Consider the following 128,763-nt stretch of genomic DNA (forward strand, 5'->3'; position numbering starts at 1 on the left):
ACTGCATTCATTGTTTGTAATTGGTACATAAATATAACACATCTGTATGGCTTATATGTAGATGTCCCCCCAAAGCTTCATGCACTCATAGGTGGACTTCTTTGGAGGTGGCTGAATCATTAGCGTTGATAATTGGATTAGTCCACAGATTGATTTAGCATAGTTCTGAGTGTTGATAAGGGAAAGACCCACCCTGGGTGTGGGTGCCACCAAGAAATAGGCTTATAGCTTGGATGGTATAAAAAGGGAAATAAGGAAGCCTTGTTGCTTTGTGACTACCCTGCTACGGGCCGTTTCTCCTCTGCCATGCTGCTCTGCCTTGAGCCAACATACTATAGACCAAAATCTGTACAAACTGTGAGCTAAAATAAACCTTCCCCCCGCAACTTGTGAGTGTTGGATATTTTATCCCAGCAATGAGAAAGTAATTAAGACAACATCTTGTTTCATTTTTTCCATAAAGATATTTAAGAAGATAGTCTGTACTCATGGTTTCTGGAATTCCTCTGATCAGAGGTCACCTAATGAGGCTCTCTTGTTTGGGAAATTCTGGGAAAACCAATCTGCAGCAGCAGAAGCATTCCTCACCTTCAAGAATCTTCCCTTCTTGCTCTGTTCCCGGTATCTACAGCCAGCCAGCCAGCTCTGATCCACTGGGGTAGGCATATTCCCTTATGTGAAAGTCAGCAGTCAAAGAGGTTGGTTGTTGTCATTGTTGTTCTTTGTGCTTTTCAAATTATTATTTATTTTAAATTAAACTCAAAAACATAAATATTGTATATATTAATAGAGTAGCATGTAATGTACAGTACATATATACATGGCATAATGTTTAAATAAGGTTAAATGAATTTATCTCCTCAAATATCAGTTTGTTGTGATGAACTTTCAAATTCCTTTTTTCTGTTTTGAAATGTATAATACATTATTATTACCTGTAATAATACCCCAAGCTCCTTGTTCCTATTTAACTCCAACTTATTGCATGGTGATCAAACCTCCTATCCCAAGTCTCTAGTAACTCCCACTCTAATCTCTACTTCTAACAGATCAACATGTTTTAGATTCCATGTGTGAGTGAGATCATATGGTAATTATCTTTCTCTGCCTGGCTTATTTCACTTAACATGATGATCATCTGTTTCAATTATGTTGTTGCAAATGTCAAGATTTCACTTTTTATGGCTGAATAGAATTTCCTTGTGATAATGTACCTCGTGTTCTTTATCCAATTGTTAGTGGATGAATACCTTGTTTCTTTTCTTTGGCTTCTTTGATTGGTGCTGCAATGAGCATGAGAATGCAGATATCTCTTTAATATAGTGATTTTATTTCCTTTGTTTATATACTCAGTAGTGGGATTGCTGGGTCATGTTCAAATGTTCTGTTTTTCTTAACATCCTTGCTAGCACTTGTTACTATATATATATATATATATATATATATATATATATAAAATATATATATGTAAAATATTTGGTAGTACTGGGGATTGAGCCCAGGATCTTCAGACTGAGCTATATCTCCAGCCCTTTTTTAAAAAAATTAGGACAAGGTCTTGCTAAGTCACTAAGTTTCCCAGGTTTAGTTTGAACTTGAAGTCCTCCTGCCCCAGTCTCCCAAAGTGCTGGAGTTACAGATTTGTGCCACGATTCCTACTCACAGAACTTTTTATGAAGTTCTTTTCTATGTATCTAGACACCTGCAGAAGGCACTGTTAGATGCTCACTGCTGCATCTGTTGTCTTCCTTAATAATAGAATTTGTTTGGGGATAGCAATGTCCTCAGTTAAAGAACAGCTTTTTTGGTTTTTTTTAATTAGAAATGAGTAGATTAGTTTTTGGCCAGTAAGGCTGGAAGCAGATGCATGAAGTATTCTGAGAAGCTTCCTCAAAAAGGAAAGAGTTGTCTTTTTCTTTCTTGTTTTCTTTCCTTCCTTTTTTCTTCCTAACTGTTGCTTAGATTTTAGCTATTGTGGCTGGAGCTTGAACAGCCGTTTCTGGACAATGAGGAAATATGGAAAATCTTGGAAGAAGCTTCAGTCTGTGATAACTTTATAGGAATGCTGTATCCACTTAGGCAACTTCAGACTTCTTTTATAAGAGGAACAAACTATTTTTAAAGCATTTTTTTTGTTATTACAGCTGGAGCTAATTGCAATACCATGCCTCCTTCCTAAAATGTTTTGATGAACAGCTCCAGATAATAGGTTGGAGTTTTATGGGTTAAATATGGCTAATTATGGGGAAGAATAAACCTTCTGACTAGGTGTTGTTTTTTTTTTTTTTTGGTACTGGGAATTGAATTCACGATTTTATGCTTTTCAGGCAGGTGCTGTGCCATTGAGCTATATCCTTGGCCTGCCCTTTGACTACCCTAAGGGATAGCAGCAGGAATTTCCCTAGGCAAGAGTCATACGAATGCCAGTAATCTGCCTAAAGCGTCCCTTCACAGTCAGCCACAGGTGGACCCTACAGTATGTCTCTCAGTTACCTCAGTAATTCCCATGCCTGGCTTGGTACCTGACACAGAACAGGTTCAATTATAAACTGTCACTGATCACGGCCAGGTGGGAGGAGAAAGGGTGGAAATGGGGTGAGAAGATGGAAAACGATTGAGATATGTTAAACACACGCACCAATTCCCCAGAATGAATGTAAATATCATTTAGTGCAAGTCAATACCAATAAAAATAAATAAATAAAACTGTTGACAGAACAAATAGTTCATTGCTTTCATAACTGACATGACCAAGAAGCCAATTTACTTCAACAATCTGAAAGTCTTTGGGAAAGTTCTCATCTCATCATGTTCCCACCCAAAACCTTCTTTCCCAACTCATCGTAATTTGCTACAGTACCTGAAACTCCCAGAAATATATTTATTGATCAGCATGCATTAAGTATTGTGTGAACTTCTGAAGACTGGTGGTACAGGAGATAGGTATGTTTCCTGACTTCAGGGAGCCGCTGGAACATTGAGACAGAAGCAAGCAAATAAAAGAATTATCACCGTCTGGGATAAGTTCAGTGGCAGAAATGGTAATGCAGGACAGAGCTGTTTAGACAAATTGGGGTGCAAAAATCTCCAAGAGGAAGAGAGAGCCACAGGATAGGAACAAACAGCTATACAAAGAGCAGGGGTGGCAATCCTGCTCGGGGCTTCAGCGCGAAAGCAGCCCACTCAAAGCCTCTAAAGATCCTTTGAGGGAAGAAGGCAGTTCAGTGGGGCTGGAACTTGGTAAAATAAAGAGAGTGACAGGGAAATGATGGAGAGGTCAGCAGAGGCTAGATCATGCAGGTACTTGCATGGGAAGGAGTTTGGACTTTATCCTGGGTGCTGTGATAAGCCATTGATAAACTTAAAACAAGGGAACACCATGACCTAATTTTGCACTAAGAAGTTCATGGTGATTGCTGTGTGGAACTAAACAGCCTGGTACAGAAGTAGGGAGGCCCACGTGTGAAGTTTTACCTTTAAGCAGGGGAAGAGGATAGCTACTTACATTGGGTAGGGGCAGTGGGTCTAGGGAGAAGTGCAGGGATCAGAGCATGTGGCGGGAAGTTGAGAGCACCAGACTGGGAGATGGGTGGAATGTGGGAGCTGAGATAGAGGAGGAATCAAGGTTTCGAGTTTGAGCAGCTGTGTAGTGGTGCCACACTCTAAGGTAGGTACATAGGAGGAGGTTGGAGTCATTAGTTTGATTTTGGTCCCATAGACATGAATGTACTTGTGAAACACAAAGGGTGCTGGTAAAGAGGCAGACAAATATTTGAGCTTGGAATTAAAAGGAACACTTAGGCTGAAAATTACTGATATGGCCTGATGACCTTGGGAACAGATGGAACCGACCAAGGAGAGAAGACAGAGGCCAAAGCTGAGACCAGAGGCACTTCTGATCATTAGGAGAGGAGAAGGTTGCAAGAATAACTGAGAGGAAGCAGTAAAATTATTTAAATATTACTCATCATCCCCAGTAGTGTTGGGGAGTTTCAGGAGGCTGATAAACAGCATCTCTTCTCTTCTACTTGAAATCAGGATCCGTTAAGAGAGGCATGAGAGTCAGACAGGAAGGAAGAAAGGGCCAAAAGTGCAGGCAAATGGGTGTACTCTGTAGGCTGATGGAACCCAAGAGGTGGGATGTGAGTTTAAGGTGAGGCCGAGTGTGCCCCAGTCTACTGTTCCAACTCCCCACCCTGCCTCTTATTCTCTCTCCCATGGGAAACATGCAACAAGCTCCAGGATCACAGAGTCCATGTCTGACCTGGTCATTGCGGCATTCCTTGTACCTTTCACTATGGCTCACATATAAGAGGTACCAGTGTTTGCTGAATGAATGAATGAATGAATGAATGAATGAATAGATGGATCTGAATGTTAAGGTTGGAATGATTCCTATATATCAGCCAAGAATCACCTATGCCTGGGCCCCCATCCTAGACCAATGTCATCGACATTCCTGGGAAAAAGGTGTCAAAATTTCTTTAAATTCTCCTCCTGTGATTTTCATGTGCAGACAGGGTTAAGAAACTATTGCTCTAGTTCCACCCTTCATTTTACAGTTGGGGACACTGAGGCCTATACCCCGGTCATCTGTAGAGGTGTAACATCAGAGGATGTGGTCCGACCCTGCTGCTGATTTTGTGAATGGGTTCAATCACCTTGTTTGAGGAGCAAGAAGTTGGGAAAGACGATCTCTAGAGCACTGTTTACCCCTTACTGCCAATTGCTCTATTTTCTGATCCTAGATGTGATTTAACTTACTGGAGCATCACTTGTGCCTCAAGATGCCCCTAACAGTGGTTAGGTTAATTTCCTACTTGCAATGGCTCAGCCCTGGATTGCAAAGAACAGCCAGAAATACATGTTTGGGAGAGCTTAGGACCTATAGAGCTAGTCTTCAGTGATGAATTCATCCTGTATCTTTTAGGTGATGGCAATAAGTTCATCACTGGCATAGAAGGGAAAGAACAGGGGAGCCCAGTTGAGGAAACCCCAGGGGACTGGGGCTGCCCTATTTGCTCCCATTCCCTCTTTTCTACTTCTTATTTTTCCCTGCCCAACCTTCCCTATCGTGTCTTTTCTGTTCTTCTCCTGCACTCCATGTATGTGCATCAAACACAGGTTTTTCAAAGGCAAACCCTATGTATGGCTTCCTTTGCTTGCTCCACAGAATCTCTCATTTCTACATCTCACTTCTGCTAGGTGACTCAGAGCTTAAAATTGTGTTGTCACAATGTAGGCAACCAAAAGTGCTCATGAAATTTAAAAGGCTGGAAAATAAGGCCATGTGTGATTTCTTCTGCTACAAAGTGGAGCCTTGTGGGTACTGAGCCATGTATTGGTCTTGAAAAGTGATAATTTCTTGGGTGCTTTTTTTTTTGGTAGTGAGACTTTAACTTAAGTCTTTGTGCTTGCCAGGCAGGTACTGTGCCACTGAACTATATCCCTGCCCTCTTGTATGCTCTTTAACAGGCAACTTGAGAAGAACTAGGTATGTGGGTAAAGAGAATTGGGGACAAGAAAGGAAACTGAGGCCTGGAGCAAACAGGTAAAGTACACAAGTTTCATATCCTAAAGGCCTCTTCTTGGCTGGGAGACTTTACTTAGCTGTTCAGCCATACTGTTTTGCAGCATGGGAAACTGAGGTTTAGACATGCCAATGAAGTACTCAGGGTTATATGGTTTGCTAGTCAATACGAGGCCTATAGTTCAGACCTCAGGGCTTCCTTTTCCCAGAATATCTGGGAAAGGCTGCTTCAGCCTTCCTCAAATTGACATTTAGGGATTAGTTTAATTTTATAAGACGACAGGACTTATGGTAAGGACTTTGAAGGGGAAACATCAAAAAATAATAGATCATGAGATAAAAGCAGAGGGAGTAGCAGAGCTTAGTGCTCCCTCAGGGCTTTCCTAGCTTTCTTCACAGCCTGCCTCTCCTCTCCTCTTCTCTTGATCTTCTGTTCATGCTCCACAGCCACTTCTCGGGCCTGTGTCCACTCACATCACTATTACTCCTGTGCTGTGCACACATGCACATAACTTATGTTCAGGCCTTTGATTTGCATTTCCTTTGTCACAGCCATTTATGGAATATTTCCGTATGTAAATATGCTTAGCTCAACCAGAAATCAAAGCTGTAATTCATTATTTCTGTAAAAGGTGCCAGTCTTTTCCTACACCCATTGCTTTTAGTGCTTCCTTGGTCTGAGTCCTCTGGACTCAACATTTTCAGGGCACCAGAGGCTCAGGAAGTCAGAGTTTCACAGGCATCAAGTGCCGTTTGAAATGATGGTGACGGTTGGTGGCTATGGTTGCAGAGCAGTGTGAAAATATCTAATGCTATGAGGTGGTACACTTGAAATTGGTTAAAATAGTTATATCTGTATACTGTATCTCTCTCTGTTTCACTGTAACTGTTTCTGTCTCTCTGTGCATAACAAAAACTTTCATGCCATCCTTGACTTATGGCTAGTTTGCTCTCTTGTGTCCATCTGACTCACTTGGCCACCAGATTATGCTGATTTTCGTCTATGAATTGTCTGTGAACTTTCCCGTACTTCAACATCACCAATGACTTGTTAGTTTTTGATTCTTGAGCTCTAACCCTTCTATAGTCTTGACATGGGGACTGGTATTTACATTTTAACTTTTGTAACAGATCCAATGTGAGTGGACTACGCTTGAAGAAATATTGCCTTTCAGTGGCTTTTTTGCCTTTGTTTTTTACTTTCCTCTCCATGACCCTTATTCTTGCCCCAGCTGGCCCTCAGCACCTCACACTTGGATTACAGCAACCGTTGGTCAGTGGCTAGCGGTCCCCATTTCAGCCACTCCAGCTTCCAGGACCCGTCTTCTACAAATATCTCTGCATCACGTCACTTCCCCACTCAGGAGCCTACCGTGACTCCCTGAGACCTATTAGATCCTATCTACAGTCATGTGGTTGGATGCCAGCCACCTCACCTTCCCACCCACCTTTTTCTTCTCTGTTCACTTGTACTCCTCCCAGACTCATTGGTCATTTTTTCTTATGCTAGCCTTTCTGCTAGATTTGGGGGGGGTCTCCTTTCTAACTCTTCACCTCCTGCCTCCTGGGGCACTCCTGGTGGTACAGGAGGAATTATGACTCTTAGATTTCCCCTCCTGTCCCTCAGTGCATCCATCTTGCCTCTGCTTCATCTGCACTCTGCTGTTCACTAGCTCTGTGACTTTGTGCAAACTATTCAACCATTTTGTGTCTTAGTGTTCCCATTTTCTCATCTCTAAAGCAGGGGCCTAAATAGAACATATGTTATACATTAGTGGAGAGGCTTAAGAGTCAGTAGATGTAAAAGGGTTTAGAATGTTATCTAACATAAAGTAAGTGCCATATAAGTGATGTGTATTGCAATTGTTGTTCCTTCCAGCTGGCTCCTCTTTGGAAACCATTTCTGCTTGGAATAGCTAGCTGATGGCTTTCGTTGGTAAACATTACTTGAACTAATGGAGGTGGTGAAGTAGCTAATATTTGGTTCCAATGAGCTTCTCTACATGAGACAAGCCAAGGAGCCAAACCATTTATAAAGCTCTAATTTGTTCATTAATTTCTAATCAACTGGTAGGAGAAGATGTGAAATTCAAAAGCAAGGTTTTCCAGAAATATAATGTTATGATATTTTCAAAATACTCTTAAGAGGCAGTGGTCTTGTACCTTTTTTTCTGAAGTCCTTCTCCCTGCAGCCCAGGTCCCAGTGATCTCATCTGCTCCCACGCTTCCTTCTCAGGATTCATGGCGACGTCTCCCTCTGTGGTTGTCCCCAGCCTGAGAGCACTGCTTCAAATACTTATTTTCTGCTAAAGATCTATCCTTATACTTTTGTTCTAATTTATTTGTAGAGACAGGGTCTCACTGTGTAGTTTAGACTGGCCTTTAACTCATTATGTAGTTGAGGCTAACCTTGAACTCTTGGCAACCCTCATGCTTCAGCCTTCCAAGTGCTGGGATTACAGGCATGTGCCACCACGCCCAGCTAGTTTTCTTTTTTAAATCAACAAATAAAATTGTTTATTATGTATAACATATTTTGAAATATATATATATATATACTCACAATGGCTAAATCTTGCTAACACATGCATCATTGTTCTAGTTTTCAAAGTCATGTCTATGCTTTTGTGGCAAATACAAGCAATTCTTTTAAAAGCACCACTGAATTTGGTTACTGTCTGTCCCTATGTCTGTCTGTCTGTCTGTATCTCTGTCTCTCTCTGTGAAAACTAAAAATTCAACTTCCATGGAGTTGGAGATGGTCTAAAAAATATTTTGAGCATTTAAAAGGGGAACCATAGCCCCATGGAATCAATGGGATAACACGAAGTCCTCTGGCTCCCAATTTTCTTGTCCATCACATGGAGGTAGATCCTAATTATCATTTTTTCTGAGAGCAGCAAAGAGTGCTCTTGTGATCCTTGTTTCCATGCTGGGAGGGCTGCTGCAGAGATGACAGGGTGAAGCGCCATAACTGGGCAGGGGTGGCAACCACTGTAAGTGTCCTTATTGTTCAGGGTCAGCTGAGCTCAGAATCCCAAAGTCCATAAAAGTCCAGGAGCAAAATGTTTTTCTACCTTTCTCCACCCTAGTTGGTTTTCTGTGGAACAACAACAACAACTACAAAGAACTCCTATATGTGAAAAACATTTAAAGTTCCTCTTATCTACTGTAGTAACCACCGCGGCCTCAGAAGTTGCAGTGTTTGTCTCTGTTTAGTCGGGGTTGCCTAGGCAACAAAGTTGTTCTCTTTTTACCACTGTGTGACCCAGGGGCAAGGTTTTTCCCCTTCTTGCGTACAGAAAGAGCCTGATGAACAGAGAGGTTTGGGGTACAGCTGTGCTACTTTATGCCTTTCTCTTTTCATCTGTTCTTTCTTGTTCAGCTGGAAATTCACTGTGGGAGGTCTACAGATGAGAGAAGTCTAAAATTCTCTCAGCTTGTTTTGAAAGGGGAAGCATTTGGGAGTAAGTGGGGATTGGGAAAGCACAAATAGGTAGGGTTGGCTGTCTGCGGGCTTCCAATGCACTAGTCCAAAGTTTGGATCTGCACCTCTGTGCAATCCACTTGTGACCAAATTTGTATGTGTAAACAACAAACTTGACATCATGAGTACTGAGGTTTGGAGCAGGTGAGGAAATTGAGGTTCGAGAGACTAGCAAGCAGAGATTCACAACATTAGGAAGGGTTCTAGCAAATGGAAAAGAACAGGTCAACATGTATGAACTTGAAAGAGAAAGAGGCATGTTGTTTTGATTATATTTGGACAGTGATATAACAATCTTGGTAACTTTGAGGTTTGTGGCTCAGGAAAATCAAAGAGTTATATTCTATTTCAAGGGACAAAGGGATAGGTGTATATGCTACAGGAAGAGATCAAATGGAATCACTTTGATAGGGGTGATTTTCTTCTTTAGGGACACAGTAGGCTTAAGGCTATGCTTAGGGGCCAGGATAGGTCTAGGTTAGGATGTGATACAGGAGACACTAAATGCTCCAGGGTAGCTAGTGAAAGAAATAGAAAAACAAAACAAAACAAACAAACAAACAAAAAAAAAAAAACACAAGAGAGATGCGGCCAAGGGTGGGGGGAGATAATGAACCCTAAAAATGAGGTGGAGGGAAGCTATAGTCAGGAGCCTTGGACTTAGCTCTGCCCACATGGCTGGGGATTTTACAAGTGAACTCCCTGCAATGACAGTAGAGAAACAACAATTAAAGGCATTTTTCTTCAGGTGGGGTGAAAGAGACAGATAAAAGGTGGATGGTTTTGTCACCTCATACATTTTCCATCTTTTTCTTACTGAGGCCCTCCTAGCTTCCTTTCCAAGATCAGGGATCACAGTGGATTGGCATTAAGGAGAATGCATTATGTGATATTTTCAGAAGAAGGAAGAGTCCCACTTGTGCTTCAGATTCCTTTCATCTTGCTACCGTGTGTGTGTGTGTGTGTGTGTGTGTGTGTGTGTGTGTGTGAGAGAGAGAGAGAGAGAGAGAGAGAGAGAGACAAGAGTCTTTTTGGGAGAATCCTTATGTATCTTCCTACACCATCCCCTCAAGCTGAGGGTGGGTGTTTCTTTGCTACTCATGAAGCTCTCATGAAAGTGAGAGCAGAACAGAAAGAGAAGGCAACAGATTTGAGTTCAACTCACATAACAGCTGTGTGACATTGGACATGTCATTCAGCTGGCTGAGTCTCATCTTCTTTACCAGAACAGTGAGGGTAGAGAGTATGTCCTTCACATAGGGATTATGTGGGTGACATATGACTCTGGATGTCACATAGGTCTGACACTTAGGAATGCTCAACAAATATATGTTGCATCAGAAAAAGTCTCCTCCCACTGGGTAAGGATCTTTCTTGCCCAGGCAATTTATACTCACTCAGATGCCATGTGTATTTTTAGAAAAAAAAAGCAAAGTTTTATTGAAACTTCAAGCTACATTTGAAAAATCAAAATTCAAATCCTGGAGACATACATCAGGATAAGGTGTCAGAAAGTGGAAAGTATTCTCTGTCACAGAACTTCCCCCAGACAAGCTCCCAAGCATATCCCCCAGACTCCATGGGATCAAAGCCAGGCCCTCATCCAACTCTCATCCACGGCAGGATGCTATCTATCTTTCTGTTCACCTGAAAGTTTTCACAATTTTTGAAACTTCTCAAACAGCAATATGAAGTCCAGTCTGATCTTCTCTTAACCCCATTCTATGTAGTCAGCACCAGTGAATGGTGGGTTTGATATTCAAAAGGACTTCACCTGTCTACAGTGGACAGATGGGAAAGGGCGACAGCAGCAAGGCATCTGTGACCATGTTCTGAGGCTGGCTCCTCTCTCTCTCTCTCTCTCTCTCTCTCTCTCTCTCTCTCTCTCTCTCTTTTACTCTTGAGTCTTACTTAACCTAAAAGACAAACTGGATCAAGCTGGTAAATGAACACAGTCAAAGAACTAGCTTTAAGATGTACAGGACCAGTCAGTATTCCCAAAGCTGGTTAGGCCCTTCGACACATAGGTGTATGTGTATATGTATACATCACTACACTAAGATAAAGATCTAGCCCTATGGGTATATATATGCATTTATGGCTATACAGTAAAACTATGCCAATACTAACCAAACAGAACTTTGTAAGCGGTCATCCCAAAGCTGTAATCCCACACTGGGCTGTGCACAAAGCCATGCATTATACCATATTAACCAACAGAAGGCTGACTTGGCTCAATCTCTCTCATCTGTGCCCCCTGCTCTCGTGAGGCAGTGGAGAAGAGAGGCTCCCTCTGCTTAAAACACAAGTGGCTTCTTCATAGGAACGGTCTTTGTTAGGTGAAGCTGTTGAAGATGTCCATGGAAATGAAAATAGACCCCTTCTATTTTCTGGAGCAAACTGGTGTCACATCTCAAACTACCTTTCTCCATTGCCAGTTACAGATAAGTTGCCCAGGCCCTGGGAGTCTCTAGGATATGGTGGCATTAGAGGCTCACTGGCTTGAGGTCACTAGGCCCCATGCAACTCAGCCTCCAGAGACCTGGCTGCTCTTTGTCAGGGGTCTGTCACTGGAGTGGACCCAGGTGGCCATGTCCTTGGGACATCTCTTGGCACCAGCTATGCTAGGTGTAAAGTTCTCCACGTGAGATGACGCTTGGGGAGCCAAAAACAAACTGGAAAGAACTAGGTAGAACAAGTTTAGTGGCTCTGCCCACCCTGTAGGACAGAGCCACTTACACTGAAGAACCATCAGGGGCCTCGGGGGCTTGTGGGGATTCAGGAGCTGGTTCTTCAGGGCTCAGCCTGGACTGGAACTTCTCCAGCTGCTCAGGGCTTGCCAGGGTCTTTAGGAGGGTGTTCTCACGTTCCAGCTGGGAGTTCTTCTCCACCAGCTCCCGAATTTGCTCCTTCAGGATTTCTACTTCTTCTCTCACAGCATACATCAGATGATTCTTCACCAGATCCTGCCATGGGAAGAAATGACAAGAAAGCCATTCTAGTCATTATTGTCTCTCCAGCACCTGCTATCAAGAGCCTGTGCTGGCCTTCATGTCACTGCCTTGCAGCCTGACCTCAGTGGCCTGGCCCTATAGCCCAATTCCTTGTGTACCCTTCTCTGAAGCACTTAAACCCTCACTCCAGGATTTGGGCCATGCCAGAGTTGGCAGCCTGGTTTTGATCAAGATAGCACTCCCTCTTCAAGTTTCTAATGACTTTCAAATGTGACTGTTTAGGCATCTTTGGAGTGAGACTTCAGCTTGCTGGTTGGCTCTGCTACTGGTCCAAATCAGGGGTGAGAATGGGGTAACTGTAGTGTACCCCATTCAGTTGGTCTGCCTTATAAATCTTCACCAAGAAAATAAAATCAGCATTTTAGAGTCTTGATCCAGCACAATGAGTCACAACGGTCCTCCAGCCTGTTTAGATAGGACATAAGACACCTGCTCTGGGGAAAGTGTAGAAATTACTATATCTTCTCTGAATCTGATGATTTTACTAGGGGCAGGGAACTGTGACATTAGGCTCCAGGGCACAATTAAGGGCTTCTAACTACAGGAAGCCCCAAGCTCCTGCTGCCATTTTGGCTGCTCAGTGGAGTCTGTCCTCTACCTGGTATGGAAAGGGAGAAAGGATTGGGTGCTTTACTCTCTGTTTCCTCCCAACTCCTGACCCCAGCCCAGGCTCTGCAGAGACACTGCAGTGAAGTTGCATCCAATGAGCTCTGGCTCCTGCCAACTGCAGGATACAGACAAATGAGAGTCTCAGCTCTCTGCTCTGCACAGGCCTGGGAGGGAGCCAGAGGCTGCTTCAAAGTCCTGGGATGGAGGAGTGGGGAAGGAAGGCTGGAGCTCAGCAAGAACAGACCTGGAAGTACTCTACAAGGTGTCTCTCTAAGCCCACCTAAGGTCTCAGGGAGGATGGGAACCAGGCACAGGGTTTTCCTGAGTCTTTGGTTAGTAGCTTTTATACCTACCCTCTCAGTCAGTCCTGCCCAGAGTTACATAAGCGGTACAGTAGCTAAGTCTGGGGATGGGTATGACGTGGGGATGCCACTCACTCACCATGGCTTGTTCAATCTTGTTATCAATGGCCACCACACTGGCTCCAGAGGCACTAAAAGACAAAAAGCAAAGCGACCCGTTACCCATCCGGTTCCACTCTGAGTACCTGGCAGCTGTAGGCAAAATCCTCCATCTCCCCCAGGCTCTTCCTTTCTTCGGCCTCTCTGGCCCCTGCAGGAAGCTGCACTTCCCCACCCAGGTTAGTACACCCGGAGCTCCGACCGATCCTGGCGGCGCGCGAGTCCTGGGGTGCACAGGCCAGCGTGGCCAGTTTGGCCAGCTCCAGCGATACACAAACAATGGGGGCACGCGGCCCAGGAAGGCCCCCGCCGCCGGCCCAGAAGGTCTGGGCAAACCTACAGGGCTCCAAATCTAGCTACCAATTCCTTCTCGGCTCAGAAGCTTCCGGTCTTCTCCCCACGGGTGCACCGCCTGCCCCGAGCCCGGCCTTGCCCGCCGCCCCTCTGCTTCAGGCTGCCTCTGCGGCTGTAACAGCTGCTTCTCAAGGCGCAGCGGCCGCAAGGACGCTCCGACGGCAGATCCCGGCGCCGCTGTGACCCCCCTTCCTGCGTCCCCTACCCCCGCCCCTTCCCAGGATGCTGCACCACGGGGAACAGGGACCGGCGGCGCACGACTCGCTGGGAGATCCGGCTTGGAGCTCAGCCCCCGCCGGCGGCTGGGCTCTGCTCAGCGCGGGAGCTGGGGCCAGTGGTTACCTGTTATCCAGCTTAACGGAAACCACATCCCCTCCGAGCAAGGAAGAGAAGAAGGAGATGGAGAAATTGTGCAGCTGATAGACCGCCACCTCCATGGGGGTCTGATACATTTCGGTGTTCATGGCTCAGGCTGCTGGGGATCTCTGGTCAGGCTTCGGGCTGGGCTGGGCTGGGCTGACAGGGCGGCCTTTGGCTGCTGGCGCGCTGCACCGGGCTGGGCTCCGCGCTGGAGTCTGGCCCCAAGGCTAGGAGACTGTGAAGGCTGCTGGGCGGACCCAAAGCCAGGCGAGGGCTCTGGCTAGAGTTGAAGGGAAGTGACTCGAGGGGTGTCAGTGTGTCACAAACTCCGAGGACTGCTAGCCCAACCCAGACTCTTGAGATATTTTGGCTCCTGCTTCTTTATATAGGAGGGGCCTGCTGCGTCACATGGCGTCAGGGGCCATGCAAATGAGTCCTGTACCGGGCTCTGCAGCCCAGTTAAACCACATCCCCTCCCTGCACCATGGGCTGGGACTGTAAACAGTTCAGCACTTTCTTGTGCCAACTGGCATCTCCAAAGAGGTCTCTGGAGATTGGAAAAACCAAACTGGAGCAGATTTCTAGAGAAATAGAAGAAAGGCTTAACACCTGGTTGAAAGTCCTCAGTAGAGGGCAGTGCTGCTTTAAAAGGGGCTTCTTTAGGTGTCAGTCACCTTAACATGGATGGTTTTGCAATTCTTTCACGTGTCACACTCCCTGGACACCCACCCTTACTGTTGGGAGCCTCACCTGTTCACTGCCCTTTCAGTCTCTCCTTTGCACACATACTCTGTCACCTGCATGTTCACTCTCCACAATGCATCTGTCCCCTAGCCAGATGGCCCACCAGCCTGTCCCAAGCCCTGAAATACATCCACTCACCTCTTCCTTGGAATGTGTGGGTGTAGGAGCAATCTGTCTGTGTACTGATACCTCCCACATGCACATATACATACATAAGTGTGGACTAGTTTGTGTATGCATGCATATGCAGAAGGTGTCTAGAAAACTGGGTAGGTGGACAAAGTGTATGGGGAGGTGGCTAGGTGGGCGAGAGGAGATGAGAGGAGATGGAGTATAAGAGCAGGCACTGGACTGACCACAGATGCCAGTATTTTTCTCTGGTCTCCACACCCTACTGTGCAAAGAAAGTACATCCAACATTATCCAGTATCTCATCTCCCTATTTTTAATGAAATTCTGTTAATTTCCTATAAATAACAGATGACAAGAAAACTACAAAGCAAGGCTACGTAGAGGACTCCAAGAAAGCATCTGTCTTGTGATGGATCCAGCCACACATCATAGAGGATGCTTTATGAAAAAAGCAGATTCCAAGCCACAATGAAAATGAAGTGTTTTTTGTTGAATAAGAGTTATGTTTTTCTATCAAAATATATTTTCATTCTTTTCAGCTTTTTTAAAAAAATTTTATTTAAGGAGAAAAGAAAAGAAAGAAAAAAAAACAGTGAAGGGGTACAAGTTATACAGATTAAAGGGAAAAATATAGCAGGATATAATATAGTAACCCACTTTGACTTTCTATTATCTCGATTTGAAGCCCTGTATTACTCTCACCATCTTGTTTTTGACTGAGGTTCCTCTATTCTGTTTTGCTGCATAGTATCAGGTTCGAAAGTTTAGGCATCAGCTGAGAAGATAATGAGATTCATTATAACGCCCATTCTCGTTGACTTTTATCTACATTCTTTTCAGCTTTAAAGCTAAAAAATGAGGCAAAAGGCTTGAAGTCTTTCCTCTGCTCCTTCCTATATCAGGCCTCCTGGTGGACAAAAAGTGGAATTGCAGCCAGAAGGAGCAACCTGACACGGAAAGGGACAGGTGATGCAACTGCCAGCTTTATTTACAGCAACTCAGGATCTTAAGAACACTGGGTTCTACCACATACACAAAACAGTAGTTTGTGTGAAGTAAGTCCAGTACCCATGAATCAGTGCTCTACAGGCTTTAGTCCAAAGAAATATGCTAATGCAGTCGTGTTATTGGAAAAGTACTGGGGCTTCTTATCAGCAAAGAAGGTAATTATTATTTGCTTCAGGATCATTTCTCTTAACCAGGTACCTGGCACTGACACGCTAGCCAAGGACCCAGCCAAGCCCAGTCTGAAGGCCTTGATTTCCTCCTGGCTTCTAGTGTAGTCATGTTACTGAACAGCCCAGTTTAGGCTATGATGTGGAGTCCCTCTGATAGATTTTAGTTGGGGAAAGACGTAAGCAATGGCTATTAAGTTTGTAAAGGAATGACCAGCAGAACTGCCCAAGTAAATCTGCTGTATGAGCTCACCTAACCTCACTTCAGGTGGGAGATAATGCCAATCTTAGGACACTGTTAGCTTCAGGTTCTCTGAACGTGGTGTTTGCACTAAGTTGTGTGTAAAGAACAAAGTATAGATTTATTTATGGGTGATCAAGAATGTTATCTGGGAAAACTTTCTTAAATCAGGAGCTTCTGTGTTATTGAAATTCACTGACATATTAATCAACCCTCTGTGCCACTCAAAGAGTTCTTGGTCCTGAAAGAGTCACTGACTTGATCGTTTAGTAGCTTGCTGTTTTTTTTTTTCCTACTCTTACCTACTCCAAGCGTCCAGGGGAGATGTTGAGAAGACAGGGGAATAGAGAAATTAGCTAGATTGGCGTGAGCAAAACATTGCCAGGAAAACAGGACACAAGTGAAACAGTTCTTTTGATGTGGACTTTCTTAGATGGAGACAGAAGCAAAGAAATCCAGACAGTTTGGGGAGGAAAGGGGAAAATGGTTAAGTTTGCTAGCAAAGCTACATTTGAATTGTTCAGTAATTATACTCCAATTAAAAAACAAGCTGAGTTTGAGACTCATTGACCATAATTGCTACCATAATGGAGCATTAGCTATGGACAGACACAGTGCTGCCTGTGCCACAAAGTGCAGCGTAGGCACCATCACCATCATTTTACAGATCAAGAAATCAAGGATCTTGGAGGAAGCTTGCTGAATGAGGGGAGTGCCCAAACAAATGAGTCAAGGCAGTTGGAGGATGAGCTGAAGGTGTCAGAGAGTAGCAAGGAGGAAAAAAGGGTAAGGAGTAGATACAGTGTCCAGGATGCCAGTAGCACTATTTGAGAAGTCCAGAGGCCAACTTTTTGAGTTCTGCAAGCATAGTCAGCTCTTGTGACACTTGAAGACCTGACAAATATCCAAGCAGTCCTAATGCCCCTGAGAAGAGGGCTTATATCAGTTCAAAAGGTAGTGAAACAGTCCTGAAAGAAGGCTAATTCTGTCTAAGACATAGGAAAAGTTAATGCAACTGAATGGCTTTTAGAATGCAACAGGTAGTCCTGAGGTATACAATACCCCACATGAGGTGTATGGTATGGAAATAACAGGAACACCCAGTCAAACCTTGAGTTCCTGGGGTCCCCACTCAGTGGCTCCCTTAATTAATTCTTTTCCTCCCTGTTCTTGCTCGGTTCAGTTTTCAGGAGAAAGAAGTCAACAGCAAGAGAACAAGATTATATCAGGGGTTTAGTTTTAAAAATCAAATTCCAAAAGGTGTCAAGGGCTCAGTCCATACTCAAGTCAATCTTGTATCCCCTGTATACCTCTAGTTCTGTTGTGTGAGAAATGATCACCTTGAAGCCTTGTAATCCTCAATTATCAAAGAATGACTAGATTCTAGTACGCAATAGAGGACAACAATGGAATCCAGTGTCCTTGCATAAGTATTTTCTGACAACAAGGACAAGGGAGATAGGGAACTAGGACAAAAGATGGGAGGGAGGTGGAAGAGAAGGAGAAACCCAGAGGTTTTCTGCTTAACTCTCGGCACCCCAGAAAATTCCTCTTAGAATAGCAATGCCAAACTTTGCAGTGGGTGGAAGAGTGTGCTGTATGTGATACATATTCTCTGATCTACTAGTCCTGAAGGATGAGCTTATCCTTGATCCTCTCAGCATCCTTGTGTCCTGTGGAGGTGGGACCACACAGGAAGCAGTGGCCTAGGCATTCCATAGCCTAGAAATTCCAAAGTCCATAAATGTATCCAAATTCATTTTCTTATATCCCACAGCTTACAATGTAGGGTGGACCCAAACCCAGCACAGCAACACTAACAGATGAGACAGGCCCTTCATTGGGCCTCAGTTCTAGCCATGGAACTTTGCCACAAAACAGACATAATCCACCCAGCTACTCTCCGGAACAACCTTCTAGTGGAGGGTGGCATAAGGAGGACAGGGTTAACTCTCCCCATCTCACCAGGCCCTGGATACCAACTTATTCTCTTTGAGCTGGAAGAAGTGTCTCAAGATTCCTACTTGTCTGTTCTAGTTAAAAAGCCAGACTCTCTAGGACAAAAGTCCTTCCTACTCTGGGTTCCCATGGGACAGTGGAACAGTGACTAGGCAAAGTCTGGGCAGCAGAAGCCTGAGGCAAGACCTCAGCATACTGATGAGGGGTGGGGAACAGGCTTTGGTGGGTATCATAGGCTAGGAAAGACAGTACGGGGAACATTTCACTTCTCTGTTTGTTGCACTTGAAGCACTGCATACCACACAGCTAGAAGGAAATTATTTATAGACAAGTCTTCCGTTTTTCTACGGGTAATGTTCCACCCAAGGATTTGGACATGTTGCCAGCCAAACACAGGGTCCTATGTCAGGAGAAGCAGAAAAAGACACAATGCTAGAGATATGGGGACAAGCCACAAAGCAAACAGTAGATTAGGAGCTGGAAAGGGAAACACAAAAAAGACACTGAGTACGACAACATTTTAGTACAGTGTCAGCGGGATGCATTTAAAGCTCCGCGCTACCCCCACTTGTCCACCTCAGTCCCCTTTTATATGAGATTCTGTCTAGTTCTAATTACTTACTTGTCCCTTTTTCTGAAGAGGTTAGGAGACTAAAGAGGCTGAAACACCATAGTTTAATTTGTCCTTGCTTTTGTCTTCTCTGTGTCCCTTTGGTTCTACTCCAGTGTAGGACAAAAGAATAAGAAGACCACTGCCACTTACATAGTTTGGCTTCATGGAAAAGCCCCAAAGTCCAGAAGGAGGAAAGCAAGCAAGAAAGATGGTGACAGAGAGAGTGCCTTGTTCTCTGTGGATCATATGAATAGCCCCACATGGCTAGGGCTCAGAGCCCTGGTTTGGGGGGACAGGCAAAAGGGAGGAGGATAGAGATGTAGGTGCAAAAGCAACAGCGGGGGGAGTCGATAGAGAATCCTGGTGGAGAGATGGACACTCTCTTGGAAAAGCAGCTCTAGCAAACAGTTTTGGCACACCCTGGCACTTAGATGATGGCAAGAGCAATGAATTGTGCCTTTCAACTCACTCCTGGACAGGGTCCCATGTGAGCTTCACAATCTCTCAGTGACACTATGGACAACAGTCAGAACCAGACCCCATTTCAACAAGGCATTCTCTCCCACCCACTCTCATTAAGAGGAGTCAAAAACTGTTCTTGTCAAGTCACCTGCAACACCTCAACTTTGATGGCCAAGTATGGAGAGGTGTTTTAGTATCTCAGCAGGACTGGAGTTACTGGCAGCTTATTCAGGAATGCAGTTTAAGCTCAGTGAATCTTAAATTTCATGAACCCTGTGCCAATATTTATGCTCATGTTTCTTATGCTTATGCCTTGCAGTTGGGAAAATTTACCTTCATAGTTTTTCCAAGCCTTCTCATTTTCCACCCTCCCCATTATCTGTCTACAAGTATGAAACAGATATTTCTTAAAAGTTTGTAAAATCAGCCTTGGTAAATGGAATGACAGTCCTTTACTTCTCTCCACACTCACTGCCATTAACACTGAATTAAATTCAAGTCAATTTGATTCAAATTTGATTCAGTGCTCGTTCAAGGCTCAAAGCACATTTCAGGCAAACTGATAATACAGGTCAAAAATGGTGTTCCTTTCAGAATATCCTGAGTCTATGACAAATTCTTAAGTTTTTCTTCACTGATCAGACCTGAATGAATGGTTTGCTTCAGGAAAAAGCCTAGGGTCTGGGGGTCCACAAGGGGAGCTTGAAGTTTGGGAGGACCACACCACTACACGACTGGGCATTACTTCACTCCACAGGATGGGCTATTTATCTTTTCTCCAATCTGTTCTTTGGAAAGTGGTCACCTGGATGAGAGTAACACAACAGTTACAGAGCCTGGCGATTCTGTGTAATACTTAGGGCTCCTCTGACACTAAGGTTGACAGCGATAAAACGGTCCAGAGGACAAGGCACAGGTACCATATTTGCTTTGTGAATTGTGGGTCCCTTCAGAATCCTAACCCTAACCCTAACTCTAACCCACTGGGAATTGAACTCTAACCCTACTAGGAATTGAACTCAAGACCTTGCACTTATCATGCAGGCACTTACGCTACTCAGCTGTATCCCCAGCAGAAGGGTGACATTTAAAAGGGCACAGATTCCTTAAGAAACAAAAGCATGGTTAATAAATACTGGCTTCTTGATGGACTCTGGTTCACGGGTCATGATGGGCAAGCATTTTGAGCCTCTGAGGCTCTCACATTGTGTTTCTGAGACCTAGCTTACCTCACAGCAGAGGTATTCACCATGGGATCGCTTGATGTGGCTCCTTGATTCTTTACTGTGGGTCTCTATGATTTGTGGACAGGGATTCTACAGATTGCAAAGGGGCTCTGCAGTGACCTCACTTCCAACCTTTGTTTCCTGGCTGGAGAGAATGCAGACCAGCTAGGCTGGAGGACAGCAGTGCGGAGGCAGGGCACACTACTCCCAAAACAAAAATAAAGGAGAGTGACAGGGTGAACTTCCCACTGGGCAAGGCTCCTAAACCATGGGAATAGTGTCGGGAACTCAAAGAACTGCTTGAAGGGGTTAAAGGAGGCCTCCTGCTTGGTTTAAGGATGGTTAATGAGGAATACAGGCACCATATCAGGAAAAAAGAAGCACAAAGCTTGTACACATTGATGCAAATGCCTTTTCTGATCCTTTCACACAATTTGATTCCCAGACAGAATTAGGCAGAGAAGGCCACAGTGTGTGTGTGTGTGTGTGTGTGTGTGTGTGTGTGTGTCTGTTTGTGTGTGTGTTTGTGTGTGTCTTTCTGGTACTATCAGCTTCTCCATGACACCAAATGGACACTAAGGCCACAAAACATGGCAAGATGGAAATGCAGGACATTCTAGTTCGATTCAGAGTGTCAAAAGCTGTGGCCTAAAGGTAAAAGTTGAGAAAAGATGTCTCTGAAGAGCCCCTGTGGTGCCACAGGCACTGAGACCTACTTTGTATGACACATTCTGATGCAGTTCAGCATATTCCAGATTGACCATCCATTCTGACATCTCTTTCTCTGTTGCTCCTAGAAGCTTGATCAGATCGCAAATGAGAGCTACTATTAGAAGGATAACCCTGAACCTATGCTGACTTCTTTCTAAATCCTTGGCAAAATTTCCCCTCTTTGTTGTGAGGAACAGATTCCTTTTAGGACACTTTACAGCTGTCAGTGGGAACTCAGCCTGGGCAGCTAGGAACATGGAAGTGGGCACTACAGTGGGGAAGAGAGAAAAACTCAAGTCAGAGAAGATGAGGGGGCTGATTTTTCTCAAACAGCATGGTCTGGTCAGTGGATCGGCACAACCTCCCTTCTACAGAAGCCAGCTATTCTATAGCCCAGTGGCTGTTACCACCCAGTCAAATGTGGGTCAATTCAGAGGTGTGTTTCATTCATCCTCAGAAACCTCGTAGGGTTGACAACAAAGACTGCCAGGACCTCTCAAACATGTTCATCTTTACCTTGATTTCGTCTGGGGTTCACCCATCCCTACTATTTTCACTCCATCCCTTGGCTGGGAGGCCCTCCTTGGCAGTGAGGCTATCTCTACTGCTCAGTGACTTCCCTCTCTCAAGGAGGAAGAATAGGAAGAATTCATGTTCTCTGTGGTGTGCATCAAGCACAGGTTTGGGCATTTTATTTTATTTTTATGTTTAATTTACTCTGTCTGCTAGGATTAGGGCATAGAAATAAACAAAGGCTGTGTTCCCCCCAGGGCCTGAACGTCATGGTTGCCTGACAGCAACAACGACTCTTTTAACCTCTTCTTTGCTCCTTCATACACTCAGTGTTGGATGTGGGATTGGAAGAGAAAGATATTTTAGGCCAAAAGCCTGAAAATTCTTAGTGCCACCATAAAATATCATTCCTGAGCCCTTCTTGGCAACAGAAATGGTAAGCACTGAAGTCACCTTATCAAATACAGATTTAAGGGCTATGGCAAGACTGTACAGATAAAACACAAAAATAGAAAATTCAAAGTATTGGCATTTTCTTTTAAAAAATAAACTTACATGGGGCTGGGGATTTAGCTCAGCGGCATAAGAACCTGCCTTGCAAGCAGGAGGTTGTGAGTTCGATTCCTGGTACCAATAAAAAAAAAATATTACAAATGTCTTTGTGTCACCAAGCAAAGACAGACGTGCCTAAGTCTTTGTGGGAGAAGCCTGATGCAGGAGAAGACTTAAAGGTCTGTGGACAACAGAGCATGATTGGCCTGACCAGGAAAAGCTTGCCAAAGCTCATATACATTAAAAAAAATAGGAGGAACACTAGCCTTTATGTCTTGGGATAGAACTCTTGCAGCAAACTAAGGAATCCTGGTCAACAGTTCTGACATTCTGTTATTTGCTAAAACTAACAGTACTGTGGAGTTTGTTGACAGAGTTGCAGAAGAGCTAAAGTAAATATGGAAACTGAGGAACAGCCAAGTATAGACAGTTACTAGCTCAGCAGTTGAGAAAAGTTTCATAGATAGTCTTTGACATCCTGGGAAACGTGGGCTGCACACAGCTGGGAAATAACTCGGAAGGCATCTGTCATGTTACTAGGTGATTTTAATGATAGGCTGCTATAAAAATGGGTTTGGCTTAAGAACTGGTACTGGGACTCAGATAGATAGAAGTGATAACAGGAGTTGAGAGGGACTCTTCTCTCCAAAAACACATACAGCACACAAGGCATACATGTTTATGTGTACTCTTAGGTCTGGAAGCATAGATAATGTCACTTTATACTGATGGACCGATTGACTGACTGATTCATTCAGTCATTTTGCAGATTGAACTCAGGGCCTTTGCACTGAGTTATATCCCTAGTCCCTTTTATAATTTTTATTTTAAGATAGGGTCTTGCTAAAGTTCCTAGGTTGGGCTAAAGCTTGTAATCTTTGTCCCTCAGCCTTCCAAAGTACTGGATTACAGAATATCACCATACTTGGTTTTTGAAAAAAAAAAACAGATTAAAGATGTCTTTGGTGATATTACACGCATCTACCTTATATTCCAGACTCTGTGGACATCTTGAAGCAGCATTCATGAGTTTTTTGAAAAATGGAAAGGGACCACGTGAATCTAGTCTATTCCATAAGAGGTAAGGGACCTGGTCCCCAAACACTGCTGGCAAAATGGCTCTTCAAATGTGCGGTCCTTTCAATGCTATTTCAAAGTCTAGCATTTCTAACCTTCTATCCAGTTCCCATGGTTTCACAAGTTATCCATACTGCTTATGGAGAAGGGGTTGTCTGAGGAATGGTTAAAATGGAGTCAGTATTTCAATTATTCTTTTGATGTTTGCAGTAGTCTTTGTCTGTAGCATTTCCAACGTGCACAACTTTTTAAACTTGAGAGCCTCTCCAAGGGTACAACCAGTCACAAATAGCACAGTAAGTTTCAAGCAGTCTGGAGGCTCAACCACAAGACCGTGACAAAGTGAGCAATGTAGGGTCTCAAATGAGTATCCATTGTTTTCTATACTAGAATAGAAGCTCTTTGGGGGGAGGAGATTGTCTTGTATCTTCCCCTGTATACTCAAGGCCAGAACCAGTGCCTGGCTCACAGGTAAATATGTGCTGAACGAACAATTACAGGGGCCAGCAAAATGCTAGAATTTTGCTGTGGCCACATTAGGGAAGAACTATTGTATAGGAAAATTTATGTATTAGCCTTTTGTTAATACTTGAATTCGTGAACAATCATTTAGGGCAATCATGTGGTCAAAACATGAAACATCTGTGAAAATCAAACATACAGTACTTGGGAAACCCAAATACAGTTTAATTAAGTAAATGGCAACTAATGACCTGGAAGTAAATCCTAATCTCTTAAATAAAACAGATAATTCATTCTGCTGTGTGCTCCTGGTTCTCTGCTAATCCTCGGGCCTTGATCACGTGTAGCTAAAGGGGCTGGGTCAGTTGAGCATAGGTCACCCACAGGCAGCAGTAAAAGGTGATAACATCGAGGAGCAGGGCAGCCAAGTCTCACCTGGCAATATCAAAGAGGAATTTAGGGCTGGTAAGCCCGATTCTCTGAGTGGCAGCTGTATACAGTAAATAGAATGTTTGGGAAGAGGAGGGACATGAAAGCCCAGATATATCCCGACATCCACCAAGATAAAGAAATCTTGCCATTAACTCTTGGATTTGAGTGATTGAGCTATCTATTAAAGTCATTTTCATAAGGTGAACTATTTACCTTTTCTCTGGGAAGGAATATGATGTCTTCAGCATAGTTCACATAGTGGGGGCTTCTGGGAGAAGCACCCTAGGCTGGTTAAGTATAGATTGATGGGTGCTGCCTGGGGGAAGGGGATTAAAGTGGTTACTGATTACTCAGCGGCCTTGAGCTTTCAGCAGGCATATAAATATGCCCAAATATTCAAGAGTCTCTCTCAAGAAACCAAACTGCCCGTGAGTGGGCAGCTCTCAAGAGTAGTAGAGTTTATGCTCCCAAGCACAGTTGGGAGAAAACCCAGAAAGCAAAGCATCTTTGACATCACCAGGTGATTTCTCACTAACATGCTCTGGCAGTGATGGGTTTTGGCCCATGGAGCTGCCACTGATCCTGGAGGCTCAAATAGTGATAAGGAGAATTGAGAGGACTCCCCTGATACATATGCAAAGAAAGGCACTCTCTGAGAAACTCTCTAGCATGCATTCCAATTAAAGTTGCTCAAGTGAAAACAAAGGAAGGAAATTTTGTCAGGAGGTCAGTGATTTCTCCACCTTGGTCTTTAGGGAGCTGGGGGACTGCACAGAACAGTTCTAAAGTGCCTATGCTACTAGATCCTTATCCTGCAATAGGCTTGATGCTCCTTCATAAAACATACACACCACACAAGGTAATTGCTTCGTCCTTGTTGGTAAATAAGAGCAAGTTATTTGTGAAGATGCTTTAGACATATTTGGGACATTTACCTTCAGTGCTCCTTGTCTAGGAGACCCCATTTGCTTGCTCCCAGAACTCTCTTTCTCCTCGAACTCTATTGACTCTTTTATAAGTGGCATAGCTGAGACATTGAGTCTGAGGAAGAGCCTGTGTCTTGAGTGGGGTTGATGCATTCTCCTTTCCTGGGGTAATTTCTTTTCATCAAGAGCCTCTTGTTAACCCAAGGGAATAAATCTAGTGAGGGAAATTCGGCACATCACTAGAGGAGCTTTCTTTGGGCATTTTTTGCGACTCTGTTGACAGAGGCCTTTTCTGCCTGTGCACCAGATGGCCCTGGCAGCAGACAGTACTGACACTAGAGCTGGCGAAGATAGGCCTTGCCCCTCCACCCTTCTTGCCCATGTAAACTCTGGAAAAACCTCAGCCCTGGGGCTCCTTCTAGCTTGACCTGGTGATGGCCAGTTGCCTGATACTGGGCAGAGCCTAGTCAATGAGGGAGTCAGGAGAATATGGGTGGGTAGCCCCAACTCTGTTGCCCAATTGTGAAGTGCTGACAGCTGGGAGAGGACCTGAAATCAGTTAGCCTAGGGCTCCCAGCCAGCAGTGTATTTTCATCTTGTTTTGACTGGGACCATCCTCCCCTGTGTAAACATATCCATTTTGCGTGGGGGTGCAGAATAGTTTAAAATAGGTCAGTAGAATTTGTCCCACTAGTGAATTGCCAGTGCCAGGACTGCCCTGCAGGTGGGCTTTGTGTTAAGCAAAACTGACACAAGAAAACTTCCATTTAATAATAGGGCAGAATGAATAGCTGTGAGGTCTTGACCTACCATTGGGAAAACTCAAAGCTTAATTTAATCCATATAACAGTAGCGGCTCCCTGTGTTCTGATTGCTTAGAGAGCAATGTGTTAAGAACAATATGTGCATTGCCTTTTGGAATCCTGTCAACATCGGTAAAGGGTGGGTATAACATTAGCAGTAGGCCCATTGTATGGATGAGGAAATTGAGGCTCAGGGATCTTAAATGACTTGCTTGGGGCTGCTGGCCTGTCTCTAACTGTGTGTTGCACTTTGTTTTGAAGAGAGTTGCAGGCACAGCTGCAATGCAGGCAGAGAATAGAACTTTGACCAAGGTCCCTTCCCTTGAACCTTTTCATCACAGCTACAGGGACAATCTTAAAAAGTTCTTTATTAGGGTCAAAGTGAGGAAGTCATTAAGCAGGGGCTGCCTCTTTGCACTAATTAAAGGAATTTCAAAGCAATTAATTCTCTAAAAAGTGAGCCTCTCCTAGAACGCTAGGGTAGGATGGATTCTCATTTCAATTTAGAGACTGGCAACTGCTTAAAGAAAGGTAGCTGCTTGATAATCTCAGGGACAGTTCTTCACTCATGGCAAATAGATACAAAGGACCCAGCCACCAGGATGGAAAAAGGGACAAAAGAAAGTATAATCCAGTGTAAGGAAAAACCAAATGTAAACAAGTATTGTGAAACAAAGTGTCACCCATCCAGGGTGTCTGTGTGGGGCTGGCTGCAGCTAAACTGTGAAGTAAGAGCCCATGGTCAGAACTGCCCTGCTTCCTTTTTGGGCACCTTCTTACTGTCTACCTTCCTGAAGTTTCAGGGGGCCCATTATAAAGGAGCTAAGAAGAGGCCTCTCTAGCAATGTCCTCTTTCAGGAAGACTCCCAATCTTCTTCCCATAAATCAAATGTAGCTGGCCTTTGGGCCATCCCCAGTAGATAAATGGAAAAAAAGTTATGTAAATGAGAGCTAATGGCTTAAGGCTTATCCTCAGGATTGACAAAGACTTCAAATGATGGTATAATCTTAGTCATAGGTGGGGGATGGTGGCAATGGTGGGAGGAGACTGATTATCTGTGATCAATTCTTGCCAAAAAGGCCACATTCTGCAGTAACTATAGTTAGAGTTGGCTCTATGTATGGGGATAACCACCCTGTTTTACACTTGAGCTATATTCTCCCAAAACGTAGTAGAGAGGAGACTAATATAGTAGGTAGGAAACCTGGGTTCTAGTCTGGTTTTGCCTCTGGCTACCAGGACAATCTTGAAAAGCTCTATAATCATTCTGGCTCCAGCTCCCGCTAACTGTAATATGAGAGAATTGGGACTGCGAATTTACGTTTGTTTGGGTGCTTCTTTGATGAATTATATTTCTATTTAAACTAAGAGCACCGTGAAGCCAGGAGATACATATCCCAAGTACCTACAACAGTGTCTCTCACACCATACAAGCTCAACAAACAGAGTAACTGAATAAATAAAAGTACAGTGAATGCCAGGTCTATGGTCTGTGCTGGGATCTCCTCAGATGCAGTTATTTATAGCTATCTCTCTGAGTGAAGAGGGCCAGACCAAGGACTAGATGAGACCTTTGGGTCCTTGCCTCAGAAGAGGAATGTGTCTGTACCACAGGACACATTAGCAACCTGCATTGAGGAGGGGCACATCTGGTACCAAAAGCAGGAATCAAGAGCTTCCATAATGCTCAGGAGGTTTGCTCGATGCTACTGGGCTGTAGAAAGCCAGGGTCAGTAAAAAAGAAGGAGCCAGGGGAGTAACATTTACAAAGTTATCTATAAAATGGGAAACTAAGATAACAGAGACCTGATGAGTGCCTGGGATGAGGTAGGAATAGTGCCGATCTGCATGGTAATTCAAGGTCAGGAGCTGGAATACAGCTCTCAAGCCTCTGCTCATCCCCTTGGGACTGGCCTCTGGCTATGGGCCAGCTCCTTAAATAACTCATCATCCTCCTCCACAATTCCAGCTTCTTAGGCCAACCTGCTTCCTTCTCCAGCCCCACTGCAGCTGGTCTCCTCCCTCCCCTAAGGCTACATGGAAGTTTTCCCCCAACCTCCCTGCAAGGACTCAGCTGATGCTTTCACCCTTTAGAAAGTCTGGGGACAGCCTCACCTCTGGGTGGATGTTTCCCTTTCTTGGAGTGGTCTACATTTGCATCGACACAATTTTCAAGAGTCTTCTCTGAAAAAAATCTTGTCTTCTACTCCAGAATTAAGGGCTCCTAAGCTCCTGGGCTGGAGAACGGTGCTCAATAAAAGGTGACCTTAATTGGCCTTGCCAGGGAACTGGTGACAGGGTAGCAATGCATGGCCTCATTTTGTTAGCCCCTGCCACCTGTCTCCCTCCCTCCTACCTGCTGCTAGGGCCCCATGTTGGCAGGCAGGTTGGGAGAAGGTGGGACTCCCCACACATGCCATCTGGGAAAGCTGATCTTGTGATGGAGCTAAAGAAGGTGGGCTCAGCAGCTAACCCTGTGGCGGGGCCGTGCTCTGAAGGTAAAGAGCAAAGGGAGAGGTTTGGAGGTTGGTAAGAAAGACAGCAAACTGTCACATTTATTATCAGTAATGGCAATAATAATAATAATGCTAATAATAATAAATAGCTACTACCTATTGAAAGTTTATTATGTACCAGGCACTATGCCAAGTACTTTTCATGCATTACCTAATTATTCTTTATGATAACTGTATGTTATAAAAATATACAGATGGCATATTAGGAGGCAGAAACTTAGGGCAGTTGTGACCATCCCAAGGTCACACTGTTGAGATTTGAGTATCTAGACTCATACTCTCCTCAGTTACCCAACTCACACTGCCTCTGCTCCAAGCATGGACCGTGTCACCAAAGGGCCCATCAGTTAGTTTGGGCTGGTTTTTCTTCACTCCTTTGATTCTCCTAAGAGGCTAACATTCTAATTAGGGTTTTAAGAGCATTCAGAGGATGGAGCAAGGGACACACAGGAGTACTAAGATCTGGATCAGGAGACAGACCAACTTTTGGTCTGGTTCTGTCATGAAGTTGTCATGTGACCCCCATGGCAAGGTGAATCAATATCTTCACAGACTCTGTCTCTGGTCTTGGGCAAAGATTAGGAATAAATAAATCCAAGTGATAATCCCTTCACCATACTCTCTCTAAAGTGAAAGAAATCCTGTGAATTTGAGTGTTTCAACTCTGCAGCTTGAGATCACTGTTTAGTGATTTTATGTAGCACTCACTACCCTCCTCAACATCTGATTCTGGGACCCACTTAAGACTTCCATGCCAAGTGGTGGCTTCTCACCACTGTCATCCATGCAGGCTTTCTCTCTGAACATGCATGTGTTAATGCCCTTTCCAAGTGCTCCTTTGAGATGACCTTGCCTTTTATTTCTCATTCTCCTTCCTTTCCATCCCCTACTACTGCCATTTTCTTATACTCTAGTCATAAATGTCTGAGCCACACTGGCTGGCTTCTTCCTTGAACACACAACTCTCCCCTTTGGCTTACTTGGTACCTTCAGGTTTCTTTATTGTGTTCTTGTTTCCTCACACATTTAGAAAGGTGAAAGGAACCTCAAAGATCAAGCAGTTCAATGTTTTCCTTTTATGGTTGAGCAGACTGACAGCTGGGTAAGGCAAAATACTTGCCCAGAGTCACACAGCCAGGAAGGGCCAGAGCTGTCCGAGATACCTAATTCTGGAGCTTCTCTTTTCCTCTGTACTGTAGGTAAGGCTTGCCAGCTACTGTCACCCAGCAGTTCTCCAAATGCACCTGTTGTGCATGTCACAACATAGAGTATTGCTTTTATTCCCCAACTGTCTGACATATGTTTATGAGTTTTCTCAACAATAAAAGAGCCTGAGTAACAAGGGACTAACTAATCCCTCCCACTTGAATGAAAGCATGAAAGGGAAAAGTGACCTGCCTATTCTCATGCAGCTCATTGGTGACAGAATCAGGGCCAGGGTCTGGGCCAACTCCACACTCACACTCAGTGCAACTCCACTTCACCATGACACCTTTCTTTCTTTTCCAATTTTTCCTTTCTATACTGTCTTGGAATTTTTCCTTTTTCTTTTCCTTTTTTTTTTTTTTTTCGTTTTTTGGTGGAACTGGGGATGGAACTCAGGTGCATTCTACCACTGAGCTATATTCCCAGTCCCTTTTTATTGTGAGACAGGGTCTCACTAAGTTGCCCACGTGAGAGTTTAACTTGTGATCCTCTTGCCTCAGACTCCCAGTGTGCTGATACATACAGGCATGTACCACCATGCCTGGCTTGGAATTTTTCATTCTTGTTCATTTTCTATATTTGTCTCCTTCCTAATGTCTGCATTTTTCACAGTCCTGCTAGATTTTTAATCTGGAAGAAACCTCTCCACCTATCACTTAACAGATGAGAAAACTGAAACCAGGCGAAGGAAAACTAATTGCCTAAACTAATTTGTAGCACAGTGGGATGAGAAGCTAAGTCACCAGCTTCTAGTTCAGTGCTCTTTTAAGTACTCTCTTCTTGCCTGAGCTTTCTCTGAACTTTCTTGCCAGAAAAGTCTCCTGCTGACAAGCAGTTCTCACACTCCTAAAAGTCCTTGGGCCCAAAGTCACACAACATCTCTGGGGAAAGGTAGAGGAGTTGAGATACCTAGAACCACATACATACTCCTATTTTCTACCCCAGGAGGCTTAATTTGGCCTTGTAGACAGTGGTGAGTGTCAAGTATGTGCTGAGATAAATCCATAGCCCGTTGGATGTTTCGGTCATGGCCTAGACAGTGGCGTCAAAGCCTGAGCCAGCTGCAAAAAATGAGGTCAGTTCACTGTCCTCTCAATGGAAAAATCTTGTAAAATCAATAGCACTTATAATGTCAACAGACCCAGAGATCTTTCCTCTGTTTGTTTTTTCCTCTTGGCTGCTCTTTCGTACCATTCTGCTGTGAAGGCACAGACAACATAGGAACTTGGCAAGGGACACTGCAAAGACCATACTTCAGCTTTCAGCTCCTGAACCAACGGTGGTCAAGTGGCATGCTGAGATGTAGGTGCCTTGCAAAGACCCTGGCCAAGGCTTTCCTGGCTCCCCCAGATAAAGCTCATTAGATCTCAGGCACTCCCTAGCAACTGGCACCTAGATGGGAATAACCAGGAGCTGCCCAAAGCTCCAATAGAGATTCTGGAAGCTCAACTCTGACCCGATATTGCCACACTGGGCCTTCACTCAGAAGGAGAATAACCTGAAAGCCAATTAGCACCATGGGGCCTTCCTGTGCTGGGAAGTGTCTGAGGCTCTCAGACTGGAGTGGATGTTGGCGTTTTGCCCAGGCATTCACTCCCCTGCACTGTGGGAGTAGCCTACCTTCTCTCCTTGCACACAGAGGCTGCTGCCCCATGCTGTTTTGTGCATGGTCTCACACAGGCTTTTTCTTCCTGCCTATGAACCTATCCTACTTCTTCCTTTATATCAGCATCTATTCCAGCCTGGATTCACTTGACAAATACATATTGAGCACCTACTGAATATCAGACCCTGATAGCTTTTATCAACTATGTTTGAACAGTATTGTACTCCATGAGTTTTTCCTAAGCACACAGGGCCAAATAAATAGGAAATTTGTTGCTAACAGGAAGAGGAAGGCCAGGGACAAGGATAAACATATGTGATGGTGTGGACCTCTGGACACTGGGGCACTGAGGCATGGGCATTTGGGGTGGTGAGCGAGGAAATGCTACCTTTATACAAACTCCTAGAACCAGGCACAAGCTTCACATCTCAGAGAAGTTGCTGCAGGGGGCTGCAAGAGGCATAAGTGAGGACAATCTCAAGGACTTCTGCAGCTAAGGGACAATAGTGCCCTCTGCCCTCAATCCTGGCAACAGGGATTTCTGTTTGTTTGCCTCCCAAGCAAAACAAAGGACAGACATTTTGGAAGAAGCCAATCTCTTTTTTCTGCTATGTCCTTTGAGCACCTGAATTTGGATATACTCTTGGTCAAAATGCATCCCAGGCACTTAGAGACAGTGAATAGCTTGCTGTTCAATGGAAAGTTTTCCTGCTTAAATACTCCACCCTCACCTGCCAAATGCATAAATAAGATTTCACAGCTCATCTTCTCCCAGGCAAGGTCTTGGATTCATTCCTGCTCCCCCAACCCTGCCCTCTAGGTGATCTTGCTCAAGGACACCAAGGGAGTTAGTAGCAGGGGCTGGGAGCAGAGCCCAGGTTTCCTGGATTCTGGCCTGACACTCCTGCCACCAGAGCCCGCTGCCTCTCTCCTCTCTTGCCCTATGTGCTCAGTAGGCACCCCAGGAGGCTCATGTCCCAATACCCCACTGGTTTTCACTGGGCCAGACACTTCTGCCCTGTGCTAGCCAGTGGCCTACCCATTTGGGGCATAGGGAGTCTGGTTGGCTACTGCCTAAGGGGCTAGGCCTGGGTCCAGAAGATTTGGACCCTAAAGCATTCACTTTAACCCAGGATTCTAAGTATGGCTCTTGAGCTTGACTTCCCAGAGCTGGAGCTAGGGCACTCTGGGGTCTCCACCCCCAGATTCGTTGCTATGACACATGATTCTACAAGTGCTAAGTGGCATTGTCAGGGCCGGATGCAAACGGCACGCAGCAGGGTCTAGTTGTGAGCCAGTTGGCCAGCTGACATTTCAGGGTCCAAAGAGCTTGTGTGTACTGGACAAGTTGTTTATTGTGGTGTTGGCACTGCCCAGCCCTTCAGATAGCAACAAATGCTCCCAAACTGGGAAAAGAGAGGAAATAAGTAATCAGTTGTAGCCAAAGAAGACTTGGAATCTTTTCCTTCTCACCATTTGCTCCCTGCAGCTGACATGCTGCTGGTGCCAATCATCAGAAGTGCTCCTCTGAGGGAACTGGAGGGGGCAAGGTCCACAGACCTCCATCCATGAAGACCTAGATGCTAAATCCTGTTGAAGCAGACTCAGTCTCCTGATTTTTCAGCACTAAGAGGTCACTGCTGATGACAGGTTGAGCCACCAGATGAATGGCTACAGAAAATGTGGTATTTATATAAAATGGAGTACTACTCTGCCATAAAGAAGGATAAACTTGAGTCATGTGTAGGAAAATGGATGTTAAATGTCATAAATCAGACACAGAAGCTTAAATATCACATGGTTTCTCTTATATAAGCATAAAATATAAATAAATTATAGAGCAAAATAAAACATCAATATGAAGAAACAAGGAGATAGATCTTTTGCATAAGGGAAGGGGACCAAGAGATACAGGTAGGAGGAAGGGGAAGGGAAGTAGGGAAAGGAGGGCAGGGAATGAAAACAGAATTAAGATGTGTTATGTACCAGTATCAATGCTCCACAATGAATGTGATCATTATGTACTGCAAACATGTAAAAATAATAAAAAGGAATGAGAAATTTTGACGCTACAATGTTTACCATAAGGAGCTAGCACTCCAAGAACGTTGGCTACACACACACACACACACACAAACACACATACATGTGCACGCACTTACTCACTCTACCTCAGGGAAGCTGTCATAAACAGGTATTTTCAAATCCTGGCCTGGTCCTTTCAGATGCACTCAGATAATGCAGCGAGGGAATGTGTGTTAGAATATACAACAGGGTGAGGAGGCTAGACAAAGACAATCGCACATGAAGAAAGTCACGAAGCTAGAGCCCAGAGAAGTTGTGGGGAAGGTGAAACTTCCCAGAAGACATTTGGCCCTGTGCCCAGCAGTCAGTCAAATCTGCTAGGACCTAAGGGGAAGCTCTATTTGAGAGGAGCAGAATCAGGAATAAGGGGTTGAGCTGTGCCTCAGGCTCTTGACTTCTGTATCTTGTTCCACTCAGGACTGTGGTTACCAGGGCTGGACAAACAGAACTGCCAAATGATCTTCTGAGATTCCCAGTAAGCCACTCTGGTCTGTCTATAGTTTGTTATGCATTCAGTCCTATTAGCCACCCTGTGCTGCACACCTGCAACTATTACACATGCACAGGACAACAGTAATGAACACCAATAGCCAGTGGTTCATTGAACGCCTACTTTGAGCCAAGAAGTATTTAAAGCACTCCACACACAGTATACGTTACCTCAAGTAACCCTCCACAAATTCAATATTATCAGTTTCATGCCCAGTTTAAAGAGGGGAAATCTGAGAAATAACTTCCTCAAACTCCCACCCAAAATAGGAAGTGGCTGACTAGGGATTCAAATTGAGTTCTTTCAGACTTGAAAGCCTGTGCTCATTATATTTCATGGCTGCTTGTGAAATATAACCATATGAACAGGCCCAGTTGTACAAGAAGCCTCAGGAAAAGAAGACTGGGTTAAGAGGGAAGATCTCAGAGCCTGGCCTGGGTGGGGGCAAAGAGAATGGCAGGAAAATGAGTGAGAGAGAGGGGGTGAGCATCAGAATGCCCACCAGATTCCAAAAGCTAAGATTACTTAAGTTTTTGGCCTTTACCCCTCTTGGTAAAACCCCCACAGCAACTGGCAGGGTGCCTACCATTCACTGGTACTCACTGAAGAACAAATAAACTCAACATGACAAACTTGAGGAATACACACAGACCAACTTCTTACCTCCCACTCAGTAAGACCCAAAATTTAAGGTGCATTTCTCCAGAGTTTAGGTCACCAGCTATCATTTGTGCTCCCAGAAAATGGTAGCCATTGGGGGACAGAGATCCTGCATTTCTCAGGCCTTTGGGGACATATTAGGTTTGCTTTGAGACATTGCTAGGCTCCAACTGAGACAAGGGGTAGAGGTTGTGTGGTCAGGGAATTCGGTGCAGCCCCTGGCCCTCCTCAAGGATGAAGCAGTTGACTTAAGCTCCCAGAGCCCAGGACTGTCATTCACCAAACCAGGAAGCCCCTTCTGGCCTATTCTCCATTTGGTTGCTTCTACACACAGCTTGGGGAGCAGCCTTGCAGGGCTGTTTTGGCCGCTGTAGCTGGCAAACTAAGAGTCTGAAATGGATGCAGGCTGGGAGAAGGGGTGACGCCACAGGAGTTATTCCTTGTCCTTACTCTCCTGAGTGTCTGGCAGAGGACCCATCGTTCCCAGGAAAAGGAGAACACCTTTCTTCAGAGATCCCCCTGCCCCCACGTTATTTCTTCCCCTACTGGGAAGCCCAAGGCTTACACAAATGAATACAACTAATTAACTAATTAATGTGCACGGATGGCAAAGTTGCTGAGGTTGCTGGAAAACATCCTGTTGCCACCAACACACACAGCCCAGCCAGGCACCAGCCTCCCACTGTGGGCACTACGAAGGCTAAGAATGGACTACTGGACTGTATTTCCCCAAGGCTCTGGCTACAGCAGAATCACCTGCAACCCTGCTCTCCTTGCTCAATCCCTGGAGACCAGCTTCTGGGCAACACATCCCTCTATAAGACAGCCTCTCTGAATCCAGCAGGTGCTATGATCTACTCAGTTATTTAGCATGGAGGGTACCCCCTGTGGTCCAGGGCTGTCCCAATGCAAACTGCAAGTCTGCAGGAGACGCGTGAATGGAGATAGAAAAAGAAGACAGAAAAGGAGAAGGAGAGACACGGGGAGGCACACACAGCTGGCAAGAGCCCATCTCCAGCTGTTGGGCGGGCTGTTTCCTTTGATAAAGCACTTGGCAGTACTCCCAGTTCTGTAGTTTCTGGCCTGCAAAAGCACACCCCGAGCACGAGCCTGCCTGTGGGAGGACTTTAGGCTTGCTTTGTTCTTTCTCTCTGTCTCTGTCTCTGTCTCTCTCTAGAAAATGTCCCTCCCTTTCTGAGGAGGCTTGTCCCTTCCCATACCTGGGCCAAGTGAAGTTATACCACCAGGTAGTATGGGCTGGGCTACTGGCATCTTCACAGAAAGTCAGTGTCACAGAGTCATATTCAAGAATCTGGAATGGGTGTGTGGTGAGGCCTCTCCATATATTTGCAGGCATGCGTGAGTATGCGTCTCTCTGTGTGTGTATCTGTATCTGTGTGTGTCCATGCAGAGAGGAAAGAAAATGTTCACGAATAAGACTCTGTATATGTGTGTGTGTATCTGAGAGGCTATTTGTTGTAGCTGACAGTGCCTGCTGTGTGACACATCATCATTGTTCTCTCTGCCTAGGTTCTTTCCAGCTCACTAATGCTTCCTTGGAAAGGACTGAGAAATAGGGAGAGTCTCAATGTCATGTGACCACATACAACAACATGCATTCCCTTCCCTATCATCCAGAAAATAAAGAACCAGACTTGAAGACCTTAAGGTCCCTTGGAAGGATCAGGGTGTGTAATGTCATGGGTCCATGCCCATTTCCTTTTACAATTTAATGACAAATCCCAGGCCCATAGTTTGACCAGCCCTCACAGAGCCTCCTTTTGTGTGAATTTCCCAGGTTCTTTAGAGGAAACTGAGCACACTGTGGGACCAGCATGAACTCTTCAAATTATCCTTAAGAAATCCCTGCTCTGCAGAAGCCCTAAAAATGGCACCCATTCCCCTACACAGCCAGCCCTGCACAGTTGCTTGACTACCCACCAGGGTCTCCAGGTGACTTCTTAGGGTTAATAGCAATGCTGGGGTAAGGGCCACCAGCGGTGAAGCTGAGCTGAAATTACAGTATTCCTGTGCCAGTCCAGGCTCCCAGAGCAGCCATGAACCCCTGACTCTGCTGACCTGCTGCCCCAGTAATGCCCATCTACTGCCCAAGCCATAGTGGCTTTTGGCCCTTGGGGAGGGGAGAAACTAGCTGAGAAGAAGCAAAACGACACAAAACAAACACAACCAGGGAACTTTGCCCCAGCTTCCAAATTGCAAGTCCTTAAATGTCCCTTGCCCCTACCCATCCGTTTTCCTCATGAAAAAATAAAAGAAAACAAAAACGAGGGCATTTAGACTTGCAGGATAGATGTCAGAGCAAGAAGGACACCTTAAAGATTACCTAGTCCAACCCTTCATATTACATATGGGGAAACTGAGGCTCACACTGGAGAAAAACTTCTGCTGCTTAACAGAAAAATTGCCCTAGAAATCAGGCTACTGCTCTAAACACTTCTGGGTCCTGACCACGGTTGGAGAAAGATATACCAACCCAAAACCCAACTGAAAATTTTAGGACTTAAAAGCTGCAAACTCAGCTCCATTGTTGTGGTGGACAGCGCAGCTTGCTGAGCCGAGCCTGGCCAGTATGATGGTTTAGGGTTGTGAGTTCTCTAGAACCCTTTGCTTGTAAACAGATATGCTAGGCCTAGTGGACAGCACACAAGGCTCAATGTCAAGCCTGAGCAGGGCTGAAGGCTCTTGCTATTCCTGCTTTCATTCTTTCTACCAAGGGCTCAAGCTTTTGAATGAGGTGGAAGTCCAGCCCACGGTTTTTCACTAGTCAGAGGAGGGAGAGCACAATGGCAAGAAACTCATGTATGTAGTCCTTGGGATTCAGACTCCACTTTACTCCTTCCAAGCCCAGATAGAATAATAAAGTTGAAGCTTATGTGTGTAGCCTCAAATGGACACGGCAAAAGAAGTAGGTGGGTGAGGGTCTATCAGCTACAAGAAGGTGGTAAGTCATGGAAAATCTTGTCAACTTTATGCAAGCTCTGGGGCCAAATTCCAGGCAGATGGCAAGGTCCACAAGGCTGACTTTTGCATGCCCAAGCCAAAATGAAAATCAACCAGGTTTGTGCTCAATCCATGGGCTGGGACTGAGGCTGAAGGTACTGTTGCCCTGTCCTTTCTGACATGGACAACCTTCCACTGGTGTAACCTGCCAGCCCTTCACTTTGGCCAATGGGGAAATAGCACACAGTGTTTTCTGAGATTTGGTGACCTGGATATCTGGGAGAAGCTCCATTAAAGAGTTCAGCATGGAAGACAACTATGCCTACTAGTTTCAGCACTTAAATACATGCTAAGAAACCTACCCTAACCATTTCCATTCTCCTTGTTCTTGCTGGGGATTGTGGTATATATGCAATGCTTTCACTCATGTTCTATACCAAGATTCCAGATAGTCGCAACTGTCACGTAATTTCAGATAATGCCAGAGCCCATTATTTCAGTTTGTACTAGTTTGTGTCTGTAGACACATACCTTTATAATCATTTTTGACTGATTTCTCCATCTGTATTCCACATCCCCAAATTAACCCAAGGTTACTGAAGGGCGCGAGCCAGGCCTTTATTATTTTTTTCTCCCTTCCTCCTGTGGCACCTGGTACAGTGGTGAGGGAAAAAGGCTGGTCTCAATGGTGCTTGTTTAACTCAGTAACAACAACTGGGGAGAACAGTATAATTTCTGAATTCATCTGCAAGTGTGTCCAGTGATGACGGAAATCTGCAGCTGGATGTATATACGCAGCAAAGAAAGAGTATTCTTGAAGTGAAGGCCAGAGTCAGTGTCTCAGTTGACTTAATCACCCCCTCCCTGTCCCATTTTGATGAAACAACAAGTAAGCAGTTGGGACAAGGATGTAGTGCCTCACATCAAGCAGCTGGTAAGCTCAAGAGCTGAACATTAAAATTCCCAGTATCCTCTATTTTATTTCATCCATCTCTTTGTATGTTGAATTGTACGTTGCTTTCTAGGTCCCTTTGCAAAAGTTGCAGTCTCCCGGAATCTAGCCATATAACTTCATTGGATGCACAATGAATTGCTGATAGGAAATCATTTGAAATTAGATACCACACCTACTCATTAATATGTATTAACATATACCTTGTTTATAAGTTTGCTATGAGAAAATATAAGGGATCTGGTTTTGATAGTGACATATATTTATGGGTGGAAATCATGAGTAGTTAGGGGTATTTTTCCAAAAATATTCTTCAAGATAGAACCCCAGCTAGTGTTTTAAGGTCTACTCATAGATTGAGTAGCTAGAAATACGTACTTTATTTTTTTTTTGAGATATAATCTCACCATATAGTTCAAACTGACCTTGAACTCACTATGTAACTCAGGCTGGCCTCAAACTTGCAGCAATCCTCTTGCTTCTGCTTCCTGAGTGCTGGCATTATAGGTGTGCACCACCACCCTGGATTGTAATTTGTAACAGGAAGAATCTAAAGGTTGCCTGGAGGTCCATGTCATAGTTGAAGACTGAATTTAGCTAGTGTCTTTAAAGACTGAACTACTTGCTTTTAACCAAGTATTAACCAAGTAATTAATTAGGGTCATGTTTGCAATTCAGTTGTCAGGTCCAAACATCTATTTTTTTAAACTGAGGTCACTCTGGTTTATTACAGTTATAGCCACTGGTGAGATAATGGGCTTAGATTTCATAAATATGTGTGAATTGCCTACCTCAGCCCTTATTTTCACAGAATAAGAGTTCTCTTGAAGGCACAGGGTCAGACTAAAGATAATAAATCATTTTCCTTCTCAATAGAACTAAAAACAAGGCTTTAATTAGTTCACCAAAATTCAAGGATTGAATATCTAATATTACATTTCTTGATGATATTAATATGTCCAAGGGTGACCCACAGGATTGCCATTTGTCCAAGAACAATCTTTAGTCAGACATTTCATTGGCTTGGAGATTGTTTCCCAGTTATGGAGTGCAGCTCTCCTCACTGGTGGAGCCACCCCACTTTGTTGGAAGACTGCAGGTGGCCTGGGAAAGGGGAGGAGTATGAGAGGAGGATGGAAAATATCTCCCTAAGAAGGAGGAAGCAGAAGAAGAAACTTTAAGGAGATCTGGGAATGCAGAAAAGGGAAGAGGAACCAAGACAGTTCTCCCAGGCAGGCCTAAGACTTGAGAATAGTCCAGACATATAAACCTCAGCAGGAGGACAGATACACACACACACACACACACACACACACACACACACACACACACACAAGCAGGGGGGAGAGAGAGACAGAAAGAGACAGAGAGAGAGAGACAGAACCTGCTCATGCATGCAGACATGCATACAGGCAACAATACATACCGTCACATATGCCTTTGTCACCTTGACAGTTCTAGACTCAGATGGAATTTTACACATATGTCAAACATATACGAATATCAACCTTCCCAGATGCTATTCTCAGCTGTGCCTTTATAAACACAGGCATCCCTCCTATATAAATATATTTACCGTAAATTTTTCTATACCGTTTTGCATACAGCATAAACAGATGCTTACATTCATCCATATTATTCCTTGAATCCACTCCACACACTCCAGTTCTAAGACACATACATAGTTACACACATACTCTTACACATCATTCTCAACAAAGGCAAAAAGAGTCTGTGCTCAATAAATTCTCAATGCTTCTTCGTTGGCAGATCAGATTTGAAGGAGTGACTAGATAGTGAGGTAAAGTGGAGAAGTACTTTTCCCTAATGGTTCTTAGTGTGGTGGAAAAGTCCATGAAGGACATTTGAAATCCCTCACAGTACTCACTCCCTTGGCCTATGGACAAGACAGCAGCAGTAACCTTTAGTGGCTGCCAAAAGCTTCTGAGATTCTCTTAGTCCTGCTACGCTAGCTGACCTTTGCAAAGAATGCTGGGTATTTGGAACTAGGAACATTTAGTATAAGAAACAAACAAAACAAAAACAAAAACAAAAACAAAAACCTTTCCCTGACATTTAAGAATAATATGAAGGTGCCTGTCTAAATTAATCTGGCTGGCCTGGCCTATGGCAAGATGGTGAAGAAGGAAGGGTTGATTTTAAAGTTTACTCACCCTGTATGTCTGCATGGAGCTTGCTCACTTCTCCCACATCACACATGCCCTGGGACCTCCTACTGTTCCCTGCCAGGCATACTCTGTTCCTGCCAAAGAAGCCCAGAACTGGGAAAAAGGCCTTTGGATTCCACCACAAGGAAGTCATGCGCAAGCTGAGGGGGAGCAGTGAGACTATGCCATCCAAGCAAGAATGTAGTGCAACATCTAAGCAGAGAGTGTTGTGAGCTACAGTGCAGTCTGCATAGGAAATCCAGCCTCCAGTGAGTTTATCCCCAAGTCCTGCCAGCCTGCCCATTAAAAAGTTCAAATGTGGCTCAGCTGAAAGCAATCAGATCTGTTATTGACACTGTTTCATTCTGAATAGCACAGAGAACTAAAGGCTTTCTTTACTTAGTTCATTAGCTAGCTAACAAGCATTCTTCAAGCACCTACTGTGCATGGAGCAGTGTCCCAGACACTAGGCTATTGCCATTGCTGCTCCTGCTATTGAATTTCTGAATACAGACTGTTGCCAGACATCCAATTTTCTGAGTGCTTGCTCTGACAGGGAACAATGACTAATGAACCAAACATCAGGGAGGGCCCTCTGATCTCTAGCACAGAACATGCCCATAAAGGCAGAGTCTAATTTGTTCAGCAAGCAGCTGCCAATTCTTCTGGGATCTTAATTACCTGGCACAGTTTATATGGGTGAATCCCCTTGAGAGAGAAACCTTGAACCCTGCCTTTCTCACACCCCTGTCATACCCCAGGCCCTGTAAATGGATTTAACCCCCAGCCACTGCATATTCGTACAAGGTCCAGGCCACAGCATTTCACCAGACAGGCATTCTAGGCACTGCCCACATGCCTTATTCACATCCTTACACATATACATATGAACACACAGAGCAGTGTGTTATAGCGGAAATCTCTCAGAACTACAAGTCAGGAAACAGAACTTTCAGCTCAACTAGGCCTCTGCGTTTTTGTGACCTTGTACAAGACATCTTTTGTCTCTAGGTTTCTGTGTCCTCTCCTGGTAAATTAGGGGCTGAACAAGATGGTCTCTGTGGGCCTTTTTAGTCGTAGGACTTGAAACTCTGCTCTATGAGCTAGCTGCAAGAGAGTTTGTGTGACAAGATCAGGTGGGTGAAGTGACTATCAAACTGGGTGGGACACTCCCTGGCTCAGGAGCCCTGGAAGCCACCATCATGAAGAAGTAATCTCCTTAAGTTGGTCCTTCTCAAATTTCTGTGATACTTCTGAAATGATTCTCAAACTGGGCACTGTATGCTCTTTCTCTCTTCTGCCTGTTCTGGCCAACCCTCGTCATTCCTTTCATAATCCTTGTTCCAACTCTTGTTCCTTTTAACCACCCCTTTAGCTAATCCTGACTAGTTCCTTTAAGCAAGCTTCTCAGAAATATCAATGATTAGTCTCAATCTCCTCAATCTATAAAAATATAAATAATAGCTTCTGTGCTGGTGGCCTTCATAGGCTTTCCGGAGGATCGGATAAGATAAATTCTGTGAAAGTGCTTTGTAAATTGTCAAGTGCTATGCAAATGTGGGGCATTATTGTTAATGATGAGTGTCGGAGCAACGGCAGATGGGAGAAATAGAATGTCAATCTGCCTGTTCTCCTCGTCATCTTTACTGGGTGAAGGCATTGGGATGGCCAGCCTGGCTGAGCCAGTAAACACATCAGTAGGGATCATGATTTGATTTAGCGTTTCCCGCCACTGTCTGCTACCAGAGTTCAGAGCCAGAGGGAAGACAGGATTTAGGTTACTTTTGATAAGGAGAAAGAAAAGGCTAGAGCAGTGATTTTTAAAAAATGAATCGTTTCTTTCAAATGAAATATCCTGTGGAAATCCTAATTTATAATATACAGATGAAAATTAGGCTACTCAGGTTGAATGGGCCTCTACTTGTCCTTGCGACTCCAGTGGATTCTGAAGGCTTCAAAAGAGTCAATCAGGAGTGTAGAGCAGGAGCCCTTGCCTAGCACAGGGTGCTTCCCCGCAGCCACCTCAGTGGGGCACTGGCAGAGTTGGAAGACAGGACACAAAGAAGAGGAATAGAGAGACTCTATAGAAAGGCAGACAATTTGGGAGGGTGTGGCAAGTTTGAGACCAGCCTGGAGAATTTAGATACTGTGTTAAAATAAAAGGGCTGGGAATGCAGCTCAGTGTGAAGGCTCTGAGTTAGAGAAGAAGGGACGGGGGAGAATGATATCAATACTTTTCTGTTCACTCAGTAGCTTTTTCTAGGGTTCCAGGTCTGCACTGTGTTACTGCACAATGGGGCTGCAGCTTTGGCAATCTGTTCTACAAGTCTATTAGAAATGTGGACCCAGAAATGGGACCAAAACAAAACAGCTGTGAACCAGGTGAGTGTGAGCAATGACCCGTCTTTCTGACTTAGCTTTGAGGTGGAAGCAGTTGCTCCCAAGTGCAAGTCTGTTGAAGCATCACTTCTCCACCTCTGGTCCCACCATGAATGAGAATTCCTGGCATGTAAGGGGGGAAAATGCCAAAAGAATTTGCTAGATATCTTCAAGCAGGCTCAGTGGTCAGGCAGGCAAAAATATGCCACGAGCCAAGGAGAAGTGGTGGAAGTGGCAGGCAAGGTGACAAGAGCAAATATGGTGAGCAAAACTGCAGACTCAGCATTACGGGCAATGGGGATTGGGTCTGATCAGGATGGGAGCCAAGGAATGGGAGACAGAACAAGGAGAGAGAGTTGGTGAGTCAGGGGAAACAGAGTAGCTCCCTCTTGAGCACTTGCCCCATCTTCCCATCCTCCACACCCAAACAGGCTCAGCAACAGGGCACATTTGACTGACTAGGCAGAAACTGATCAGATACTGTAGGAACAAGCTGGAGGATCCAATACAAATAGGGGTACATGTACCCAAGACTTTCACACAGCTGAGACAGGTGATAGCTGATTGCCTAAGGCAGATGGAACAGTGTCAGGGATTTTGTGAAAGCCACTGAAAATGGGAGGACATAATAATCATTTAAAAACTCACCTTAGAGTAAATTATATTGGCATCCTTAGACAGATCCAGTGCTGGTATCACTATACTAATAAAGCTGTTTACAAAAGCCCAGCATCTTTCTCTAGGAGATTCTTATTCCACATGTGTCTTTCCCTGATTCCTTTTCCACATGTGGTGGCCTAGAGCTGCTTCTCAAATTACCCTGAGGTAGCGGCTACAGAGACTCATTTGCTGTGCCAGGGCTCAACAGGAAATGGGTAACCCAGAGCACAGGATCGGTAGCAAAAGTCATTTGTGCTAGAAGGAAACGAGAGCATTTGGAATTCCCGTGTGCTTGGGTGGAGGGGAAGAAGTCATTACGTTGGCCCAGACAGTTTTGTCCCTGTTCTTCTGGAAGGAACTGTGGGACCATCGCAAAAATTTGTTGGACGAGAGAATCATTTGGCTAGTGTTACTTCCCCTGAGTAAACCGTGGGAGCAGACACACCAGGAGAAGGTAGAAAGAGAGGCTCCTGAGGCGCCTAGAAGGGAATGGGGCTGAAGAAGAAGAGCAAACAGCAGACCCCTTGGCAGGCCTATAACCCTTATTCTGTAATTGGTTAGAGCTCCTCCCTTCAAGTGAGAATGGTTTTGCTATTACAAGTAATTGCCTCACTCTTGTTTTCTCAGGTATTTAAAAAGTCAGCTGAGTCAGGTATGCATGAAGGAGGATTTCCAGTTTCCTTCTGACATTTTCCATAAGGGCCTGAGCGTGGTTGGTGGGGGTGGGGAGGAGGCCCAGGCAGGATCCAGCTACCACCTTCACAGGCTGAACTGGTAACATCACTATGCCAGCATTTCCCAGTGCCTTCTGCTAAGTCAACTACTATATCTCTAAGTGAGGTTGCCCAGGAGGTAGGTGGCTTTAAATTACAGATGTAGAGGGTAGCTGCTTGTGTGGTATGATTTGAGGGAATAAAAGTATGAGAGATCATGCCTGAAAAGCTCAAGTTTAAGTGTCCTCCAATAAGCTTGCAACTCTTATTTTGCTTCCTCATTTTGAAAGACCAAGCTTAAATAAAACTGTGACCTGAGACGGTCAGCACATTCAGCTACTACCAGCTATTTACACCTTACCAGGCATCACTCCTGTCACATTAGCATTAGCAGAAAGCAAGGCCTCCTTGTTAAGAGGACAGAAGATCAGGGAAGTTCTGTAGCATGCACTATCATCCTATAGTTGAGTGTTGGAGTTGTTTAGGGGAGCTTGTGCTAGAAGGAAGAACAGGGTCAGAAAGAATAATGGGGCAGAAGACAGTGTCAAAAACAATCCTACCTAGTTTGCTGTTTTCTCAGGGATGGGCCACCTTTCTTTGTCTCAGCTAAAACTGGTGCCAATTTAGCAACTAAGTTTACAACAAGGAAGATGCAATCTCCTTTCCAGACTGAAGTACTTCCCCAGAATTAATCCTCATTTCTTCCCATGTAAAAAGGGACCACGTGTTGGTGAGAAGGGACTAGGTGTTGAGCTTGGGTAGCATTTACTTTCCCTACTGGCCTGACATGGCCCATCCTGGCTTTCTGAGAAGAAGAGAGGTGAAAAGAGTCATTAGAAGGCAAAGAATAGGAAGTGTTAAACTGAGTTGTGCCAGGAAGCCTGAGCTTTTTCTACTTTTGTCTCCGTTAGTACCAGGCATAGACATGAGCAGTGGGGTGCTCCCTATGACAGCTAGATGAAACTTTTTAGCTGTGGTCCCTTTGCACTAGAGAAGTTAGAACCCATCATGAGGGACAGCCTTAAAGTCAAGTACTGCTGCTCCCCTTAGGTTCCCAGGGACATCACTATAGTCTGAAGAGGTTGCTAAGAGAATCGGTCTGGCAGCCTCACAGCAGAAGGGACTATGGAGCAAAGGTCCAGTCCCAAGCTCATCAGAGGGCGCATAGCCATGACAAGCATAGAAGATAAAAATGAAAAAGTCAATTCCTAAAGGCAGCAAGAATTAAGAATACAAAGAGCCCAACTGAATGAACTGGCTGGTCTCTGTGGGCTGCAGAGGACAGAGTAGCCCTATCCATCCAGTGTGCCATTAGTGCTAGCCGTGGCATTTGTTGCAAGATTTCTGTGTCTGGCTAAAGGGTCTGAGGTCTTTTCCCTCGACCTCTAATTGCTAAGCAAAAGGCAGCACAAAACGCTTCTATCTTTTCTTCACCTACTGCACCGGTGAAGTGCTAGCTAGCTCAGCTGTTTTCTTAAGTGTGTGCTTAGCCAGAGAGAACAGAGGGAAGGAGGAAGGGGGAAAGCAGGGAGGATAAATTCAAGGAAGGGTGAAAGGCCAGGGTGTTGGCCTCCTGAGGTATCACAGATTCCCAGTGAGTACACCGCTGACTGCAAAAGGTAGCAGTGCTGTCCCTTCCAATTCTAGCACTTCTGGGAGTCATTTCTCAGCTCACACTTCCCTCCTGTGACAGATACATAAATCCTTGGCTGAAGAGGCTGCCATGCCCCTTCCTGTCTCAGACGTGATTTTCCTCAGATAAACTGTACTAACTCCTGCAGACCTACATGGGTTAGATGATCAGATTAAGCACAGTGATTCAGCCATTAGGTTACCGTGAGGAGGGCAAAGGGAACTATCAGTTTCCTGGGAAGTCCTTAGCTCTGTGTCCCCAAGTCAAACTAGGTCCCAGTGGGCAGGCCCCTTAGACCTTACTAGACAAATCCATGGTGTAAACAACCATACTGCACATTCCAAAGACAGAGAGCAAGGACTTCTATGTGATGGAAAATCAACTCCTAAGTATTTCTGGGTAGTTTTTCTGCTTACTGAAATATCTGTGGTAATACTTGGTCTCAGGTTAGTTTCTACCTACATCTTAATTTCTGTACACTGCAAGGGTGCAAGATCATTTTCTTCTGCCCACACAAGCAGTAAAGCAGAACTGCAGAAAAAAATTAGACTCAAGAGTACAATTTTAAAGGTAGCTATATATGATCCCCTCCATTTTAATCTCTTGTTTTGGATTATGTATTCTGTGTATCCTATGTTGTTTACCTAAGCCATGGTAAAATCCGTCGGTGCTTGGGTTTAGAATTCATGTCCGAGTTAGTAATTTAATTTTTCAAGACTCTTATTTACTTATGCTCTCCTTAGACTGTTTTGAAATTGATTCTGCACTCTTGAGTTCCCAAAAATTAGCTAGAAGTTATGGGGAGAGAGTCATCCTAGAATTTTGTGATTGCTACCCACAAAGTAGATAATGAATATAGAAATAACTCAACTATGATTCTACCATATCTAAGAATGGGACCATAAGGATAGGCAGTTAAACACAGAGGCTGCAATGAATCTTTAGCATATGATTTAGTATCACTACAGAGCAAGCATGATGTTGGATACTCTAAATAAGAAAGAAGCGTGTAGACACTATGAGATCATCTTCCTTCTCTATTCCATGGTCATTCACCAGTGAAACCCTATACAGCTCCAGTTTCCTGCAGGACAGCTAGCTGAGAGGGTCAGGAAAGTTGACTGGGTTCTCTATGGTCCAGTTACTTTTGCTCCTTTTCTAAACTGCCATCTTGCAAACATGTATCAATGATAAGAGGTGGAAATGGGATGACTGGTTAAAGATAAAGGTATATGTGCTGTATTCTCAGCCTTTAATGATGACAGAATGAACTTTCTAGCAGAGAATCTAGAGAATATCTAAAGGATGGTGAAATAAAGGCTGGTTAGGTTTTCTTAAAAAATAAATTTAGCTACTTTGCAAAAGAAGACTGGTAAAGAGCATAACTACATAACAATATATAAACATATGTAACATAATTACATAACAATATATAAGCAAATTAAGTGGTGCATAGGAGGGCTGGAAGAATCTAGAACTAGGAGAATATTGTCAGAGAGCAGAAGTTCTTCAATGCTGAAATGTACAATGAAAAGATACTGTGGAATTTCCTCTCTTGGCAGTTTAAAAAATCAGCTGTGTCCACTTGATCCTGTGCTAAAGATACCTGAAGGGCGCAAACCAGACAGGAAAGACACACAAAGTTTCTGAGTGCAACCCAGCCAGAAGGCAGAACACCAGCCCTATGACCTCTTCCTCATTGCCACCGTGCCCTCATCCTCATAACCTGCATGGTGAGCCCTGGGACAATGCAAGACTAAGAATCAAGTTATCTGTTACAGGCAATGAGAGGAGAAAGTAGGCCAAACTTATTTACACAGAGCTCATCACAAACTTCCTGGAGAAGGGTCAGCTTCCTGTACAATTTGATTTTCTACACATTTCTTATCAAATCTTACCCTAATATGTCTGGAAATCAGCAAAAGTCCATTCAATGACATATCTTCTATCCTGTGGCTTTGTGCATACAGAGAAACATTGTAATCTCTTGCCTTGCTTTCAGGAAGCAACTCCTGGAATCTAAGATGAACATGATTGTGAACCACGCTGAGAAGAAATCAATAGGAACAGTGCCACAAACTCTCCAACGCCTATTTGACTATGTCTGCCTGGGTGTGGTAGAGCTAGTACCCTCAACCTGGGGAAACGTCTGCTGCTAATCTGGAGTGTTGAGTGTCATGGGGCAGAGCAGGACACCAGGGTTATAAAAATAGCAGTTTGTTCTTATGTTTGGAATAAGGTTGTCAGAGGGAGACTCCAAACTAGGTGTACATGGAAAGGACAATCTCAAACTCTGCTGTATGGCTCCTATGACTTATTCTTTAGCTTCTTCCTCTTGCTTCGCCTCTGCTAACCCACAGCATGGTAGCAAGCACATCCCTGACTTAGCTTATTTGTCTACCACTATCAAGATATTTTCTTGAAGTTAGCTTTATGGAAATTCAACTTTAAAAATGCCTCATCCTTAGAAATAACATTTTTGAAACCCTAGGGCTTATGTGTCAGCCACATCTCCTCCTAATACATGTTAAATACAAAACAGCTATAAAAATAGAAAAACAAAGTTAGTCTACATATCACCAAAAATGACACTGTACACCACCAGTGTGTTTTTACCGCACTTAGGAAATCACTGCTCTTTGTAGAGTGCACATAGATGGTCCCATTGCCAAAAAGTGCAGCTTTATTACCTTCTCCAATGTAAGCCACCAGGGCTTTAGCTTGCCTCAAATGGCCATGATTTAGTCCTGAAGCCTGGCTCTCTCTCTTTCCTCTCAGGGGCAGACCTATGGTCGTTATTATTTTTCTCCTTTCAGGTGACAGCCCCAGACAAGGCTGGAGTTTGCAACAGAACACAGGGCCATTATTCCCATTCAAGTGTTCCTTCCCTCAAGCCATTTCCTTTGATGAGAATTCCACACTAGACTTCACTTAAATGAATCTGTGCCCTTTGTAGAAGAGACTTCCTCTGCCTTGGTTCCAGGGACTGCATGAGCCAGAATGACCCAAGGCCACATCAGTAGCATGCCTGGCCGCCAGGCACTCATATAGGCCCCATGGAACACATGGTGCCCCTGGTTGGGAACACTGCCTTCCTTGAACAGTGAAAGGCAACCTTCCTCTAAGTCAGCTCCCCAGGTGGACAATGAGAGGAGAGGAGGGGCAAAGTATTATGTGATAAGAAAGATGTGTATTTATTTGATCTGGACTAGACAAATGGACCGTCAAGCCATCAAGTTTGATCAACAAGGGAACCTACTTGGGCTAGCTAAATGCCTTTAATTGAGACAGTGTGTCCTCCCTTAGGGGTGCCATAGAAGAGATTCCTGTTTGGCTGGGGAGTTAAGAGTCTTTCAGTGGCTCATAACTTTTGTTGTTGTTGTTGTTAAACAAGTCATCCCCTCTTTCTGCCCCTATTTTATAATCTAACTTAAAAGCTCTCATGGTCTCTGGATGCAAAGACTGTAGAGAAGCAGAAATGACCTAAGGGAGTCTGGGAGCTCTGCACACTGGGCTCCCTAGGTTTCCAGAGACCCCTAATATATACCAATCACCTGCAGACATCTTCTGATTTAGTGGCGTCCACCTTGGAAACCTTCTGAAGAAAAGCAAATCAGCTTGAGCACCAAATTGCTATAAACTTTAAAAAGACATATGTGGATTCCTATCTGTGATGTCACTTGTTTCAAGGTGTAGCTTCTATTTGGTGAGTGATGGCACAACCCTTATCTCTTTCTTTTTGTCCTCCTCCAAAATCTGGCCTCCTTTCCCTTCCTCTCAAATTCACTTTTGCCTTTATCTTTCCTCCCTTCCTCAAACCCTCTTTCCTTTCTCCCTTTCTTTTTTACCTTCCCAGGGCCTCTCAGGTGCTAAGGCATATTCTTGAAGCACGCTCTGAAGAGCAGTGTCCTGTGGAAATGCTAAAATTATTTTCAATTTTAGAACTGTACAATAGGTTCACATTAACTGATTGCCCAGAAATCAGTCAAGAAATTATTGTTGGACCAATGAATTGAGCCAAGAAGAAGGGAGCTAATGTTGAAGACACAGGCTGTGTGGTGGTAAGCATGGCTGTGGGTAGGTGTCTGGACAGATGAAGGGAGGTCTTCCTTTTACTTACTGCATCCACTGCAGTTTCCCTAGCAGTTGGGTTCTCTAGATGCTGGTGGGTACAAGGTTGGCACACAATACTGCTGGTGATTTGCCATACAGGGAACCCTGGCTTGGCCTGGCCTGGCAAGGAGGTCTCTGGTTAGTAAAATTTCACCTGTTACGGCTTGTAGACTTTCACCCTGTAACCCAGGGAGAGATGGCCAATGCTGAAGGAGCCTGAATGCAATGTCATATACCAAACAACACCCACCAAGCAGTTTGGATTTTGGTACCTTACCAGGGAGAGTAGCTATATGTAGTGTCCTTTCGATTCTCTAAAAGATCTTCACTGAATCATACAACAGTTACTCTGGAGGGAGTTGTGATTTACCATGAAAGTAAGCTTTTAATATGGGAAGTCAGTCTAATCTCTCTCCTTAGGCCTTCTTTCAGATCTGGATGTAAATATCTGAAAAACTTCTCTTCCCTATTTAATCAAGAATTTCTGGAGAAGTACATATGAAGAACTCAAGAAACACAATCTGTATTTATCACCTGCATGTTGGGACAGATGAAGTCACAGGGAGACATTTGGTTGAAGGATTTGTTAGTAACTGCATGTTAATGTCACGCGAACACTCTGGTTTTCATTACTACCCCAAAACAAGTCTACCATCTTTGAGTTTTGGGAATTAAAATATTTTGTTCAGTTGGGGTCCCTGCCTGGGATCATGACTCTTACACATTTATCACTTTCTTATTCTTCTTTTGTTTATGAACCTCCTTTCCCCACATCATTCTGGTGTTCTAGTATTCAATGACCGGTACAAGTTTACAGGTATCCCACCAGCACAAATTAAGATCTTAGAGATATGGTTTTCCTGAATGTCTGAGTTGGAAGAGACCTTATAGACAACCCTTTTTCTCCTTCCTCCACTTTGAAGGAAGGAAAGCAGCCCACCGAAAGGCAGGGAGTTACTTACACAAGCTCAAGCATCAGGTTGGTGGCAAAGTCTGTACTTAAGCCTAGGTCCTCTGTATCCAAATTTGACCCACTTTCCACCACCTCGAGCTGTAATTCCTCCAGGAACTGCGTCGCATCCCCAGGCTCTGGGTCCTCTCCGAGTTGGGGCTCATCCAGGAACTGGGGCTCCTCCAGCCTTTCCACCTTCATCTTACTGCTGCACAGTGAAACCTTGATTGCCTGGCCAAGGTTGGTTCCTTCCTCTCGCTCACTTGAGTGATCTTTTTCTCTCTCCTCTCACTTGCTTCTCCTCTTCTCTCCCCACCCCCTCTTAGCTGCAGGGCTTGGGAGGCAGCACTTGGAAACTGTTTCAAAGGCTCCAAAGAAAAAAAAATATGCTGGGAGCTCCTGGGCCAGACTGGGCTGGCTAGGCTGCGCAGGCAGAGGAAGTTCCAGGCCCTGAATGCCTTGGGGGCTCTCAGACTTTGAGAGAAAGTTGGAGCTCCTGGAGCAAGTGTTGCCCTCAGGATCTTCTGCCAAACCAAGGAGCTTCCTAAACTAACTCCAAGACTGAAGGCAAGGGCTGGATCCTGAGGAGAGGGACTCAGACTGAGGTTCTGTCAGTCAGGCCCTGTGGTCGGAACTTTCAAAAAGACCAATGTTCCAGCAACTGATTGCTTTCCTAACCTGAACAGCAGGCCTTTCTGTCCCCCTTGCATGACTGTGGCTGAGGCATGTAGCCCCAGCCTGAGCAGAAGCAGGTTTCCAGGCTGGGGCTCCACAACACCCAAACCACTGGTCAATTCCATTAAATAAAACCAAATAAAAAACACAGATTTTGGCATTGGGTGTGCCTGAATCTGGTTTCCTGGCATGGCGATGTGTACCTACTGGGATGGGACAGGCATAGCTGGCTAGAGATGAGACGTCAGAAGACCACTGGATCAGGAGACCATGTTTCTATCCAGCTGCTCACTAATTGGCTGTTTGGTTCGAGGAAGACAGTTACTCTACCTTGGGCCTCAGTTTTCTCATCTGTAGCGGAAAGGGGCAGACCAGCTGACAGAACATTCCTATCAGTTTTGAGCCTCTGTGCTCTGAAGTGCATGTAGAGTTAGAAGATGTCATGGGCCAGCCTTGGGAAAGGAGGAGCTCAAGTCCTGAAGAAGCCACTCCCAGCCTTGTTGCCTTCTGAACCCCTTCCCTATTTGTGAGTAATGCCAGTAGGGCACTCTCATAATTATGTAGGTTTTGATTTCTGGTAAAAATGTGAAAGCTTGGGATGTGTGGTGATACACACCTGTAATCTCTATACTCTGGAAAGCTGAGGTAAGAGGACTACAAGTTTGAGCCCAGTCTGGGCAATTTAGTGACTCAGTGAGACACAGGCTCAAAATTAAAATAAAATTTTTGAAACAGTGGGGAATGCAGTTCAGTGTGAAGGCCTTGGGTTCAGTCCCTAATACTTCAAAAAAGAAAAAATCAGCAGCTCACCCCCCTCCACCTATCTAGCAGGAGGGAACTAGAAGTGGTCTCAGTCATTTATGCCAGAGGAATATGAATGAAAATTGAGAGAATAAACCTTGACAGGGAGAAAAATTTGCCAGACTGGGTACAAAAGGGTACTTGACTGACAGCGCAAGGATTTAAGAAAGAGGACAAGCCAGGCAAGATTTGGTCTGTAGCATAGATGACTTGACTAATGATCATGAAGGGATACCACATCCTTTCTAGAAGTATTCTCTCACTTAACTTTCCAAACCACATTGCTACAAATTTCTAGATGAGGATACTGAGTCCCTTAAAGATTATCACTTGTCAAGCTCACAGAGTCTTGTCAATAGCTGTCCATCAGATGCAAAATTCATGTGCTTCATGAGCACACAAAGCTAATCTCCTCTGGGCTGCCTGGTGTTCCCTCCAGGGTCTCTTGAAAGCAGAGATATCCATCCCAGCTTGCAACAATGGCCAGAACCCCTCACCACTCAAAGAAGGACAGGGAAAACCAAAATGGGGCCCTGATTTTCTAGGATAATCTTAGCTCCTCAAAGATCCAGCTCAACAGCACCATGACTAGCTAGCTAAAAGTAGAACCCTCAGCCAAAACTAGAAGATCTTAGCAAAACCTCACATACACTCAAAAAGGAGACAGGACAGGAGCATTTTGAAGGCATGGTCATTTCTAGGGGGGCAGTTTCAAGAGTAACTTTTAGCACATTAGTTCTTTACTCTTTTTACTGATTTCTATCCTATTTATCTGGCAGGTAATAAGCTCTTCAAAGTCGTCCTAGTTCACATTTTCAGCTCATAAGCAATTATGGTTGGTCCTTAGAGAATCACTTTGCCTAAATCAAAGGTGCACAATCTTGGCAATGAGAAAATTTCTCTGGAGGTTTGCTCCTATCTTACAGGGCTTCAGTGGGCCAGAAGAGCTTCAAAATCCACATCAGAAGGGCAATAGTGGAGACTGGGTTCATTCTACTTTTTCTTGCTGCTGATTTTGGGTAGCTATCACTGGCAGTGGGGCACGGGCATGGTCCAAGGTCTTAAGATTAATTTCCTTTTGCAGACTTTCTAATTTCATGTGAGGTCCCCTTAACACCTGTGCTTTTTATATGTCCTGCACTTTTCCATCATTATGATCAACTGGCCTGATATTATCATTTGTGTATTTATTATCTGATATCTGTCTACACCACTAAATTGTAAGTTTTATGTGGCAGCGTCCCCATAGATTGTTGTTTACCACTATATCCCATGTCTAATCTTTATTTTGTGCACAAAGAAGAAATATTCTTCTCCACAAGTACCTGGGGTAGGCAGTCTTATTTCATTGTCCCTGGCATAGGTAGGTATGTTCCCAAGAATTATTTGAGTAGGTGATGGGAGCCCTGTGGAGAAAATGAGGCCAAAGAATGCTAAAAGGGGCCCTGAAAGCTTCTTAGTCCATTCTCCTACACCATTCAGTCACAGAGGAGTGTATGCTAGCTTTAATGGCTTGCTTTCAATGGAAAGTTTACTGACATTTTTATTATGCAAGTATTTTTATGAAAAGCTTTCATCTTTCACATATGCAATATCCTTTTCCATATAAGTACTTACTCCTGACCCTTTTGCTTTTTCTCAACTGTCTTTCCCCTTCTATCCATGGTCCTTATACATTTCTCAGTTTTATTCATTTCTCTATTGCTAATAAAACCACCTTCCCCATATTTTAAACTTACTTGTAATATCCTTGGTAATTTTGTCTAGCTTCTCTAAATGCTTGTAGTCAGGAAGTTGTTTCTGATACCTAATCTGAGTTCTTCATGCTACATTTAGGCCTGTTTCCTCTTGTTCTGTTCTAGTGTGGCTGGGAAAGTTAGTCACTATCTCTGACTTGTAGCTTTTGTTATATTTGAAAATCATCTTCTTCCTTTGAACATTTCTGCCTCACCAGCCTCAACCTTCTCTTAGATCAATAATCTTAGTTCTTTTCGCTTTGCCCAACAGGTCTCTCAAGGCCCAGATTTTCCTGTCTCTGGTTAAACAAGTTCTATTCCCTGTATTCTCACCTTTCACAATTAGATCTTCTTGGATCACGATGAGCTCTCTGTATGACCTCCCCACCACAGTGGTGGTAACCCTTCTCTCAAAAGAAAACTCCTTGGGCCCTTGACCAATTTCACTATCTTTCTTAGGGGTGGAGCCTCCCTTCCCTTCTGTATTCAGGCTGTTTTTTAGTCTGGACACATAACTGACATTTGCAGCCCAGAGAATTTATATCTTGGACCCCAGAAAGGATGATAGCCTGAAGCGCTGTGCCCCATTGCCTCTGTACAATGAGAAGCATTCATAGCTCAGAAGGCAAACTGAAAAGGGGGAAAAACCCTTTTTCTGTACAGTAAATAAGTTACAAAAACAAATTTTCCTTCCCACAGGCTATACCCACTTTATCACTGGTTCCCAGGGCTAGGCCTTACCCATTTCCATACTGTCATGGACTATTTTTAGCATAGGATGACATGAAAGAACTAGTTGCCCATGGCTTCAAACTTATCTCTTTCACTTGTCAGAATGTTGTTAGTTTTCCTTCTTTGGACCCATTGGCTACTTATGGCCCAGAAATATTCCTAGGGGTATGAGAGCTACCTATGTGGTATGATTTGAAGAGTTCTTTAGAAACTCCTCTGTCTGAAAATGTCTCATATGGCCTCAGTTTGATTATTAGAAATTTGGGTGTTAAGAGATTCATTTCTTTAGCTCAGATATCACTATCTCATGAAGTTTCTTTGTTATATTCTTTGATGGAGCTTATTCTTTTTCCCTCTTTGCACTCAGTTTGTAATTACATGTTCATTAGTCTGACTGGTTAATGTCTGTCTCCCGCCTCCATTAAATATTCTAAGAGAGCTGAGAATGTGACTTCTGTATTTCCATTGCCTAACATTAATCCTGGCACATGGCAAGTGTGTAATGAATATTTGTTGTTGAATCTGTTCATAAATTTAAATGTGAAGCCTCCCAACTACTTGTAGGAAAGGCTAGTGAGCTTGGGTGTCTGAGATACTAATGATGGTGAGGGAAAACAGGAAGCAAGGATGGAGTACTGACCATGAACAGCACCCCTTTTCCCCAGTTTACCTGGGGCTGGTTTCTATTGCTACCCAGCTCCCTTTCTTCTTGCCACTTTGAGGTTTCCTACCTTTTCTGGTCCTGCCCTAGGGCCTTTGCTTAGGGGGTTATCTGGGGAGGAAGAATTTGATCAAAGTGCAAAAACGGTTAAGTGGAAGTGCAAACATATGTGCTTTTCCCCCCAAAGATACTCGGGCAAATGGTACATACGTGTGTGTATACAGAGACATTCCTTGTTTAACAAATCAGTTACATTCCTAGGTCATTAAGTGAAATTATTGCTAAATGAGGAATTGTACACAGTATGTACATTACAATATTCAGAACAAAGAAATAGTTATAGGAAACCCCAACTTGATGGCTTTGCTTTTACTTGCATAACTTTTACATGTAGAACTGTAGTGTATAGCAGTATAAAACTATAGTACTGTACTGTACAGAAAAATCAGCAAAAATTACAGTCCTGTATAATAAAAAAAGACACTGAGGCTCTATGAACAAGATGTACAGAATCCTATGCAAAAAAGACTAATCATAAGACCGAACAGTCATTAAACAAGTTGTTAAACGAGGAATATCTCTATGTGTGTGTATATATATGTACGTCTATCATCTATCTATCTATCTATCTATCTATCTATCTATCTATCCATCTTCATTTTTGTGGCAGCATGTTGACACTGCCTTGCTTTGGTTACCCAATTCAGAAGACGCTTTGTAGAGACTCAGGCTGGAGATTCACAGATATGAAGCCCATAGCCCTCAGGCTCTTTTGATGCCCACCCTTGACCGTATACCGAAGCTCAACCCTCCTGATTCCAGTGGGCTTTCTCCAGGAATAAGGGAAAGGTGCCTTCCTGCTCTCAGGCATCGAAGGCCTAAACCTGAACAGGGCTAACCCCGGCCCCTGAGGAGAGAGTACTAGAGTTCCAAGTCAGTCAGGAGCAATGGGGGGGGGGGGTGCCAGAGTGAACTTTTCTTGTTCCTGAAGCTTAGAGACTCCTGAAGCTTGGAGACTGAGTTCTAGCCCAAGAAGAATGAAGTTTTCCCACTTCAGGCCAGCCCCTTCCTACCAGGAACCCTGCTGGACTGGCAATTCTCTTCCCTTCTCCTAACCAGAAAGCCTTAAAGCCAGCCAGCAAGCTTCCCACCTGCCAAAGCCAACCCATTCTTTAAGGCTCTGCTGGAAGCCGCCGCCATCAAGAGACTCCCTTCCTAGTTTGCTTTGGCACCGCGCAAGCCCTGCTCAGCACTAGGCCTGTTTCTCAAGGAGCAGGAGCCCCAGATGGGCTCTCAGAGACTCATGGCTGCTTCAGTACTTTTTTTTGCCACAGGCCTCAGGTGTAGATGCTCCACTTAAACTAGCTACACTCTCAGCTCCTCACACACACTGACATCACCTACGTCCTCTGAGGGAAGGAATTCAGTAAACTCACAGTCACTGCTCAGTAAATAGCAGATCTTTGCTCAATAAATGATGGATTGATTAAATAAAGTGCTTAGTCACTCAGTACAAGGCTGGATGAGGTGATACCATCATTCATTTCTCTGTACCTAGGCAGGCATATTGCCTTAAAAATGGGAAGTCCTTTTTTTATTCTTTCTTTTCTTTTCCCTTTTTTCTTCTCTGATTCCCTCTTTTAAACCTATTACTACCTGCCAAACATATAAAGAGGACGGAGGTGCTACAGGACTAGGATGGGTCCCCAACAAGGGAAATTCTCTACCTCCATCTGTAGCTCCATAATTTTTACTGATTCTGGCTGTGATCTGGGGTACTCTGGGTGCCCAGCTCTCTTGAGCTCTGAGATGTTGATCTTGGGCTAGTCCAAAAACTTGTAAGTCTGAGTTTTGGATGCAAACTGCCTGCTGATAAATCCCAAACTGCCTGTTTTGCTTTGCTTTCCAGTTTCTCCCCCTCTCTTTCCCTTATACTGGAGGGCAATGTCCTCACCTCCCTCAGCCTGTGAGTCACTTGCGTGGTGGCAACACAATGGGACAGGCTGGGACAGAGACAAGAGAGAAAAAGAGGAGCTACACAGCTTAGTCACGAACGTTGAGCCAATGGAGTATCAGATTGATGGGGATATTATATTATAGGTATATTACTTTATTAAAGAAGTATGTCACAGAACCCAGCAATTCTGACTTCAGTGGAATTCAGTTGTATAAAGCTAGTAATATAATTTTCTTGCTAGTAATATAATTTTCTGAATAAGTCAGAAAGAGAGCTAAGAATCATCATAAATCCAGTCTGGATTAAGTCAGTCTGGAATCTCCAGAACTATTTCCAAACCAACAAGTAGACACAAAACGAAGAGGAATTTCTTGAGACCTGTTCTAGGCTCCCTCCATGAATCAGGCCATATCATGAGCATTATCAAACAAAAGCAGGAGCACCTTCAATGCCTCAACCAAAATTAAGTGTACTGCCGCTCACCTGTCTGCTCACATTTTGTGCTGAGTGTAGAAGCTAAGAAGGATCACTTTTGCAGCCTAGCACTCACCTCTGACCTGACTATTATCCTGACAGAGGGAAAAGTAGGCTTTGCATTTGAAAGTGTGTGTTCTACTTAGACCCCCAGAAGACTTCCAAATGCTTGCCCTTGGGGAAGCCAGCACTGAGCAAGCAGGCTGTTCTAGACCAAACTGAGTCTGGGAGTCTGGCAGCACTGAAGAGGGGCATGTGATGTTGGAGGGAGGCAAGCCAGGAAAGAACCATAGAAGTCACTTCCTTTCTTCTTATTTCTCACTTCACTTCTACTCAGAGATAGCACCAGCTGCAATAATGAGGAATAGTGGGAATCCTAGCCAGACCACTAAGTGTGAATAGATGAGCTCTAGCTCCCTAAGAGAAGATGAGGAAGTGGGTTGAATACTCAAGCCTATATTTTTTAGAAAACTCTTCCTTCAAGGAAGGATAGGGAAGGTCACTGTGATGCTTTGTCCATAGGTAGGGACCCACATTTTGAGGAAAGCGATTACCTGGAGAGGAAGGCTGATAGTGTGCTTGAACCATCACTGACCAAGCCTGCTTCCGGTTCTGGTTTTCCCTTGAGCTAGTGTCTGCTTCCTAATTCAGTCTCCTGTGCTGGCTGCAGTCTTACACCTCTCACATCATTTCCAATAGTAATTTGCAACTTTGGGGCAGGAATTTTTAGCTAGAGGATACAAGTGAATTTTCTTTGCCTGCTAAAAGAATTTCTTCCTTCCTGGAATAGAAACTGTAAAAGTTTGCTGTCTGCTCTCCAAGACCCCATTTTATCCCCATTCTAACTCCTTAGTTAAGCTGGACTTCAGCATGGTAGACAACGGCCTTCAGAATCCATGTCTCCCTGAGCTGACTCCTCAACAAATCCGGGCTGCTCTGAGGCTGGGATCTAACATTCTCATCTTCATATGGCTCCTGTGAGCCCATGGAGTTCCACAAAGAGCCTTGTCTACAGAAGCTGTAGCACGACAGTGACACCCTAACCCTTGTCCTATTATTGCAGACCTTGGGATGGCACAGTACATCGTGGGCCATTATTACTCGCCTTATTCAAAAGGGAGATCTCATCTTTCTGACCCCTGTGGTCATGGGATGCTCTCCTTTGAGCACACGGAGCATACAAAATGCCCCACCAAATGAATTTAAGCTTTAGTCTTACCCAGTAGGTTGGTTCCTCCTGGACTGAAGAGACTACTGAACTATATCAACTGATATGTTATGTAAACCCAGCCACTATGGCGGATTAGGGCTTTGTTATTAACTTGAGGGATGCCTTACATAAGAGAAGAAAGTTCAGGTAGGAGCATCATCATGATGAGCAAACAGAGTGCAACAGTCATTACCAGACATGGCCATGCAGACATGGTCTACTTCTTTCCTCTCAACTGACCTACCAGTTGGTGGCAAGACCTCTGCAAGGCTCCATCATGCAGAGGGCCTGGAAACTGTCAGATTTGGCTATACACGTACATCTCCATTCATTTAGACTTTCTGGTTTCAGAGCCAGATCTGGAAAGGAGCCAACACTTGACCTAGAACTGAGAGATTGTCAGTGTATGTGCAAACACAAATATTAGCAGGAGTATTAACCTTCTCTTCAGGCAAGGAGGGAAAAAAAAGTCACCCTGAAAAGAGTCGTTTTCTAAGATACCTCACTCGAGTCCACTCTGAGCTAAAACCTAGAGTAGATCAAGCTTGTGGTCTATTCTTACCATCGTTCTTTAAGAGCATGAACTTTACAACCAGACCCCTTGAACTCTCATGCTTCTTACCCCACAGTGCAGCAGCCCATCCAAGATAGGCCTTTCCTGGATTTCAGCACTATCTTTCCACCTCTCTCCTAAAGCCCTTCTCCCAGTGATCTGTCACACTGAAGGTCTGAGAAATAAATCCACACAAAGTAGTCAATTATAAATCACAGTGTCACATGTTGCTGTTCTCAAAGGCATGCTGGATCTTGGCTACTCATGAGAGATATACACCAAAACTTTTACCAGTGTCTAGCTCATGAACATTCAGAAAGCATATCATTTCCACAGCTAGCACTGTAACTTTGCTAAACTTCTCAGGTTTCAGTCATCACTAGCACCAGCAGCTGACTCAAGAATATTCTGCTAAAAGAAATAAACATCTTTTTCTTGTGTCTTTTTTGAGGCAGGGTCTCTCTATGCAGTTCAGGTTGGCAGTGAGCTCACTTTGTGGCCCAGGCTAATCTCAAACTAGCAAGGATCCTTCTGATTCAGCCTCCCAAGTGCTCAGATTACAGGTGTGCACTGCCACACCTGGCTAAGAAGTAGACATTTCTTCTTTTCGTGAGTGACAGACTAGTATAGGCTGAGTAGAAGACAAAAAATTATTTTGAGACGTACTGGACAGTGCCACTCTCAAGTAGATACTCAAAATAACTGAAAACAGAAAGTGGAACAGATACTTGTAAAACACCAGTGTTTACAGAAGTGTCTTGTTCTTCAGTGCTGGTGGCTGAACCCAGGGTGCCTACACAGTTATATCCCCAGCCCTTTTTTGTTTTGTTTTGTTTTGTGTTCTGATACAAGAGCTAAATTGCCCAGGCTGGGCTTCAATTTTTAATTCTCCCACTTCAGCATCACAGAATGATGGGATGATAGGAGCACACCACCCTGCCCAGCCACAGCAGCATTCTTTTTTGTTTTTTAAAACTGGGAATTGGACTCATGACCTTGCACTTGTCAGGCAGGTGCTGTGCCACTGAGCTAAATCTCCAGCATAGCAGCATTCTTCAACAGTAGCCAAAAGGCAGAAACAACCTAAGTGTCCATTGATGGATGAATGAATAAACAAAATGCATTAAACCCATACAATGGAATATTATTCAGTCAAAAAGGAGCAAAATACTGGTACCTGCTACAACATGGATGAACTCTGAAAACATTAAACTAAGTAAAACAAGCTGGACCCAAAGGCCATATGTTGTATGACTTCACTTAATGAATTACCCAGAATAAGCAAAGTCATACAGACAGAAAGTGAAATAGAAGTTACCAGGGATGGGAGGTGGCCAATGGAATATCATTGTATACAGTTTCTGTTTGAGATGATGACGTTCTGGAAATGATGATGGCTTATATATGGTATACATAGTACTTAAAAATACTGAAATGGCAATGAGTTATATATATGTATATACATACATATATATATATATATCACCATATTAAATGACATTGTATCTTATGATATGTGAATATGTAACACATACCCATACCTAGTAGCAGGTGCTAAGAGGTGTGCCAGACTTACTCAGCAAAAAGATTATTCTCCACATACTAGCCTCCTAGCAAATGATATTCACATCTGCATCTCAGCAAAAGGACAATTTCTTACATGTCAGGGTTTTCGTGAGATATCCAAACCATGGATATAAAGACTGCAAAAGGCTTTTGCGTTTTTAATGGAGACTGTCCATTAATTGAAGAGTGTTTCTTTGTCAGACCAATAGACACTCCAGAAACAGCTATTTTAAGTTACTTTGGGCCAAAGAAGGACTTTCAAAGCTTGGTATCAAAAGCAAAAATCACAAAGGCAAAGAATGTCAAGCTTAACCACACAGAAACCCAACAGCTCTCTGTGGCAAAGAATTATATCCCTAAATCAAATGGTAAATTAGTTGACAAAAGGTTGCAATCTTTAATTCAGGGTTTCTCACGGTGTGGTCTACATACCACTGGTGCTATGGGAAGGGGATTTAGATGGTGCAGGGACAGAGAACTGAATCTTACATAGTACAAATTTAGACACTATAGCAGGCAGCTCTTCGTATCAAACCACACAAGTGACTACCACTTCAGAAGCCAGGTCCAGGAATATACATATGAAATCATCACTTCTAAGACTCAGACAAAGCTCAGATATTTTCATGTAAAATCTTCTTGAAAACCTGATTTCTGAATCTATATCCTTCCTCTACATTACTGTGTATCAGCTCACTAGAGAATAGTAAATGAATTAGCACACATGGGGGGCACTCAGAAAGATTTGCTTCTAGTACTATTTTCTGAGCATCTATGTGTGGAAACCAGCTGGTGCTAGGTCATATGGTTAAAGGCAGAATACCAGGGCTTCTAGAGGTGAAGGGAGCCCAAGATCCAACATATTTCAGACGACACTACACAGGCATGCTTTTTAGTCAAGTGCAGAAAAGAGTTGATATGAAAGTGTTGGGTAAAACTTTAGAAATAAATATGAGGTTACAACAACAGTCATAACAGAATTTTGTTAACACTTCTATCCCAGCTTGCTATACCTACCTTATAGATCAGAGAATTATTAGTCCTTCAAATGTCTATTTATGAAGCTTTCCATATATTATATTTACATTGGAAACTTCCCAGTACATTCTACCACCCACCTAAATTTTCAGTTTTTGAAGCATAATCAAATGACAAGGGAGAGTCCCCTAATAATAGGGTGATTAACTATCCCAGGTTCCCTGGGACTGTCCCGGTTTGATTAATGAAAGTCCTGTGTCCCAGGGCTAGGATAGGTGGTCTCTCTACCTCATAAAGATATTTTGACCAGTTAGAAAGATTCTGGGCTCACAGACAATATCCAGGGTTCTAACAATTTCTTTTTCTTTTTTGGGGGGTGGGGTACTGGGGATCGAACTCACAACCTCATGCTTCTACAAATTTCCTTAGTGTTAAGTTTAGTTCAGTTATTTTGTTTGTTTGATAAGGGTCTTACTAGGCAGTTAAGTCTGGTTTGAACCTACCGTGGGGCCTTGAACTCCTAGTAATCCTCCTACCTCAGCCTCCTAAGTGCTGGGATTGTAGTAATGTACCATCATGCCTATATTTTGACTGTTTTAAACAAGTCTTTCTTCATAAACAATCTATGTACTTTAGAATCTATGACCTCATTTACAATCTTGGGTCTGTTCTTCATTGTGAAGCTTTGGGAAAGTTACTTAATTTACCAAGCCTCAGTTTCTTTCTTTATAAAATGAAAATGGTTGATAATATTATTTCATTAGGTTTCTATAAATATTAAATGACATTATAAAGACAAAATACTTAGTACCCATTATTAATTTATAATAAATGTCAACTATTAATTCTTTGTATTTATTAGTTACATAACACAAGATTGAAGGGGTGGTGTTTAAAACATGTGTTTTAATAGCGTACAGGCACTATTTACAAACCAACAAGCTGCATATCCATTACCATATATAGCATTGTCCATCAGGCCTTCTATCAGCCTATTAGCTACTGTGTGTGATTAAAACTTAAAAAAAAAAAAAAAGAATAGCTACACTTAAACCCAAAAAAGATTCTCTTCTCAAATTGCCTACACTCTTGTACTTCAAGGAAACCAAGGCCTAAGATGGTAGCCAGGGATAGGTCAAAGCAGCCACAATATATATAAATGAAGAATGTGTCTTGGGTTTGCTGTCTTCCCAAGAATATGAAAGTCCTCAGAGCAATAGAATGTGCTGCAGAACTAGGGCCGGGGATGGTAATTTTTCCAGTATAAGCAGTGGTATTGAAAGTCCACAAAGGAAGAAGATATTCTAATAGGAAATGTCTATTCATGAGATGTAATGAGAGTAAACATGTTAGCTGAGACATGACAGAAATCCAACGAGTTAAATGAAGAGAGGAAGTGTTCACTTAGGAGAAAGTTATCCAGCCCAGATACTGGAGAAATCCAATGACCAGCAGTAATGGTCGCTGAGTGTACTAATGTGCATGTCATTCTGGGAAAAGCCTAAATTGAATTCAGAACCTCAAATCTCTAAGATCCCAGTTGTCAAGGAAAATGAGAGAATGATTTGTACTGGTAAAATTAATAAGGTAGTTACTGCAGGACCCTGTCACTCACACCTAAACTTCAAGAAAACCTGACAGCCTCCTGAGTTGTTCCTCAGTGGTTTAGGGCACTGAGTTGCTCTGCTCTCAGGAGGCCAGGTGCTCTGGGGCACCTGTTCAACAGTTCACTCTCTTTCCTCAACCAGTGCCTTCAACACTCCCCAGCCCTACTCTGTAGCATTTTCAGACTTTTCCAAGAACCAAATATCAATAAATCAGTGTAAATAGAATAGATGACAAAAGAAGTCACTCGTTCAAGTAACCCAAACAACTATGACACTCCCTAAGTATAGCACAAGTGAACACTTTGATTTCAGGCTCCTACCCTTTGTACCTCCCTCAGCCAGATCTAACCCACCTAGGCCCAGAACCAGAACCAAAGGAAGCATTCTCCTCTCATATTTTACCTAACTCCCACCCAGGGTGAGGGGAGTTTCTCTTTTAGTTGAAAAAATGCAAAAGCTATGGGCCACTCTTCCAGATACTCTCCCCAACCTGCCCTGCCCAACAGAGCCCAGATCATTAGGATCCTGTGAGGGATCTCACTCTGCAGAGATTCAGCATCTATGGGCTAAACACGCTTACAGTAATCTTTCACCAGAAATGAAGATTCTCTTAAAACCTGTTCCTTCCATGTTTTGCTTTATTTTAGACAATGAGGTAATTTGAAACCTAAAGTGAAGTAATAGATGGGAAAGGTCTCAATGGCATTGAAAATACCTAAGAAATACAACTTGTTCTGATGATACTAACAAAGTCAGGAGCCTTGCTTGTCGCTACCTGAAACCACTAGGGCTGGCATTAAGGGTGAGGCAGTGGTGGATTCATCTTGGGACAAGAGAGGCAAACAAAGTCTTAGCAGTAAGTGAGAGTAGCTCTTGCCTTTTCTCAACTGAGTTTAGATCTTCTTGTTTGACGCTTAGAGCCACCCAAGTATTCTGTGAGTGCTCAGTATTTCTTATCACTTAAGGAATATTACCTGCCTGTGACAAAGAACTTCAGCTCCAAGAAGCCTTAAAGAGATCAGAGAAGTCCGACAACTTACTCAGGCTCACATGTAAAAGGAGGGGCATAACTAGTACTTACTATCTAGGCTCCCATTGCAAGAATATCTTTTTCTTGCATAACTGTGTGTTATTGAGCATACACTTGCTTTTATTCTAGAAGCACCCTGCATACACATACACACACACACACACACACACACAGAGAACACCAAATTCCAAAGTAAGGTTTCCTGAAGTGCCCCTTCCTCTGCTTTACACTGCCTCGGTTGTTAAGTTGTTTTCACCAGAGTCTCTCAGACTACAGGACAGCAGCCACTTTGGGTATGCTCACTGTGTTTTCTCTCCTCCACTCTCCCTTCCTTGCCTCTCCAGCAAGATTTCTAGAGAGTCTGACCTACACTGGAACATACACCTGCATGGAGGATATGAATTCATACATTCTGCTGCCACATGCAGCTCTTGAGGCACAGAAGATGTCCCAGGTTACTCTCTAGAAGTGCATTTTGCTTGTGTATACAATCAAAGGCTATGATCTATGGAGGCAATGGGGGTTCTCCCCCATCTGAACTCTCAAGAAATTCGCACAAGTCTCTAGTTTTTCTTATGTCCTGCCTTGTACCTTCTAAGAACAGCAGCAGCCTAATTTGTCTGGACATTTTGCTTGTCTTGTTAGTCAGGGTCACTAAGTAATTTAAAAGCTCTTACGGTTTCATTCAGAGTCTAGACACTTAGAAATGAGGTTTTTGGGGCTGGGGATTTAGCTCAGTGGCACAAGCACCTGCCTGGCATGCATGAGGTTGTCAGTTTGATCCCTGATACCAAAAGAAAAGAAATGAGCTTCTCAGTAGGGTGGAACTCAAATTCCAAGAGGACACCATAGCAGAATGTCCTGAGGGGCTGGGCATTCAAGAAGGAGTGGTACCGTCCTCTAAACTATATAGGATCTGCTCACCTTTTGGGTCCCAGCCTTCTTATGAAACTTCGTGGGAACCTTTCCAAACAGGATCACACCTGCTAGGCTTCCCCTGAGCTGTGCAAGGCTCCAGGGTAGCCAAAAGTCCAGTCAGGGCAACCTGTGAGCCTGACATTCCCAGTCTCTCTGGTGAACTTCCTGCTTTTCCCTTTTTGTAAGAGGCAAGGGTCTAGCAGAAATGCATAACCACTCATGTGCCCAGCTACCTACCTGTGGAAGAACAGCAGGATGGAGAGCATAGTTTGGTCGATGTTGGGACTGCAGATGCCCTCGTTGATCAGGTAGCAGGGGTCCCGCAGCACAGGCTCTAGAGAATCCTGCCTCATTATGCTGTTGAGCTTGTCAGTATTGAGATTTTCAAAGATCAACTGCTCCTGCAGTTGCCTAAAGTTGCTCACTGTAGGGCTGCCCGGGTTGTTTTCCCCACTGTTGCCTTGCTGCAGACCGCTCCGGTGGGCCAGGTCCAGGCAGCAGTTGCAGCAGTCGAGGCCGACAGGTGAGCGGCAGTCAATCTTGGACTGGGCCATTTTCTCAGGCTTGGGAGCCGCCAGAGCTGCTAGGTCAGGGAAGGCTGGCAGGTGTGTGCCCGCCGGGCTGGTCTGAGGGGACTCCAGGGTGCCTGGAAAAGACAAGTTGTAAGGACAAGAGTTGGAAATTAGCGTCTAAAGCCAGCCACCCTAAGCTGTCGGTTCGGCCCCCTTCTGGTTGTACTGCTGGGGGTGCGAATAGAAACAGCTGGACAAACAGCTCACAGCAGATCCTTTGGGCTCACTTCCTCCTCTTTCCCCTCCCCCCCTCGGGCCAGGGCCGCTTCGCTGAGGTGCCACATACCGCCCCGCCGCAGACCTAAGTTTTCCAAGTGTGAGCGGTGCTCCGGGCGAACCGGAGGCTGCAAGAAGGGCGGGCTGCAGGGCAGAGGGAAAGCTGGGGCGCGCCCTCACTCCCTCCCTCCTCTGTCCCCTCCCTTCCAGGCGCTCGGGCTCCCCTGGGCTGAGCCGGCTGAGCGGTGGCAGGAGCCAAGAGCAAGTGAGCGAGCTGCAAGCCTCCTAGTCAGCATCGGGTTGTGACAGCATGTAAATTACCCCAGAGGGGCCGGCGGAGGACACACTGCCGCTGCCCTAGTAGGCGCTGGCCGGGCGGCTCAGTGCTGCCCCCACAGCCGGTGAGCCCCTGAGCCCGCCGCCAGCGCTCTTACGCCCACGCGGCCGGTCGCACCACCCTGGCCAGCGCTCCCGCCGAGCACCACCGGGCTTTTCCTTTCGGCGCGCGCCCAGCGACTCAGGTTGGGCCTCCTCTGCGCTCATGGTGCATCCCCTAGACAGCAAACCGCAAAGCAGCCCACCCGGAGCGCGGAGCGCGCGCAACGCTCTGAACCCCCACCTCGTGAGTCTCGAGCTCTGCGGGAAGCAAAGGTTCCCAGTTCCTAGTCCCACCGCGGAGGCGTCTCCTGCAGGAGAAAAGGCGCGCTTCGGCAGCTGGCGAGCGAGGCTTTATAAGCTCTCCCCCTAAAACCGATTCTGCAGAGAGTGGTCTCCCTTGCAGGGGGCGAGTGCCAGGAATAAGTACCTAGAAAGACGCTCAAACTCTCCGCAGTGTCTGTCTCTTTCTCCCCACTGATCCTCCGCTCCCTTTTCCCACCTGCCCTTTCTTCCCTTCCCTAAACCCCATTTGAGGTGTCTGTCCCGGTTTCCTGGATTGCTTGCTCCCCAGCAGGCTTCCCTCTGCTCTGCTTCTTCCGTCTCTCTCTCTTCTACTTTGCCACTGCTTCTATTTCCTCTTTTCCTTTTTACCTCTTTAGTCATTTCCCCTTATCGCTCTCTTTTCTGTTCTTTTCTTCTTTTGTCTTTTTTTTTTTCCATCGGTACCAGGGATCGAACTCACGACTGCCTGCTTGCTAGGCAGGCGCTTATGCCGCTGAGCTAAATTCCCAGCCCGTCTTTTCTTCTTTTGTAAAGGGGATAGAACTCACCACGACGTGCTTACCTGGCAAGTGCTTGAACCACTGAGCTAAATCCCTGGCAATTTCCCTTATTTTCCCTATTTCCTCTTTCCCCATTCTGTCATTTCTTCTCTTCTTTTCTTTATTTCCGCACTCCCCTTCTCTCTTTCCTTTTTTCCCCCCTTCATCTTCCTACTTTTATTTCTCCCCTTACTTCCTTCACCCCAGCACCCCCGCCTCCTCACTTATCTTTCCCTACTTTTTCTAAACTTGTTCCCCTTATTCTCAGACCAATTCCTGTCACTTTAGGTGATCGATGGCCTCTATAGTCTTACCCTTTTGAGAAACGAGGCAATGCTTTGATAGTCTGAGGCGTGTGGGCAACTGAGCGGTGAGTTCGGGATCCCCCCCGGAGGAATCCAAGAGGAGCAGAGGTGAAGTGAGCGAGCACAAGCGGCTCCGGGGGTTATCTGGTGCGGTGGCTCTTAACCCAAGTTTGCAAGAGGCGGATGTGTGTGGGGTGGGCAAAGTGGTAGGCGTCTAGGATATCCCGGAACTTGGAGTACGTTGAATGTGTAAAGTTCAATAATTATTCGTTCCTGGAAAAGTTAAGAATATTCACATTGCTCACTTTGCACATAAAACAAATAGATTTAAATTTCAGCACCCCCCTCCCACTATAACTAAAGTGGCTTTAGTAATAGGTTTTCAGCATTTGAAATACAGCACTCCTGTATACTGCCATCTTGTGCCCAAGACATGAAAAGGGTCTGTGCTTTCCTCAGAGTGTTCCACAGCTGGGAGGCACCAGCGGTTCCTCCACGTGGAATCCACAGTGCTTTGGTTCTCCAAGAGAAGAGGATGCTCCTGTGCTAATAGAACCCCATTGCCAAGCTGTAGGAAGGCCATCAGTCAAGAACAGAGTAGCTTTCTTGCTAGTGGAACCTTGCTTGGCCAAATCCCTTCAGATTGGATTTCATATATTTGAAATTTCCTCCAGTTACTACAAAGCCAGACCAGTGACAAAGGTGATGGCCAACTAATTCCCATTCCAAATCCCTGTGGATATTTTATGGGACCCTCAAATCTGGGAAAATGGGAAGGCAGTACTTTGCTATAGTGCCCAATAAACCGAAACCAAGTTGTATCTCTGGCTTCTGCCAGGATCCTGAGGTCAGAGTTGAAAAAGAGACTGATAGTCAGAAACAGTCAGAACTGTGTATGATCTCTGTGTTATCAAAGATGCTAGGAAGTCTCAAAATCCAGCCTTTTAGATGTGTTATTTCCTCCCTTTTCCTCTTCGTCTTTTAACAAATGTTCTTGAGTAAAAGCCAGAGGACGTGGATTATAAAATTTCATTTGCCTTGTGCAGATTTATAGCCTACTCAGTTGTTTTCAAATTACAGTGTTTAAGATTTTCCTCTTCTTTATAATTATTTTATAACAAAATCTATTGGATCCGTAAATGTTTTTTCAGTTGTGTTTTTGAAAACTGCCAGGCTTTCTGCTTCTGTATTTGCCTGAGTCCTCTTATCTTTGTGCATGACCTTGGGATGAGGCCCTGGTGGAAGTATTTCCTTCTTGGCATTTGGCACCATTAAACTCAGGATTTTGTCCCCTTGACATTTTCCTTGCTGTAGTCCTTGTTCTCTAGCAGAATTGTTAATAATTCAATACAGTTTTGCATACCATATCCACACTGATCAAGAGCAAATATCATTGAGGTATAGAAAAACCTAGCTAGTTCAGAGATAGAGTTCAGAGAACTGTCATGTGTTTGCATACAAGTCTAGCTTGTATTGACATACTGCATACCTCTGTGAGGGAAGACTAACTGGGCAGGGCCACCTTGGCTCTCTGTGAAGCTTTGCTTTGCTGGAATATATTGTGTTGGATGGAGAGACTCCAAGCAGCAAAATGTTCTGCATAAATTGAGAGATTTGGGGGTGGGGCCTACTTCCAGATAGAGCTGGTGGCTTTCTGGGTGGAGCAAAAAGGAGGTAGAAGGAGTACCTTCTCCTTAAATGGAGATTTGACAGCCTTTTACTGTGAATTTTTCCTATGCCAGGTACAGTGTTAGAATTCAGAGGTAGATGAGGTTTGACCCAAGTCTGAAAAGAGCGCATGATTTTAGTTGGAAAGAAGAATGCATAGACAGGAAAAAACAGTGGTACCAGTGGCAAGTGATAATAGAGGCCTGGTGTGTGTGTTGTGGGGCATCACATACTTTGAAGGGTAGGAGGGTTTGCTCTGGAAGGAGGGAAGGAAAACTGCAGAAGCTCCTTGAATGACTTACAGTGGAGTTACAGCTTAATGAACCCACCATAAATTGAAAATATTAATAAGTAAAGAACGTATCTATTACATTTAACTTACTGACCCTCATAACTTAGCACAACACACCAGTGGTGGTAAGCCTATGGCATGAGTACTGCAACAGGCAGGCTCTTTGTTCTCACAGAAACCTCTAAAACGTTCACCATCACTGCACTATGCTGTTGGATATCACTAGTTTATCCTCCTGGTCTTGTGGCTCACTGGAGCTGCCCAACATCAAAAGAGAGTACTGGGCCACAGATCACTAGCCCAGGATAAGATTCAAATTCAAAATTTGAAATATGGTTTCTACTGAATACATATTGTTTTCATACCATCATAAAGCCCAAAAAAATTAAATGTTGAGCCATCATAAGTCAGGGGTTATCTCTTGGGGTGAGCAGAAAAGGAGTTTATCTGTGGAGGGGCTGTTATGGTTTACAAAACAAGTTTTGTAGTACTGGAGAATAAAATGTGAGAGGACTGAGAATTGAGGCTGGAAAGAGATTTGGGATCTAGAGCTTCAGGAATCCAGGGTAAAACATTACAGGATATCCCCATTTCACTAATGTGTTTTGCATTTCCTAATTATTAAGAAAAAGAAGAGGTAGGGGCTGGGGATTTAGCTCAGCAGCATAAGAGCTGGCCTTGCAAGCACGCAGTTGTGAGTTCGATCCCTGGTACTGATAAAAAAATAAAAAAAAAAGAAGAGGTGTCACTTACTGAGTTCCTTTTATGTGCTAATCCCTTACATATATTATCTCATTTACTCATCACAGCTATCTTATGATATAGTGATGATATGAGCTTGAAAAAGTTAAAGTAGTTCTTGGGGCACAGTAAGTGGTGGAGTTTAGATTTGAACTCACTGCTTTCTGACTTCAGAGTTTGTGGTTTCACCCATTATGTGTCCTTTTTAATCAGGCATGTCCAGTCCATGGCACCTGGACTCATGCAGTCCTGGACATCTGTGTAGTAACTTAGCTCCACAAGATGATAACTTTGTGTGTGTGTGTGTGTGTATGTGTGTATGTGTGTTTGTCGGTACCAGGGATCGAACTCACGACCACCTGCTTACAAGGCAGGTGTTTATGCCTCTGAGCTAAATCCCTAGCCCCAATATGATAACTTTTTAACATTATTATATGATTTTTAGTGCTACTTTCCATAACTCAGTGGTGTGGTGCTCCAGTGTGAGAGACATTGGCAACAACAGAGTAGGGGAGGGTGCAGCAAAATCACAAGGTGGGTACATTGTGGGATGAAATTATGATCAATGAATACTATTGCACGTATAGTTGTTTAGGTAATATTGATCCAATGGGAAGCAGATCACATAAGTAAATGTACATGGATGACATCATTAACCTTGATCTTTATAGCCTTAGTCTCGTCTTTAGTCTTAGTTTTAGTAGTCCTAGTCCCAGTCTTAGTCTTGGTTGGAGAGGATGGCCCACCTCACCCCTAATGTGATAATGATTTATTTATATGTGAAATCTAAAAATTGTGGCACTAATAATTTCAAGCTTCCATTTATCCCTTAGAGAAGTGTGTATATCTGGCCATTGTGACTTTAATCTTCTTCAGATGCACCTCCAGCCACAGTTTTGATGTGTTTTCATCTTTTGCACTGACTTCCTTGAGGGCCTATCTCTGCTTAACTGTGTATAATATTTCTACCCAAAGTAGATGTTTATAATATTCTCCCTCTGATGGGGTACCCCTAATTGCTACGAGGGGGCAAAGGGTGAAAACTGTTTGGTTATTTCTGGTGGAAGGGGCTGTAGTTGTGATCAGTAGTTAGCAATACTGCACAGAGGGTCTATCTAAAGGCCCTTGATAGACACCAGGCATTCTCATAGGCATGCAGCTTTAAGTTTGGAGGAGACAAAGCCAAAGAAATAGCTAAGTATGGATGAGCCAAATAATAAAATCAATAAGGTTATTATGAATATAACCAACAAATGTTTGCACCAGGAAGAGCAAGTAATTGCCTCTCACAAAAAGGTAAGGGGACAGTTCATGGAATTTCAGAATCTAACATGACATCAGCCTGTCATTTAATGTCTTCAATAGCCATTGAGATATTAGCAGAAGGATCAGAAATGTATACATAACACTCAACTTTTATAATTAGACAAGTGACCCCTTGTGCTGCTTTTAGGTTTTCCTTATTAATTTTACTTCTTAATTTAAGGAGACAGACCACTTAAAGTGTCTCTCTCTCTGTTTTTTTTTTTTTTTTTCTGTACCGGGGATTGAACTCAAGACTTCATGCTTGCCAAGCAGGCGCTTGTGCTGCTGAGCTAAACTCCCAGTCCTTGAAGTGTTATTTAAGGCCCATTGAGTATAGTTAGTCAAAGCCTTGATGTGTTGCATGACATACTCTAATCCTAGGGAAGTGATAAAGATAGAAACCAAATGGTCATACCAATGAAACATGTTTCAATGCCTTAGATGGGGTAAGTTTGCAGATTTGTAGGTAATTTTGACACTCCAGCCTTGTAACCACTCAAATCCCACTGTGCATCTTTCTGTTCATCTAGGGGGTAGCCAGGGCCACCAGTTGGTTCTGAAGGACCAGTGAGTGCCACTGGGGGATTCCCATCTAATTACATGGTGATTAAACCAGTCTTTTGCAAGCCAGTCTTCAACTTATAAAACTATGGTATGTCTACACTGCTCAGGGGATGTCCATCCCAAGTATTTAGTAGAGTCAGGCCAATGAGAGTAGGAATGATTTCTTTGTCCCCAACATAAGGGGGGATTTCTACTAAGTTAAACTATAATTGGAGCTAACTGTATATAACCATCATCAGTATAAATATTGACTTTCTGTCCTTCACTGAGTTGCAAAGCATTTGTCAGAGCTATGAGTTCTGCTAGCTGGGCACTAGTCCCAAGGGCAAACGAGGAACTTTCAAGTGTGTGATGTAGCGTCACTACTGCATACCTTACCTTTCTTATTTGATTTTCCATGAAGGAACTGGGACCACAGAAAAGAATCGAATCAAGATCAGTAAGGGGTGTGACTGATAAGTTTTCTGGCTTATGTACGGAAAATTACCTGTTCAGAGAATTACCTGTTCAGGCTGCATATTTATGGGAAATTACCTGTTTGAAGTCATGCCTTTCAGTCCCAATTTCTTCTTTTTCTGGTAGGGAGATAACAAAGCTTAAAGAGAAGATGTCTTTATTTGAAAGGCTGATACTTCTAGAAGTAAACCCTGGTATTTAAGAAGTCAATGTCTAATCATGTAGGCTTCCTCTGGCAGCAGTCCTGCCACATTGTGAAGTATACATACACCTTATGAGGTATATACACATTGTGAGGTATATATACAGTGAGATATTTGCCTAAATCAGCTTGGATGGCTCTGGTACCAGGAGAGCTATAGTAGCCACAGCCCTAAGTCACACAGGCCATCCCTTTGCTAGACTGTCTAATTTATGCCTTAGATGATTTACAGGCTGTTGAACAGGTCCTTGAGCCTGTGTAAGCACTCTTAAAGCCATGCCTCCCCTCTCATCTACATACAGTGTCCTGTCAGTAGGCTCAGTTCTGGGACATTTAGAAACATTTGCTTAAGCTTCTGGAAGGCAGTTTAAGAATTAGGTTTCCAGGTTAAAATATGGGTATCTGCCTTTTTGGCTTCCTTTATAAGCTGATAGGAGGGTCATGTGCTGTCACCTGTTATAGTTTGTGTCTAGATGTCTCCCCAAAGTCTCATGCAGTCATAGAGGTCAGGCGTTTTTGAGGCAGGTAAATATAGAGTTTGTGACTGATTCATAGTGCAATGTGACTAAAAATGCTGGGATTAAGACTGGGTGATTGCTGGATCAGTCTATTTTTTTGGTATTGTCTCTGCCCTAATCCCAACAGTCTGCATAAGATAAAACGGGCAGAAAGAGGTTTATTTCCCTCTTTTGCTCTCACTTGTTGCTTTTCCTGTCTTCTGCCACCATCAACTGGTGCCCTTCTGCCTTGGAGCCAGACAATTATGGATTGAAACCTCTAAAACAGTGAAATAAATAAACCTTTCCTCTTTTAACCTTGGATGTTAGGTATTTTGTCTCAGCAACAAGAACAGTAACTAAGACATCCTGCTATTGAAAGGTGACAAAAGCCTGTAATTCCTAGGAATTGCCTTAGTTATTTTAGGATCTTGGGTTGTGGGAAGGAAAATATTGGTTTAATTGTCTCTTCTCTCAGACTTCAAGTTTCTTTGTTTTGCCTCAAGGTGGCAAACTTGTGCTGCAGACCTAGAGATCTTCTAACCTCTGCTAGAAAGTTAAGCAGAATATGAGTATGACTAGAGAGTTCTTCTAAAGGAGAACATAAAATCTACATATCACAAGAACATGACTTGGAAAGTTCAAAACTTCCAAGTCAAGGGAAGCACTTGTCGTAAAAGATGGGGACTGTATCTGAACACTTGAGGATGCACAGATCAAGCCAGTTGAGGGGTCTGCTTGTGAGGATTTTCAAAGGCAAAAAGAACTGGGGATCTATATGTAATAGAATACAAAAGAAGGCATAGTTTATTTATATGTTTTATTTTAAAGAGACTATAGCCAAGCAATAAAACAGAATAAAGTCAATCAAAACAAAACATTGAAAATGATGCAGGACTTCAAAACAAGACAATAGGTAATCAACAATGACTACCATAATGTATCCTGTTAACTTCAAAATAACTTCCCACACCATCAGACATAATAAAATCGAACAAAGCAGAACAAAACAATAAAATCAAACCAAACAAAACAATGAAAATGATACTGGACTTCAAAACAAGATAATAGAAAATTAACAATGGCTACCATAATGCCTCTTGTTATCTTCAAAATAGCTGTCCAGACCACCGGACATAGACATGTAAAATTAACCAAATAATACAAGAACTAAACTGCTTGTTTATTTCAATTGTTATCTTTTCAGAAATGTCAGGTACCTGACGTTTAATTTCTACTATGTCTGTGTCTCCTGAACTTGTTCTGTGTGGGCTGGAGATCTGAAACTGTATTTTGTACCTCCATCTTGACATTTTCCTGTGTTCCTCCAAATCAGCCCATTGTTGCATCCTGCATGCTTTCTGCATTGGTTGCTAGTCCCTTGGTATATTGGGTTGGACTAGGTGCTTGGGTTTCTTTGATCCAGGGCTCCTGGAGTGGTGCTGAGGCACCGGATGGTGGTTCACTGATGCTCCCCTGATGGTGATGGGGCCTCAGGCTGTGGCTTCTTCTCCAAGCTTACACTGGGCTTTCCAGATATTTCTGGGCTGCTGGTGCATAGGCTCAGGGTGTCGCTTCTTCCTGTGAAGTTCACATTTGTGCATAGGCCCAGGGTGTGGCTTCTTCCTATGAAGTTCACATTTGTTCACAGGTTTGGTTCAGCTCTGATATTTCTTTGCTGATTTTCTGTCTCGTTGATCTGTCTGTGACAATGGGGTATTTAGGTCTCCCATTACATTTGTATTATGCTTATTTGATTTTTCCATGTCTACCATTAACTGTTTTATGTAGTTTGGGTTCTCTCCTGTATTAGGTCCATATATATTTATAATTGTTACAACATTAGTGTTGTCTCCAGCTTTCTTATTGGCCTGAATCAATCTTGTGTTATTCTTCTTTACTTTGTCTTGTAGTTGTTGGATTGATTTCTCATGGTCTCTTGCTGTTTTTAAGATATCTTTCTTTTTTCTCTTCCAAAAAAGCAATAAGAACAGTGGGAGCAATGAAACCCAAAATGTGTAATAGTCACTGTACAAAAGAGAGGAAAAGAAAATGCTCTAAACTATATAACTGCATGTATATTTAAATGTATAAGACAGAAAATGATATCACAGAGTTCTAATGGATCATTGAACAGAACTGTTTGCAGTATCATTGCTGGAAGGTCCACTCTACAAACTTTAATTCTGTGACTTGAACAATTATTTCTAAGATGGCAATATGTAATCTATTAACTAGTGATTTCCTACTGCGCATTTTTTTTCTTCTGTAAATCTGTATAACTTGTACCCTTCACTGTTTTTTTTTTCTTTTCTTTTCTCCTTAAATAAAAATTAAAAAAAAAAAAAAAAAAAAAAAAAAAAAAAAGATATCTTTCTTTTCATGATCACTAGCTGCAGTTCTGTCTTCAAGTTCTGAAGTTCTATACTGTCTTTCATTCAATCTGTTGCATGTACTTTCTTTTTCTTTTTTTTTTTTCATTTTTATCGGTACCAGGGATCGAACTCACGACTGCCTGCTTGCAAGGCAGGTGCAAGGCCACTGAGCTAAATCCCCAGCCCCAGCTGTTGCATGTACTTTCAATGAAGGTTTTAATCTCCTGAATATCTGTTTGAATTTTTTGTGGATTGCATTTCTCTCTTACATTGGGCACTTTTTGTTTCTATCTTTTTATTATCTCACCTAATGCTTTTGTTTGTGTCTTCTCTAATATCTTTGGTTTTAAGTATCATTTATTTTTGTAATTGAGAGATTGTTTTACTTATAGCCTTTTCCACTTGTTTTTTTCACTTCTGTTATCATTTCAGAAAATCCCAGTATTTGACTTCCGGCTTCACCCATCTCATTGAACTGCAAGCCTGTCCTGGGTGGGCTGGGGTCTGGGGCTGCACCCTGTCTCTGCATCTTGCCATTCTCCACATTCTCTTTTTTCTTTTATTTTGTCTTCTAAGTTGATGCCCACCAACCTCCCACAATATATAGCTCTACCACTAGCATTGAGGCCTCTCTCAAGGAGGAAAGGAGATGTCTGATCCTCAGAGATGTCCTCCAGGTGTAGTTGATTCTTTATAGTTGCCTCAAGAACCTAGCTTCTCCTGATGTTTGTAGTTCTGTGGTAATGCCCATGTGACATCTTAGAGATGTGCAGGGTATGGGGCTGATCTTGGCCTCTGGCTGTGAGGGCTGGCCCTGGTCTTCTGTTGGTGGAGTTCTCCAGATTTCAACTGCTATCTACTCACTGTTGCTTCAGATGCTTCCACATTACTGGCCTCAGTGATTACTTTGCCCCCCAAAGGCGTGTGTGCATCTGTATACCATGCTGCTGTCCTGGGTCTTGGTGTTCCTGTCAGTCTTACACTCTTTCAACCAGCCCCACCATCTGGGGGTGGGTGGGTAATGGAGGAGGACAGGCACACGAAATCACTGTCTTTCAGCTGGCCTGCCCTCTGGGATGCAATGGAGGGGCATGAACTCACTGACTTCCAGCTGGCCCCACTATCAGGGATGTAATGGAGGAGACTGGAGTTTGAACTCATTGTCTTCCAGCTGGCTCACTCTCCAGGATGTACTCAGAAGGTGCTGAAAATTAACAGCATCTTTCAGGATCTGAGAAAGGAGAGTGTACGGATTAGGTACCACTGAGTGAATCAGCACTGCTGCCTCGCTTACCAATCTAAGATCCTATACAAACCTTCACTCTCCATTGAGCTCTTAAACTCCCAAGATTGGAGTGTTTCAAAGGCTATCACAATGTTTGAGTAGACCTTGTGCCCTTAAATTATTGATTATAGAAAATAGTTCTCTTTTAACTTCAGGCCTGAGAGAGTATTGTCTCTGGCAAGACAAAATAGCACGATCTTTGAGATGTATTTGTACTGGGGCAGCTCTTATGACTCTTCCAATTCTGTTTAGTTGCTTACACTTCAGGGTTTATTTCTATTTCCATGAGGGAAAGGCAGCATACCTGACCTGGGTGTGTGTGTGTATTATAGGATTCAAACAAGATAAGTCATCTGTTCCCTAGGAGGGAAACTGGAGTTTTCAGGCATAATCAAAAAGGAATGAGTGAAGAGAAAGTTATCCCAGTTGTAGCTTAAGGGTTGTGAGAAATAGAGAATTACCTCCTCTTCAGTGACTCATTTTACTGAAGTACAATGGCTGGAAGGAAAGTCAAAGTTGAAAAGAAGGACCAAGAGGCATGTGCCAGTGTTCAGCAATAGACTGGTTTCATTTTCCCTCTAAAGTCATGACTACCCCGTGTTCCTTTGTGGAGATGGCAGTCCAACCAGAGGGAGAAGGCAGTCTTGCCAGATCAGCTGGTAAGATGGGTCTGATTCTTGGGGCCTCCACCTGAGGGGGTGGCCTAACTTTCAGAGGTCACCTTTGATAAGTAATTGACAATTTAAAATAATTGATGGCCTTAGTTCTAATACTTCTTAGACCTTCAACAATACATGTCTCAATATGTCTCCTCTTCCAATCTACCATCTGGTTGATGGGCCAGTAGGAATCTTATGTAGGGACTGCTTGGGGCCCAGTAGAAATCTGTTGTTCCTCTGGCTTCCTGTCTTCTGGTCTTTTAAGATTAACAATATGATATTCATATCCAAATATAATAGCAGTTTGTAATTCTACTTGTCTCTCATTAGAAAACAATGTTTGATTTAAGAGTAGCAAGCATTACAATCTTTCCAGTCTAATTCATAGGTCTAAGTGAGTTCCCAAAATACCCCAGTGTACTTATCAGGGTCATCTGAAAACTTTCTCAGATCTTGTTCATCTGTTTGAGGTCACAGAATAAAGGACACATGGACACTGGTAGTGCTGTATTCACCATTTGCTTCCTATAAGGGATACTGTTCTTGAGGATCATGAAAAAAAATCAGCTGAGGATGGATATAACCCAGTAGATGCTTCAATTATGGCTGGTTTAGAAGCTCACTCTTAGGCTCTAAAGGGCAAGTAGGGGAAACCTCAGTCTTCGTAACAGTGGATAAGGCTTTGATCAAGGTTGCCTTGGAAAACTCGACCTCAGGTTCATTACTAGTAGATAAAGCTTTGATTAAAGTTGCCTTGGAGCCTCACCATCAGGATCCAAGGGAGGGAGCCTCAGGCTCAATAGACGTGTCCTATTGTGCCTGAGGGGCCAGTGGTGTCTAGTTTTCCTGACATTTGCATTTTGAGCACAAGTAAGGATTATTTCTTAATGCAAAGAAAGTCTGGACATAAGGAAATACTGACCATTTTTCCTCTCTCTTACAGTACAATTCTAGTTGCAAAATAGTATGATTTTATGTATTTAAAGAAAAAAAAAAGAAAGAAAGCCAAGATAAAACAGAAGGAAAGGTAGGAGTAATACAGAATTTCAAAGAAAATTATTAACATTAAGAAATTACTAGTTGACAAATTACATGTATTCCTCTTAAAAATAGTTGTTCAAATTACAAAATCAGAGTATAAAAAGTGGACACTCAAGCATGGACAATGCAAACCGTTCTGTACAGTGATCTATTGGAAACTTAGTAATATGGTCATTTATCTTACACACTTAAAAGGCCATATAGTAAAAGGCCATATAGTTATATCCTTTAGAGCACAGAGGACTATCCTCATAAGTAAAATAAATAAGTCTCACATTTGTAAATATCACATTGTCTCTCTAGTAAAAAAATTATGAAAACTGAAACAGTATTAAGATCCAAAATACATAATAGACACTGTAAAATTGAAAGGGAAGGAAAATGCCAAATAGGATAATTAATACTTCTCTCTGCATTTCATTTTGCCTCTAGGGGGCAGGCAGGCCATTCACGTGTGCAGAAAACTATTACACAGCTCTTTCTCAATGTATGAGGATGGAACAATGTCTAGTGCTTAAGATTACATTCCGAAAGGGTAAGAGAATTTGATATTGAGTTTCCCATTTCTTTCCAGTTATCTTGGTAGGACCTCCAAGGTGATATAGAACCTCTAAATGATACAGGGCAAATAAATGTAACTCCCAACCTGCTAGATGTCTGATATGGTGTTAGTGTTCCCTAAAATTGAAGAATGAATTCTAAGGAATAACAGAGGTTCAGAGTAGGAAATTTTATTGGGGTAAAGGAATGGGGCCTAAGAATAGCTCCAGAGAACCAGGAGAGGTCCTAAATGGGTTGCCTCTGATTAATTCGTTTAAAGACTTTTATTTGTGTAGTAGAGGAACAAGTAAGAAATTTGCAACTCCAGTATGAGAGGTGAAATTTTTATGACCTTCTTATGTGCTAGGCAACTATGCTAAGTGCTCTATATTATATCATACAGTTTAATGATAACAATTCTGTGAATTAGATACTACTACCATCCTCATTAAAGAAATAGGATCTAAAGAATGAAATACAATGAGAAGATATAGCATGTCTGGAGGATAAGGAGCTACTCTTGAGGCACTTACAGTCTAAGTAACCTCAAATCAAGGCACACAAAAGTGATTTTTAGGCACATTTATTGCCTTATTGTTGATATTTAATTTTGTCAGCCTTTCTTCTCTGGGGAAATCAGATTATCTTTCTGAAAATTTTCACAAGTGTTTATCACAGATTTGTAGACTGCTAAAGCTGGTAAGGGTACAAAATCTAGATCAGGGGATTATAAGTGTTTTTGTGCTATGGATAATTTTGACAGTAAAAAAAACACTTATGGACACCTCAGAAATTTCTTAATAATGTTCTTAAGTGAAGTGATCAAAATATTAAAATACAGAGGATTGCGATATAGTTATATAAGTGCTTGTTATTGTAAAAACACCAAAACCTAGGTGCAGTTTAGAATTACCATAACCATGGTAACTTTAAACTAATGTGTATAAATATATCTAAAAATACTTGTAAATGATATTGTGACATAAAACAGTAATTTCTATGAAGGTCATAGATATGGCTAATACTGTTGTGATTTGTTCTCTGCATTTTTAATTGGATGCAATACAAATTTCAATTGGAGATTGGTGAAAATAAAGATGTAGTATTTTTCTAAGTTTATATAGTACCTTAATTTTAAAAAATCTGTGATATATATATTTATAATATGTATCATCTATATATATAATATTTGTACTGGGAGCTGAACTCACAACTTTGTGCTTGACAAGCAGGCACTTGTACCACTGAGCTATATCCCTGGCCCGAAGTTCTATGTTCTAGAAGGATCCTGTTATGTTAATACTAATAGCTCAGATGAGTAAACATTTGCTGACAGCAAAGCACTGTGCTGAGGACTTCACAATGATATCTATGTCTTTGTGACTGTGAATATATTTCTTATTGGAATTTTGATCTTTGTGGATATTGTGTATGTGCGGAATTGTGCTTCAGTATGATTACTTATGAATGAAAAGGAATTGCACAGAAGTGTGTGTAAGTGTACATTTGTATCAGGTTTCTTCATTTGTATTAAGGGCCACTTTCTCTATTCTTTCCATTTTATTTTAAAAATAATAAAGTAATAGCAGTAACAGTAGCAGCAGAAGCAGTAATATAATGTCCTTGACTTATGTACTTGTACAGATGTGGTGGCACATGGCTTACATTCCCAACACTGGGCAGGCAGATGCAGAAGGATTCTAAGTTTGAGCCCAGCCTGGACAATTTAGTAGTAGCCTGTTTCAATATTTCATATATAGTATATATTACTGAGGGTATAGCTTGGTAATAGTCTGGCTCTGGGTCCAGTTTCCTTTGGCAGCAAACAAAAAACCTTGTACTTTTTTACTTTTTTAATTTTAAAGAGAATAAAACAAAACAAAACAAAATGGAACAAAGCAAATCAAAGCAGAACAATGCAAGCAACACAGGACTTCAAAACAAGACCACAGGATATCAACAGTAGATACCATAATATCTCTTGTTTTCTTCGAAATAGTTGACCATACCTTTATGCACAATAATATCAAACATAACAAAATAGCATAAAACCAATCAAAAGAATGAAAGCATTATATGACTTCAAAACTAGATAACAGGAAATGAACAATGGTTACTACAATATGTCACTTTCTTCAAAAAGTTGTCCATACTATAACATATAATAAAATCAAGTAAAACACAACAGAATAGAACCAATCAAAATAAAAGAATAAAGGCATAATAGGACTTCAAAACAAGATGATAGGAAATCAGTAATGATTACCATAATGTCTTATATTCTTCAAAATAGCTGTCCATACCATCACTTTTTCTGGATTTTTTTCTCCTCCTCCTCCTCCTTCCTATCTTTTTAAGACAAAGCAGACTTCAGAGAATTCACAACCTCTCATAGTGGTCAGATCCCATATCCAGCAAGCTTAGATCTTTAAGCATCAATTTATTTTGCCATAGTTGGTGGTTTTATCCTTCTGTCACAATTGAAATTTTCTCTACTCAGAATTCACACATTTTTTAATTTTAAACAGAAAAAACACAGAAAAATAAAAAAGCAAATAAAACAACAACAAAATGACAACAAAAGAAAAACACAATAACAATACAGGATTTCAAAACAAGATGATAAGAATTTAACAATGGTTGTTATATTGCATATTGTTATCTTCAAAATAGTTACTCAGATTACAAGACACAGGCATGCAATGTAGATCAAATAATGTGAGTGCTGTTTCTTTCCATGAACTAATAGAATTACTAATATTATTTTGTTTATATCTTGTGCATGGACACACACACACACACACACACACACACACACACACATTTTTTTACTTTTCCCTTCCTTTCTTCTTTTCCCCATCCCAGTTGTTCTTTTGTTTTGAGCAATTTCTTTCCTTTTCACTGTTACGTATTACAACTTTTGGTTGTTACTTACTTTTTCAGTTTCTTACACTAGGTAGACAATATGGTATCTGCACATGAGAGTCTGATTTATTTTACTTACGAGTATGGTCTCTAGTCGCATCATTTACCTATAAAAGCCTTGAGTTTATCCTTTTTTGTAGCTGAATAGTATTCCATTGTATAAAACTACCACATCTTTTTGATCCACTCCTCAATTGATGGGCATTTGCGTTGTTTACAAGATCTGGCTATTACAAACTGTGCAGGTATGAACATGGGTGGTATGATGCCAATCACCATGCACTAAACTAAAGTCAAAATGGATCAAAGATCTAAATATTAAAACAGAAACACTAAATCTACTGAAAGACAAAGTTGGTAGAAATCTCGAGGACATAGGGGCAGGCAGAGAGTTCTTGAACAAAAACCAAACTGCAGGAGAAGTACTTCAAAGAATCAACAACTGGAGTCTCATCTTGTTAAAAATTTTTTTGCACATCAAAAGAAATCACCAACAGAGCACAAAAGAAAACCCATGGATTGGGAAAAGATTTATCCAGAACTCATAAAGAACTGAAAAAAAATCAGGCCCCCTAAATTCAAAGACCCAGTCCAAAAATGGGCATCTGAGATGAATGCACAGTTCTCAGATGAAGAAACAAAAATGGTAAACAAACATATGAAAAAATGTTCAACATAATTGGTCATTAGAGACATATAAATTAAAACAACACTGAGATATCATCTCACTCCAGAAAGAATGGCTAACATCAAGAAATCAACCAATAGCAAACACTGGCGGGGCTGTGGGAAAAAGTAACCCTTCTTCATTATTGGAGGGAGAGTAGACTGGTACAACTCCTGTGAAAATCAGTGTGGAGAATCCTCAAAAAACTAGAATTAGAAGTTCCATTTGACCTTGCTATTCCCCTTAGGGGTATTTTTTGAGAAGAACTGAAAAGAATTCATACATTTTTATATTGCTTAAATTAAAATAGTTCCTGCTATGTAAAGACCCCAACTAAAATACTGGCAATATTCACTACTAGGAGGAGGTTAGGATTAGGTATCAGAAAAAGTAAATGAAAGAAAGAACTTTCTAGCTTTCTTATTTGCCAAGTAATTAGCATATTTTACATGTATAATTGTTTTGAGACATAGTCTCACTCTTTAGCCTGGGATAGCATCAAACCTAATGTACCTAGGCTGGCCTTGAACCTGCAATCCTCGTGCCTCAACTCCCAGTTGTAGGAATTACAGGCATGTACCACCACACCCAGTTTAAAATAAATATTTTTGCTATAAAAGTAATCAAACATGATTTTAGAAACTTGATTGAGTAGGGCGGCATGATGAAGTTACAAAAATCACCCATAATTCTGCCACCCAAAGAGTAAATTTTATCTCAGATTTCCCTCTGTTTATATGTGTATGTTTGTGATACAAACTTAAGAACACAGAGAACATTAACTAACACCCCTTGTAACTGTTGACATTCTGGTGCCTCTTTCAGCTCACTTTTACTTGTCTGTAGATTAGGCAGACATGACCCCTTTGGTGACAAAGAACAGTTGTTGAGACTTTACCAGATTAGTTTATTCAAACCACTCCTCATCCTCACTTTCAATACCTGGTCTAAGACCACATAGCATCTACCTTTTGCTAAATATAAGATGAGCACCTGGAACTCTGTACTCACTTTTTATATCAGAGACTATAGGGGTACATGTATCAGTTGTCAAACTCAGCTGAGAAGCCCTCACACCTGTAGACTCGGCACATGTAGGTCTCTGTGGGCTCGAAGCTCCTCTCTCTCTCTCTCTCTCTCTCTCTCTCTCTCTCTCTCTCTCTCTCCTTCTTCTTCTTCTCTTCTCTCTCTTCTCTCTCTATCTTCTCTCTCTGCCTCTCTCTCTCTCCTTTCTCCTCTCTACCACCCTCCCTCCCTCTTTCCCTCTTTTTCTTTTTGTCTTTTTGAGATAGTGTTTCACTAAACAGTTCAAGTGCATGCTGGTCTTGAACTCTTGCAGCAGGCCTCCTGCCTCAGCCTCCAGAGCACTGGGATTATAGATGTGTGCCAACATGCTTGTCCCCATAGTATCCTTCTAAGGACAGAAATCAGCAGATACCTTGTAAAATGATATCACAGTCTAGTGAATTAACATATGTTAGCCTCTCTATAGAACTGTTTCATGTATCTCGTATATTGTTGCATCTTAACATTTTCAATGTTTCCTTCTGGAGTGTGTGTGTGTGTGTGTGTGTGTGTGTGTGTGTGTGTGTGTGTGTATTGGAGGTGGGTGCATAAGCAAGTAAAGAGACAATCACAATATACATGATAAGGATTATGAAAGAAGGAAACATAGCCTGCTGGTAGAAGCAGCATAGAGTGACCATACCTAACCCAAATTGTAACAGTCAGGAAATGCATCCTAGAAGAGATGACCCCTTAAACCATACCTTAAGACATGAATTGGGAAGGCCAACATACATCTCTGAGCCCATTTTCAAGTACCTAGTAGACATTCACCTAATGAGGTGGTGAGTATATAACAGTGCCTAATACATAGTAAATGTTCAATAAGTGGTAGAAGTCATTATTTTTTAAAAATTCTATTTAAAAGGAAAAAGAGAAAAAACAAAACAAATCAAAGCGGTATAAGGGTATACAAGTAATACAGAACTACAAAAACACAACAAAACAAAACAAAACAAAAACAGTAAGAAATCACCAGTTAATAGATTACATATTATCATCTTAGAGATAGTTGCTCAAGTCACAGTATCAAAGCATACAAAGTGGACATTCAAACAGTGAGACTGCAAACAGTTGTGTTCAATGATCCAACCAAAAAACATTAATATGGTCAGTTATTTAACACCTCTAAACACACTTGCAGTTGTATCCTTTAGAGCACTTTTTTCCCTCTCTTTTTTACAACAAAATTTACACATTTTGAGTTTTATTACTCCTTAGTTCTTATTTTTTTGGAAGAGAATAAAGTCAAATATGGCAAAACAAAGCTATCAGTCAAAACCAAGGATAGACATAGCACGTAATGTAAAAACAGTACAAGGTTATCAACAATGGTTACCATAATGCCTCTTGCTTCCTTAAAGAATTGTCTATCTCATCAGGTATTATAAAGTTGAACAAAACAGTAGAGAACAAGACAAATAAAACTTAAACATTGTAAACATTACAGGACTCCAAAGGAGATAATAGTCAAACCAGAATGGGCATCTTAGTGAATCTTACTGCCTTCAAAGTAGTTCCCTATACCCTCAAACCTGATACTATCATACAGAACGGAACGGAGTGTAATCAGTCAAAACAAGATACTGGGAGTATTGCAGGACTTCAAAACAAGTTAATAGGAAATCAAAAAAAGTTACTATAATATATCCTGCTTATTTTTTAATTTTCCCCCTTAATTAAAAAAACCATAAATAACTAAATTTTTTAATGAATAAGGGAGAGATTGAGATAAAAGAGGACATAACAACCTAACAATACAGGTCAAAGCATAACTTTCAGCAACCTAGTGCTTCACCACCAAATAACCCGTCTTAATAGTAGTTAACCATAGTGTCTGTCTTTTTCCTTGAAATATTTGAATAAAACTTCATATACTGTAGCTTCAAATATTTCCATATCAAGAAGCCCAGAATAAAGCCTTTCCAATTAATAAGTGAAAACTATAAGGCTTCAAGGCCATATAATGGGGAATCATGATTACCACATACTTTTATATATTTGAGTCATTACATTAGGGAAACTATTCGGTATTCACACATGCGAGATTGATTTATTTCACTTATGAGTATGGTCTCAAGCTGCGCCCATTTATTGATAAATATCTCAATGTGATCCTTCTTTATAGCTGAGTAATACTCCATTGTATAGAAATACCACAACTTTTTTATCCATTCCTCAGTTGATGGACACTTGGGTTGTTTCCAAGATCTGGCGATTACAAATTGTGCTGCTATAAACATAGGTGCACATATATCACTGTGGTATGATGCTTTCAGTTCTTCTGGGAGTATGCCTAGAAGTGGAATAGCTGGAATAAATGGGACTTCCAATCCCAGCTTTTTGAGAAATCTCCAGACTGACCTCCACAAAGGTTGTACCAGTCTACACTCTGACCAAAAGTGTAGGAGAGTTCCTTTTTCCCCACAGCCTCTCCAGCATTTGTTGTTGTTGGTTTTCTTGATCCTGGCCATTCTTTCAGGAGTGAGATGGAATATCAGTGTGGTTTTAATTTGCATTTCTCTAATGACCAATGATGATGAACATTTTTTCATGTATTTATTTGCCATTTGTATTTCTTCATCTGAGAACTGTGTATTCATCTCAGATGCCCATTTTTGGATTGGATCTTTGAATTTTGGGGGTCTGAGTTTTATTTTAATTCTTTATATGTTTTAGACAAGAGTCCCTTGTCTGAGAGAGAGTTCGCTAAAATCTTTTCCCAGTTTGTGGGTTTTCTTTTCACTATGCTGGAGGTTTCTTTTGACATGCAGAAACTTTTTAATAAGAAGTGGTCCCAGTTATTGATTCTGGGAAGTATTTCCCGTGCGGTTTGAGTCCTGTTCATGAATTCTCTACCCACTCCTATGTCTTCAAGGTTTCTACCCAATTTGTCTTCCAATAGATTTAGTGTTTCTGTTTTAATATTCAGATCTTTGACCCATTTAGATTTTAATTTAGTACATGGTGATAGACATGGGTCTAGCTTTAGTTTTCAGCAAATGGAGAGCCAGTTTTTCCAGCACCATTTATTAAAGAGACTGTCGTTCTTCCAGTGAACCTGCTTGGCTCCTTTATCAAAGATAAGGTGGTTGAGTGTGTTTGTAGTTGTGGTTGTACCTTCTAATCTATTCCATTGATCTTCGGCTCTGTTTTGATTCCAATACCATGTTAATTTTACTACAGTTGCTTTGTAGTATAAGTTCAAGTCAGGGATTGTGATGCCTCCTGCCTTGCCTTTGCTGCTTAGAATTGCCTTTGCTATTCTAGGTCTCTTCTGGTTCCAGATGAATTTTAGGGGTGATTTCTCTAGATCTATAAGGTATGTTGATGGTATTTTTATTGGGATTGCATTGAATCTGTGTAACAGTTTTGGGAGAATGGCCATTTTCACAATGTTTGATCTTCCTATCCATGAGCAAGGGATGTTTTTCCATTTTCTGTGATCATCTTCAATTTCTTTTTTCAGTGTATTATAATTTTCCTTGTATAGGTATTTCACTTCTTTCGTAAGAGTAATTCCTAAATATTTCATTTTTTTTTGCTTGCTAATGTGAAGAGTATGGTTTCTCTTATTTCCTTCTCTGTGATTTTGTTGTTCGTGTATAGGAATGCTATTGATTTCTGAGTATTGATTTTGTATCCAGCTACATTACTGAATTTATTTATTGTATCTAAGGGTCTTTTAATTGAGTTTAGGGGGTGTTCTATGTAGAGTATCATGTCATCTGCAAATAATGATAATTTAACTTCTTCTTTTCCTATCTTTACCCCTTTTATTTCTCTCTCTTGCCTAATTGCTCTGGCTAGTATTTCCAGTACTATATTAAATAGGAGTGGTGTTAAAGGACATTCTTGTCTTGTGCCTGATTTTAAAGTAAAGGCTTTCAATTTTTGGCCATTTAGTATGATGCTGGCTGTTGGTTTGTCATAAATGGCCTTTATTATATTGAGGTAAAGACCATCTATTCCAATTTTCTGTAAAGTGGTAGAAGTCATTATTACCTGCAATTTCCAAATGAACTTCAATGACAACTTCTGTTGAATGATATAATGCATGGTATGTAAAGCACTTAATATAATGCTTGACATATGATCATGACACAAAAAATGGCACTTTATAGTGTTGTTGTCCTTGATGTTATTTTCAGATTCATACATGATGTTTCCAAATATAAGTATGTTTGGAGATTTTCCTGATAACAACCTCTGGCTTCAATTAACACTACCTTCATTACCAGCCACATGATATACTCAAGTTTTAGTCTCTAAAAGCATATAAAAATAGATAAACTGATGAGGAAGAAGTGGAGCAAAACTGGTTGGTTACAAAAATATTTTCGGTTATAATAAAGGCATAACTTTAGTTTTCTCATCAGTCCAGCCTCTGTATTGCAAAGCTGGAGACAGTGGGTAGAAGAGAATAAAAACTTTCCCCATTTTTCTGGGGTATTTTAACTGTTTTGATCAGATGACAGAATATTATGTCTATTATTAAGTCTGTATGTACCCCATCTCCCCATAATAGCTGGCAGAAATTCCTTTCCCACTATCAACTAGTCATTGTTTTTCTGGAGCGCTTTTCTATTAATTTTCATTTTTTGTCTTTTTGAGACAAGGCCTTGCTATGCAGTTCAGGCTGGCCTTGAGTGCATGTTCTCGCTAGGCTGGTCTCAAACTCACAAGGGTCTTCCTGCCTCTGTCTCCCGAGGGCTGGGGTTACAGGCATGCACCACAGTGTCCAGCTTGGTTTTTTTGAGCTAGTACGAGTTTTAGCTTTTTTTTTTTTTTTTTTTTTTATTTAAGAGGAAAAAGAGAAAAACACAAAACAAAACAAAGCAGTGTAAGGTTACATATAATACAGAACTACAAAAAAAAAAACATAACAGTAAGAAATCACCTGTTAATAGATTACATATTATCATCTTGGAAATAGTTGCTCAAATCACAGTATCAAAGAATACAAAGTAGACATTCAAACAGAGAGACTACAAACAGCTGTGTTCAATGATCCAAAAACATTAATATAGTCAGCTATTCAACATCCCTATACACACTTGCTGTTATATCCATTAGAGCTCTTTTTTTTTCCCTTCCTCTCTTTTTACAACAAAATTTACACATTTTAGATTTTATTACTCCTTAGTTCTTATTACTTTTTTTGGGGGGGGGGAGAATAAAGTCAAATATGGCAGAACAAAGCTGTCAGTCAAAACCAAGGATAGACTTAGCACATGATGTAGAACAGAGTACATGGTTATTAACAATAGTTATCAACGTTGTCTCTTGTTTCCTTAAAAAGATTTGTCTATCTCATTAGATATTATAAAGTTGGAGTTTTAGCTTTTTTGCTAAAAAAAAGTGTTTTCATATTTTAATGGATGCTTGTAAATGGTGGTTATCTGACAGTGCTAGCTCTGTTAATCTAGAGCTCATTTGGACACAATTAATCTTCTTGCTAAGACTTTAGTGAGAAGACAGAGAAGTCTTTTTCTTTTCCATGGTTCTTTGTTACCAGCTTTTAATCTTTCCCTGTCCTTGGGAGCCTGTTTTCACCAGTCATTTTATGTAATACAGGAGTCTTTTTTCCTTTTGTGTGGAAAAACTATGCTATTCTTTCCTTGATGCCATGATCTCCCTGGCAAAAAACGAGGTTAAAGGCAAAGGGAGGTTGGCTGAACCTGGGGATTGGGTATCAAGATGTAGAGCTGAATAGAATGAAGGACAATACTTATTATCTTTCTCTCTGAGCAGAGAATAGAGCAGGAGAAGGATGGCTATCTTGGTGAGTTAGTTTGTAAGGTCTCAATATTATTTGTAAATCCTAAGCGAGTGACTGGGAGCCCCTGATCTAATATAGTAGAAAAATTATTTGTATTGTTATTGCTGCTATTTTTTGAATGTCCTTCCCAAGGTGTATCACTCTTCCTTTATTAACTTTATAAATCCTGATATTGGGTACTCACATTGATCTATTTGCCCTACCTTCCATATTTTGTAGTGCTCCTCATTTGCCTTTCAGTTACCCCTGGAATCCTGGCCTTACTTTATCTGGCTCTTTATGACCACTCAGTGTGTTGACATACAAGTAGCCTCCACTTTTCAGGCAAGTTGAGTTCTCAACGTTTATTCTGAAGTCAATTATTTGGAAGGTGACACACATTTTTATATAGGAGAAAAAGTAGTTATAAATGAAATTAAATTTCCAGGTCAGCTGACAGAAGATTTTCTTAGCTTTAATATACTAATTGTATATGTCGTTTGGAATGAAAAAGTAGGAAATCTTGGTAATTGAGCAAAAACCAGAAGACAATCTAATGGAATAAGAAACTAGCTTGAATGCTGACATTACCATCAAGGAGGTAGAACTGAGTGAGGTAGGAAGGGCTTTCTGAAAGATCTCTAGAATGACTTATAGGGATTTTGAAAGACTGCAGAGGGTCATAACATAGTTCTTTAGTATTTCTAATTATACTTCAAAACTGATAGTTTTTAATTCCTGCGTATTAAGCACACACTATGGGTCAGTTATCATATGAAGCAATTTACATAACCTGCTCTTATTTCGTCTTCACAACCGCATTATGAAGTAAATCCTTTAATGTCCTTTATTTTACACGTGAGGAAAGTAAAGCTCAGAAAGTTCAAAGAGCTTGACAAAAGTTTTGCCGCTGGTGTATAGTATATCAGTCCTAGTGAATAGTTTCTCTTTACTGAAACTTGTGCTTATAATATATACTTCGCCAACCTTTTCTTTAAATGAGTATTTCAGGACTCTCACTTCTAGGGCTGTTAGCCTTGATTAGAGTTATGTGCTAGCTCACTAGGACCAGTGATAAGAGGTGAAAAAGGGAAAGAAAGAAGGAGGAAGGCAGAGAGATTTTTCTAGACAAAAGTTCAACTAAAAACCACATGCAACAGGGCTTTTCAAATTTTCTGCATGTGGAAATCACTCAAAAATTGTTAAAAGACAAAATACCATCCAGAAGGTCTCAGGAGGGGTCTGAGGTCATTTATTTCCAATAGGCTCTTAAGTGATGTTGCTCCTCTTCAGTTAAGGGCATCACTTTGATTAGCAAGGAAATATAGTACAAACACTAAATACTGTATCCATTAATACTGAGTTTATAATTTAACTGAAATCAATTTGTACACTAAATAGTCACTTATTCTTTTTTCTTACAGGATGCTCCAGGGCACTGTCTCTATTTTGGGTCTGCCATTCTGCTTCAGATTATGTTAAAAAAAAAAAAGGTCATTTAAATACAATGTTAAATGTACACAAGCATCTTCTCCCATTCTGAACTCAAGTGTTAATTTCTCTTTTCACATGCTAGATTTCTGGACACAGATTCCAGGCTTCAACAACTTCTCCTCCCCCCCCTTCCCTCTCCTCCCTTTCCCTCCCCTCCCTTCACCTCCCCTCCCCTCCCCTCCCCTCCCCTCCCCTCTCCCCTCCTCTCTTCTCCTACTTTTCCCCTCCCCTCCCCTTCCCTTCCTTTCCTCTGTCTCTGTCTGTCTCTGTTCCTGTGTCTGACTGCCTCTCTCTTTCTCCCCGCTCCTCCCATCTCCGTCTCCCACTCCCCGTCTCTTTCTCTCCTTGATTCCTTCCCCACCTCCTTCCTAGGAAGAGACTTGCAAAAGTAAGGCATGTGACCCTACTATATCAGCTCTGATTTCCTTTCTCAGAGCTACTGCCTTCATCTGAAGCAGGAAACAGACTGGTTTTTTAGACTCCAAAATCTAGCCCTTCCACATATTTGAAATAGTACCAAAAATTAGTTTTAGGCAATCATTGAAAAGACTCTTTAGCGTCCTCTCACCAGTTCCAGAAGCCCAGTAAAATTTGTCTCTTGGGAGGGTATTTGCTTTTTCTTAGTGCTTTCTCGCTTTCCTCCCCTCAGGATTTTGTGATCACTTTGAGTGATTCTTCAAGCTTTTCTTCTATTTTTACTCTATGACTAATTCTTCCCTAATAGCAGAGTGTGAGGGGAGTTCTACTCCAGCCAAGCTCTACTATTTAAGTAGCAAATAGTCTGTCACTATGTCTACAAATCAACCTGATGATTTGTGGCCCCCAACAGCTGGATTGTTTTTCCACCTTCTCTTTAACCTTTGGGGAGATTAAGTTTAGGAGGAGTAGACCGAATAACAACCTTAGCAGAAAGGTGTTTATCAACCCTTTACTTGAATAGACTGGGTAAGTTCACATTTAATCACTAGTTGAATCAAGAATTGCTGAAAAAGAATCAGTTTTCTCCTTGTATTTGCTATTCATCTTACTTTTACCATATGAAACAGAAATAGCCCTTAAATATTTCATGATAGCTGCCAAGCACTCCTTTAATAATTTCTTTGCTAGACTAAACATACCCAATTCCTGATTTGGATGTGGGGATTTTTTCCCTTCCCCTCTCTCTCTTTCTGTCCTTTCTTCCTCCTCCTCCTCCTCCTCCTCCTCCTCCTCCTCCTCCTCCTCCTCGTCTCTGTCTCTTTTCTTTTTCCTTTCTTTTGCTGGGGATAAATGCAAGACCTTATGCATGATGGGAAAGTGCTTACATTTATCTATTCCCTCAATCTCCTAAAGATTTCTTGATCTTTCTTTCAATGCATTTTGGATCATACATAGTCACTTTAAAATAAGACTCTTAGAAATGACATACTCTGGGGCTGGGGATTTAGCTCAGCGGCATAAGCGTCTGCCTTGCAAGCAGGCAGTCATGAGTTTGATCCCCGGTACCGATAAAAAGGAAAAAGACACAAAAAAATGACATACTGTTCCTCACGTGGTTTGACCAGTGTTGTGTACTTCGGGGCTGTCACTTCTTGCAGTCTTTTGATGCAATTTTATAGTGTTGCTAGTTTAAAAAAGAGTAAGACATTTCTTCATATTTATTGGGCACCTATTTTTGGTCAAGTATTTATCATCTTCCAAGCAACCAACCTCAGAATTTCCATGGTAGAGGGTCTCTGTTTCTTCTTACATGGTGAAGCTAAGAGATACTACAGCAACTCTCTTCTGATCCTTTCCACTGCCATCCACACTGTCCTTCAGTATTCTTTTACTTGTCAGTACTTCATATACTCTGCCTCAACTCTAGTCACTGTCCTGAGTGTTTTTAATTTCCCTGGAGATGATCTATGTATAAACTTCATCTTTTCAATCACTTTTAACCTCCATTCTACTTCAACTTGTTTACATGATCCACCTTATTCTTAATGGATGATCTTATCTCTTATTCTGTTATAGCTTAGATATGAAATGTCCCCCATATTGTCTGGGTGGAGGTTGTTTGTATCAAGCCATTGATTGTATTAATACACAGTTGAGTTTATAGCTAAATGTGCTATTAGGTGGGGCCTAGCTGGAAGAGCTGGTTTGCCAGGAGCATGACCTGGAAAAGTGTATTTCCTTCTGTGGTTCCTCCTTTCACCCTTTGCTTCCTGACCACCAAGGGCTGAGCACTTTTTCCTCTGACATCATCTTTTCTGCCTCAGAACTAGCCAACCAGGGACCAAAATTCTGATCCAAAATAAACCTCTTTTCCTTTAATTTGCAGATGTTAGACATGTTGATTCAGTGACAGGAAAGTAACTAAGGCATATTTCATTATGAAAACCCAAGGCATCAAGTGCTAATGCTTATTTTCCTGCTGTTGCCCTACCCTGGCACATGGCCTGTTCCACATGTCCTAATTTTTTTTCTTAAAGGAATAGATACAGCTCTCCAGTTCAAAACTATCCCATTTACCTGTATTTTGGACCCCATGATCTCCCATCTCCTTGAAACTTTCTTCATTGTATATACTTTTTTTTCATCCATTTCTTCAACAACTCTTTTTTTTTTCTGGCTACTTCCCATCTATATTAAGGTATGCTTAGGTTCCCTTTCTAAAAAAAGAAATAAACCAGGGGGTTGTGGCACACTCCTGTAATCCCAGTATTGCTGAGGCAGGAGGAAACTATAATAAACTCAATCCAGGCAGTATGACAAATGGCACAGAGTCTTCAGGAATTAAGGTATAGATCACCTTGCCAGGTAAAGAACCAAGACTTACTGAGGTGCTTCCTGAAGGAAGGCCAAAGGCATACAGAATGAGTAGTAGAATAAGGCAGTTATAACAGCTGGCAGAAAGGTGGTTATAAATGTGAACTATAATCCTGTGACCAGTTATAGAACCAAGGATTGAAATTGTAATTTTTCTTTCCTACTTTGTTAATATGCTTGTACACATATGCACATATATCAAGCAGGTATCGTTGTCTTTTTCTTCACTATATAATGTTCACAGATTTAACATCAGTTCTCAGGTATTGTTAAATCTACAATATGTTTAAGTTACAGGATGTTAGGAGAAAAGTAAGTATCACCCAAAGAAAAACCTTGCCTTCTATATTGCATTTCCATTTGTATGCAGGATAGTTATATCAGGTTAGGTGCAATTATTTTTTTTATTTAAAAAGAAAAAAGGAAAAACAAAACGAAACAGTATAAGGGTACAAGTAATACAGAATTACAAAAGAAAGGTAAGAAATCACTACATAATAGATTACATATTGTCATCTTAGAACTAGTTGTTCAAGTTACAGGATTAAAGCATACAAAGTGGACATTCAAACAGTGAGACTGCAAACAGTTGTGTTCAATGATCCAACAAAAACTTCGTAATATGGTCATCTATCTTAACACACCTAAACACACTTGCAGTTATATCCTTTAGAGCACTTTCTTTTCCTCTCTTTTTTGCAACAACATTTACACATTTTGGGTTTTATTACTCCCATAGTTCTTATTACTTCTTTTTTTGGAAGAGAATAAAACCAAATGTGACAAAACAAATCAGTCAGTCAAAACAAAGGATGGACATAGTACATGATATAAAAATAGAATACAAGGTAATCAACAATAGTTACCATAATGCCTCTTGCTACCTTAAAAAGAATTGCCTATATCATTAGGCAATTGTTAGGCAATTTATTAGGTTTAATAAAATTGAACAAAACAGTATAGAACAAGACCAATAAAATCTAAACATTGGAAACATTACAGGACTTCAAAAGAAGATAATAGTCAAACCAGAATGGGCATCATAGTGAGTCTTATTGCCTTCAAAGTAGTTGCCTATACCCTCAAACTTGATACTATCAAACAGAATGGAACAGTCTAATCAGTCAAAACAAGATTTTTAGCTTCAAATAAAGTTAGTAGGAAATCAAAAAAGTTTTTGTAATATATCCTGCTAATTTTTCTGATTTTTTCCCTTAATTAAAAAATAGTAGAAAAATAAATAAATAAATAAATATATTTTTTTTATGAATAAGGGGGAGATTGAGATAAAAGAGGACATAACAACATAACAATACAGGTCAAAGCATGACAATTTCAGCAACCTAGTGCTTCACCACCAAGTAACCCGACTTAATAGTAGTTACCGTAGTGTCTTTTGCCTTGAAATATTTGAATATAACTTCGTATACTGTAGCATTGAACATATCAAGACAGTGTGAAACCATTCAGGTGGATGAAAGTATTACAGGGTATTTAGAATCAGCTAACGGAAAACGAACAATGGTTTCTATATTTTCTCTTTGCCTATAAAACTTTTTGTTTATACTATCACATACAATAAAATCCAGTAAGATACAACATGATAAAACCAATGGAGACCGAAGAACAGCAGTTTGGTGGGACTTCAAAACCAGATGATATTAAATCAGCACTAGCTATTATGATGTCGTTTTCTTCAAAATAGCTGTTCATTTCATCACAGGCAATAATATCAAGCAGCCCAGAATAAAGCCATTCCAATTAATGAGTGAAAACTTTATAAGGCTTCAAGGCCACATAATAGGGAACCATGATTACCACATACTTTAATATATTTGAATCATTTCTTACACTAGGGAAACTATTCGGTATTTACACATGTGAGTTTGATTTATTTCACTTATGAGTATGGTCTCAAGAAGCTGCATCCATTTATTTATAAATATCCCAATGTGTTCCTTCTTTATAGCTGAGTACTACTCCATTGTATAAAAATAACACAACCTTTTCATCTATTCTTCAGTTGATGGACACTTGGGTTGTTTCCAAGGTCTGGTGATTACAAATTGTGCTGCTAATAAACATAGGTGCACATATATCACTGTGGTATTATGCTTTCAGTTTTTCTGGGAATATGCCTAGAAGTGGAATAGCTGGAACATATAAGACTTCCAATTCTAGCTTTTAAAGAAATTTCTAGACTGACCTCCACAATGGTTGCACTAGTCTACACTCCCATCAACAGTGCAGGAGAGTTCCTTTTCCCCACAGCCTCTCCAGCATTTGTAGTTGACGGTTTTCTTGATCCTGGCCATTCTTTCTAGAGTGAGATGGAATCTCAGTGTGGTTTTAATTTGCATTTCCCTAATGACTAATAATGATGAACATTTTTTCACGTATTTATTTGCTATTTGTATTTCTTCATTTGAGAAGTGTGTATTCATCTCAGATGCCCATTTTTGGACTGGATCTTTGAATTTTGGGGGTCTGAGTTTTTTTAATTCTTTATATGTTTTAGACAAGAGTCCCTTGTCTGAGAGAGAGTTCACCAAAATCTTTTCCCAGTTTGTGGGTTTTCTTTTCACCATGCTGGAGATTTCTTTTGGCATGCAGAAACTTTTTAATAAGAGATGGTCCCAGTTATTGATTCTGGGAAGTATTTCCCATGTGGTTTGAGTCCTGTTCATCAATTCTCTACCTACCCCTATGTCTTCAAGGTTTCTACCCAATTTGTCTTCCAATAGATTTAGTGTTTCTGTTTTAATATTCAGATCTTTGATCCATTTAGATTTTAGTTTAGTACATGGCATGGGTTTAGGCATGGGTGTAGCTTTAATTTTCAGCATATGGAAAGCCAGTTTTTCCAACACCATTTACTAAAGAGACTATCGTTCGTCCAGTGAAGATGTTTGGTCCCTTTATAAAAGATAAGGTGGTTTAGTGTGTTTGTAGTTGTGGTTGTATCTTCTAATCTATTCCACTGATCTTCGGCTCTGTTTTGTTTCCAGTACCATGTTGATTTTACTACTGTTGCTTTGTAGTATAAGTTCAAGTCAGGGATTGTGATGCCTCCTGCCTTGTCTTTGTTGCTTACAACTGTCTTTGCTATTCTAGGTCTCTTCTCACTCCCCATGAATTTTAGGAGTGATTTCTCTAGATCTATGAGGTATGTTGATGGTATTTTTATCGGGATTGCATTGAATCTGTATAAGAGTTTTGGGAGAATGGCCATTTTCACAATGTTTATTCTTCCTAACCACGAGCAAGGCATGTCTTTCCGATTTCACCTTTTTCATTTCTTATTGCATGAATTTTAGCTTTTTCTTCCCTTTTTAAAATAAGGTTGGCTAGCAGCTTATCAATTTTATTTATTCTTTCAAGGAACCAACTCTTTGATTCATTGATTTTTTTGTGTGTTCTTAGTCTCTATTTCGTTGATTTCTGCTCTGATTTTTATAATTTTCTCCCTACTTTTGGCTTTGGGCTTGACTTGCTATTGTTTTTCTAGCTGTTTGAGGTGTAGCATCAGGTTATTTGTTTGTATTCATTCTGTTTTCCTGATGTTGGAACTCAGTGCAATAAATTTTCCTCTGAGGACAGCTTTCATTGCATCCCACAGATTCCAATAAGTTGTATCTGTATTTTCAATTTCTTGTAGGTATTGTTTAATTTCTTCTTTAATTTCCCCTGTGACCCACTGATTACTCAAGAGTGTGTTATTCAGTTTCACTGTGTTTGTGGGATTTTTGCAGTATCTTTTATTATTAATTTCTAATTTCAAAGGGCTATGATCCAATAATATGCAAGGGATAATTTCAGCTCTTTTGCATTTATTTAAATATGTTCTGTCATCTAATATATGGTCTGTTTTGGAGAATGACTCATGTACTGCTGAGCAGAATGTGTATTCTGATGTTGTTGGATGGAACACTCTGTATATGTCTATCAAGTCCATTTGTTCACAGGTGTGATTCAGATCTGTTATTTTGTTGCTGAGTTTCTGTCTGGTTGATCTGTCCCTTGGTGTCAATGGTGTGTTAAGTTCTCCTGCTACAATTGTGTTACTGATAATTTGATTTTTCATTTCTGTTGATACTTCTTTTATATAACTGAATGCTCTGGAATTTGGTGCATATGCATTTAAGATAGTTATCTCTTCCTCTTGGAATTTTCCCGTAACAAGTATGTAGTGACCTTCTTTGTCTCTTCTGATCATTATTGCTTTAAAGTTCACATTGTCTGCAAACAGAATGGCTACTCCTGCTTTTTTTTTGAATTCCTGTTGCATGTATTGTTTTCCATCCTTTGACTTTCAGTCTGTAAGTATCCTTCTGGGTTAGATGGGTTTCCTCTAAACAGCATATGGTTGGATTTTGTTTCTTGATCCATTCTGCCAGTCTATTTCTTTTAATTGGTGCATTGAGGTCATTTAAATTAATGGTTATAACTGTTATATGTTGGTTTATTGTTGACATGTTATCTTTCTGCTGTTGAATTTTTATCTTTCTGTTCTGTTTAATTATCTCTTTTGCTTAGTGGTTTTTTCCTTTGTGTATCTAAACTGTCTTTTTTTTTTTTTTGTCTTTTTCGTTTTTATCGGTACCATGGATCGAACTCACGACTGCCTGCCTACAAGGCAGGCGCTTATGCTGCTGAGCTAAATCCCCAGCCCCTAAACTGTCTTTCAATATTTTTTGCAGGGTTGGCTTGGTGATCATGAAGGTCTTCAGTTGTTCTTTGTCATGGAAGCATCTTATTTCACCATCAATTTTGAATGATAGTTTTGCAGGGTACATCAGTCTAGGTTGGAAATCATTTTCCTTTAGGATCTGGAATACTTCACTCCATGCTCTTCTTGACTTTATTGTTTGTGCTGAGATGTCTGCTGTGATTCTGATAGGTTTTCCTTTATAAGTGATCTGTCTTTTCTCTCTGATAGCTTTTAATAATCTATTCTTGTGTTGGATTTCTGGGATGGGGATTATTGTATGTCTGGGTGTAGTTTTATTTTGGTTATGACTATTTGGAGTTCTATATGCTTCACTGAACCTGATGTTGGTTTCTGATCTCATGCTTGGGAAATTTTCAGCTATTACTTCTCTAAATATCCTCTTGACATCCTTTATGTCATCCCCTTCTTTTTCATTAATCCCTATCAATCTTATGTTGTTTTTCTTTGCATCATCTTGCAGTTGTTGAATTGTTATTTCCTGATTCCATGTTATTTTTAGAAGATATTTCCTTTCCTGTTCACTAGCTGCAATCCTGTCTTCAAGCTCTGAAATTCTATCTTCACTTTCATTGAGGTGGTTTTTACAGCTTTCAGTGGAATTTTTGATTTCCTGTATATCTCTGTGCATCTGCTTTATGTATTCTTTGTGTTTCTTATATTGCTCATCTAGGGATTCTGTCTTTTTGTTTAGTTCCTCCAATTTTTTAACTGTGTTTTCTTTAGATATGTTTAGCATCTCTTTCATTTCTTTCATCATTTCTTCTTTTATCTGGGAGATTATTTCTTGTTTGAATTCCTTTAAAGCTTCCCGGAGTTGCTTATTTATTTCAGTTGCTATTATGTCCGATATTTGAGGTATATGGCATATATTTTCTTCTGTATATATCGCTCCTAGGGTTTCTTGAGATGGGCTGGAGGTTTGAGGTTCTAATTTGGTCTTACGTTTTGTTATTTTCCTCTATTTCTGTGTTTCAAGTGTTATTTGAAAGCTTCCTCAGGGTTTGTTGGAAATCCACTTCTATGCCTGCAGCTCCTGGGACTCTAGCACCCAGTTCCCCCAGACTGCCAGGCCTCTGGAACTGGTGATGCTCTCCTGCTTGGTTAGAAATCCACAGTCCTCCAGACACATGGGGTGGTGAATGCAGACACCCCAAACCCGCCTAGCTGTTCCAGTGCACCCAGAAGGTGTGAGGGTCCCAAACAGGCTAGGCTCGGGGAAAGTGCTCAGGGTACTTACCCTAGGACGCTGGGCCTCTGGAACTGTTGATACTCGCCTGCTTGCTTAGAAATCCGCAGTCCTCCAGACACATGGGGAGGTGGATGCAGGTGCCCCAGACCCACCTAGCTGTTCCACTGCACCCAGACGGTGGGAGGGTCCCAAACAGGCTGGGCTCCAGGGACAGTGGGCCTAGTGGTCTAGTTTTAAATGCCCACTTAGTCTAATTTGTGCTTGGTGCTGTCCACTAGCAAAAATAGCTTGGTCACCCTTGGGTTAGGTGCAATTATAAACTTGCTATTGTATTTGAAGACTAATATGGTTTAAAGAAATGCATCTGGTCAAATTGACAAGGGGAGAATTCTGATAGCTAAATGTGAGGCCAGTTTGAATGGACTAAGAATCACCAGTGGATTAGAGAGGTACAGTTTTGAGGTGTCTGGATTACTGACATGTAGGCTTCAAACTAAGAAGGAAAGACACATCCCAGGTGTGAGTGACATGAACCAAAAGGCTTTCAGCCTGGATGGAATAAAAAGCGGAAGAGAAAGGAAATCTTCCCTTTTGTTTGTTCAGAAGAGTTCTGGATTTTGCCATTGCCTTTAAACATATTTTTTCAGTTCCTTTAGGCTTCCAGTGTATCCTTCACCCTTCCAACTTCCAACACAGACTTACACTAGATGCTGGGGTTTTGATTTTCAAGTGGATCTTCTGATTCTCTACCACACAAATGGCTGTTTTGCATTTTTCTACTCCAATTCTGCAGGCAACCATTTAAGCCTATTTGGCAAGCCCTTTATATTCCCTAGTGAACACTAACTCTAACATACCTTCTAAATTTGACTTTTCTCATTCTGATTCTATTTTTTCCCCTAGATTAGCTAATTTATCTATAAGAGTTTATCTAGCAACTTATTTGACTTTTAAATATCGGTAACCCTAGATTTCTCATTAAAATTCATACTTTGTATACTCAGTTGATACTGATCACATGGGCCATGATATATCCCATAAGAACCTCCAAACCAAACTTAGTGTGTCACAAACTCATTTTCCTTAGCCAAGTCCATCCCTCCTTCTCTATTCCCTACATTACCTTTGTTTCTTTGATCTCTATCCATACAGTTGCTGATGCTTGAAACCTAAGAGTCACTCTAAATTCTTTACTCAGTTTGTCAGCAACACCAGTTACTGTGTATTCTCAGTATTACCCTATATGTTTCTCTTTTATGTGACTATAGCAAATTAGTCTTGGCGCTGCATTATGTCATTTCTAACCATTCAAGTAGCTTATTAGTTTGTCTCTCTGCCTGTTTACCCACCCCTCTTTAATTTGTCTTCCACTTTGGTGCTAGAATTAGTTTTTGCTAATGTGAATTCAATCACACCACTCCTGTTTAAAGCCTCACTATGACTCTTCACTACTTACGAGTAGGGACTGAGCTACTACACATGCCCAGTCTTCCAGTCTTATCTCCCGTCACCCTTGACTTATCCTCTTTGCCCAAATGTTGTCAAACTAAACACTCCATCATGCATTCATGCTTTTGTACACACTCTTCTGCCTGCCTGGAATGATTCTTTATCTTCCAATTTGGTAGCTGTTAACATTTTTGGCATCAGCGACTAGTTTTGTGGAAGATAATTTTTTTATGCATGGAGCATAAGGGATTGTGTAGGATGATTCAAACACATCCTATTTGTCATGTGCTTTATTTCTATTATCATTATGCTGTAATATATAATGAAATAATTATGGAACTCACCATAATGCAGAATCAGTGAGAGACCTGAAGTTGTTTTCCTGCAATTAGATGGTTCTGTCTGGGAGTGTGTTGCTTATGCTATTCTATAATCTGACTTTTGTATCTGCCACTGCAGAAAATCCAGCTTCATAAAACAGGATGTTAAAAAAACAGGCTTTTCAGCTTTTTGTGACAATTTCAAGACATTCTATCTCAACTTCAGTCCAGACTATGTGGAAAATTGATGTCTTCTCAAACATATTTTTAAAGCTACCATCATTTGTGATCTTAAGTTTATCCTCTCCTAGTGTGAATAAATTCAATTTACCTTGCTTATTCACAAATGAGTCATGGATCCATTCCTTCCCTCTTCACAGAACTTTTGTGTTGGGAAAGTGGTGACCAAATTCTTTTAAACTTGAAATAGGTGATTATGCAGCAACCAGGGGCAAGAAGGCCCTGGCTCGGTCTCTGTCTACACCTCTATTTAATGCGTGAGATATATCAAAAGTCCTAATATTCACTCATCTCACCTTCATAATTCTAGTTTATTATGAAAAGATGTGAGTGAAGGACATATACTTTAATGCTGTTAATTTTAATCATATCCTGCAAAATGTTGGTCAGGCAATGTTTTTCAGATAGCCAGTACTTCTGTATGGATGACACAGTGCATAGACTCATATTCTGAAGCCCACTTCTTTGACCCAGTTAATGAAACCAGAAAAACACCCAGTTATAGCAGCCACTCTGTCTATGCATATACAGATTCAAATAACTAATTCAATTTTCCTGATATGTAATCATTCAAAAGTTTAAAAAGTTGTGTAGCTGTGGTATTGGTTGGCAACAAAATTGTTCATAATAACATCTTTGTGAACAATCTCCTGAAAAATATATCTTGCAAAAAACAAACATTGTTGCTTTGTTACACACTTGTCAACCATTATTGTACACCATAATGACTTGTTAGTCCTCTCTAACAATTGTGTCTCAATATATTTTCTGCTATTTAATCAATTCGTTTATTTATGGTGTTAACTGAGAGAAGAACAAATGCCGACATGTTTAATGCAACCTCTCCATTCATGACAGATGTCCTTAGCAGTTTGCATGATCAACTATTCACTAGTAGTAAAGGGATTCTTAGCTTTAGCTATGCAGTTAGCCACTAAAAATGATTCTCTTAGGGCAGGCACATTTGCTGAAGTGATAGCCTTCAGTTATTGCTTCTGCTGTTTGTGTTTATGTTTTTTTTTTCTTTTGAAAAATACAAAGGCTTATCTTTCCATTTTTTTTGAGACAGGTTCAGTGAAGACCAGCCTTGAACTCACTATTCAGCACAGGCTGGCCTTGAACTCATAGTGACCCACTTGCCTCAACCTCCCAAGTGCTGGGATTATAGACATGTGACAACATGCTCAGCAGTCTTGTGTTTTAATGCTTTGTGCTTGGTGTGCATGTTGAAAAGCAATTTTAGAGGTTTCATGGCTTTTCTGGATAGACAGTTGTCACATATTATACAAAGTGGGTTTGGAGTGTAATATACTCATTGCAATAAACTGATAATTTAAATAAGACACTTGGCATTTTCTTTTACATGCAGTTTTGTTTCTGTTGGTAGTTTCAGATTCTCCTGCTGCCTCATCATTAGATCTTTCCTCCACTAAAAAAAGCTTTTCAGTGATGTTTATTTGTTTACTTATTTTGGCTAGTGTTAGCTTGTGGGATTACCAAAACTGTGACTGAGGCAAGTGCACAGTGAGGAAAAGTGGAGTAGACAGAAGTGGTAAATAAAGTAATTAGTGGTCCATGTGCAGATTAAAATAAGTATCAGATTCTGACTTAAAGTCTGTCAGGAAATACAGCTGTACAATTGAAGTATATCAACTTACTTACCACTATGAAATCTGCTGCCAGAGAAGCTTGTCACTTGTCACTCATTGATAAAGTTTTGAAATGAGCTTGCAATCTACTGATTTAGTATGGTCTCTATCAGTCAAACCTCTCTGTAGTATTAGTCTGTATTTGCAGCCCTTTCCCAGCACTATCATCACTGCTTTAACTCCACCTCAAATCATCAGGTATTAGAGTTTCTTAAAGACCATGCAACCTAGATCCCTCACGTGCATATTTACCAGTAAGGTTGGAGCTTGTAAAGAATCTAATGTAATTAATGTGATTCGGAGTGACTGTAAATACAGATGAAGCTTCACTTGTTCAACTGTGGCTCACCTCCAGTGCTGTGGCTAAGTTCCCAACAGGCTGTCTTAGTTACTTTTTACTTGTCGCTGAGACAAAATACCTGAAGCCCAAGTTGGGAAAGGAAAGGTTTATTTCTTACAGTTTTTGGAGCTTTCAGTCCACACTCAGTTGGCTCCAAGGCAGATGGGCATGGCTGGGCTGCAGTTCACGGCGGCTGCAAACATCAAGACGAAAACCTGCAAAAGAGCAAGACATACCTTTTTCCTGCCGTTACATTACATCCTGGCTCCACTCCTAGGCCAGTGTAGCACTCACATCCTCAATCCAAGCCCTAGACAATGGAACCAATCACAAATGCATAATGCAAATACATGAGACCTGGGGGCCACCAACATAAACCATGACACAGGCCATAGACTGGTACTGGTCCATGATTCAAGGATCGAAGACCTGTGTTCAAGCCAAACCATTCTGACTTTCAAATTGGACTCAGAATCTATCTGGATAGATACATAAGATATTACTGACACTGATTTCCTTCTGCAGAGAATTGGGTTGTTGGGGTACAGGAGGGGAAAAAAGTTACTTTGCCCATCATTTTGGGCAATTTGAATTTGCAATTCAAAAAAAATACATTTTTTATTTTTAAAATTTTATTTAAAGAAAGACTAAACAAAACAAAATGGGTAGAAATAATACATACTTTCAAAGAAAAAAATAAACAGTTAGAAATCACTAGTTGATGATTACAGATTGTCCCCTTACAAATAGTTATTCAAGATACTAAAGTGGAGCACGTAAAGTGGGGATTCAAGCAGTAAGACTGCAACCAGTTCTGTTCAACTATCCAACAAAAACTTAGAAAGAAATATGGTTATCAATCCTATACACTTAAACATACATGCAGTTATCCATATCTTCAATTATGTTGAGATTGAACAAACCCAAGCAGTCTAATATCCCTCTGAACAAATAATAGTACTATTGTTGAGTTTGACATTATGACCCTCCAGGATCAGCAATGGGTACTTTAGTGTCTCGTTTTGTTCAAAGTATCTGTTCATTTCATCATGTGTCATAAGATCAGTTCTCATAAACTATTTATAGATTCTACACATGCATGAGTCTTAACCTATCCTTTCTGTGTTAGAGGGAGAAACAACAAAGCAAGACAAAACAAAACTTATTCCTATAAACACACGAAACGAAAAAGCCATATAAGACCATTGTACAAGGGTTCTACCATGGTTCCTGTGTTATCTCTTGTTATCTTCAATAGAATGGGCTATATCATTAGACATAGTATAATTGAATATATCAGTATAAAACGGTATTTGTAAAAACACAACTTTGTGTATAGTATAAAACTTCAAAAGCAGGCAGTTATCAAAGCAGAATGTGTATCATAGAGTCTTGTTATCTTCAGTGTAGTTGCCTATACTCTCAGACTTGATACTGTTGATCATATCAGTTTTGAATGAAATCTGATACCAAAAAGCAATCAAACAAACCAGATTTAACTAAGATCAGTCATGATAAAACAGTATAAGTCATACAGGGCTCCAGATTAAGAAAATAGGAAATTAAAGATGATTACTGTGCTATATCCTGATGTTTTTGGGATAGCTGTCTGTGCTCTCAAATCTAATTTAAGTAGACAACTGGGACAGAATAAAATCTATCAAAAAAGAATAAAATCTATTTAAGCAAAGTGGTGCAGGTAGTGTGGGTTTTAAATCCTGATACACTATTAACAATATCTTCTGCCATCTTTTTTAAGACTCTCCCTCCCATTTCACTTTCCCAGGGTACACTGTGAATTTTTGGATCTGACCAAGACCCTTGATTTTAAATTGGGGTGGCAACCTGCTATTTACCTAAGTGGTTCTGAACCTTTTCTCTCCTGGACTTGATCTCTAATTGTATTCCATTACCTACTAAAGTCTGTCTTTCCAACATATCCACAAATACTGGTCTAGTTGTTCCTATTACTCTCTGTTTCTCTGTCACATAGAGCATTGTTTTCTCATAATTTGACTTTCAGTCCATGTACTCTTTTTCATGATAATTATATTTCCTATAAATAGCATCTTGTTGTATTCTGCCTCCTGATCTACTCCATGTGTGGTTTTTAAAAAAAAATTAGTATATCAAGGCCATTATTAGAGATTACAACCAACCTCCTCTGCCTCATTTCTGTTATGCTCTTTTTTTGTCATCAGTTTTCTGCTTATCTTCTTCATTCTGTTTTCTACTCCATTCACTGAGGATTCTCTGCAACTATTGCTGGAATCCTAGTACTTTTCTCTCTCTCTAGAAGGCCCTGCAGTATTCTTTGTGGAGTTGGATTGGTGGTTGCGAATGTCCCAAGTTCCTCTTTGTGTGGAAGCATCTTGTTTCTCCATTAATTTCTAGAGACAGTTTAGCAGGGTATATCAATCTGGGTTGGAGGTTATTTTCTTTCAGGGCTTGGAATATTTTGCTCCAGGCTCTTCTTGACTTGATGGTGTGTGTCGAGAAGTCTGCCATTATTCTGATGGGTCTTCCCTTATAGGTTATCTGTTTCTTGTGTCTAACAGATTTAATATTCTGTTCTTATATTGAATTTCTGGGGTCTTGAATATTATAAGCCTGGGTGTAGCTCTGTTTTGGTTTTGGGTGGCTGGTGTTCTGTATGCCTCATACATCAAAATATCATTTTCTTTTCCTATGTTTGGGAAGTTTTTCTTAATTATTTCTGTGAATAGCCTGTGTAGTTCCTTGGTATGTACCCCTGCTTCTTCATTCACATTCTTTATTCTCAAGTTGTATTATCCTCTTGTCATCTTCTAGCCTTTGTATTGTTACTGCTTGTTTCCTTGTTATTTTTAAAAAGTTTTCCCTTTCATAATCCCACATTGAAAAACTGCCCTCCAGTTTGGATAATGTATCCTTAGTTTCTTTCAAGCAGATTTGCCATCTTTCCATAGAGTTTTTAAATTCCTGGAAATCTCTTTGAACCTGATTCATGTATTCTATATTTTTCTTACATTCTTCATCAAATGGTTCTCTCCTTTGCTTAAGTTCCTCCCTTCTTCTGTCTGCATCTTCTTCAGGGGTGCTTAGCATCTCTTTTATTAATCTTCTTATATCTTGCTTTACTTGGCTAAATATTTCACTTTTGAACTCATCTATGAGGTTCCAAAGATATCTCTTTATGTCCACTGGTGCCATGTCTGATATTGCATGTTTGCTGTTCTCATTTTCCTTTGTATTTTCCTGTCCTGGGTGAATGTTCTCAGGGTTGGGACCTGGGAACTTTTTGTTGTTGCTTCCTCTTCCCATCTTTTGTTTCCCATTTTTTGTTTCTTCCAGGAAGCCCCAGATTTTTTTCTTTGTTGGTCACAATTCTTCTGAAGCACCACCGCAGTGTACTAGTGAGTTGCAGACAAGGGCAGTGTATGTTGGCTCCTCCCCTTCAGATCAGTCAAGCTGCTGAACCTGCACTGTATTACTGTGCACTGCCTCCCCTCTGGATCAGTCAAACTTCTGAGGCTTCACTGCATTAGTGTGGTTAGTGTGTGCTGCTGCCATAAGGAATTGATTTCAGATAACCTATTGGGTTTCAGCCAGGTCATCTGACCCAGGCCTAGCTCACTCCAACAATTCTGTTCAGGAAGGGAACAACTGACTGAAATCACTGCTGCCCGTTGTACTTGCCAGTCCTGCCTAGTCCCAGAATGTCATCTACCAGAGCCCCCCTTCCTGTGGAATTGCTCCACTCCTGTCACTCAGGTCAATGCAGGCTTCCCCCGCCAGCTCAGCTGTCTGTTCCACTGGCTGATCCCCAACCTCAGTGTGACTGAGCCTCCAGTGAGTCGAAGCAGTGGGACCTCGGAAGGCTCAGAAAGTCGCCGGTTGTGGCGGGAGCACTAAACCTTTAGCTGTTCCAATAATAGCACTGTGACTGTATGTTTGATTGGTTCTTCTCACCTTAGTTTCTTCTTGGGATGAGAGAATTCCTCTCCCTCTGTTCAGGGCTCCCCATGCTATATTATGTTGAATTCTAAGTTGACTATCTCAGGGAGCCTCTGTAGCCAGCTGTTATCTATCTGCCATCTTGGTTCCACCCCCTAAAAATATAAATTTTTAAAAGGCTCAAGTGTCATGACATCTAGAAAGGTATCTCCCTCTTGACTTCCTTCTGTATAGTTTTTCACTCCCTTCTGTGTGCTCCCTGTGGGCCTATTATGTGCCCTTAGACTAGAATAAACCCATTATATTTTAATTTATCTTATAAATTGTCTTTCTCTCCAGGTTGTGAGCTTCTTGTGGGAAGGGGGTATATTCTCAGAATCTGACACAGTGCCCCATAATTGTTTATTAAATGAGTAAATGAATAAAGGAAAAGATAAAGTATGGGGTCTCTCAATTATAATATAGAGCTCCCAAGCTTATGCTCCTTCCAGATCTCCCCCACTGTGCTCGTTTGCCATTGCTGAGCTTACAAATAATAATTTTTATTAATTCTTATTAATTATAATCCATCACTTTTTCAATTTGGTCCCCTGCCTCCTCTGAGACTACCTAAATAATTTCAAAATCCCTCTTACCATTAGGTTGTTGGTCCATTTAAGAAGTATTTGTATGTCCTATTCTGAGTCACTGAATCAGAATAATTGATAAAAAGCCTACCATTTATTGAATGCAACAATGTGTCAAGCAGTGTGTTTTATGTTTTTTACATGGCATTGTCACAGAATTTGCTGCAAGCTAAATATTTTGGCCTTTGGTTTACAGATGAGGAAATTGAAATCAATATAGTTAAGTACCTTGCTCAGAGCCACATTGCTAGTAAGGGATGAAGCTGAGATTTGAACCAAGTTATTTGATTTCAAAATTCATGCTTGATTCATAACTTTACACAGATTAATAAGGTCTTATCCATTGCTCAATTACCAGGCAAGAGGCTTGCCAAGGTTGGCTTGAATCTATTGGTGTGTAGTGCTTATTGTCCCCCAAAGCAGTACAGTCAGTCTTTGAATGGCCCTGACCATTTTGAATGCTCTTGTTTGTAGTGAACCAAAATTAGAAATGAGCCAGGAACAGGATCTTTTTGCTTTGTAGTGCAACTTCCTTTCCAGTGTGACCAAACTGTTCTTTCACATTTTTGGCTGCAGTTGTTTGACTAGTTACAGGTTTCTCTATAAACAGCTCAAGCATCTGGCTTATATTTTGCCATCTCATTCACAAGGAAACTACAGAAAACTTTGTCCAATAACTGGATGAAATGAAATCCCCTATAGCTATCACATTGCCTGATTTGCCAGTCTAGCAACCAGATTTTTAAAAAAGGAAGTCAGAAGGGAGAGATGTTTTTTAATGGGGCACTTTGTCAGTGACTCAAAGTAATGAGTTTTCAGTAGCATATTTTAGTCATTGACAGGCTGTCAGGAAGATGATTTTTTGGGGGCAAACGGCTTTCTACCGCTCTTCAAATGATATCTAAATAGGCAGGGCCTCCCATTTTCATTGCTTTGAATTGTATAGCACTATTTGATTAATCTAGTATATTTTCAGACTTCAATTTCAATTTTCTATGCTTTCATTTTTTAAACTGTATTCTGCCCTTGTACGTGTTTCTCTGGTTCATTCCTAAATTTCTCCATCTCCCAACTTCTAATACATACATCTACATGCAACACACAACCTCCTTGTCCTCTGAGAATTCATGCATGCCGTCCCTCCTCTAGAGACATTCTTTGTTGTTCCCAAGTAGAGTTAACTGTGTTTTCCCCCTGAATGATCTAGTGGAAAGTGCACACAGTGCCTGGTATGAAATATAGAACCTATAAATGTTAGTTTCTTCCTCCATTTCCTCTAGAAGTATCTGTAACACTGTATTAATCACATCGTATTTTCTTGTCTGACTTTACTCAATTATGAACTCATTCATTTATCTGTTCATTCAACAGATATTTATTGAATTTTACTATATATGCAAATTATATCATAACTGGGATATAATAATTTTAAAAAATTTACTCTCATTGTGTCTTTTAATCATTGTAGTCATAGCACCTAGCATAATATCTGGCAAATGGAATGCTTAAAAATGTTTCTGAAGGGAACCCTGTTTCTCAGCAGAGTTTCTGAAAATTTGGTCTTTGGCTGACTTGCAATTGGATCACTGAAGGACACAGGTTAACATGTCATGTTCTGAGTCCCTCTTTCAATCTATAGAATCATAACCTCTTAAAGTCAGACAGCAAAGATTTGCATTTAAGTTTAAGTTGAGTTCCAAGTATTTCTTTCACATTAAAATGTGAAAACTACTACAAAATAAGAGAGGAAAGAGGGAACTAATATGTTTTTGAAAATTGTGGATGAAATAAATTGAATAATTTAAAAAATGCCTCTGACTTCTTTAAGTAAGTTTAATAAACAAGGAAAAGGGCATTTGTTAAAATTCTCTAAAGGGTTTTAAAAGAGACTTGGAATATACAAGTAATTAAGCAAATGTCTAACGTCTAAGATGACAAGTGGAATTATTGCTAATAAAATCTAATCTTAATTTATGATGCCAATGAGTTTTCACTTTTATAGAATTACATGTACACTTGATAGTATGCAGTCTTTGTATGACCTGACAATGTCATATATTGATTCCCATTTAGCAGATTTGAATTGCAAATTATTAGAGCATATCAGAACAGCATTTGTGCCTTTTTTCAGTACTAGAGATTGAACCCAGGGCCTCATGTATACTACACAAATACTTTACCATGGAGCTGCAGCTTGAAGCCAGTATTGTACTTTGACACATTATATATGTGATTTATTTGGTACCTAGTCTTTGATAAGAGATTGTAGTACTCATTCTCCATGAGATTTTGATCCACAAAACTGTTGTATATCATATTTTCCAAAAGTATACTGTTATTAAAGGCATTCTTCGATGACAGGTTAAGTATATAAGATTTAAGTCAACCAAGGCCAGACATACTCAGAAAGACTTTAAAAGTTGAATTTTGTGATTATGTTCTTGGGTCTGCAACTGTTCATTTTACTTGCCTTGACATGATCCTCAGTTAGAGAGCTGAGTTGTCGTTTCTTCTTGATGCAGATGTCTTAAAAATCCACAAGTTTGTATGTCTGTTTCCCTTTCGATAACTTTCTTTCTAAATTTCAAAATTAGAGTTTCACTGGTTGTGGCACTGCTGCCAACTGGACTGAGAAATTCTGTTTGTTCATTATTGTACCATATTGAACAACTTGAGAGTTCTGAGTAGTGATTTCTTTCTGGAGCTGAGTGGGTACCAGGACCAGCAGTTCCATTGTAATACTAATAAGAGTAAAAAATTTCTGAGAGGAAGCGTCACATTATATGTGAAGAATCTTTCTCTTTATACAATTGGGGAGCAAATATATGAGTTCTTTGTCAGATATGGTGGTATCAAAATTTTTAATTCCATTTGACCCAGTTATTCTTTTACTAGATATCTTTCCAAAAGAGTTAAAAACATCATATTCTATCATGTCAATCTTTATAGCAGCACAATTCTTAGTAGCTAAACCTTGGAAACCCCCTATATGTATATCAACAGATGAATGGACAAAGAAAATATGATATTTGTGCACAATGGAATAGTACTCTGCTATCAAGACAGATATGAGTCATTGGTAGGAAAATGGGTAGACCTTGAAAGCATAATGTTAAGTGAAATAAATCAGACACAGAAGCTTAAATGCCATAAGTATATCACATGAGAAATCCAAAGTGTAAAAAAATAAAGAACAAAATAAAAGAGAAGTAAGATGAAATAGGGAGACAGAACTTTTGCAAATGGGAGGGAGGCCAAGAGATGGAGGGAGAGAAGGTGGGTTAGGAGAAGGGAATATAGAAAGGAATTAAGATGTGTCACGTGCATGTACCAAATACCCAAAATGCACATAGCCATTATGTACCACAAAATGTACTAACAAATTTTTTTAAAAAGAATTTACTTATTAGCTTGAATAGAATAAAGAAATTGGATTGTTATTTCTGTTTTGTAGACCATCATACCAGAGCTGATGCTGAAAAGGCTACACAGTTGTTAATCAGGGCCTGGCAGGATGATCTTATCATTTGTACAGATTAGAGGGTAGGTTGGAGAGGGCACACAGTATGACTAGGGCTGTTTAGAGGCCAAGTAAGAGATTAATTTCATGAATAATTTGATACTAATAGTCTCAATTGCTTTCTTGTTCCTGAAAAACAAGACCTAATACACACAATTTCAAGGAGAAAAGGTTTATTTTGGTTCAAAGTTTGTAGAGGTTTTTGTTCATACTCCGTTGGCTCCAAGGCAGGGTAGCATGGCAGAGGAGGCTTGCTTATTGCATGACAGTGTAGCAGAGAGTGTGAACAAAGAAGAAGGAAGATAGGCCCTTCCAAGTCATGCCTGCAGTGATCCACCTCTTCAGGTCAAGCTTTACCTCTCAAAAGCCCATCTGTGAGTTCAATTCCGGGTACCAAAATCAAAAAACAAAAAAAGAAAGAAAGAAAAGAAAAGAAAAGAAGAAGAAGGAGAAGCAGAATCAGAAGCAGAAGGAGGAAAAACAACTACCACAAAATTTCAAAGCACATCAATTGGAGGGCAACAATGGCACATAGATTGTACATTATCATCCCCAAATCATTCATCCAGAGTACAAGACATCTGCATTCAATTGTCCAAACATTATCAGCACAAATCTTTCTCTTCAGTGAACTCAGAGAAATCAGTAGTATAACTATCTTAACTATTTTTTCTATATATATACATGTTTTTTCTTTCAGCTTCTCACACTAATGAAACAATATGGTGTTTATACATACATATCTTTTTTATTTCATTAATGAGTATGTTCTCAGGTTGCATCCATTTACCTATAAAAGTCTCCAGATTATCCTTATTTATGACTGAGTAGTACTCCATTGTATAAAAATACCACTGAAAAATATTATTCTCTGCAAAATCTAAGATATTCCAATAATTGTATCTTTTCCCCCAATATTTAAAAATCTTTATGTATTTCTTATGTCACTTACCTTTATTATATCACTTACTTTCCTTTCAACTCTCCATGAAAACCAAGTGTTTTATAAAAACCTCCTAAATTTTCTCTCTACAATCTGTTTTTTGTCATGCTCCAATCTGTATTTGTGACTCTCTTGTGCAGGGCTTCTTAACCTTGGCACCACTGCCATTTGGGTCAGATAATTTTTTGTTACAAGGGGCTATTCTGTAGCACTGTAAGATGTTTAGCAGCATCCTCAGCTTCATATACCCATTATATATAATGTTACAAATGTATTTGCACCCATGCAAGTGCATACACATGCACATACATACACAAATACTGCAATCTGTGACAAACAAAGCATCTCCAGATTTAACCAAACGTTCTTAGCAGACCACTGAAATCATCCTTACTGCTCTACAACAGTTGCATTAAGAGTCCTGGTTCTTATTGGGTGCTTCATGTATTCTCTCTTTATTTCTTTTGTTACTTTCAGCTAGAGACTTGTTTTATATTTTGGGAAACTAATTTGTATTATTTATAATTTCTTTATTTCTATCTCTTTTGCTCTCTCTGTAATTCCTATTAACTGTATTTTGGACATACTTAATTAATTTTCATGGCCTGATTAGTGTGAATCATTTATAGTAATCCTCTTCCTCTTAAGGTGGGAATTAATTTAGGAACCTAGGTTCAATCAGAAGATGACAGCCCAATGATGATAATTATAAATACATCCAGCAGTGTACACTGAGCAGTGAGAACCCTAGTGAGACTGAAAAGAAGTATTCTTAGTTTATACTTGAAGAAGAGAAATGTGCTATGAACAAGTACACATATAGTGACTACTACAAGCAGCTTTTTTTTATAATCGTAGGAGAAACTGGCCCTAGGATGAATGGAGCAATTCAGATGATGAAAAGAAGCATCAAAGAATATGTGTCCTTCATGAGATTATCCAGATGCTGAACTAACCTTGCAGTATATACTATAGCTTGATATCTTACTATGTAAGATAAAACATTATATTTTGCTTTTCAGCTTTCGGCTAGGAAGAAGCTAATGTGCAACTTTCTTCAGCCATCACACAAGCTGCCTCCACCATGCTGCCCAAGTTCAATCCCAGAGAGGTAAAAGTTGTGTATCTGAGGTGCACCAGTGGTGATCCCAGTGCCATATCTTCCCTGGTCCCCAATTTGGCCTCTTGTGTCTGTCTCCACAAAAAGTGGGTGATGACATCGCCAAGGCAACTGGAGACTGGAAGGATCTGAGGATTACAGTGAAGTTGACCATTCAGCACAGCAGATTGAGGTGGTGCCCTCTGTCTCTACCCTGATCATCTAAGCCCTCAAGGAGCTGCTGAGAGACAGAAAAAAGCAGAAAAACATTAAATACCGTGGAAATATCACTTTGATGAGTTGTCAAAATTGTCCAACAGATGCGGCACCAATCTTTAGACAGAGAACTCTCTGGAACTGTTAAAGAAATCCTGGGGGCTGCCCAGTCTATGAGTTGCAATGTGGACAATTGGTACTCCCATGACGTCATAGATGACATCGGCAATGGTGCTGTGGAGTGCCCAGCTAGCTAAGAAGCATAATAAAATAGTCCAATAGAAAGATGATATTAAAAAAAACAGTATATTATGTTTAAGCCAAATCATAGCAGAAATACTCATACATTTTGTTGTTTCGTCCTGTGTAAAGAAATTTCATCAACTCCTCACAATCCCAAGCACTTTTCTTCAGTGTTCATGGTCTTTCATCTGGAAAATAGGGTAAAATTACCTTTCTACTCTTTACTCCTTTACCAGGTGACCTATTATAAATTGTTTTCTAAGTCAAGGAGGAAATGTCCATTTTTATGGGTTAATGTTTACATGCTAGTAGTTTGATGGAGGCCTTAAAACACAAAACACAGTCCAAACCTCTCGAGTGTTTTTTTTTTTTCTCAGAGAATCATCTCTGACTGTGTCATATTGGATCTAATTCTCTCTCTCTCTCTCTCTCTCTCTCTCTCTCTCTCTCTCTCTCTCTCCTTATATGTGTTCTCCTTTCTACTTTGACTTCCAGCATCTCTTGAATGTCTTATCTATTATCACCCAGTCATATTTATCTGTCCTCTTTGGTAGAAGGAAGATCATCTGACATGTGCTTCTGGCCAATTTAGCTTACTATGCAAAGGAGTTAAGTGATTTTTGAGCAACTTCCTTCTGCAACTTCCCTAACACAGAAAAAGGGGTTTTAAAATAATGGGACTGCAGCTGGGGATTTAGCTCAGCAGCATAAGCGCCTGCCTGGCAAGCACAAAATAATCATGGAGCTAAATTTTGTTTTTATCACAGAATGTTTCTAGATGGGTCCCTGGGAGTATCTTTCAGTCACTCCTCCTAGTAGCTTTCCACTTAGATTGCTTCCAATGATTTCTTTTCCTGAGCTCATAAAAAGCTTTTAACTGCGTTTGTTGGGGTTAGTTTTGGTAAAGAAAAGTTTCTTACTGTGTAGCTAGAATTCAATAGTTGGCACATATCTTGATATATTCTTCAGAATTTTGTTGAGTACATCACTAGGGTAAAGGATAAACCACATGATTGTCTCAACACTCAGAAAAAACATTTGAAAAAATTCAATACATTTTCCTGATGAAAACTTCTCAATAAAATAGGAATAGAATATAACTTCCTCATGTTGTAAAGATCATTTATGAAAACCTCATAGCTATTATCAATGGCAAAAGATTGAAAACTTTCTCCTGAGATAGAGAACAAAATGTTTCTACTGAACTTTATACTGAAGGTTTTGGCTAGGGCAGTTAGGTAAGAAAATGAAACAAAAGGTATTCAGATTGGACAAGAATAAATAAAATTATCTTTATCTGCAGGTGTCCTGATCTTGTGCATGGAAATGATAAAGAATTCACAAAGAACTCTGAGACTAAGAGTTTGCCAGAATTGCAACATGTAAGATCAATATACAAAAACAATTGTATTTCTAACCACTAGTGAAAACAACAAATTATATAATTAAAGGAATTCTATTTACAGTTTCAGCAAAAGGAATAAAATACTAAGGAATTTAGCAAAAGAAGTGACAAACTTAAGTTCTGAAACTTATAGTCTGAAAACTACAAAACATTGTTGAAAGAAATTAAAGACCTAAGTAATTGGAAATGTATTCCACATTTACAAGTTGAATGACATAATAGTATCAAAAGGATAGTTCTTTCCAAAGAGATCTACGAATTCAATATAATCTTTCAATTTATATTTTTGTTAGTATGTGTTTGCAATACATAATATTATATTCATCATGGAGAGTTGGTATATGTACATAATACATCGTAATTCTTTTTTATCTACTTTCCTTCCTTTCCCTCCTCCCTCCATCTCTTGATCTCTTTCCCTTTGGCAAAGACCTATTTCCGTATTTCTTATCTATTTTTTATTTTGTTCTTTGTTTATATTTTGTGTTGCTCATACAAGAGAAACTATGTGATATTTAAGCTTCTGTGTGTGCTTTATTTAACTTAACATTATAGTCAAAAGGTGCATCCATTTTCCTACAAATAATTTGACTTTATCCTTTTTATGTCAGAGTAGTATTTGGTTGTGCATAAATATTACATTTCCCTTGTATATTCATCTGTTGATGGATAATACAGGCCACTTCAAAAATTTAGCTATTATTACTTGTTTTGCTGTAAACATAGATATGCAAATATCATATACATAGAAGAGGAAGAGCCAGGTCAAATGGAATTTATGCCTTTACTTTTTGGGAAATCTTCATACTGATTTCCATAGTGGTTATACTAGCTTACATTTCCACCAACAATGTAGAAGGGTTCATTTTTCCTGCAGTCTTGCTAACATTTCTTATTTCATTTCTTGATGAGGCCATTCTTTTTGGACTACAATGAAATCTCAAGGCTGCATTTCTTTAATGGCCAGAGATTTGAGCACTTTTATTGTATTTATTAGCCCTCTGTACTTCTGAGAAGTGTCTATTCATTTTCGTAGTTCATCTTTTTGCTTGGGGAATCAAATTTGTTGTGTTCTTTATATAACCTAGATATTGGCTCTCTGTCTAAGGAATAGCTGGTAAATTTTTTCCCATTCTGTAGATTGTCTGTTCACTCTGTTAGCTATTTCCTTTGCTGTGCAGAAGTTTTTAATCTGCTATAATCCTATTTTTTGATTCTTGACTTTTTTGGTGGTACTGGAGATTGAACTCAGGACCTTGCACTTGCCAGGCAGGCACTTGTGCCACTGAGCTAAATCCTTGGCTCCTATTGATGCTATTTCTTGTACATTTAGGATTTTGTTCAGAAATTCCCTGCCTATGTTTATGCTTTCAAGAAGTTTACCTACTTTACCTTTCAATACATTGTTTCTATTTTAACATTTAGATTTTTGATCCATCTTGATTTTACTAGAATTCAAGGTGAGACATATACATATAGATCCATTGTTCTATATGTGGATAACCAGAATTCCTAGTACCATGTGTTAGCGAGGCTATCTTCTCTCCAGCATGCTTTTGGGCCGTTATAGATGAGCTGGCTGAATGTTCCTGACATTCTTTCTGCATCCTGTATTCTGTTCCACTTTTCCACATGTCAGTTTTTGTGCCAGTACTATACTGGTATTTTTTCCTCAGGCTGGTCTTGCACTTGCAATGATTCTCTTGCCTTACCCTCTGGAGTGCTGGGATTACAGGCATGTGCCACCATGCCTGGTATACCATGATTTTTTTTTTATCACTGTAGCCTTATAGTATAAATTGAAATCTGGGTTGTGAAGCCTCTTATTTTCTGCTTGTTACTCAGGACTACTTTTGTTATTCTGTGTCTCCTTTAGTTCCATATGAATTTTAAGATTGTTTTACCTAATTCTGTGGGGAGTGCTATTGGTATTTTGATTGAAATTGAATTAGATTAGATCAAGAGGATATTACTGAATTTCTATGTTTGTGTGGTTTGTCTGGTGTCTTTTGCCATTGACTTCTGGTTTCACTCACTATGATCTGATGATCTATGTGAGATTATTATTTTAAGGTTTGTACCTAGGTGTCCCTCAAAGCCTCATTCAGTCATAGTTGGGGCTTTTTGGAGGTGGCTGGATATAGGGTTTATACTGCTGGGATCAAGGATGTAAGACTGGCATGATTCATGTTGTGATGCTAGAATTAAGGGTATGAGTGTTATCTGCCCTAGCCTGGATAAGATATAAGGGACAGAAGGAGGTGCTTTTGTTGCTGCTTATTGGTCACTTGTAGTTTGTCATTTTGCTAATTTCTGCCTTGTCCCTTCTGTCTGCCATAAACTATTTCTCCTCCCCGATGCCCGTCTTTATGACACCCTGCTTTGGAACCAGTCAATTATGACCTGAAACCTATACAAACTCTGAGATAAATAAACCTTTACTCTTAAATTTGGGTATTGGGTACTTTGTCTTAGCAAAAGAGAAAAAGTAACTAAGACACAATACCATGCAAAACAACCAACTTTCAGAATATAGAATATTCAGAATATAGCCAGTGGAAACTCAGTTTAAACACTCCAAGAGAATATATATGTGATTCACTTGTAAGCTCTTTGAGAAGAAGCCTGGGAGGTTGCATTAACTAGTGTGTAAATGGGTCTTCACTCTCTGATGCTTGCAATTTCCTTTGGTTGTTTATTCCTATCTGACAGAATTTATAGACACTGCTTCTCTGATTGGAGCGTGGGCAGAAGTCCTTAGCCCTCACTGAACACTGATGGACGGTCTGCAAGTAAAAGCAGCAGCTATAATTTCTTTTAATCTTTATGCCAAAGAGTCTATGCATCTACAGAATTTCCCTTTGCAATCTGGTTTTAGATGATACTGCCTGTGTGTTCTCTACAGATGAGCATATGCTATGGTGACTAGTATGTTGTACTTGCATGCACAATAGGAACAGAGTTAATTTGGTCTGGGTTAGGCCTGCCACTTGTGACTTAAGTCCAGTGGACACAGGACTTGTTCTAGGTTCTTTGGACCCACTGCCTACAACTCAGCTGACCTGCAGGCCCAAGAGCTGGTGGTAGCCAGACTGTACATGCTTGCCTATGACTCAGCAGATATTTGGCAAGAGATCTATTTAGGTGGGTGCCAAATACTAGGGGATATATGTACTCTAGTAAGTTGACTGGCTGTCTGAAGAGATGGCCTGGTGAGCTGTGACACCTCAGCTAGGATGCTGTCTATGCTGAATCTGTTGGGGAGGAGGGATTTCTGTGTGCAGTATGTGTAGAACATAGGGATGATGTTTTTCTCACATGTGTGAGTCTGGTAAACACAGTATTTGTCCTGGGACTCTGGTCTCTACAGCACTAGACTGTCCCTTAGACTTTTTACCACACTATCCAAATTGGCTACTACCAAATGAAGTAGGGAGTAGAGACTGGTTGACCTGTCACAGTGGCATCTTATCAATTTTTAAAAAAATTGTTCATTTGTTTGGCTTGATCTTATGTATCAGCTTTCTTTATTAATTTTCTATTAAGTGTGAAAATCCCTCTCCTGCCTTCCAAATACCTTCCTTCTCAGTGGCGTTTCCCCAAACTTCTCCAATGCAACTCTTCCTCTAGTTATCCATGTTGAATTTCTAATTATATCTTCTTTGAGATCGCTGAGCACTTTATTGATCTATTTTGTGTCTCCTCTTTTAGCATTTTGAATAATTCAGCACTGTGGCTTTTGATTTATTCTCCCTCAGTGACCCACGGTTTGGTAGGAGGCAGTTGGGGGTTTTGGTATTTTGTTGCCTTGTGCCTTGTCTTCTCATGTTTATATTTATTTTTTGCACTAAGGTTTATGGGTTGATCATAGTGGAAAGACTTTGCTGCTAATATGGAAACTTCTTAGTGTCTATTTTCAATAATGCACTCTGAAATATATTTGTAACTATAGATATTTGCTTCTGTCACAATATCTAACCACTTCCATATTTAGTATAATTGGTCCAGTAGAGACCTGTTCTCCAGGAATGGATCACAATATTACTAATGACACAAAGACAATTCTGATATTGGCATACAGAGAAAATCAATTAGTAAAAACAATTATGCCACCCTGTCAATAGCAACAAAATAGCAATAATGATAACATCAAAGGCAAATTGCATATTGACATGTCATAAAAACTAATAATGTACCACATTTGATCATAGAAAAGAAATCTATAGTTATTGCATAAACACTAATACAAACCAAATATTGACATAGAGAAAATATTTACTAAAAGAAACCACTTTACCTTCACTAAAACCAGAAAAAAATCTCAACAGTAATAGCACACAATTAACTACACAAAGATTAATAAAGTTAGTAGTTTCATTACCAAAAATATAGGTGTAGAAAATAGAATGAAAAAATTAAAATTTGAAAACTTAAGCAATGAGAGCCGGGGATTTAGCTCAGTGGCATAAGTGCCTATCTGGCAAGAGATTATGAGTACAATCCTTAGTACCACAAAAAAGAAAAGAAGGAAAAATTAAGCAATGTAAATTAGAAAGAGGGGAGAAAAATGAGGTCAAGGATTCTATTGATGAGTAAAAGAAAATTAATAAAATCATGTAAAAAGTAACAGAAAAGAACAAGAAATAGAATAAAACACAGAGTAAAATACAGAAAAATAATTAAAAAAAAGAAAAAAGAAATAAATGGAAAAAAAAGGAAAAAATCAAGGCCCCAAAACCCAATAAAGAAAAAAAATGAATCCAAAAACCACTATTCTGTACTTTTTAAATGAGTGATTTCTTTCCAATATTTGCAGTGTTCAATCCAGGGAATCATGGTTATCTCCTCCTAGCTTTATAACATGTGGGTTTTTGAGTTGCTCCCCTGTTCCAGAGGACACTTTGTCACTATACCCCAGATTGTGTCAACCATCTAAACTGAAGCACGGCCCTACTCATGTTGGGAGACAGAAAATTAGTCAGAGATTGAGAAAATCAATCAGACTACTTATCTATGTGCAGGAAATAGGAAATGGGGGAGGTGATCAAACAGACTTAATGCAGACACTTTCAGTCCCAGTCACCTCTGCAAGTCACACAACTGGGCACAAAAAACAAAGCACTGTGTTCTTCCCAGCCTTAATTTAAACTTCTCAGGGAGTCCTGGTCTAGTCCATCTCTTATGGCTGTCTCTCTCCTAGTCACTGTGGTAAAGATAACACTAAGAACCCTAAGGTGAAGTTGTTTTATAGTTCTTAATGAACTTTGTTTTAAATTAACTTCTTAAGCATCAGTCTCAATTAACTTATTTTTTGTTATTATGTGTTATAGTACTGTGAACATTTATATATAAGTATTTGTGTGGATATAAGTTTTTATTTCTTGTGGGTATATATCTAAAGACTAAATTACTGGGTTAGATACTCCTTCTTGTTTATTTTTCAAGATTCTTCCGGAGTGTTTCAACATGCTATATCATTTTGCACTCCCTTCAGCAATATGTGAAATTTCAAACTTTTCTATACCAATTGTTATGGCTTGTATGCAGACATTCCCCCAAAGCCTTATGATGTCATAATTGGTGCTTTCTGGAGGTGGCTGGATCTAGAATGTGTGATGCTGGAATTAAGGATCTGACATTGGGACTGATTAATAGTGGGATGCTCGGATTAAGGGTGTCCAACCTCCAGTATGAGTGCTACCTGGCCTAAGGTTGAGTAGCATGGATAGAATATAGGGGACAGAAAGAGAGTTACTGCTTGTCACTTGCTGCTTTTGCTGCCTTCTGCCTGCCACAAACTATTTCTCCCCTATAACGTGCCTCTGCTATGTCATCCTGCCTTGGAACCAGCCAACCAGGAACTGAAACCTCTACAAACTGTGAGCTAAATAAACCTTTCCTCCTTTAACGTTGGGTGCTGGGTATTCTGTCTTAACAATGAGGAAAAGTAGCTAACACAGGCTAACACTTACTATTATCTGACTTTTTTATTACAACCATTCTATGTGTGGAGTAGTGTTTGATTTACATTTACCTGGTGGTTGATGATGTTGAATATATTTTATGTGCTTATTGATTGTGTGTATTTGTACTCTAGAGCAATGCCTATGCAAATCATTTGCCCTCATGATAATCTGGTTTGTTTTTTGTCATTGAGTCACAGTAGTTCTTAATAGAGTATAGCTACAAGTCCATTATCAGATATGATTTGACAAATTTCTCCCTCATCTTGTAGGTTTTCTTTATACTTCCTTGATGGTGTCCCTTGAAGATTTTTAATTTTGATGACATTCAAATTACATTATTTCTTTCTGTTGGTTGTTTGTGTTTTTGATGTCATATCTAAGAAAACATTGCATAATCCATAATCTTGAAAATTTATGCATATGCTTTCATTCAAGAGTTTTGCAGTATTAACTCTTATATTTAGGTCTTTGATACACTTTAAGTTAATGTTTTATATGTAGTGTAAGGTAGAGGTCTAACTCTCTCTGTCTCTCTGTCTCTCTCTCTCTCTAGAGAAAGAGAATGTATGTCCATCAGGCTAGTCAAACTCTGAGTTATTCATATATATACGTATATATATATATATACATACATATATATATGTATAATTTCCACCTTGTGTATATCCAATTGTGCATGATTTATTTAGAAAGCAATTTTCCCTCTATTGATCAGTCTTGCCATATCTTATCAAAAATAAATTGGTTATAAGCGTGAGGGTTATTTCGAGATTGTCAGTTCTATCCAAATGATATATATGCTCATCCTCATGGCAATATCATGCTTTCTTGTGTATCATAGCTTTGTAGTAGGATTTCTGATCAGGAATTGTGAGTTTTCTAACTTTATTCTCTTTCAAGATTGTTCTAGCTATTTTAACCATTGCATTTCCACGTGATTTTGTTTTTCAGTACCAGAGATTTGAACCACCTAGGACCTTTGTACTGATCTACATTCCTAGTCCTTTAGAAAGCATTTTTAGACAGAGACTCACTAAATCACTATGTATCTCAGGCTAGGATTTAACTTGTAATCTTCTTGCCTCAGCCTCTTAAGAGTGCTGAGATTATAGGTATACACCATCATATCTTTTTTTTCCAGTGCTGGGGATTGAGCACGCATACTTACTAAGCAAACACTGTACTACTGAACTACATCCCTATCTATTTTTATTGACATCTTAAGACATGGTTTTTCTAAATTGCTCAGGCTGGGCTGGAGCTTGTGTATCATTCTGTCTCAGCTACTTGAGGAGTTGGAGTGATAGGTATGCACCAGCATGCCCAAATTCAACATAAATTTTAAGATAATGTTGTTCATTTCTACAAAAAGCCAGCTAAACTTTTAAATAGAAATTTCACTAGAGTTACAGGTTAATGTGGCTGCACTCCTGCCTGAATGAGGAGCCCATAGGACCCACTGCCTCAGAGTTTGACTAGCCTGGAGGTCACACATTCAGTCACAACACTAAGGTTGTAGAAAAATTGGAAATTTTGTATATTGCTCACACATTCAGTCACAACACTAAGGTTGTAGAAAAATTGGAAATTTTGTATATTGCTTATGGAAACATTTGTTGAATTCATGCATTCCTATGGACTTAAATATCATTTTCAGCGCTCCAAAAAGAAACCTCATACTCATTAGTAGTTACTTTTCCTCGTGGCCAACACTACCACCCTAACTCTAGGGTGGTAACATTTTGAAACATTTTGGAATGTCCTTCAAAGTTTCAAATGGAGGATCCAGCAATTCTAGGCTCAGGTGTATACTAACAGAAATAAAATCTTATAACTACACAAAAAGTTATACATGAATGTTCACAGTACTATAATTCATAACAACAAAAATGAGGGAAACCTGAATTTCCAACTATTGTTTTGTGGTATGATCCATAAGTTAGAATATTATTCAGTTATACAAAGGGATAAAATACTGATACATACTACTAAGTGCACAAACTTTGAAATATTATGCTAAGTGAAAGAAGCCAGACACAAAAGACCACACTGTATGACTTATATATTAAATGTCCAAGTAGGTAAATTCATTTAGACAAAAAGCAGATATACAGTTGCCAGGAGCAGGGAGTTAGGGTGGTAGTGTTGGCCATGAGGAAAAGTAACTACTAATGAGTATGAGGTTTCTTTTTGGAGCGCTGAAAATGATATTTAAGTCCATAGGAATGCATGAATTCAACAAATGAGAGAACATAGAGTGAAAAGAGAAATGAGTACAGCATAGACCACTGAACAATACCACCATTTTAAATAATAGTAAAGGAAATGCGGGTAACAAAGGAGAATAAGTAGCTAAGAAGTTAGAAAACAATTTGACTTGTCAAACTTTTCTTGCTCATCAAAAAAGAAGAAAGCAAGAGGGAAGTGTATTTTAAAGAGGAAGTAATGGTTAACAGTGCTGAGTGCTGCTAAGAGCACAAATAAAATGAAGACAGATAAGTGCTTATTAGATTGGGCAACATGTACATAGGTCATTGATGACAACAGTTATTTTGTTGGAATGACAGAGGTAGAGGTCTGATTATAATAAATTGAGGATAGAATGGGAAGGCAGGAAAAGGAGACAGCATATTTGAGGAACAGATAAATAAGATATATTTCAAGGTGGAAATATGTTCAGGGGATAGTGTTTATTTTTTATAATCAGCAGTGTTAAGGTATGCTTGAAATCTGATGAAAATGGACTTTAAAAAAAGAAAGATTGTGAAAAGAGAAAGGAGGTAACTAAAGGAGCACATTCCTTGAGGAGAATAATTGGGATGGGATTCAGAACGCAATGGAGGGGCAAAGTTCCTTATTAAAGTGTAAGCTTACGAACTTAAAGTGAAGCCAATAATAGTTGTGTCACAGTCTCCTGCGCTGGTTGGCAGCTTAGGTGGAGGCCCTAAGAAGATAGTAGAATTCATGCAGAGTTGGAATTTTGCCAGTAGAATAAACAGAAAGAAAGATGGGCAAGAGAGTTGAGTGTTTGTAAAGATGAAACATGTATTTAGGTCTGATTAAAGAAGGAGGATTTTGGTAGTGAGAAGAGCAGTGGGATTTGAGATTTTAGAGAGACTGAGTAAGTGGTTTTTTTGGGAGATGCATTGGCAGTGAGCATTAGTGGTACAGAATATTTCAAATAAAAATGGAGATTTTTTGACAGTAGGGTCCAAGGTGTTATCATAGGAGTAGGTGGGTTTAAGTTCAGAAAATCATTTTGTGTGATAAATAGGTCAAGGAACTGAAAATATAGTGATTAATCTGCCCACTAAAACATTAACTGTGGACTGGCATACAAAACCATCAACACAGGGCAAGTTAACAGTGTATGCAATTTTGCAAACAAGCTAATTTTCTTTCATATTTATTTGACCTCCCTTGGCCCTTGCTGGACCCCAAATTATACTAGATAACTCAACATTTCCCTGATTAGTTTCCTTTATCATTACTCAAATATTTTAATTGGATATTGCTTTCTAAATAAGGCACTTCGTCACTTGTTTCCTCCCACTTCCTAGATGAAGTTGCTTCCTATTCCATAAATAGGCCATCAAGAGGGAAATCTCCCTTCTAACATCTTACATTACCTACTGTTGTATTTTAAACCTAAAATGAACCCCAAAGCCTCATGTGTTTATAAGGTGTTTTGATTATGGAAGCATTATAGTTGACAATGGGAAAAATGACTAGACAGCATGTCAGGACACAGCAAGATCCTGCCCTTGGCTCTATAAAAAAGAATTTGCTTTGGGAAGAAAGCCCCATGGCACCCTGGCAATGACTGCCTAGGGAATTGGAACTCCAGTATTATTTTTCACAGTGATCAGCCATCCAGGCATGCATAGGTCTCTGAAACCATGGCCCAAGCGAGCCCAACTACTGCTCAAAATGGCAGAAGATCTTGGTATCATCTAGGTGGTGCTGTTTTAATGTTCACACAGAGTGCAAGAGTTGTGGGGCCAGTAAAGTTTCTACCTAGATTTCAAAAGAAGGCTTGAGAGGCCAGGCAGTGTGCCCCTGAGTGGTCAATGCATAAAGCTGTGGGAGTGAATCTGAGAGTATGTTAGAGACCCCAGAAAGTTGCAGAAGCCAAGAGTGTGGAACATCTGAGGAAAGCAACAAACAATGAGTAAATCCAGGCCAAAAGATAAGCCATGAGAGCCACTACCACCAGCAATGCTGTAAGCGTGGGGATGCCCAATCAGCTTGAAATTCACAACTTGCCACAGTTTACCTTGGGTGCTGCATGTAGAGCTACAGAATTTAATGTTTGTCCAGCTGGGTTTTAATAGTTTCTGTAGCTCTATTTCTCCTGTTTGGAATGTGAATGTTTATCTTATGACACTATATGTTTAAAGTGTTTACATTTCCTTTCATCTGTATAATGCTTCATAGCTAAGAGTTTGCTTTAAATCTCAGAAGAGACTTTGGATTTGGGCTTTTCAACAACACTGAACCTATTAAAATTTTGGCAACTCTCAGAGGTGGACTAAAAGTATTTTGCAAAAAGAGACATAAATGACTTTGAGGGCCAGGGGAAGGATATTATGACTGACATCCTAAAAGGCCCCCTAAGCCTCAGATGTTTGAAAGGTGATGGGATTATGGGGGCATTATACCTGACTTGCTGTTAGGAGGCAAGACCTGGTCAGAAGAGTTGAGTCACTGTGGAAATGACTGGAAAGGTATGTCTCCCTTTCTGACTCCTCTCTTTTTTTTATTTAAAAGGAAAAAGAGAAAAAAAATGCAGAACAAAAAAAAAAAAAAAAAAAACCAGTGTAAGGATACAAGTAATTCAGAACTACAAAAAAAACCAGTAAGCTATCACCAGTTAATAGATTACACGCTATCATCTTAGAAATGGTGTTTCAGGTCACAGGATCAAAGCATACAAAGTTAACATTCAAACAGTGAGACTGCAAATAGTTGTGTTCAGTAATCCAATCAAAAATATTAATATGGTCTTCTATTTAACACACCTAAACACCCTTGCTGTTGTATCCTTTAGGGCACTTTTTTACACATTTTGGGTTTTATTGCTCCTTTAGATTCTGACTCCTCTCTTTAATTCTCTCTCTCTCTCTTTCTCTCTCTCTCTCTCTCTCTCTCTCTCTCTCTCTCTGTCTCTCTCTCTGTCTCTGTTTCCTGTCTGCCATGAGATTAGCAGCTGTTCTCCATCTTGACCCTAACACATGTCATCTTGTCTTGTAACCAGATGGTGATGGACTGAAACATGAGCTGAAATAAACGTTTCTTCCTTTATTTTTTTAAAGATAAAAAACACAGAAAAATGAAGAAGCAAACAAACAATTAAAAAACAATAACAAAAGCAAAATGACAACAAAAACAATAATAAACAATGGTGATATATGATTTCAAAACAAGATGATAGGAATTTAACATTGATTACTACTTAAAACAATTGCTACTATATTGCATATTGTTATACTGAAAGTAATCAAGCTACCGGTTACAGGCATGTAAGATTGATCAAACAATATAATTTCCCTATGAGCAGTTTCTTTCCCTTATACTGCATCTTTTGTAACTTTGGATCTTATTTACTCTTTCAGTTTCTTACATTATGAAAGCAATATGATTTTTCCACATGAAAGTCTGATTTATTTTACTTATGAGTATGGTTTCTAGTTGCATCTATTTACCTATAAAAGCCTTGAGTTTATCATTCTTTAGAGATGAGTAGCATTCAATTATATAAAAATTCCATATCTTTTTTATCCATTCCTCATTTGATGGGTATTTGGGTTGTTTCCAAGATATGATTATTATGAATTGTGCTGCTATAAACATGGGTGTACATATATCACTGTGGTATGATGTTTTCAATTTTTATTGGAAAATATTGAGAAGGGGAATAGCTTTGTTGAATGGAATCTCTAATTCTAGTTTTATTTAGGAATCTTTATACTGATTTCCATAGTGGTTGTACCAGTCTACATGCCAACCAACAATGGAGAAGTGTTCCTTTTTCCCTACAGGTCTTCCAGCATTTGTTATTGTTTAATTTCTTGATGTTAGCCATTTTTTCTGGAGTGAGATGATATCTCAGTGTTGTTTTAATTTACATTTCTCAAATGACCAGTGGTGTTGAATATTTTTTCATATACTTATTTGCCATTTGTATTTCTCCATCTGAGAATTGTGTATTCATCTCAGGTACCCATTTTTGGAATGGGTCTTTAAATTTGAGGTGCCTGAATTTTTTCAGTTGCTTATACATTCCTTTATCTGAGGGACAGTTGCCTAAAATGTTTTCCCAGTCTGTAGGTATTCTTTTCACTCTGTTGGTGACTTTTTTCAATGTACAAAATCTTTTTAGTAAAACAAGATCCTAATTATTGATTCCTTGAAGTCCTTCCCATGCAGCTT

The 128,763-nt window shown here is 40.9% G+C and overlaps 1 protein-coding gene and 1 pseudogene across 5 annotated transcripts; one reads left to right on the forward strand and one right to left on the reverse strand.

Annotated features, from left to right (window-relative positions):
- Positions 1-10,428: 10,428 nt before the first annotated feature.
- On the reverse strand, positions 10,429-66,902 carry Tsc22d3 (TSC22 domain family member 3). 5 transcript variants are annotated; one of them, XM_013150211.3, is made up of 4 exons: positions 66,710-66,902; positions 66,074-66,482; positions 13,082-13,133; positions 10,429-11,983 (listed from the first exon to the last, which is right to left on the reverse strand). In XM_013150211.3, exons 2-4 carry the CDS (start codon positions 66,388-66,390, stop codon positions 11,753-11,755), a joined length of 600 nt encoding a protein of 199 aa, XP_013005665.1. In that variant the 5' UTR covers positions 66,391-66,482; positions 66,710-66,902; the 3' UTR covers positions 10,429-11,752. The 5 variants fall into 5 exon arrangements, with proteins under 5 accessions (XP_013005665.1, XP_003467631.1, XP_003467630.1 ...); XM_003467583.5 differs by having other exon boundaries at positions 66,695-66,881; XM_003467582.5 differs by lacking the exons at positions 66,074-66,482; positions 66,710-66,902 and adding an exon at positions 13,798-14,175.
- Positions 66,903-114,430: 47,528 nt separating this feature from the next.
- LOC134475356 (large ribosomal subunit protein uL11-like) lies at positions 114,431-116,115 on the forward strand (annotated as a pseudogene).
- The last annotated feature ends 12,648 nt before the right edge of the window (positions 116,116-128,763 follow it).

This window comes from Cavia porcellus, unplaced genomic scaffold (genome assembly GCF_034190915.1).
Source record: "Cavia porcellus strain 051 isolate PalLab524CR breed Dunkin Hartley unplaced genomic scaffold, mCavPor4.1 scaffold_3, whole genome shotgun sequence".
NCBI classification, from domain to species: Eukaryota; Metazoa; Chordata; class Mammalia; order Rodentia; family Caviidae; genus Cavia; species Cavia porcellus.

Excerpts from the sequence above, each read along its gene's own strand:
- Tsc22d3 (XM_013150211.3), bottom strand. The coding sequence starts at position 66,390 with ATGGCCCAGTCCAAGATTGACTGCCGCTCACCTGTCGGCCTCGACTGC. Across the intron at positions 13,134-66,073 it reads ATCCTGCTGTTCTTCCACAG|TGCCTCTGGAGCCAGTGTGG; the intron begins GTAGGTAGCTGG and ends TTTGTCTTTTAG. Across the intron at positions 11,984-13,081 it reads ACAAGATTGAACAAGCCATG|GATCTGGTGAAGAATCATCT; the intron begins GTGAGTGAGTGG and ends TTCCCATGGCAG.